Source organism: Grus americana, chromosome 4, assembly GCF_028858705.1.
Source record: "Grus americana isolate bGruAme1 chromosome 4, bGruAme1.mat, whole genome shotgun sequence".
Taxonomy (NCBI): Eukaryota; Metazoa; Chordata; class Aves; order Gruiformes; family Gruidae; genus Grus; species Grus americana.
Window position 1 is genome coordinate 56,914,698 of NC_072855.1, and position 109,588 is coordinate 57,024,285.

The 109,588-nt window shown below is 39.2% G+C and overlaps 3 protein-coding genes across 5 annotated transcripts; all 3 read left to right on the forward strand.

Moving 5' to 3' along the window:
* Nucleotides 1-27,252: 27,252 nt before the first annotated feature.
* Nucleotides 27,253-57,842, forward strand: SGMS2 (sphingomyelin synthase 2). 2 transcript variants are annotated; one of them, XM_054824844.1, is made up of 6 exons: nucleotides 27,253-27,312; nucleotides 48,712-49,373; nucleotides 50,113-50,230; nucleotides 52,024-52,177; nucleotides 54,874-55,040; nucleotides 55,900-57,842. In XM_054824844.1, exons 2-6 carry the CDS (start codon nucleotides 48,919-48,921, stop codon nucleotides 56,101-56,103), a joined length of 1,098 nt encoding a protein of 365 aa, XP_054680819.1. In that variant the 5' UTR covers nucleotides 27,253-27,312; nucleotides 48,712-48,918; the 3' UTR covers nucleotides 56,104-57,842. The 2 variants fall into 2 exon arrangements, with proteins under 2 accessions (XP_054680819.1, XP_054680818.1); XM_054824843.1 differs by lacking the exon at nucleotides 27,253-27,312 and adding an exon at nucleotides 27,346-27,808.
* Nucleotides 57,843-67,898: 10,056 nt separating this feature from the next.
* LOC129206333 (cytochrome P450 2U1) lies at nucleotides 67,899-83,447 on the forward strand. 2 transcript variants are annotated; one of them, XM_054825320.1, is made up of 5 exons: nucleotides 67,899-68,367; nucleotides 73,486-74,118; nucleotides 78,747-78,908; nucleotides 79,904-80,071; nucleotides 80,497-83,447. In XM_054825320.1, the coding sequence occupies exons 1-5, from the start codon at nucleotides 67,923-67,925 to the stop codon at nucleotides 80,673-80,675; spliced, it is 1,587 nt and encodes a 528-aa protein (XP_054681295.1). In that variant the 5' UTR covers nucleotides 67,899-67,922; the 3' UTR covers nucleotides 80,676-83,447. The 2 variants fall into 2 exon arrangements, with proteins under 2 accessions (XP_054681295.1, XP_054681296.1); XM_054825321.1 differs by lacking the exon at nucleotides 79,904-80,071.
* A 1,432-nt stretch (nucleotides 83,448-84,879) lies between these two features.
* Nucleotides 84,880-103,602, forward strand: HADH (hydroxyacyl-CoA dehydrogenase). Its single transcript, XM_054824652.1, has 8 exons — nucleotides 84,880-85,071; nucleotides 88,765-88,893; nucleotides 90,421-90,578; nucleotides 95,371-95,497; nucleotides 97,219-97,308; nucleotides 98,835-98,907; nucleotides 101,945-102,061; nucleotides 103,108-103,602. The coding sequence occupies exons 1-8, from the start codon at nucleotides 84,943-84,945 to the stop codon at nucleotides 103,224-103,226; spliced, it is 942 nt and encodes a 313-aa protein (XP_054680627.1). The 5' UTR covers nucleotides 84,880-84,942; the 3' UTR covers nucleotides 103,227-103,602.
* Nucleotides 103,603-109,588: the final 5,986 nt, after the last annotated feature.

Here is a 109,588-nt window from a genome sequence, read left to right on the forward strand (position 1 = left end):
GGAAGGTTGTCGTGTAGAATTTTGTCACAGAAAGGTAACATGCAATGATCATGACAGGAAATACAGTTATTTGTTGTTTATGTTACTATTTATGATTTCAAACATCTCCAATTAAAAAAAATACAGCTCAGAGATGGAAATTAAGTTCTTTCTGAATCATTTTAATTTTGCTTATTAAGTTTATCTTTAAAGCATCCTTACTGTTTTATTAAAATGCTTTGAATTAAGGGTAGTATTGTAGCCAAAAAGAAAGGCCTGTAACAAAGGCCTGCTTATATTATACATAATAAGAAAACGTAACCAAAAAGAAAGGCCTGTAACGAAGGCCTGCTTGTATTATAGGTGATAAGAAACTCTTCATTATTACTTTAGGTAGAAGGCTAATGATTCCTAGAATGAGCACCTGCTACATATCATGAGAAAAAGGAGGAGCTACAAGACACTTCAAGGTCCTTATGTACATACTTGCAGAAAGGGAGGACATTAATTGCCTCCAGCAGCATCCTTATCTTGCTGAGGCGTACAGCAAACAATTACCAACACCGAAATATTGAGAAACTAGGGGAAAGGTAATTTGGGCCAGGGTCCCCACGACCACCGACTCATAAGCCCCCTACCCAAATTATCCCACCTACTCAAAAGATAGAGGCGGAGAAAGGAACTGAGCATGCGTTCTAGTTTGCATACTAGGCAAAGAAATATGAACCCATTATTGTAACGGGGAGTGTACCACTTTGTAATCTTTGTAACATTTGTGTATAAATATGACAAGAGAACCAGCATTAGGTGTGCCTGATTAGAGGAACTAATTAGAGGAACTAATCAGGATAGCTCCTGACACCCAGCGCTGCAATAAAGGAAATGCCTGCTTCTTAATGCTAAATTGGTGTTAAGGAGTTTTCTTTCATTCCCGAATTTCGGTGACAGTATCTTCACAGCAAACTCATTAGACTTCGTTTCAACTCCCATTGATTTTAGTCCCTTAGCTTGGTTAAGCTGTTACTTGACTTTATGCAGAACACGGTTTCAAAGCTGCAGGTGAACAGCTGGCTACCTGCTGTGGGGGTAGCTCCGTGTGATCCTGAGCCTTTGTGCTTAGTCCGTTCGACCTGGTTAAACTGACCTGTACCATAAAATTACTTTATTTCTTGCTGCCACTCACGTTCACCATGCCTCATGTGCCTGGAACCATCTCGTCTACTTGGATCCTAAATATTTGTCTATACATAGAGTTTTTCAGCAGAGTTATAGTGACCGGTCCCCAGTGTGTGGAGACAGGATTTACCAGCAGAAGTTCTTGTTTCTGAGTCTGGTTTTAGCTACTGGCTATTCTTTTCAGATTTTTTTCTGTTTTGGTTTGGTAGAGCTAAAAATGGATGAGGGGGGCTTTACAGAACCTGTTATTACGGCACTCAGTGAAAATTGCACCAGATGAAAGCCTGCAGAAACTATTGTGGGAAACCACATCAAGAAACACTCTGTGTATATTTACACAGTGGCCTATAAAGTTTAATTCTGATCTGACATATGACTATGTCCTCCATAATCTTCCTGTGTAATTTGAAATTGTAGAGGTACAGTTTAATCGATCTTTTTTAGCTCAGAGAACACATTCTTCTCAGAGAATTTCATAGGTTTCTTGGGAAATTTCCCAGAGATGTAACTAAGGAGGGAAGGGCTAACCTGTCAGAAAAAAGAAGATAAAAAAAAGAGAAAACCAATATAAGCAACTTACACACTTGTCTTTTAAACAACCTCTGTGTCTGTGTATATCAGGGATGTGTAGAACCTGAACCTTTGTATTAAATCAAACTACAAAACCAGTTGTTTCTTCTCTACAGATACTATGTCATGAGAGCACTCAAGGCACAATGCCGTCTGCCAAATCTTTCACACAGAAGAACAATTTGTTCAACATGTAGAACACAAACAAACTTCTCACAGACTTTCCCCTGCACTTTAAACAATGCAAACGTTTCATGTTATTTACACGGAAAAATATAATTGAGACCCAGCAGGTGGTTTTCCATGGCTTCACGCTGCATAAGATTTGCAGCTCAGAGAAAAAAAAGAGCAATCATCTCGGTCTGAGGTAACACAGTGATGTATCATCCGACTGAAGAAAAACATGGGATGGACGGTCCCCATACAAAGTAACTCGAGCACAGTCCTCCGCACTCCATGCTTGTCAGAATCTATATAATTTGGCAGGTTTGGATAATTTCGTTTGCTACTCACTTCAGCCTCACCCTTTCTATCTAAGACTACAATTTTCAGGCCACTGGCTTGAAAGGCTCTGTTGTAGACCTAACATTTATAGCAACCCTGGTGATACATCTAGACAAGACTGGCCTCTCTTCAGAATCTGTAGTCTCTCACTTCAGAGCTTATATTTGAAGCCCTTGATTCATTGTGGTTTAAAAAAAAAAAGAAACTTTGAAGCAAAATGCACTCTTTGGCAATAAGGAAACCCACAGGCTTCTGGCCCTTTTGACCAATCTATCTGTTGCCTAGGCAAGCACAGGCCTTCATCCATCTTAATAGGCATGTCCCTGAAATAGTAGACATGGTGCACATTGACCACCTATTTACATTTCAAGAGGACGTTAACCAAAAAAAAAAATCTGCAACAACGAGGAGACATTGTTTTCAAAGGTGTAGAATAAGCTAGTGCATCTCCTTGAATACCACTGTTAAAAAAGGAAGGCATCAGACGAGGAGAGCTTTCTGTTCGGATGCTCTGGCTTCAGCAGAAACAGCTCCAAAGTATCTGTGGCCAAGACTTTGTACTATGAATGTTAAGAGTGAGACAAACAAATATGGGAGAGTCAGAACCAAGTGGGAAATATTAAGGCCTCCCATATTTCTGGATAAATGGTCAAACTTTAATCCCATGCTTTACAGAAATTCTAACTTGATGGGCTTTCTTTAAGAAAATCAGATTTCTCTGGAGTCATTACAGGGTATGCTAAATGGCTTCATTTACAGCGGATATTGCAAAGAAAAATCCAGTTCCCTACGCAAGGAGCAGGAGTTCAGATTCCAATGTGAAATTTTTGCAATTCTCCTTCATGATCCCCTTCTACAGCACAGGGCAAACAATGAAATTATTGTTTCATCTTGGAATGGTATTTTTTAAGTAAGTTTGAGATGGATGTTATAAGGATCTAAACCACAAGTTTTATTTTTCACATTAAAACAAAGGATATAAGGACGACAGTTTCAGATGCCTTAGAGATTTCAGGTCTGTAGTGCTCTGCCAACACAGAAAAATTCAATTTCAAATATCTGTTATGCAGTAGGATTTGTACCATTCCTTATGGGAATACCCTGGTCTTTGTTTTTGCTTGTGCCCTTTCAAAATTCTGACAACATTCTCCAGAATGCTGGTCAGTCAGAATACTGTGCAGTTGATGCATCTTTCCTGTTTCGGTGTAGATACAGGAAAAAACATCACGTGTTAATTAGGAAATATATCTGAGAAGGTCAAGATAATATAAACAACTGAAAAAAGTATCACTTTTTAAGAACATAGCATATGACAGAGAAGAATGATTCAGACCAAACAGATTAGTAATTGTTATGGTAAATCACAGTGACTTCTAATAACAAAGACAAGGAAAAAGAGGCGTTTCAGCAATTAACTTAAATGAGATACATTTACAGTGAGGCTTCTCCTTTTATCTCTAGTTTAGATACAACCCCTGTGGATTTGCTGACCATTAGTCAGGCAGCCAAATGAGTCCTGTATAGTTGTTGCTTTAGGCACCTCAATTCTGCTCCTAATAGTACTGTACTCCTTACCAAGCTTATTTTTGGAATGACAAAATTTTAAAAAGTCTGTTACTTGCCTGAAATGGTGAACTGGAAAGCAGAGGATTAGTTAATTATGTGAACGAGGCAAGGATTGTATCATATTACTAAAGATTAACAAATGGAGTATGGGGAGAGAAGATGAAGTAACCAAGTAAACTACAACCCTATTAAACTGACTTTAATAGTATGCAAGCTTTTAAAACACACAGCATAGGAAAGAACAATTAACACATCAAGGTAAATGAAATCTGAAAAACGGTGAAGAGTAAAAAATCATTTAATGTGAAGCAGACTATATGAGATCTACCTAGTTGCCTTTTTTCAGATAAAAACAACTTCTTTTTCTAGTTAAAATAAGACAAATAAGATTAATTTTGATATGCCTTATTAAACTATTTATACGTTAGCCCCTCAAAAATTAGCCCACAGTGGTAAAAAGGCTTCACTGTGGAAGAAAATAAGAATTTAGAAGTAAGAAATGAACTGGAATCAGATCAAAATTACAGGAAAAACCACAAATTCCTTGATGTTGGACGGATTGTACTATCTTCATTACCAGGGCAAAAAAGCAAAGATTCAGCCTGTTGCATTGAAAGGGGAAGTGCATGTTTGGAGGAAAGTTACCAGCAGAATTCTCTAGGATTAGTTTGGAGACTAAAAATAGTGCATAGGATCATAGCTAATTTTGGCACAGCGTTAAGTGCGTGCTTATGACATTTTCTGATGACAAAGTCTGGAGGCAGTGTCACACTAGAAAAGGCTTGGAATATCATAAAGGTCATTGAACTTCAGTTACTGAAAGGGGATGAGGTTAAAATGTACAAACTGCAAGGTTGTACACTTTGGAATTAACAACAGGAATTTTCTATTACCAGCTATTAATTCATAGTTCAGAAAAGACACTTAGGGAAAAACCTAGTATATTCATCTGTTGCAGCAGAACTATGTACTACCAAGGAGATGAAGCTGTAAAACCCTCCCCACAGTTTTCCTATAGACAGGCAAGTGTACAACCTATTATGTAAGAATTTGCTATAACTTTTTCTGAAATAATGAAAAATAGGTGACAATCTTGATAGAGGAGATGAAAAGGATTTACCTTATATAGCTTATTACTTTATTTAAAGAAAATCTGAGAAAAGCTTTATTATTGCTCTCCAAATACAGTGGGGATAAAGGAGGAAAAGAGAAACACTGAAAGGAAAGATCCTTAAAGTAGAACTCAGTTTCAGCATAAGATCACCTGAGTAAATTGCCGTCAAAATTTATCATGGGGATTAGAAAAGTTTCCAACTGTCAGGGACATAAAATATTGCAACAGCTTCTCAATAGGAGTATGGAGGCAAAAACCCCAAACCTGTTTTAAGATGAAAGCTTGATAAATTTACAAATGGGATTATATGACCTGTTTAACTGCTGCAGGAAGGAGCTAGACTCCATAGTCCATGAAATCTTTTCTGATCCTGTGTTCTATTTAGAAAAAAGCAGATGTGAAGGCTTAAGCAATGAAGGAAGCAAAAGGCAACAAGAAGATTTCAGTCCCAATATAAAGGAACAAAATTTAAATGAAATGCAGCTGTGATCTGATCACCTGGACCTAGGTTAGCTGGCAATAAGGCAAACTCTCTTACTTGAAATTTTGGAAAACATTACTGTTCTGTTTCTTTTACAGCATGCCCAGCTGCTCTTACAACTACAGTTCTGGGACATTTCCAAAGCTGCTACGGGAGATAGATTTGCGTCGTTTCTGAGTAGTTCTACTTTTGTTTCAGTTACAGCAAATGAGGGCCTGTTTTCACTAGGCTGGTAGTCCAGAGACAGAACCTCTTTTGGTAAGGCTCATGTATACCCGCCCCAAAAAAAGCACTTTGCTCCCCAGGGATATTCCCTGTGTAGCAACAGCTTTCAAGTCTTAGCCTGAGAGCGTTTGGCAGAACGGAAAGGAGTTCCTGTAATTTGTGTACCTATGACACCTTTCCACAGCTGCACAAACCTGAAGGTTTTGTTTGCCCTAAAGCTTAGCTGGTTTTGCCAAAAAGAGCAATTAGTCCAATAAAAAGCAATACTCTTTATAAACCTTGCCTTGATCATCTTGTAAACAACAGGGGAAAGTCAAAACCTAAAGGCTGTTCTTTGACCACCTTATTTGCTATGGAAACAATTTTCAAAAGTCTAAGTAAAGTAACTCATAGCCCTTTTTTCACCCCCAGCCTTGGGTTCTGCATTTTGGTGCCCTTGTTTGGCTGGATGCTCGTCTCTGGTTATAACCAGCTGCCACAGTTGCGCTTCCTCCATCACTGCCGGTAACTGGATTCACTCCCTTGCAGTAGCCATGCCCTCGCTGGAGCAACCTCCCCTTGGATGGTCTTTTCTCCCATTTTCCCAGCATGGGTGAGCCCAGGGTACACCCAACTTGCTTGGGCCACTATCTGCCCCAGGCCAGAGCCTTCCACAGCGGCTCCGAGGGGGCAGCTCTCACCTTCGGGGCCTTTCTGGGAGAGGGCGCAGTGGGCCCCTGCCCCAATGGCCAATGCCAACGGCTGCCGCAGGGGCTGGGGCCCAGAGGTGGCAGCCAGCGTCGCCAAGCCCCTCGGCTGGGGCAGCCCAGGCGGAGGGCAGCAGCCAGGGCAGAGGGGCCTGGGGCCGCCATGGCCTCGCTGGGGGCCTGAAAGCTCTGCCCGAGTCTGGCTGGGAGTGGGCCATGGGGATGGAGGGCACCAGAGGACTAAGGTGAATAGCAATCCCAGAGCCTCGGAAACAACTGTCATCACTCCTACATTATCCCCAGGAAAGAAAACTTCACCCTGTCCCTCTTATTTCTAGTTAAACCCTCCAGTTCAAAACTAAGTAGCCCCCTTCTCCCCACAAAAATCAGCTGGTTTATCCATGACTCCTCTCTGCACGTGCCTGCAACTTAGGCTTTTCCACAAAGATACTTCAGTGTAAGGTCATGACTTGTAAATGCTTCGGGTGGTCTCCTCAGGCAGCCAAATGTGCAAGCTGTGCTTTTATTTTAAGGAGAAATGGGAAAAGCATTTGATTACAAAGGGTGCTCAAACAGGCCTCTCTAATTTTTGATTTCTTCCCACTTTAAGCTATAAATATAGCTGAAGATTACAAAGGGTTGTAAAGTAAATATCAAAAGACAACATTTACAATTTTCCACACAGCTACACCCTAAACCAATAATATATGGAAATCTGTCCAAAACTTTGAAGTGCTATTATAGTTTGTTATATGACAAAACACTGGGGTTTCTATGTATTTATTTAGCCACTTACCACTCCCTCACCAAGTTTTTAAATCCATTTGTTTGCTACATAGAAAAACATAACATTAAGAGGAGTTGTATTTTCAAGTTATTTGTATTACAAAAACATTAAGTGAAAGCAAATTCATGCTAACAATGTATCTTTGACTTGCATGATAAAATCAAGATCTGCTTTTAATCTATTTTAGGGGGGGTGAAAGGAAACCTTTGATCTGATATACCTATTTTCTCCTCAATTATCTTCCTCCCACTGAATGTTTTTTCTATGATTCTAGTAAGAAACTTTTTTAAAAGTAATTTTGACCTTGTATCCCATTAAATAAACAAAACAAAACAAAACACAAAAAGACAGATTATTAGTAGTAGTATTTGTGCTCATTTGGGAGTGCATTGAAAGTAGCAGTTGATACAGATGATCTAATTTAACCAAATGATGTAATAAAGCAATACTGTGGCTTAGGAAGATTTCCTTTCCTTATTTAAATTCTCTATCATCTGGATTATAGTGCCTCATGCCTTCCAAAACCAGATTCTATTACTGCAGCTGATGGAATTATATCTGAAGATCAGATTATTTTTTCTTTGCATTAGGAATTTGTCAGGTTGCACTGCCTACTTCATGTTTTAATCTTTTTTTTTCCAAAGTGTATCTCATTTGCAGTTCTCTGTGACATTTCCAACCTAAGCAAAATTGCACTCTTGATTCAGATAGACATCCTACGTTATGATTTCACTTTAGAGCTTTATCAGCATATTTAGTATGCGTTAAACTCAGATCTCTTCTCATATAGATCGGTCTACTGAAGTTTATGGAAACACCTTAATGGATCTGAATTATCCAGCCAGGCACTGGCTGAAGGATCAGGATGCTTATTTCTCAGGAACAAATGGTAAACTCTTCCAGTAGGAGCGGACTTGATATTTACCGTGTAATGTAGCTTCTCTTCTTTGCTACATTTATAAGCAAGCCATTTGGTTTGTATGGGAAAGCTTGAGTAGAATCCACTGAAGTGTAGTTTGGCTGCTAAGGATTTGAGGAAAGCTAAAAGAAAACATTTGGTTTAAACACTGGATTGCAGTGGTGTGTTCTTGTTCCAAGAACAAAAATATTTTGCCATTAAATGAAAATATTTTTAATTATAGGAGAAACCACACTGAGTCTGTGATGCCTGTTTGAATCCTTGTGTCTACAGAAATGCATTAACAGTAAATTTCAAGTTTTTCCATCAGATGGCTACTATGCATTGGATGGGATTCTTAGTGCAAATAATTCTACAGTACTATATAATAAGTTCTTCCTAATATTAATAGAAGCTATGTTGCCTCATTTTAAACAGTTCTGACTATTACTCAATTGTCTATGCATCTAAAATTTGTACTATGTATCTAAAAATTATCAAAATTCTAGTGCTGTGTGCATAGGCGTGTAGCAGCATTGATAGATACGTGCTCCAGGCATCCCCATACACCATGAGATAACTGACATTGTAGAGTGTAAGTTTTGCGAACATGCTACAACCTTTTTTTAAAAGGAGGTATTTACAGGCAAGCTAACCTGAAATGTAGTATTTCTGCAATGGAAAGTTGCAGCTAGCAAAGAGCACACATTTTATCTCTTCTGTAATTTTAGACAAGAAGGGAGTAATACTAAGCCAGTTAAAACCACTAAGTCAACTGCAATTACTCAAGTAATTTACTGAAATTACTCAAGAGCATAAATTCGGGTACTTGTGCATGTGCCATAGCATTTACCATACTCATAAGGAGTTCTCACCTCAGCTCTCAGTTTCCAAGGAACATAGTAGAATTTTCCAATAGTATAGCTTTCGCTATGTATGTATCAGGCTCAACACTGGCTTAATGGAATTATGGCATGCTACTAATACTGTATATTAGTTCAGTGCCTGAAATTATTGAAGAATATTTGAACTTTTGTAACTGTAGCAATGAAGATGAAACGAAGACAACACTCCATGAAGTGGAAAGAAAGGCTTCAGGAATAATACGGTCCTTAAGTCTTTCAATATTACTCATCAGATACCCGAAGAATGTAGTTTTTTGAGATGTAATACTCCCCCGAACAGTGATCCTGCCTAAAAGCTTCTTGACTCAATCATCAGTGCAGCCAAAACATTATGTGGTGTGTACATGTAGGCTGCACCACTTTCAGAACAGTCAAGAGAAATGCTTTGTGTTGGTTCTTCAAAAAACACCACTGACAGCTCGTAAGAGTCTCCTCCCAATACCAAAAATTGAGTGGGTGCTACAGACTGTGAGGAAAAAACTAAGACTAAATTTGAAACGAGAGACTGTTTGTTACTGCTCGCTAATGTCAGTGCCAGATTATTGTAATTCGAAGCTGTACCTCATTGCCTCTTTCAGGACACAGAAAATAAACAACTTTTAACATGTTCTTTGGAGAACCCAGATCTGTCTGATGGGGTAAGAGTCATCTCATTTACCTTTAGCTGGGTATGTATCAGAACTAAGCTAGTTGCCTGCTCTTCTTCCAAGCTGCTTTTGACTGAGGTATGTTAATTTCTGTCTTTTTAGATTGGCTATGGAAAACCTACATGATTTACAGTAAATACCAAAGTTTTAGAAAGCCAAACCAGATAAGATGCATTTCAGAGTCTGCAACTTGGCTGCATCTCTTTCATATAAAGATTAACAATTTGGAGCACAGCTTTAATCCTTCAAGAGTTAGCTGCATGAATGTGTGTGTATATATACACATAAATATTTAATAATAAATAATAAATATTTAATATGTAAATATGTAGGGGTTTATAGTGAAGAATATGTGGAATCAGACAATCCAAGGGAAGGCCGCAATGGGTCATTTAAGTAAAACGATAAACCGTAACTATTTGAATAAGGTTGATCTACATTTATCTTTATAAATATGATCTACCTAAAGGCAAGTTACATGGGAGTTTATGGGGCAACTGAAAAATAGTGGGGTTTGTATTGTAATTCTTAACATAAATTTTGTTGGTCTCCTCCCTCTTTACAGGTCTTTCCAGACATGCTTCACTAAAATGGAGGGTGAGTAAATACATCTGGATTTCGTGCAGAGTAGTAACCTGAAATCAAACAGTCTAAGCTGAAATCCATTTTCTGGTATCTAATCCATTTACCAATTCAACAGTGCAGCTTTAATTATAGTAACATGATTTGTAATGCGTTAAAGCAGTAGGAAACACTATGCTAGATCTGGAGCAATACATAACAAGAAGGTTTAAAAAAAAAAAAAAGCAACAATGCTGGTTTTACTTGCAGACTCCAAACTCCAAAAGACTCTCCACAACACAAATTAAAATCCTGGAATGCCTTGAGTGTTTCCTGAGAACTTAATAGTGTTAGGGCATCTTGAGAAACACCTTTAAATCCAGCTGGTTTTACATGCTAAAGCGTGTAATCCCTTACAGTCATCATGGAGTAATTATGCTTTATAGGTAAGATTTTTTTCTCATTGATATACTTAATCCTCCAGTGTCTTATACGCTATAGAAAGTGAACAGAAAAATTTGTATACTGGTAACTGAAGTCATATACGTTGTAGAGCTGTAGAGTTATGTCTGCAGTGTTTTGAAGAGAAACTCAAGCTAGATTCAAATGAACTAGCTCAGTACTGAAAGCAGCGTAGCCATGGCAGCAAGCAGTTCAGTGTCAGCTGTAAAATCTGCCTGTAAAGGTAAGTAAATATTTTGACAACTTGCTGGCACAGAGTTCCTGTGCTACAACAGTTACACCACTTAGCTATTTTACATGCCGCTCAGGATGACCTCAGCCTAAGAAGACAGCATAGCTGTACCTGTGGGCTGCTCAATGCCTTGCACAACAGGGTTCGAAGTGCTCATGAAATGAAAAAGCAAAAGAAATGAAAAACTATACCAGTTCTTTATGAGTATCTGTGTAGTAATCTCTTAGTCAAAAATGTGAGACGGTAACAGATGCTTATTCCTAGTCTTGAGCTGTCAGTACCTCTTCCCTCCCCAGTACTCAAGTATCCCACCTTATAGAGGAAGTGATAATTATTAGTGTATCCAAGGAATATTACCAGTTATTGTATGTATATGTTTTCTATAAACAATGTGTTTACATATTCTTCTAATTAGTCAGATGATGACTTTACAAACTTATTTTTGTTTCTGCACTGCTGAAGTGAGGAGTCCAAGAAGACTAGTGACTTTGGCCAGTACTGTTTCAGAGAGCCCACTGAAGGCCTGATTCCATTCCTCTTGAAAATTGCAAACCTGGATCATTTCACTAAGTTGCTTTACAGTGCAGCCCCTATTCAGGGGAATATACATGTGGTAAGACACTATTCAACAAGTTGAAGAGTGTTAGTCTCAAGCCTCTAGGACAGATCATGTAATATCCACATGGTTTTGTTTCCTGCCCTGAAACAACATAAGCAGGCTAGCACTTCTGGGGCAAAGAGATATTCCATTAAGGTGCCTTCAGAGGACTGTTACCCAAACTTACTTTGCACCACTGCTTTTATATTCAGTGTCTGAGGGTGGCTTTTACATGGTGATTGAGGTATTATTAGCAACCAAATGATTGTTAGAAATCACTATAGCTAAGCCAGCTGACTTTACAGTTCTGCTGCCCTTAAAATGGATTTCAATAAAGGTTTTTTTTCTAGAATCTAATTTTGTTTAGACATGAATAATTTACAGGCTTCTTTTATGAGACACCACAAAGGATCAATACAGATATCAAACATGCCCACTACTGTATATGCCAGCTATTGCAAAATGCCACACTGTTTGCAGAACAAATTGCAAACATATGCACCAATTCAATATGGATTATTTTCTTTAAATCATATGAGCTATCCATTAATTCAGTAGCTAATAGTGATTTTTAATTCTTTTATCTTTCTTCCAATTACAAAGTCAGATACCAAAAAAAAAAAAAGTTGCTTTTCAGTGTTCAGCTTAGGGAACAATAATGGCTATTCGTTTCTCAGGGTTTATTTCTATTTTAAATCTGTGTACCTATGCTAATAGTTAGAACCCGTGTTTCTGTAATGGGGGTAGCCAGGTGTTTGATACATTTTTTGTCATATTTATGCTTTTATGTGCTTATGCACAAAAGAAAATTGGACATCAGGAAATGTGGTTATTTAGATGGCCTATAATTACTTGGCTCTACGGTTCTGAATAGGCAGAAAAATGCATAGAAATGCCTTTGTCTGTGAACATCTAAGTTCTGCAAAGTACATAGATTGGTCTTTATACTGTTATAATTAGGCTTCAAAAATTAATATTGATGTGAATGATGATAGCTGGCTCTGTCTAGAATGATTTGGATCTGATTTGAAAGTTCTACATTTGAGATGTAAGTTTTGTAATGGAAGCAATTCACATAAACAGAATTCAGGAGAATCTAGAATACAGTGATGCCCTAGTATATAAACTGAAAAATTAATTTACATTAATATCTAACTGGAATCTAATTGGTTAATCTCAAGAAGTGGACAGAAACCAATGCAAGTGGTTAGTTGCTGTGAACAGCAACATCTTGACAGATTACATTTACCACAAACCCGGCATTCATGGCTTTTACTGTGGAACCTCAAAATCTTTTTCTAGAATATGTATATGCAGAGTTTACCACCCACCAATACAAGATAACATCATAGTCAAGATTTGCCTTGTTCTAAAAATAGCATAAAACATATATTTTTACCATCCTTACATTTGGAGAAAATAAATATTTAGAAGTTACGCTTAGTTTATAATCAAAACATATTTTTGCCAAACTCCCAAGTCTGACAGGTTTTACTAGTGCTTGTCTTCAAGTTTCAGTGATGAACCAACACAGGATTTACCGTTTGGGGTAAGCAGTTTGTGTAATGTCCAGTATGTGACTATGGAGAGTACAATACAAACTTACCCTTCCCCAGGTCTGGTCATTATTGTTAAAATTTAAATAACAAAGTCATATGCACCTACACTTTCATTTGACCTTGGCTGCTGTCAGTGTTTTAAATCACATTACTGCCTCTGCTCCTGAGAGATTCTCTAGTACATTTTATATTCTGGATTAAAACTAATGTTACACAGCTGCCCTTATGGGGAGTATTCTTCTGTATAATATTGGAATGACTCAGCACTCCCTGGGCAGGGTGTTAAAACCCTAGGTAGCTACCATTAGGATCTAGTGATGTGCCTAATGTGTACTATTTCCTTTAAAACTTAAAAATGTCCTTCAGAACCATTTGTCAATTCTACCTCTCCCAATTCCCATTATCTATAGTGGAGGGAAAAATTTAAAAAGCCCAACCTCACTTCTCTTGGAATAGTTTAGTTTCATTTGCAATGTCAGCAGAAAAGTGCATGGCTTTGGAAGGTATTAGTTAACTTTGTTTTCAACGTTAGGAGTTCAGAGACACCAGCAGCTGCAGTGATAGCAGGTCACCACCGGCAGTAGCAGCTCTTGTCCCTGTGTTAGATTCTGCATCATTTTGAAATCACTCACTGACCAAGAACAGTGCACATACCACAGAATTTCCCATTGGAAACTCCTATTCTAAGGACAGAGCAGAAAGTATGCCTTTCAATCTGCCACACCAAAATAAAGAATGCTACATCTACTAAAAGGACTATAAATATTTTTAAATACTAGATACAATAAGACTAGAAAAGTCTTCAATTTACACCACCATAGTCTGGTAGACCTTCAAGAAGTTCCTTACTTTTCACTTGAGGTATGATAAAATTAAATATCTCTACTGGTGCAGTGTGCTAAACCACCTTCTACTACTAGTACTTGTTAAATACGATGCATATAAGCTTGGTGAGTATTGTTTCTTGAATATCAAGGATAAACAATTTCCTACATTTCCTAATTGCAGTGGTACATGAAAGAAATATAGGGAAATGTTTTAATCATTATTAGGCAAATGGATGATTCTTGCACAGACGTACTAATACGTCTTTTAATTGTCTTGAAGTTGGATTCTGCTGTGTCTGCTCTGCTGTGGTATTTTAATCTTTTCATAGTTGATTTCCCTTCCGTGGTCGACCTTATTTATAAATTACTGCCTCATTTTGTTCTAACATACTATGCTTTCTGTTTCTATATCAATATACACAGATTTGCATCTCAGGAACCCCCCTTTTTAGACACTGTGACACGACACGTCTCACATTTCACTAACTTCCACATACTTCAAAATGCAGGGCTAGTGGTAGCTCAGCTTCAGAAGTGGGCTACAGCACCCTAAACCCTAATGGATGTACATTTGTGGCAATGTTTCTGTCAGCACAAAAGCACCTGATCACTACTTCTGATGGTCAGGTAGACAGAAGAGGTCAACGTGTCACTTGCCATACACTGGCCAAAAGCAATGGGTGGAAGGAGGGTTTCCATACTCTGGGACAAATTGGAGTTGATTCAGCCACTCATACTCTTGCATTAAAGACTGAAGAAGTTGATAATTTAGAAAAAAAAATGTGGAATAAGACATCAGCACTAGTAATGTTGCCTGTTCTCTGCAAATGTGAATCTTTTTTTCTGTGAACTTAGCTTGGATAGCACAAAAATAGTCTCAATTTATTAAAGAAAGGAGCTTCTTTCTTGCCTCATTTTTACCCATTGTCATCAATCATTCTCACACAAAAAGAACACAACATGACTACAATGTTCTTCTTACACCCTACTCTTAGGGTTTTTCCTAAGAGTTTAATCCGGTTTAAAAGGGTTTAATCCAGTTTAAAAGGTTTTTTTAACTTGGATCATTTCACTGAGCTGCTTTAAAGTACAGACACAAATGTGTGGGGTTTTTTCTCACAGCAAAGGAAGCATGAAATTGTAGCACTTAGGTGGGAATGAGTATCAGAACAGGAGGCGTTTGGGGGTGGAGGGTAGCACGAACCTCTTTAATTGGCTTTGCCATTCAAGGAAACTGTAATGTCAAATTTAGTTGATGGTATAAAATGTTCATTCTTCAGAATAAAAACATTTTTACCCCTACCTTGCATCCAGTTTTTAGGGATGAGAATGTCTTCAGCACTTGACCAAACTTGAGAAAACTTGATAAAGCCCAGCGAACTTCCTTATTGGTCACATATACAATTACTGTTAAAACTGAACAAGTTAAAAAGTTAAATTGCCTTTCCCTACCCGTACTACCTGTTATCTACACTTGATGTGTTATGCAGAGTATACACAAAGTGCACGCAGTTAGCTGTACTTTCCTTTTCTTTTTTTTCCATGCATTAACATTTTCTCCTGGTGTTTGGTGTATGCCCACTTTAAGCAAGCTTAGAATCCAAACAAATATCTTCCATTTTAATAAGAAAGCATATCAATTATTAAATGTCAAAATTGTCTATCAGAGCTCTTTTCTCAGCTTTAACTACCTGACAATATTTTTATATCGTCTAACACAAATAAATTTATGATCAAAAGTGATTAATGTTTTGATCAGACAGTTACTAGAGATTTGACATTGGTTAATGTGGTCTGAGGGGTTACTGCTTGCTCAGCAAATATGCATTCCTGGCTTGCTGCAAGGTTTAGTAAAATGTGTTTGCGTAGAACACTATGGAAGGTGTTTGTTCTAAATTTTTCCTTCACATTGTAACTGCCTGGTGATGATTACAAATGGAGATTGTAAGAAGTAGAATAGGGAAATGCCAAATAAACAGGAAGAGGAAAATGTCCTGGTGAAGCAGTTAAGCACTGGGATTTCTTGACTAAAACCCTAAGGAATCCACATCCTTGGAGATATTCAAAACCTGAGTAGACAGTCCTAAGCAACCTGATAGAGCTTTAAACGGCTGGACTGTGTGACCTCCAGAGGTGCCTTCTAACCTAACCTCTGCTATGATTTACAGTCAACTCTCTGTGCCCTAAATTACCTTCTGTTTCAATCACAGGAAAAGATGGAAATACTGTAGGCCAGACAATTTATAATAGAATATGTATATTCAGTATAAATTTGTGGTTTTGTTTCCACTTGTACTATTTTAAAGCTTAGTTTCCAGACTGACTTGTTTGAAATATATTTTTTAATGTGTTTATAGGCTGAGCTTCTCTGTATTAACTCTAAAAAAAGGCATTTATCATGGAAAGCTTGACCCAGAGTTAATTTTAGAGGTGCTAGCAAATGCTGCTGTTAGAAAGCCTCTTTTCCTGTTTATGGTAAGAACAGATCTTCTCTTTTCCTCATACTTATTATCTTGCCAAAACCAGAGGTCATTAGCAAGGTGAATCTCTGTTTTTTCAGTGCTTCTGTCAATATAATTTTAGGAAATACACACAACTGCTGTACAGGTTTTCAGATGGAAACCTATGAAATTTTCAAATAGTTAAAGAAACAGTATTTTAGCCCACATTTTTCCCATTACTGTTATTGATGGTATTTGTATTTGTTATGAGAGACATCAAGATTTTGTTAAAATTATGTTTCTTAGAAACTGCATGGGATATATTGTTGAAACATAAAGAGGCCCCTGCAGTTTCTCTAATACACTAATACAAGTGTATATCCATTAGGGCTTAGGATGCTATGGCCCAGACCTTAGCTGAGCTAACATCAGCAGTGCTTAAAACAATACAAGCAATATACCCATATAAAAAAAAAAACAACCCACAACCTATTTAGTGTACAATCATGCAAAACCCTGGGAAGTCAATAAATATATAATACAGACAAGCTTAACTTTTCACCCATACTCAGTAATGCAAGTGCAGACATAGAGTTGGTTTTCCAGGTTTTCACTTTTAGGTGAGGATGTCAAAAGTATTAAAAAAAATGGACAGATAAAAGGGGAGAAAAAATAACTTGGTTTGTTTTTTTTTTTCCCCAAAACATATATGTATACTTAGTTGAGGGTTTCAAAATACAGTCCCAACCCACCAAAATCTTTGATAGAGGAGGCCGATCACAGGTCCCTTGTAACTGGGCTATCAAAAAACATTGAACACTAATAAAATATAACTAGAAGCAACTTGCCCAACATCACAATGCAGAGCTGGAAATAGAATTCCAGTCTTCTATTTTAAAATCCTAAGATAAACACTAGATTTACAACATTCCCTATCTTCTGTACAGTTTGGGATTTTTTTTTTTTGGCAGGCTAACAAAATTTAGCATAACACTGTGGGCTTATGTGGCCTTCTTTCCCTCTGTAGCGTTTTTGGAACAATGTTAGAATGCACTCATGTTAAAAGGATTTTTCCAGCACTTTCTGATTCTGAAGTTCCTTCGTATATTTTGTGTACCAGAAGCCTGATCTGTCTCGCATCTGTGCAAGCATGCACACAGCCATTTCCCTTTGTTACTAATATGTTTGAATTCTGGGCTTATTTCAAATTTCCAAGATTTATTTATTCTAGGCACACTAGACTTCCCACTGATAAAAAATGGTGTGACGTTGGTTTACAATATATGGATCAGTGAGCTGAAGTCAGGAATCCTCATCCTGTTTCTGATAGGCAGCTGAACCTTGGAGAAGCCACTACTGTACAATCTGATTTTTGTCTGATAACTCGGAAAATCATACATACCTTCCTTTCTAAAAAAGCCATATGGATAAAAAATGCTGAATATTCTATTACTAATAATAAATGCTTAGAAAAATCAACTGAATAGCCATTACATATTAATCTTTCAAGGAGGATTGAAAACATTAAAATTATGTAAAACTTAAGTTTACACTTAAAGAAAACAAGATTACGGTATATAAAACCTCCCATATTTTTATTTTATTTTCTTACGGACTTAAGCGTTTAAGTTCCTCAACATGGTCTTAACTTTTTGTCACCATATCATATAAAGAAAAGAAGGCACGTCATACAAGCTTTCAATGAAAGTGAGAATATACAGAAAGCACTGCAGCCATCAGAAAATTTGCAGAGCACAGGGAAGGAGTAGCAGAGGAGGAGGATGAAAATAATAATGAACAGGGAAAGCTGTAGTGAATTTAGGCAGAAGAGAAGCAGTCATAGTGTATATGCCTCAAAACTTTGAGTTTGGTAATTCATGACTGGCTTGGATTCTACCATCAGTAAGAATTAAAGTTTTTTACAACTGAATAGTCATTGTGAAAATGAAATATTTATAACTATACCTAATCTTGACAAATACATTATCCTCATGCTACAGCTTCTATTCTTGATAAAGAAAATTTAACTAATAATTTTAAATCATGCAGAACAGAAATTGTTGTTGTTCTCAACCTTTTTTACATGTTATCCCAAATGATAGAAAAAGGGATGTAGAGCTTTCTTCCATTTTATTTCAGAGACTCCCTCCTAGATCAATATAAAGAAAGAGCTGGCGATTATGACCCATCACCTATTCGGGTTCTAAGGACTGAAATAAAATGTGATTTTGCATTTCTCTTACAAATGTTAAGTCCACAAAAATATTTCTGAATATTTTATCATATAGAAATTCAGTGGAATTTCTAGGATTTTATCAATGACCTGCACAACTTCATGGATTTATCAAAACTTTTAATCCAGTACCTCCCTAAACACTTTACAGATTTAATAGACGGTCAGTTAGAGCAGAGAATAACTTTGTCAGAAGCAAAGCCTTAGTGAGGACCTAGCAGCAGCCTTCCAATGCTTAAGAGAAAGTTATCAACCAAGAGTCCAATGCCAGGGGCAGGGAGAGAGAATGAGAAACAGCAATCAGAAATTGAGAAAGGGAGTTCCAGCTAGATGTAAAGAAAACATATTTCAGAATGATGACATTTAAGCATTGGAGCAGGTTTCTCAGAGAGACTGTGAGGTCTCAGAGGTTTTCAAGACCCAACTGGACAAAGCCCTGGGCAGCCTGGCCTGAATTCAGTGTTGACCCAGCTTCAAGGAGGGGCTTGCACTAGGTGACCCCCAGAGGTCCATTCCTGTCTGGTTCAGTCTCTGATTCAATTTGCAGCTAACCCTGGCACTGAACGTGACAACTTTTTAACCTGCAGCATGCAGCACTGCTCAAGAGTTTAGGACAGAAAGCAGGATGTAACTATGATACTCTCAAGGAAAATTTAGCTAAGTAGAGCAAATGTAGGCAAACTGCAGTCCAGTTTGCTCCCAGTAACTGAAAACCAACGAACGTGCCACAGTTTTCCTTTAAGCCTCTTTGGGCAGTCACAGTCCGCAGTATTTGCATGCATCCCATTTGTGCTCTAGTCTGCCTGGTATTTTTGAAAGCGTAGCAGCATAAAGACTTCATCATGTGAGAAAGTCGTTTACACAAATCCATTACAAGGACTAAAATGTAATGCTACTAATGACCTTTAAGTATTGTGACTGTTTTAAGAGAAATATACAGGAAGCAAAAATTATCCCAGGAGTTGATGTCTCCATAAAAGGACTGCATGATCATAAACCTGTTAGCATCAGCGTGTAGACTGTAGTGATGTAGAGGGAAAAAGTGGAATGGAAGTGATTAACACTGGCCACTGGTGGGTTCCAGTTCTTCTTCTGTTCTCGAGATGCCCAGCGTAAGCTGTGTCATGATCTCTTAGGCAAGAGCTCTCTGGTTCAAAGGCAGTTAATCCCCAAATGATTCCAGAAATGTAAGGAGTATAAGGCACTTGTATTCCACTTCCCAGATTTTATATTTTGGATATTATTTTCTGTAGAAGGTATCCCATGCCTACTCTAAAAATCTGGTTTTCCCCTCACTAGGGATATTATTGTCAGGGCTGTGGATACCAACACTTTCTTACAGCAGTTATATGATCAGCAGTGTTTCCACAAGTCGCGCAGTTATTCCTGAGTCAGAAAGGAGCACTCCAGTCTCTGTCAGAGAAACTTTATGATAATATATAGGGAGATATTATGCTCTCCAGTCAGAGCATAATATGCTTTGCCTTTCTTCATACTCTGAAACAAAAGCTGAGGATCCTCGTATTTCTGGTTCCAGTATATTTCCTTCTTCGAAGCCTATCACTCTGCAGGTCCTTCATACTTTCATACTTTTTATGTCTATCCCTGAACTGGCACAATGCTAGTTCAGCTCAGCGCATAATTAATCAGTATTGATTATATTCATACTAGATACAAGATTCCCATCAGCTTCAGATTGCAGAATACTCTTCCATTGCCATCTTACTTTCTATTGCCTTTCCTAGTGTGCACAACCTTGGAGACATCTATATTTACAACTCCTTGTGATTTATTTATAAGAGCAGAACAAGAATCTCTGCCCTTAACAATGAAGACATCTCAAAGGTCTGCCTACTTATAAACCTGCAGTACCTAAAGTCAAGATTATGCTATGGTGTTTTCCACCGAGACATTTCATGGAAAACTGGCAGCCTCCTCATCTCTTCTGAGATCTGCTAGAGATCAAGCTGGAGACTTGAGAAGACTGTTAATCTTTTTTCCTCATCAGATTATAGGGAGAATCCTTCTCCCTGTATGATGACTCACCCCTTCTGCATCCTTCTCCAAATCAATTAAAAATTATGAATCAAAAGAAAAGACACTTTAGAACACATTTTTATGACAGTAAATGTGCATTTGGCAGGACGTAACACTACCCGGATCCCTCTGCTTTGGCTTGATGCCATCAGAAGCCATCTAGTCACATCTGTGTGATGATACATACAAACTGGCATAAAGACTCATCAGGAAGTGCTTTTCAGTCTAAAAAATCATCCATTAATCAACATTTTCTCAACTGGGGCCTCTGTGCCAAATCTCTTGGCCTTGACTTTCCGTAAGTAGAATCAGGGCCTTTGCTCCCACATAATGAACCCAAAATTACTTCTGGATACATTTCAAAGAGTGGAACAAAGGTCTACATGCATCTTTTCACCAAACCCATTTATCTTTTTGAGTTCTCTGAAAAAGAAGATGTGTTAAAGCCCTGCTAATACACCGAATATCAAAAGAAGCAGGTCATATTTGAAATTCAGAACTGATATATGAGTCAGCTCTGTCTTTTGCTTCTTCATTTGAGGTTCATGACTCACTTACTTACTTGAAGGATATCTGTCAGAATGTCTTTAGCCATTTTTTCACAGTCAGACTTTTTTCTACAGTCTTGCACAAAGCAATAGTGAGATTTCCTTTGAGACTATTTTGTATACCTTCCAGTGTTTTTCCTCAAATCTTTTTAAACTCTTGGAGAAAAAGGCACGGGATTGTATTAAAATCTTACATATCTGAGGAGTATCATACCCTACACAAAAAAACATGCACCAAAAGCAGCAATTTTTTTGGTGCTCAGTGCCTAACTTCATTAAGCCCTACTTGTTGGTTGCTGGTCCTTTTATTTAAAAGGAGAAAAAGCATCTCCTGTTATGCAGCCAGAAAGAAAACAAAAATTGAGTAGTTTGGAAGGGTAAGTAGATAAGCAGCTAGAATAGAAGGATCCTTTACTCCTTTTTGTCCTTTTCCCAGCTTTTATTGATATTGTTCCTATTATGAAGCTTCTTGCATTGCCTGCTACCAGAGCCAGGACAGCAGATTAGATTGGAGGTTACCCTAGTATGATAGATCTCTCCATATGTTTCATACTGAATTTACATTCAGATGATAACAGCAGTCACTTTTTCTTTAAGTAGGCCACCTGTCCCTGATGCAATTGTGTCAGCTTCTAAGGTTTAAAAATAACTTTTGCTAAAAAAAAAGTCTTCATACTAGTAGAATCCTAAAATGTAAGATAATGAGAGAAAAGTTATATTGCTCATAAACTTCAATGGGGAGAGGTAAATCTTAGCAGTTTTGGATTGCTCATTCACATTCCAGTCTTACTTCCTTTTCCCTCTATTTTTTTTCCCCTTTCCCAACTGAATAAGATAAAATTCTCCTTCATAGAAAAAGCACACATGCAGAGACAAAAAGAGATCATCTAGCAACTCCTCCCAGTCAGCTGCTGTTAGTTTGTATTAAAATTTAGGGGCTTTTTGTTTTGCATTGCTGGTGAAAAGCCCTATAAACTTTTTGTTGAAGAGGAAGGTTGCTAGCAGTGCTTTAGCACAACTATTCTGCTTCAGATGGGCTTGCTGAAAAAAATCCGAAGGCTGAGAAATGAAAAGGAAGCTACACTGGAAAGAGAGGAAAGCTATTCAGGCACATGAAGAGAAGATAAAGTAGGTAAGGCTGAGTAGCAAAGAAAATGGGCTAATTCAGCTGTCAGTTGACTTTGTGGTAATTGTTACAGCTAAGCCGTCTTCTCTTAATTTTCATGCATTTAATGTCATATTCTGAAATTCTTGTGATGTTACAGAAAAGCCTTAATAAGCCTTTTCAGCTGCCTGGCATCATTCTTCTGATCTACTAGTTGTTTCCAAAAATGTTACCTCTTTTCCTAAAGAGGTTGAGGATATTTCCCATACTTCTGCTTGATGCAGTTTCCTAGAATCACTTTGATTTTCAAACTTGCAGATAGAGACAATAAACTAGAGTTTATTTTTATTGTTCCCCCATCTCCTGTTTCGCCCCCTACACCCTCTGTCAAGTAAGTACATGCACTCTTACTATTTCTTCTGAAGCCGCGTTTCATACAAGAAAAACATTTCTTCAAATGCTGCTGTTGTGTATAGAAAGAGCTCTGAAGCTGGAGTCAGTGATTTTGGATGCATATATTTTTAGATAGAAAATCAATTTTGGCTTCAGTCATAAGGGAAACCCATTTAAAGAAACTGAATCAGTTCTTTTATTTCACAGCTTCTAAAGCATGTCTGATTTCAGATAGTTTGAATACTAAAAGCATTACAAAATCAAGCAAACTGCCCCCCCAATCCAACCCCATGGTGGTATCCAAAGGAAAAAATTGGGTAAGTTTGTGATACGGCTTTTTCTGCTTATGTAACTGAAAACATTGAGGAGAAAATGCAAAGTTTGTTTTCAGTTATTGCTTTGTTAAAAAAAAAAGACTGTAGTCTAAATCAGTTTTTCTTTCCCATGAGCTTTATCATGGAGCATAAATTCCGCAAAGCTTCAGCAATTTTTTCCTGAAATTATCCAAGGATGTTCTCAATAACGTGTGAGCCTAAGTAAAAATAGTTTGGGAAACTTCATATCTCTGCTCAGCTTTTGGTTATGAAAACAGCTAATATAGCAATCTTTGAGGAATGTAAACTGTACAAAGCTCTAAGATTACACAAACGGGAAACACTAATCACAGGTTTTGTAAGTCTCAGAAATTAAAAGAGAGTAGCTGGAGGAAGCCCCTACCCTTCAGAGATGCTTCAAGCAGTTCCAAGCTGAACAGGCTATCCCTGAAGACCACATTGCCAACCTGCTGGAGGCAGCTCCCTGCCCTGCCCTCCCCGCAGCAGGCAGCCGGAGCCGGGCACCTGCGTGGCGCGGCGGGCCGGGTCCCTCAGCGCGCCCGCCCGGCCGCCATTGGCCTGCCGCCTCTTCCCGCCTCCTTTGAAAGCTTCAGAAGGGCGGGTGGCCGCGGCGCCTCGGCAGTCGGCGGTGGGGCAGTGGTGGGAGCGCTGTGCCGGAGCAGGAGGCTGCAGGTACTCCCCGGGCAGTCGGGGGAGGCTTTCTTCACTCGGAGTTTTCCCGCATGAGGGCCGAAGTCGGGTTCAGTTGGCTTTGGTGAACCTCAGTGAGGTTTCTTTGCTCATGGGTCTTCTTGCAAAGTGATAGTAGCATTAACCAAAGTCTTCTAAGTTTGTACACTTAGTATAGCAGCGTTTGTTTTAACAGCTTAGTGCTTTATAGTGGGTAGTATTCTTTTTCTTTACATGTTTATTTGAGTTCAGCTTCTATTGGTGTTAAGATAGGCTTGCTGTCTAAGCAGCAGAACTTGTGGTTGTGTTAGCTGTGATTTATAAATGTGTTTCTTAAAGTCCTAACTTACAATAGTGCAATAGTAGGGCAGGACTATGTACTCTTGAACCATGATGCTCATGAGGTAGTAATGGAAAGACTTATCTTACAATTTCTTTTGTGGGTTATCTTTTTATCTATTTGTTCAGTTGCCAAAAAATAGTGACATTGATGGTGAGTCTATAAGGTAAGCTTTCTTCCTTGTTCTGAAGCCTTTGATGATGAAGAAGAACTAGTGAATTGATTAAAATAATTAGCTGGAGACATAGAAATCATGTCATCACTGAAATGCATCTAATTTCAGAGTTGTAAAACTTTTAGGTGGTGTTAAATATTTATCAAGTGTATGGTGATGAAGAATCTCTTTATGAATTGATAGTCTACATATATGTGGCTTTAGTGTATTTTATTCTTTGATAATTGGATGGGAATAATAAATCATTCTGGAGTTACTTCATCTGTTTCAAGGTAGGAGTATTAATTAGCACCTTCATAGATATAACAGGGCTGCTGTGAGAATCAGGGTGTAATGTTAGGCCTGTATAGAAGCAGTTTGCAGGATTATCTTGATTTGTATGCTATCTGAAGAAAAAGTAAGTATTGTGAAGGACTATACTTATGGGGGGGTGTATGTGACACTTCATTGTGAAACGTCTATGTATGTTTTCATCTGCCCTTTACACAGCTGTAATAAAGACTACAAATATGTGTGAACTCATTAGAACACATGTGCTTATACAGTTCATTAGTTCTGAAACTACTTAGGCTGAGCACAGATATATAGTTCTTCCCTATTGAATTTCTGCATAGATGTCTGCTATGGCTTGGCTACAAGTAGGCTATTTTTTGTACTGTTGCTTACTCTGTCTATAAACTGTAAAGTCAGCTTGAACTAGAAATTCCTATATGGTTTTTGCTTCCCCCCACACAAATCCTATCTTGCAGCTTTAGTTCTGTCCCATAGCTCTAAGCAGGATTCTGGTGGTAGCTGCCTTTGAAAACTGCCTGGGTGTCTCTTTGGAAATAGTCAGAATTTTAAGACACAGGCTGGCTGTGTTAGTTTATAGAATTACTGTTTCCAATAATATCCCTGCTGATCTCATGAAAGGGGGAAAAAAATAAACAGTAATGAAAAAGATGCTGGGTTTGTTCCAGCTGAAAGGAACAGTAATTTTTTTCCCTCAAAACTTTTCCCTCCCATCTGCCTCCCTGGGAGGTGAGAGGAAATGTGACTTGTATTTTGGTCTCCCCATAGAATTTTGTATGTATGTCAGAGGTTACTTTTTCTTCATAAAATAAGTTGTCATTCTGAAAGTCTTAAGTTCTCTCCCTCTTAATTCCTATTTGAAAAGAACCTTGTGAAGTTAATCTAGTTTAAAGTAATGATCAAGAGATGTGCTGCTAATTCTTCTGCCAAGTTTTGTGACTTCACTTGCTCTCAGAAGTTTGTTGCTATGCAAGACTTGCAAACAGCAGCTGCCAAATTAGTCACAGAACATCTCCTGCAAGCCACTCTTCCTAGATGCACCTCTGAGCTCAATGGGAGCTCCATGCCCAAGTTCTACACTGCTTCAACAGCTCACCTGTGAGGATGGGCTTGTAGGGTTGGATGTGAAGTGTAGCCTTGGACAGAGTGAGCTCAGGTACTGTTATTTGTTGCTTTCAAATGCAGTGCTTCAAAGAATAATATTAAAACTAAAGAAAGGACAGTGTTGCAGATGGCTGTTGTATCTAAATAACTTAGAAAAATGTCAGTAACTTGTCCCTTCTTTCTTTTAAAAGAAAGAGTTCTTTGTCCTTTTCTTCCTTAAATGGCTTTTTCATAAAAAAAAATGGAAGCCCTCTATCTAGCACTTGCTATATGTATGTTTGCCTGTAGAAACATTTTTTACTCATTCTGCTCTTGAACTGTTACTCCATCAGTCATTATCCTTTGTGTATAATATCTTCAAGTAAAACCCAATTCTGCAAAGACTTGCCTGTAATTAAGTGTATATATCTAGGTCTCTGTAATCAGTTAAAAGCAAACACCCTACCCTGCCTCTATTGGCTTTTCAAATTTGTTTTAAAGGATGCATAACCCAGTTATAGGAATTGGGAGGGAACTGGAGCAGGCAGTGAAGAATGCTGTGGGGTTCAAACAGATTTCTTTGATTCGGCTCTACAGGTGTGGTGTATGTGCATTCACCTAGCAAGAGGAGCAGCAGCAGTCTGGCTGAATTGTTTATCTGGTTGTAATATACTATTTGTGTTAAGCCTGCAGGAGGGAAAACTTAAAATCCTGGCTATACCAGTGCTCTGCCTGTTGCTATCAGATCAGGGCAGGGTTTCCCTGTCCCACAGAACTCTGAGAGGGCAGAAAATGTTTCCACCCTGTGCTGGAATAAAGCGGATCCCCCTTCCCTTCCCCCAACCTTTTGTGGGGAAAAAACAAAGTGTGAGCAACCCCAGCAGAATAGCAGACAGCCGGGTGAAGGGGGCTTTCCAGGGATGCAACAAATGCAGGGTCAGGTGCCTTCCCTGAATCCAGGGCTGTGAACCAGGTCTCCTTCCTTTCATGTGACTGCACTGGTTGCTGCAGCCGTGGGAATTGAAGGCAGGACAGGTGTACCTCGGCCAAAGCCAGTTTCGGTGTGGATGAGTTGACACCTTCGTCCCCCTCCCTCCCCCTGCCAATCCTGTGTTGCTACACCAGGGACTCCCAACAAATCCGGTTGGTATGTAATGATGGGGAACAAAGTCAAGTCCGAAGGCAGGGGTGAAGCGCATGAGAAGCAGGGGAATTCAGCGACAGTCATCCTTCATGTCAGAACAGAGTTCGGGGAATTAAATCCCCCGGTAAAACCGGGAAGCCCTTCCCTGCTCGGGTCTGGCCTGGCCATGGGGGTGCGGCCCAGGCCCCCGGTGGCTGGAGCGGCCCGAGCACTGCGCCTCTGCCACTGGGCTGGCTCCGGGCACGCAATGCTTATCTGTTGACAAATGTTTCATGGGTGCAGGACGGATGCCGCTGTCCCGTTGTGCCAGCTAACTTAACCCTTCCCCCGCGGCAAGGGAGGGGAACCACCCCCCCGGCAGAGGCGTGTGTGGTTTGAGGAGGAGAAGGCGGCTGCGGGCATGGCAGCTGGGATCCGGGCAGAAGCTGCGGGCAGGGAGGGGAGGCCGGGGGTAGAGCCCTGGGAGGGCACCGGCATCTCCGCATCTGCCGAGACCTCGCGTACCGCGGAGGAGGTGCCGTCCCCGGCCCGGTTAAGGCGGTTTGGCGGCGCCGGGAGGAGGCTCCCCGGCCACACGGGGCGGCGGGCAGCGCGCGCGCGCAGAGGCGCGGGTTGGGGGGGGGGGGGGGAAGCGAGCGGGCGGGGCCGCGCTGCCACGCGCCACCTTTATCAGCGGGCGGGGTCTCCGTTAGAGGTCCTGCCGGTTTTTCTAGCCCTGCCTCTGAATAGCAGCAGCGCCGGGTGAGTCACTGTTTGGAAATGGAGTGGGCGGGTGTGCGTGTGTGAGAGAATGAATGATGTCAGGGCGGACCGTGGCTCTCGCGGCGAGCATGAGACTCGCGGTAAACACGGCGGCAGCGCCGAGCGATCGCTGGTGCCCCCGGCGCCCCCCCCGGCCCGGAGCCGCCCTCCAGCGGGGGAGCGCTTCCAGTGCGGCACGGCTGAGGTAGCGCTGCGGGCAGGAAAGCTCTCTGAGAAGTGTCGCCTCCGCTGACGCCCTTAAAGCCAGTCCCCTTCGCCAGGAAGGAGAAGAGTCTGAGGCCGGGAGAGGAGCGGATTGCAGGGGAAGGTAGCGATCGTGGCAAACTTTCTAGCTGCTTCTGCGTGCTGCTGCCTCAGTGTTGGGAGTGCCTGGCCAAAAGGAAACGGCAAAGCCCAAACCTAAGAGCCCTGAGGCTCCAAAAAAGACTTGAGGAACTGCCAGCAGTGCGAGCTTTTGCGTTACGCAGCTGAGTAGGTAAGTTGGGAACGGCACAGGTGGAGTGTAAGTATGGCACACCGCAGGCGGGCGCTCAGGGAGCCTCTTTCACACAAGACCTCTACGTGTGAACCCAGCGGAGACGGGGAAGAGCAATCCTACGCTTGCGGTCTCTTCCATTTCTAAGGCATGTATGTTTTAGCTGTAAAATAGTCGTAATTTTACTCTCGAAGAGGCCCTTCTAATTGGGGAGGGCACCTGCTGTTTTGATTTCTCTTGCAAACACGTAATGTGTGGAACATACTCGGTTAGCTGGTAAAAGTGTACGTTCCTGATGTGGGCAGTGTGCACGCAGCGCTTGGAGCCCTACCGCATACCTGGTTGAACAGGAGGGGACTTCAAAATGCCTGATTTCAGCTCGGGAAGATAAAGGGTTACTGTAAGGATCATAACGGTGTTGTAAAGGTGTATTGCTGGCGGGGGTTGTTTGGGTCTTCTGTTACTGTAGGTATGCTCCGTTGAAGCCACTCTTAAACTTCGTGAAGCGGAGCTAAACTAAACTTCTTGACTTAGTGGCAGAGTACATTTCTGTTAACACTGCATGGTTTCTGGCTTAAATTTAGCTCAAAATACTTGTCAGAAGCAGTTAATGCATAATCTTCTGGTGAGATAATAAAACTCCTAGAATAGCTGGTGTTCACTTTAATCCATTTCTAATCTTTTTATTTGATATTTTTAAAGGCCTTAGAAAATAACTCTCCTCAAACCACTTAATAGGTATTAATTTAGACACAGTTAATTATATAGGTGAGTAGAGGTATTGCATAAACTGAGCAGGTGCACGATATTTTCTGAGCAGTGGGCCTTACAGGAATTTTGGCAAGCTTTGCTTTAAGTTGGATTTGTTAAATGGTTTGCCAAAAAAAAACCCCAACCCAAACTGCTTTTTTTATTACACTTAATGTAGTTGTTTATATGTGTTATTATTTGATGGGGCAAGTTTTCAGAGATGGGATAGCCTGAGATACTCTTTCTCTAAAACCAGTGACATTCTTTAACCGAACTTAAATGATCTAGGACTTAGTTTACTAGAAAGGTCAATGCGCTTGTTTCCATTTTTTATTCTTTTGGATAGGATTTGCATTGCTTTTCAGTAAAAAAAAATATAATCCATGTCTGATTTTAGAGAAACATATATTTGTGTCTCTGTCCTTCAGAAAAATATACTTCAAGTATACCCTGTGTAGTATGTGCCACTCATAAGGGGTGTTTGGACAAATCAAAGTGGTGGTGGTGGGAACTTTAAGTGAAATTGTGAAGTGATGACAATACTATGTAGATAAAGGCTGCTAATGAGATTGATTTCTGTACTGTCCTTGAAGTGAACTTATAAAATGGAGAAATGAGAACTTGAAGAGAGCAAAGATGGAATCTTTTTCTACTCTTAGGTTGGTAATCTGAATCTAGAATGACTTTTTGTACCCCTAAATTTTAAATTTTGAGCCGTGGTTCACACACAAATGATAAGACTTAACAATCCTGTTTTCATAAACTAGTTTTTTTTCTGAATTCAAAACTTAATGTTTGAAGTAGACTTGCAAAGTGTTACATCATGAATGCAGTGTTATGAAAAACTTCATATTTCCTTATCAATTAAAAAAACCCAAACAAACCCAAAAAAACCCCAACAAACAATGAAAAATCCAGACACATACCTCCCTGTCTCTGGGAGAGCTGAATAAGGGACTTCATCTCAAGTCTTTTTTTAAGTCAAAAAGACAGAGAATTCTTTATTTACAGTGTATTAGTGTACCAAATAAAAGTATGAAGACTGGAAAGTAGTGTATTAAGGACAAAAAAAATTAAAACATTGAAAGAAGTGATGGATTTAAAAACTGAATAGTTTTTCTGAATGACCAGGGAATAGAAAAGAAGGGGTTTGAAGACTTAATTACAATTAAGTCTCCTAGTATAGAAAAAGACTGTGAAGATGCAGATATTTGTAATAAAATTGCATGCATCTTCTGTTTGGATTTTTTTCTGATTTTGATGGGCTGTTGGTCTACAGTGTTCTTTGATACTATTTGTGGGGAGTGGACAATACAGATGCTGTGACATTTTATTTAGTATGGATATGGTATTGCAGTAGTCTGAACAGATGCTGGGAAGATTAATGTAACACTAGGTCCACTGTCTTCAGAGATCTGTGTCTGCTGGGAGAATTGTTTGTACCATGGACACCACTGTCCCCGAAGATGCTGCGGACACTAGGAATGTCAGGCATCCAGGCACCACTGTCCCAGCAGATGCTGAAGATCTTAAGAGCTGCTGATGGGGAAGTTTTATTTAACACAGATAGCTCTGTCTTATCTATTCTGCACCTGTTTGACAGAGATTTCTTAAGTATACTGAAACTGACTGGTTTAGTGAGGCTCCAGAACTTTAATAACCAGGTGTCTCCTATATAAGGACACTTGCTTATGTTATCACTGGTTTTTTTTTTCCCCAGAATAGCTCTTGTGCAGAGATATATGTAGTACAAAGAATGAAGTACTTCTTACCAATATAATTGGTTTTGGAAGCCTACTTTATAGCTGTTGATATGAATTTTAATAGGACTAAACTGTATCCTGAAACTAAAGCAGTTTCAGGAAAACCTGTTACTACATCTGTGTTAGCTAGAGGGTAAATATCTGTAATACAAAGAGACTGCTGTGCCTTGAGGTCATGCTTGTGGTTGCTGAGTAAAACTTGCTGCCTTACTGTGTGTTAGGTCCCTTTCAAAATATGCAGTGTCAAGCGTGGGTCCCCTCGTTGTTTGCACCCTGATGGCATTAAAAAATATTGAAGTCTAGTCTGTGGTATGGATGAAGAAATAGTTTGTCAGAGTATCTGAAGCTGTTGAATTCATCATTGCAAATAGAATGGTTCTTAATAAAACAGTGTTTGGGTCTAAATCCTCAAAGAAAATAAGTCTTGCGCGTGATTACTCAGGAAAACGTCGTTGCATTCACTCTGACAGGACAGTTTTATAGTAAAGTATGTATTTGATATCTAACTATTTAATGTTCCGGATAAAATACTTTTTCTCGGATGTGTAACCCTAGAACATCCTGTTCACTTGAAGGTACCTGAACAAAGAAGCAGATGTCTTGCTTTCACTTAACCTACATAAACTGAGAAAGGTAACTTGCAACTGCCATGTTTAAGTTTGAAGGACATCCCACTTAGTTTTTGTTTACAAAGTTTATAAAGAACAAGTTGCTGCTATCAGTGGAACTGTGAGGCTTCCAAAGGGTGAGCTTTGCTGCTGTGCAAAGCAATGTCTTGCTGTTCTTGGCTTTTAGAGTTAATTTCTTGTTGCTCCCTTCTGTAGTCTTGTGTTTCCTTTTCTCTATATGTTCAGATTTCCTTAGGCTGAATCGTACTAGAATCCTGTGCAGTAAGCTTCACACTAAGCTTTGCAGTGTTTTTTATATGTCTGTGGTTACTGATGCAAAGTGGACTAGGGTTGTACACCTGTTCTTCCTTGAGAAAGAGATGCTGAGCCTCTCTGGTGCAGCCCTGAATGTTTTTGAAAGTTGCATCAGCTTAACTTTAGTGACTTAAGCTGAACTGATGCAGAGCACTTACGGACACTTTTGCTTAAGAATGACTAAACTTAAATTCATTCAGGATTATTTTTTATTTGGCAGTAATCTAGACTCTTAAATGGAGTGTGATTCAGTTTCTTAAGTAAGATGTATGCGTTTCATGGCTGAAACTGAACAGAAAAGTTTGGAGTACACATTTAATCATTATTTGTATCTCCAATTACAGAAATCTTACTTTGGTGAAAGAAGGCAATGGACATTGTGAAAAAACTCGAATTAAGTAAGGAAAACAAAACCAGGAAGTTAAATATATTTAAGCTGTTCATTCTAATCGCCCATCTGAGAATTTACAAACTGCCTGCAGCAGTTTCTAATCACTGGTTTTCAGAAACTCCCTAAGCAGTTGGTAATGTTCCTAGTGAAATATGATGTTTCAGAGGCTAGTTTACCTGTTACTTGTCACAACTTCACATGAGACACACTGGGTTATGTAACTCTGATTCATTTGGGAGAGATCTTTTCACCTAGTGTCTCCATTGGTATCTTGGGCCCAGGTCAGTCTTGCTACTATAGTAAGCTTGAATGTTCCAAGAATAAAGTTTTAAGTACTAATATGGGTTAAATCATGCTAGTATGTTCAGTTTTTGTCTTTATGCAAGTTCTTATGGCCAACTGTCACTGTGAACTAGCAAACTTACTGGAGTTTGTGTTTGTAGAGTGTAACTTCGAAGAGGTTTTTTGTTTATTTTGTTTAATTGCAAATCTCTGGTGTTCATGCCTCTCATACTAGAACTTAAATTTGATTGATTGGTTTGTTTTTCTTTTTAAAATCTTGGTTAACCGTAAAATAAGTGGGAGTTTGTAACCCTATCAGAGTGCAGGAATCTGTCCATCCTCAAATAACAAGCCTCTGGTAGAACTTGTCTAGAACCTGGATCTTGTAAGACCTAGCTTAAAGCCCTAAGCAAAAGGTAATGGTTTTCCTTTGTTGAAGTGGTATTACAAGTGTTTTGCCAGACATTACCTCCCCAATATATCTTTAATAGAACACTTGCATCTGTAAGAGTCTTTTATTAAGTCACCTGTTCTCACTGATTTTTTTTTCCTGTTGACATGTTTGCATTTCTTACTTTTTAGAGCTTTTATGCTGCTTAACCTCTTGAGAACTTAAACTATTGCGTAATGAGTGCTGAATGACTTCTCACAATTAATTTCAGTTATGTGAACTGTACACAACAGTGACAAAATATTTACTTATGCACACACCCAAGTTCCTGCTTATGTTAACTCTAGTGCTGGACAGTTGGTTAGTGGAGCAGACCTAAATAAGGAGAGTCTCCTTATTTAGGTGACATAATTTGTTAAAGAGAAACAGCAGTAAAGAAGGTCATGCCTCATAGTCATTAATTCTGTCTTTCATATGGACAGAATCTTACAGCTTGTTGATAGTTCTAATACACTTCTACAGTAATTACAGCTCATCTGATTTTTTGTAGTTCCCCCACGTCAAGCTTGTAAATGGGAAATGGCACTTGCTATTTGTAGATGCTTTATAAGGGTGCCAAATACCACTGCCCGTGTCTTGGTTTGAGACTGAACACAGACCGTATTGAAGCAAACTGTTCCCATCACTACCTCTGCCTCAAAAGGACAGTTTCAAAACTGGAATGCTGTATTACTGTTGTAACAGTGCTCAAAACACGTTTAATGTAGAATTCTGTCATTTTATCCTCTACCAGTTATTCTGGTTCAAATTTATGTATTAGAATTCCAATATAAACCCAAAAGCATTTAAACTCAAATTTTGAAAGCAAACTTTGTTTAATGCTGAGAGAAATGAATTGCTATGGATCTGCTTTGGATTAGTTTGTACTTACTAGTTGTTCTGCTAACTTACCTATTTCAGGAGTGCATAGAAACTATCAATATGTTGTAGCTTAAAGTTAACTCATGTTACTTTTAGCTCCTCTGTATTAGGAGCCTGACTAAATTCATACCAAAGCTAGTGTGTTTTCCTGTTTTCGTAATACTGTACTAATTCATAAGGATGCTGTGTAAGGGTTCTTTACAGTGCCATTCTCAAAAGCATTAACTTGTTTTCATTGGATTTCACTCTGACTATATACCATTTTGAGTGTGTCACTTAAGAGTTCATGCCTGTCTTCTGGCATACCACCTTGGTCTTGTAGAGGATCATGAGCACAAAGTTTGGCCCTACTTAAGTAACAAGGCTAACTTAAGACACTTGCTCAGCTGCAGTTGTTGAAGTACAGATGCTCAGTCTGCTGTGTTTTTGCAGAATTGTTTTGCTGCATATGTATACTTTGTATGCAGCTATAGGGACTGATTTTTGAAATTTTTTTGAAAAAGAAACCAAACAATTCTACTTGATGTGGAAAGTGTGCCAGAAAGCTAAAGGTGGTCCTCCAAAATGAAGTTGTGTTTCTTTCCGTCCTGTGAGAAAGAGGATTGACTGAAATGGTTTGAATCCTGTATTGACTATTAAAAGTGATCATGCACTAAAATAGAAAAACAACTCTTTTCAGTGTTTTTGTTTTCCTAGAAATATGTTAACTTCCATGATGGACTTCAGTCTTGAGAGGAAGGGCTGGAGCATCCTGTTTGGCTCTGAAGCAAGAAGTATTAAAGGCACTGCTTCTTCTAAGGTGCCATAGTGAACTTAGAAGTTAATATGAAGACAACTTACTGAAGAGTTGAGTGTTATGGGTTTAAACTTATGTCCACTGCAGTCATTGTATCCTGAATTTGCAGACACTATTTAGAATTCATCATCTTAGTAGTATTTACCACCATGAAATTGAATACTATGTATGCTATATAATTGAATGGCAAGTTCTCACCACTGATTTTTTTTTGTGGTAACCATGGTCATTAGCTTAGCCAATTTTTGAAGAACTGCATAGAGGAAGGTATTTTCATATGTACAAGCAGGCATAGGTATTATGATAAGTAGTCTTTTCTTCTGTGTAGAATAACTAGTCTGTGTCAAGTAGGGTGGAATAATGTGTATGTCTGTGGTAAAAGTCAGTAACTTGTGCTGTCTTTTTAAAAGTTAGAAAGATGGATGAAATACACCTCAGCTGACCAACCACAGGGCAAGGCACAAAACCTGTCATATCAAAGTTAAAATAGGTGGGCTGAAGAAATTCTCAGCTCTAACAATCTAAATTACACTTCTTGCTCTAGAAGTCTGTTTCATTTATATGTAGTGTTTCTTTTTAAAAGCATAATTCTACAGATTGCGGGCAGTTTATGCTTTCCTGTGTACAATGCTTTCTAGTAATTGGACGATCTGAACGAGATAAGTAGCTGCCTGGCTTAGTTTTAATCTGCAGGATGAATGTTCCCATAAACAGTTTGTTTAGGTATTTTTTCTTAATTTGGACTTACAGAAAGTTTAAAATAAACTCTTACATATCACAGAGTTTGGACTACAACTCTTCAGCTCCCTTACATTTGAGGAGCTCAGTACAGAATGACTGATGATGAAACGTGGCACTTCCTCCTCAAAGGCCTGGAGTGCAGCGAAGTGTTGCAGGAAAGCAGGAGCTCTCTGTTCTCTTGTGCTGCATTAAGGGTAAACACTAGAATTGTGTTCTTTTACTTTACCCACAACTTTTTTTAAGTATGCATGCATGTGTACTTTCTTTCTGTTCTCCCCCTGCATCCTGTTGTAGTGAAATCAACACAAAGCTTTTTGCACTGCAAGCCTTTCTAGAATGTGTGTTTAAGGTAGCACAGTTTAGTCAAAACTTGACTGTGATGCGTGCAATATGCAAAAATTTGTTGGTTATCAAAGTCTGAATTGCAATTATGAGGAAAGTTACAAGAGGAATATTGTACTGAGGCCTCACATAATTTGCTCAAAGAACTACTATCTTGATTAATCTTCCATAATGCTTCCTATTATGAAAATCCTTATTCTGGTTTTAATGGTTTGTATCACTCAGCAGGTGTTAGGCTGATACTATGTGGTTTATGATTTGGTCATGCATTGCTGAGAACAGAACACGAAAAAATCTGTTTACACATATATTTGTGATGATATTCTATAGTGTTTTCAATTAGAGTCAGGTTACAAGTGTTTCTCCTTTCATCAAAAGGCTTGTAAACTGCAGGACACAGTATTTTTGTTGTGTATTTGTAATAGCGTGATTCAGTGGCGTAAAAGTCTTGGTGGACAGAAAATGTATTGTTATTTAGGATGACTTATTTGTCTTGTCACTATTATGACTGTTTTAAAACACTGTTTCCACACCCCTTATCTCCTCTTTTCATGAGTCCTACAGGTCTAGAACAGCTCATAGTTCAAGAGCAAAGGCAGCCTTTTTTTTTTTTGTGCTGTGTTACTTCATAACTCCAGGTATGTGAATTGGAAAACATCTAGAAACCATCTCCATTTTATTAGTTTAGAATTTCTTGGGCATTGTTTCAGCTATAAAGTGGCTGCTGCTTGTTTCTCTGCTAAACCTCGTAATTGTCGACACAAACTCATTATGAGCAAAATGTCAGACTTGGTCTGAAGGAACAGATTGAAATGCTTCACCCAAAGTGAGTCTGTTTAGGGAGTGGAAGGCACGTAGACCAGATGTACTCATGAATTGACCTATACCTTAACTCAACAGGACATTCTTCCTCAGGAGATGAAGGCATCAAAACTAGTTAATCAGTTTTGGCCTAATGTTTAACATCAGCCTAATGTAACTAAAGAGGTAATTTGAGATGTAACTTGTTTGAGAGGACCTTTTTGTCTGTGGTGACCTCTTAGCCAGGCAGCACCTATAGAGCGGTTGCCCATGAAGTATGTTTGCGGATAATCAAGCTATATTTCAAATGTATCTTCATGTTGGTACATGTCAAGCAACATTTAGCCTTTTACCTAACAGTTCAGAGTGGAGTTAAACTTTAGAGAGAGTATGTAGATGTGTGAGCACCCTCTTGTCCTGTGTTATGCTGCCTGCTGTGTGTGTGATGAAAATGGCTTGTATAGTTAAACTGAATAGTAACTTGTTACCTAGTTTTTTGGTTTGGTTTTGTGTTTTTGTGGGTTTTTTAAATTGCCTGCTGTGAAGTCCCCACTTTAGCTCAAATGTTGAAGGTTAGTGGAAACTTGAGTTCTTGCTGGAAAGTGTCTTGGTATGGGTGTACTGATCAGTGTTCTGATGTCTGAATATGCTTAAGAAATTTTACTGTGAGTTCTGACCCTGGACACTTTAGGTGACTGCCCTTACTGATGCCTTGCAGAACAAGAGACCACAGCTTGTGCCATCATAGGGCTTGTGCTGTTGCCCCATAGAAGCAGGGTTGAATAGGTCTCAATTCTGTCCAAATCTGTTTCATAAATCATGCTGTTGGACATGAGGAAACTTTGGGAATCTGAGAGCTTTCTCTGAAAAGTCCTTTTTAGAGTAGGATAGCTAATTACCCTGTTGGAATTCAACTATTTCAGAGTTGAAGATAAAACTTTTTTGAGTGTATGGTTTAGTATAGTTTTCCTGGGCATGTAGGAAGAAATGGTTTTGGCTTTGGAAGATGTCTTTACTCAAAAGATGTGACACTCCTTTTCTCCGTATGAGCTGCACATCTGTATATTCAATACTTAAGGCAGCTCACAACTTGTATTACCTTAAATAAAGAAATCAGATTTACTCAGGCTGGATGTGATTTTTCAGGCTGACTTGTTTAGCAGCCTTTGCTAGAATACTAACACTACTACATAGAAAACCTGTTTCTTGTGTGGTGTCTTGAGTGAGGTACTGAATGATGGAAACTCATCTAGAAAGTTTTAGGAAGGCATAATATAGCTGCTGTATGCATAGATCCTGCTTTCTGTAGGACTTATCAAGTTAGAATTTCTTAGTTTCTTGTACCAGAGCAGCATTGTGCATTACTTGATGTAAAGACATTTTTTAGACAGTTTCTTTAAACTTCTTTCATATGTGCATACAATTAAATAGCTTCTGGTTATTAAAAAAATCCAGCAGAAAAAGACTTTCTGACTTCTTAAAAGTCAAAGTATTAGGAAGGGGAAAAAATGGATTCCTTCTGGTTTTGTTTTGTTAAAAACATAACCAACAAAAAACACCCTATGCACAAGTAACTTGTGACCCACTATGTTTATGCAGAAATACAGTAGAGATAACTGTACTTCATGCAGTTAAATAAAATTAACATTAAGCTGTAATATGAGTTAAAATTGCATGCCTAGACTGTTTGCAGGAACTATAATTGTTACTGCTGCATTGAGGGGAGTGAAGCAGCTTAACATGAGGTGGAATTTGCTAGTATCCCAGCTTTACTTCTGCTTCCAGCTAAATAAAACATGCCCTTCTGGGTGGCAGCTTGTATGGCAAGTTCTGAACCAGCCCCATCTCTGTGTCTTGTCATGATAAAGCAGTTTTAAGAGACTGCATGAGCTGGGATTAATGTAGAAAGTGTCAGGCCATCTTCTTGGCCTGCCTGCTTGGAATGCCTGCTGTCATTAACATCTTAGTATGACTCAGATGTTAGGGTTGTAGCCTAATGTACATGGGTCTTTGTTTTCTTCCTAATTGGTTTTCATTAGTCTAGAGGGCTCTTGTCTGTCTCCTTTGCAATTGTGTAATTGCTACTGTGGAGGTTTTTCTTCTTAGACGATGTCTGTCATGCAAGGCATGGTATTGATGTGTTTAACGTTGTCCTTGTCGTGTTGTGAAATAACACTTTATCTTCTGTGCTTGTTATGCAGCTATGAAATTGTAAAGTTACCTGCTTTTTAAAGTAGTGGCTATCAAGTGAAACTGGCATGGTCGAACTTCTAGATTAAGTCCCTATGTGACTTCCCTTCATGCCCTTTGCTGTCTCTCTAGAACAGATGTGAGTTCTTGAGGTAGTATTGGTGCCACTGATATTTGGGTGCACGGGCCTACTGCTGGCAAGACGATACTCTCCTAGGAGAGTAGTTAAGAGCAGAGACATGTGCGATGGCTTTAGCTGCAGAATGGCCACATGGCAGCAGTTTCTGGAACAACTGACTTTAGCGCAGGCTAGATTCTGCGAGCCCTTATGCTGGCCTGTTTAGCTAGGTAGGTACCTGAACAAGTGGCCTGGATTGCTGTAGTGCTATGCTGGTGAAAGCTCTTGACATCCAAGCCAGTGGTGTCTAGCTTTCAGGTTCTGCTCTAGACAGTAATTGTCTCAGATTATGTCAATTAGCCCTAAAATTAGAAGGTCACTTCTAAAGCCAGTATGTGAACTGTCCTTGCTGATATGTGCATGGTATTTTGGAGGAAGATTCATGCAGGAACACAGCCGAAATAGTAATGTGTAATCAGATGTCCTTCTTCATGAGAAGAGACCAGTTGGTAGACCAGAATAATTGTTTTTACTCAGCCCTAATTTTGCCAAGTTCTGCATTTTCTTTTAAAATGGATTACACTATTTCTAGTTGAACACTTAGTTCTTTCCTTAAACTTTTGTAACTGATCACATGGAATTAGTTGATTCACCTTTTATTTACTGTACGCCATGGTTACTTAGCACACATTCACATCATCACTGGTCTTGGTCACTCTACAGAGGAGACTGACTATTCTTTTAAACAGTTTTGGCAGCTGCAGTTCTGACTGCTGCAGTGTGCTTTGGGAGAACAGTTTATAGAATCTGTCACCCTGTTAAGTTTTTCCACATTCCAGCTAGTCTGTGTGACTCTTCCCTTTCCTCTCCCAAGTCATGTGTGTGTGTATATATATGTCTGGCTGGACATGGGATAAGAATGCTCTAATACGCTTTTTGAATAATTTTTATAAACCACTTACCTTTTAGAAAGATGTTTTAGAGCTCTAGGACCTCACCTGAAAATGTGATCAAGAACTATAAACAATATTCAGCTGCAGCATGCTGGGCAACTGATACAAATGCTATTTAGCAGACAGTTTGATTGGCCAGCTTGTATTTCCACTTCACATTCATGCTTGATTAACTTGAGTGATCATTTACTTTCCTATACTTCTAAAGATAACATGTTCGATGACTGGAAGCCTCCCTTGAGCACAGCAGGTAGCTTACAGAGTGGAAGTTGCTACCTGAGGTATGTGGTACAGTGTATTATAGAAGCATTTGATGTAGATTCAGAGTAACCTCATACTTTCACACCAGACTTTACCAATTGGTAGGGTCAGTGTAACTCCAGTGATTAGATTAACTTCATTTGTACCTTTTTAGTCATGCTGTATGTGCATGGGCAAGATGTAGATGTTACTAAGCAGTTGTCTAATGCTACAATGAGAGAATCTAATGATAACTCTTTCTAGGAGCAATGCTGACAATGGTACTCTGCTGTTTTCTTGCAGGAATAGTTTTAATCTTGCAGTTAATGGGAATTTGGGATGAACATCACTAGCTTTGTTATTTAAAACCTTTCTTGGCTCTTTAAATCTTCTTTAAAAGCTTTAAAAAAAGCTATGAACTTCTCAGACTACTAGGTGAGAAGGGAAAGGAGAAAAATGAAAGGATTGTTGTGAATGGTAAAAGCCTCTACGCTGAGCCTCATGAGAGGCTTGACATAAGATTGTTATTGCAGTGATGTTCAATGCAGGGTTGTGAAATGCTAGAGGACAGAAAATATTTCTTACCAAAGGCTGCAGTTTAGCAGAGAATAATGGAGAGGCTTGAAATCTTTTGGAGATGTTCAGGTAGGTACTGAGATAAGTAGTAACTCTGAGGGCCAGTAAAAACACATTAATAGTATTCTCAGCCTCTTCTGACCTGTAGGGTGAGGCCAAAATGGAGATAGCAAAATGTCTGGGAAGAGTACTACAGAAAATATTTGGGTGATACTTGTAATTATTTTCTACTGCTGTCCCACTGTTACCATCCTCTTGAAACATGTATTTAACAACGATGCCCAGTGTTGTGGGGAGATAGCATGCCAGGCAGGAGAAGAGATAATTCTAAGGAAATGCGTGTTCTGTTCGTCAATCTGTGGTAGAAACAAAAATGAAGGAAGTGTTGAAGTGCATAGTACTTTGGTGTTTAGTATTTAAAGCTAAACAGTGTCGTCTTTCCTGACTAATTAAATAATATAAAAAATAAATTATTTTTCCTGTCAGCATAATGTGGAAAGTATTTTCTTCTATTAATAGAAAATCTTGAGCTAATGGAACACTTGAACGAGTTTAAGGAAGACCATGGGGCTGCATTGGAAAGTTAAGTTGTGATAACTTTTAACAGTTTCAACAGTGTGAAAAATGCAATTACTTATAGGAAACTTGATACATATTACAAACTGGAAGCTCAAATAATGTATCAGGAAAGGATTCTGTGCTGTTCTAATTCCCTACATAAACATCTGTGTGGGTTGGTCGTGATAGTCACTGAAATTGCTCAGTAGTCTTAACTACTTCATCTTAGAATTACTTACCTGGTTTTACTTCCAGAAGTGTAGCATGAAAAGCTACAAAAAAAAGTGAGAGGGGAAACAAACATTCAGTGTGTGAGCTGGATGTAGGTTTGGGTATCTGAGCCTGTGAACAAATGGCTTGAAGAGATCTGAGTATTCACATCTCTGTTGCTGGGGGTGTTGGTTGTCAGCCTTATGCTGTCACTGCTTGGTGAGGTTAGGAACTGGTGGTTGAGGCAAGAAGATAGAAGGGAAGACCAAAATAGTGGAGCAGATCATGTTTCGTGATCAGTTTCAGCCAATCTGTGTGTTTACCCTCAATCATAGTGGATGTGTTGTGTCTGTGTCATCCTTCTTAACTAATATTCATGAGGCTTTCCAGGCAGCTACATCAGAGTTGAGCAAGCTGAAAACTATCTAGGGGTTTTTAGGAAGGAGTGAGGAGGTGTTCAGTGACTCTTTCCTGACTTGTTTGGCAGTGTATAGTGTGCTAGATTTTCAGTATTGGCACAGAGGGTAAAACACTGATCAGGATACATGTACAGGATACCCTAAGATAAGGGGAGGAGATATTAGTGTTTCTGAAAAGGGATGTTTTTGTTGCTTGAGCCTCTGAACACAGCAAGTGTTACTCCTATGTAGAGATACCTGATTCGTAATGTGCCAGTCGAGCTGAGGGGTATGTGAAACTAGCTTATTGTATGATACTCATCAGTTTTAAATATGCCTTGTCCAAAGAATTCATGTGGTGTCTTTCTGCTGTCACTAGATAAGGAGTAGTTAATGTTTGTCTCTTCAATGTCATATGCCTTGCAAGGACTAATGTCTGTATTGGACTTTTGTTACATGTGAGTTATTAGGGATGAACCTCTGTGTGTACTTCAGTGCTCATACAGCTTTTGTCTGGGTTGTACAACTTGTGCGTGTATTCCTTATTACCTGCTAATGTTGTAAAATACTCTGCAGATTGAAGCAGTTACTGTCCTCTCACTTTAAACTTTTAGGAAGAGGGTTCTTACTTCTGCAGGAAATATGAGAATGTTCTCATAAATGTGACCTCTTATTTTGGAGTTGGCACTGCTGCTTTTTTGTGAGTAGTGCAGAGGAAAAATTTGACAGGCATTATCTTAATTACCCAAATATTTTTAGGGTGTATTGCTGATAAATTTACTTTGTGTGATTTCCTCTTCTAGCTGCCTGATGGCTGATAAGCTGTGGTAGAGTCACTTTAAAGCACACATGAGTCACTGTGATTCCTCACCGCCCTGTACTGAAAGTGGTAACTAATCTCTGGATCTGACTTTCCATTATAAAGCGCAACCTTTACCCCGGTAACTAGGTGGAGAATTTCACAAAACAGTCTAAAACATTCCAGCCTTCTGTGTCGGGGCCCCCCACCCAACAGCCAGTAATCCGCAACTTCTGCATGAGCTAGAAAGGATGTGGAGCATTGGATCTGCTTCAGAAGTCTCAAAACCTTGCCATCTTTGAGAAGAATCTTGCTTTGGATAGTGGTTCTTCAACAGCATCTGCAAAGCTACAGCAGAATGGAAACAATTAGCAGTGAGAAGCTCAGACAGCAAACTGCATAAGGGTGATGATCCAGAAGTTTCTTTTGGTAGTCTTTCAGAATTATTTTCCCGGATAAGACTGAGGTAGTACAGTGACTTCCACTCTTTGCAGAATGCTTATAATAGTAATTTTCAATGAATGGAAAAAAGGGTATAAGCCGAGCATTTCTTTGCAATGTTACAAAATATGCAGTGATAGAGCACCTTTTTTGCCTTCATTCAAAAGCAGCTGATTCAGAGTGTAAGTATCAATTCAGGTTAGCAGACTTTTCTGTCCAGATCTGAAATACTAAAGCAGGCTCATTTTGGAGAGGATGGATTAAGTAGGAAGAAGGCTTACTTTTAATCTCATTTTTCTAGAGTGAAGAAGTTGTGAGGGAGTCTTTAGCCTGCTGGGAAAAGGTCATTATTTCTTTCGGCTCACTTGAGAAGGGATTTAGCAGTGTGGATTGGCAGTGAAGGCAGCCAACGCTACCCTGAGCTGTACTGAACAGGAGCATAGCCAGTATTTACAGGGAAGTGATTCTTCCTCTCTGCTTCGTGGTACTTAGCTGTACCCAGAATACTGTGTCTGGGTGATCCCAAGATAAATCCAGATAAAACACGAACCCAAGCCCCACACAGGGACGGTCAGGGAGGTCAGGAGGCTGGAGCACAGGCCAGGCGAGGGGAGGCTGGGGCAGCGGGGCTGCTTCAGCCTGGAGAAACGGAGGCTCCGGGCACCAAACAGCAGCCCCTTTGTACCTACAAGGAGGTCATCAGGGAGGCTCTTTACAGCGGTGGGAGGATGAGACACAAGGGGCATAATTTCTACAAAGTAGGTATAAAAAAGTAGATTTAAAAAGAAACACAAAAAAACTTTGACAGCGAGAACAGCCATGCAGTGGAACAAGGTGCTTGGAGAGGCAGTGAGCACCTGACCCTGAAGCCACAGCTGATCTGGCCAGGGGCCTAGAGACCTCCTGAGGTTTCTTCTAACCTGAGTTATTCTGTTAGCGCTTCTGATTCTGTAGATAGGTCTCTGACCATTCTTAAAACCTCTGTTTTAGGAAGGACTATTAACCTGTAAATAGAACTTAGTTTATGCCATATACATGTGGATTATTGCCAGAATGAGTTACTCTAGCACTAAAAGATAGCAAATAATTGCCATTTAACAGGTATTGTGACCTTGGTTCTTAAAAGATAAGAGTAAATAGTGGGAGAAAAATCTAAGCCTGTCATGGTGTCAGGATAGGAAGTGCCCTTAAAGGGCATCAAACTCTTAGTCACCAAATACAATCCTTTAAAGTTTGGGGACCAAACAGTTGAAGAGTTCATGGTTAAGGTAAACCTACTCAGCAGTGTTCAGAATGATAAAACACTTCAAAGATACTTTTTTCTTGTTTAGGTAGTCACTGGGGTCCTGGTGAATGCTTTTAAGGAACAAATTACAGATATTTTATTTATAATCTACATATTTACATATGTGTGGATAGGAATATTTTTCTGCTTGTGGGACATACTGTTTCAGAAACTTGGCACTGCTGTGGAACCCACTGAATACTAAGTGCCAGGAAAATAGAAACTAATACCCTTCTTCCTATTAAGAGGTGTGAAGAAACAGAATTCCACAGAACTGGTAATGTTTGGGTTGTACAAATAGATAATTGGTACCCTTGATGCTTTTCCCCTCTATCTGGGTAAGTGTAGAGATTTAGAAAAGACAGCTTCTGTTGGTACATTAGTAATCCTAAATGAGAGAATTGCAGAATCCCTTTCTCAAGAGGTAGAGGGAGTATCCTGCTCTATTTCTACTACTGAAAAGAATTTTATACAAGGTAAGCAGTTAATGCTTTTTATAAAAGTTGAAATGTATTGCGAGTGACAGAATGATGATAATCTCAGTTCTGAGAGCATTTGAATGAATGGTACTTCCGTAATTCAGCTTTCTTACTTGTACTTTATTAGCATCACATAAGCAAGAAATGCGTTGGCAGCCTATTAGAGAATGTAGATAAACTTGTAACTTTTAGATAATTCACTTTCTGCATGCATATAAACATTGTACAGCTGGAAGACCAACACAGCTCTGAAAATATTTTTACTGTAGGGAAGTAGAAGTGATAAGCAAACCTATTAAACTTAGTCCTGTTTCTGCATACCTAAATGACTTTGCTCGGATCTGGTTTAGGAGTTGTTTTGGGGGGTTTTTCCTTCCCCCATTCCCCCCCTGCCCCTAGTGGACTACATGCTGTGAGGCATACATATAGCATGGAAGAAGGGATACTACAAAAACAAACTAATACCTGAAATGCTTTTAAAAATAAAAAGATAAACCTCCAAAAGCCAGGTTTTATTCATTGCTGTTAAGGTAGCAGAGGCTACCCGGCTTCTTTTCTTGTTCTGGTCCCATAGGTAGTCCTAAAACTTGGAATGAAGAAAATAAAGTAGCTAACAGTTGTTATCTATATCACAATTAGCAGGAAACATGAGAGAAAGTTATAGTATCATATTGTTATCTCCTATTGCGTATTTGTTTTCTGTAGTACTTTATTTACAGATCCTTTTTCTAGGATCTTACTACCAAATACAAGAATATATTATGGCTGTATCAAATGTTTGAGCCAACCTTAACAAAAGTGAATGAGGCTTAAAAATACTACCACCTAGAAACCCTTTTTGATCTTGTATATGTGTATGTAGCTTTCCTTAACATCAGAGTAGATCAGTCTTACTGTTTTGGATGCTCTTGTTCCAGATATGAACAATACTATTGGAATAACAGGTTAAGAACTACTTAATTGGAAGGTCTGTACAAACTGTGACTAATCAGTCCTTGATAAATTATAGAAGTTAAAATATTTTGAGAAATGTTACTGAAGTTCCAAATACTGGATGAGAAACACCAATTGTGAGCTAACTTTATGTGAAAATGACCTTTATGTGAAAATTGGATGACTAACAAGCTAAATAAAACTGCTTGTTATTCTTAAGTTCTGGCGTAAAGAGCCAAAGGTAGACATGCTTTTTTTACACTTGTCTCAAAGCTGTACCCCCAGCTGACTATTTGCTTTTGAATGACAGTCAAATGGGGATGCACAAAACTGAAGGAGCTATTTGCATGAGAGCAAGTAGAAGCTGAGCATAAACGGTTAGGACCCCTGCTCTTTTTGCATCTTTGTCTCTTAAGATTTTTTCCTCAAAATGTGTTGTTCCTTGTGGCAATCACGACTCCTCCTGTAATGTTGCTGGTTAAGAAGCTCTGGTCCTTGATGAGGGTACATGTCTATTTTTAGAAGGTATTGAAGTGGTTCCAAAAAAACCTTTTTCCTAAAACCTGGATATATCCCTTACGCTAATTTTATTTATCCTTTTGGGTTACTTGTCAAATTTTGTGTGAGTCTGAGACTCCCTCAGTGGATGTTCCATAGCTTAGAGCAATTTGGTTTGATTTTCACACTCTAGATTTGGCAAGGTGGCCAGGTCTGAGCATTGCTGCCTGGTTACTGAAGAAGTCTAAGACTTACTACTAGGCAGTTTATGGGCATCTACTATTTTTGATATAGGGGCATTCCAGGTTTGACAAAAGAAGCAATAAGATATTTTACTTAAATTAACATAAGGACAATGTGGAATCTAAAAGGAACACACTCCTCAGGGGAACTCGAATGGGTATGTGAATTGGGGACAGGGATTTGGCAGGAAAAAACCCCAGGTACTTCTGGGGAGTTCCTTTCACAGCCCTTAGCAGAGGATAATTAGGCTGTTGGTGCTCTGTCACTTCTCTTGCCAGTTAGATTGGCAGCAAGGGACTGAAAGCTTTAAGCAGAGGGGGTTTTTGTCATCTTTCATCAATATAGTTCCTGCTTTCTTTTAGAATATGGGAGAAACAGGTTGAAAAGGTACCATAAAGGAAAGCCTTTATGTTCTTACAGATCACTGATCAGATAATATATGGCACCTTGAACTATCAATGTAAACAGTTTTGACCACAGTATGCACTCTGCTTGAAATAATCTTGATGAGCCATTAGAAACAGTAGATCAATATGCCTTACAATCCATTTAAAAGTACCAGGAAGCAACACAACTTTTTCTTGCAAGCTGGTTATTGTTCGTCTGTAGTTCAGATGCTCTTTAATCTTTAAGGCTTACTTGGATGTCAGTAAATACCTGAGAGGAAAAAAAATAATCTTCCTTTTAGTTATGTTACTAGTGGTGTTAAGTATTTGTAGGGAAGAGGAGGAAATAACTTATGTTGCTACTTACTGGAATATTCTCTGTTCTTCAGTAAATGTGTAATAATGCTTCAACTGTGCAGGATATAAAATATATCAAGTTTTGTGGATCTCTAAATCAGTGACTGCTATGTATAAATTATGTTGAGAAGAAGGGTCTTGACTTAGTAGGTGAGTGCTAGGTAGACTTGTGTTCAAAAACTTAAGGAATTAGACAGGTTCAGATCTCTTTCTATACTGTCCCTTAAGCGTTCTGTTGTATGCTTGTCGTTAGTAGACAGAGGGAATAAAAGAATGTGTGTGAGAAAAGGACTTGTGAAAGTTGAAATGTTGTTCTACTACAGTTTTGAATCAGGCCGTTGCTTTTGCAGCTGCTATAATAGAATATTCTTAGTTGTAGGAAGCATCAGAGGTCATTGCTTAGCTGCCCTGTTAAACATCCCCTTCTCTTAGGGAAGTGGAGATTTCAGTCTGACTAAGAGGGAGAAAAAACATCTGAAATCACCACTTGTTGTCTTGGGTGTTGGTGGTGTGTTTTTGGGGGGGTGGAGTGGTGTTCAGGTGTTTTGTGTGTTTTCATATGCTTGTTGATTAGGGATTTACAACAGATTTCAGAAACACTGCTGAGAGGTTAATTTAGAAATGCTTCTTGATTATTTCAGTATTATTTGTGTGAATATCACATATTTGATCTGAACCTTTGCCCCTTCTCTCTTTCAGTGGTAGGAGCAACAGCTAGGAAATCAGTGGGATTTACAGGCTGAACATGTTAAAGGTCTTCTCTGTTTGTGGGGGTGAGGAACCAAAACACAAACACCCAATTTTCCAGGCTATTTTGGGTTTAGATTGCCCTTGTGATGAAGGGATCAGTCACTGGATAGGTTTTTCCGAAGCAGGTTGTTTTCTCTTAAGTTCTGTGATGTATGGTTAGGGAGACTTCCAGCTCTAGTTTCCATCACAATGACTTAATTGTACATAAGCATGGCAAACTGTGGCAGCCTGTGTTGGCATGCAGAGACTTGAGGTGGTGGTAGTGTTAAACTTCTCTTAGAGGAACAATTAAAAAGAATTATAATTTGCTGGTAACTAGTAAACACTTTGTATATGATAATAATACTTTTGCCATAGGAGCTGAACAGAGTAGTAAAAATAAGTACATCACAATTATGATAAGTGGTTTCACAGAACTTTAAGGGGGGAACAGCCTTCATTTTGACTAGAGCACTGTCAATTCTGCAGAAGTGAACTGTGTTCTTTTCTCTTTGTAGAAAATGTTGTTATAAAACATATGCGCTTACCTATTCTTTTAATCTAATGAGATTTTACTGAATTGACAAATGCAGCCTGAAATAAATCCTGTGCAATAATGAATCTTGCTATTTGTTCTTGTTAAAAATATGTCTAAATAGATATGCTTTTTAAAAATAACTAAAGGACAAACACAGATCCATTTGAGGTCTGTTCTACATATAGATTACCATAACTAAGAATCTAATTCAGAGGTATATTGTTCAGTTCTATGAAATTTCAGAGATGATTTAGTGGGTAATATAGTAGCTTATGTAGACACATTTTTATACTGCTTTGGTTGAAATACTTATTTAGATCCAAGAAAATTTAATGGAGCTATCTCTTAAGTAGATTTTTCTAGATTAATCTAAATTACTTTATGCCTTACAAAATCAAATCCTGTATTGCCCTTCTGTTTTCTGTCCTGTCACCTGCCCTGAGAAGATTACCTGATCTATATGGACAAACCATGTTAATATTGGTAGCAACCCTAGGGTCAAAAAGGAAGTATTTTGTATGGAATGCCCCTAAGCAATAAAATTAAATATTGCTGCAAATATGGATTAATCTTAATTCTGACAACTGATAAAGCAAATGCTGTCATGATCATTAAAGTCTATGGATCTTGTCCTTTAAAAAAAAAAAAGCTTACATTGCTACTAGTTGCTAAACTGATCAGAGACTTATCAAGTTACTTGGTAGGAACTGGCTTGAATTATTTCACAATAACCACCTGTCTCTAGTTTGCCTCTTGACTGTATATGTAAGTAGATTTGGATGGAACTTAGGATGTGTGTTTTTAAGATATTTGTTCAGAGTCACGTTATTAATTCTGAAGATTCTCAGTGTCTGTTTTGGTGTTTTTGCAGATGATACAGCTCTAGAGGAAAGAAAGAGTTGTCTTCACAACTTGCTCTACAGTATCTGAATAGTGAAAGCACAATGGACACTTTTTAGAGTTTTACAGAAATCAAAAATCATCTAGGAAGAAGAACGTTTGACTTTAAGGAATAACAGACTTCAGAGAGCCCAGGAATTGGTCACTGATAAATCCAATTTGGTTATACAGCTTGGGAATGAATACCATTGAGACAGCAAAGCTTGAAGAGCATATGGAGGGTCAAAACAATGACGCTTCTAATGGCTACTCACGACCTACTCTCTCAGTCAGTGAAGAGAACAAAAATGGCACTAGCAAACCAAAGGCCTTGTCTAATGGCTTACGAAAAACGACAAAGAAATATCCTGATTACATCCAGATTGCTATGCCTGCTGAGTCTAGGAATAAATTTCCTCTGGAATGGTGGAAGACAGGCATTGCCTTTATCTATGCTCTCTTCAACTTGATTCTAACAACTGTCATGATCACTGTGGTCCATGAGAGAGTACCTCCAAAGGAGCTAAGCCCTCCCTTGCCTGACAAATTTTTTGATTACTTTGATCGTGTGAAATGGGCTTTTTCTGTATCAGAAATAAATGGAATGATACTAGTTGGATTATGGATATTCCAGTGGTTGTTTCTTAGATACAAGTAAGTAGCTATACTTTTTCTCTTGTATGTTTTCAGAACACCGGTTTCCCTCACTTACTTTGAGTAGAATCTGTAGCAATATTGTAGAATAGGGTTGGCAGGAAAATGGCATAGGGATGATTTACTTAGACAATGTTCCAGTGTCCGTGCTGGATACAGGAAACAGATTTCTCCTGATTATTGAATAATGTTTTTGAAATCTGAATTTGAAACCTACATTGTACTTGTCAAATTTATTCTGAGATTGGGCTTTTCAGAGTGTGTTTACTGATGTGGTGATGTTTAAACAGAGGAAATCATGATGATGTAAAAAAATCTTACGCAAATTTGAAGAACCCACTGTCCTTCACAGCTAGACTAGAAGTTTCTTCCTTTGTATTCATTTGATTAACCTATACATATTTAAGTACATGGTTATAATATGGGACTAAAAAGAGAAGGTCACTGAATTGAGAACTATGCCTGACTGCATGTAAGTTGGACTAAGGCCATGTTAAATTGGTTAGATAGCTTTGGAGGGAGCTTTGAGGTAGTTATGTACTATTATGAGCTAGCAAGACTAAAACCTGAAGACAGACTTTTTAGTGTTTGATTTAGAGAAGTGTGTGGTGAAGAGCAGGAGGTAGAGCTGCTCTTTAATTCTAGGGATTTAGCTATATAATAAAGGTAGAGCTCCATAACTGTTATATGTATATCCTGCATGTGAGCTTTGTACTCAATCTTTTTCCTGTACTTTCAGATCAATAGTGGGACGCAGGTTCTTTTTTATAATAGGAACTCTGTATCTGTACCGCTGTATTACCATGTACGTTACCACCTTACCTGTGCCTGGAATGCATTTTCAGTGTGCGCCAAAGGTAAGAGCTCCCTAATTCTTGCCTTAGTCTCTGCCTGAATCCTTATGGCTTGTTAGAGCAAATTTGAGATAATGTTCCGGGTGTTATTTACTAACACAGTCTAATCTCAGTTGATGTCTTCAGAAACACAGATAGTGATAAACCAAAAGTTGCGTGATACAGAAAGAGCCTCAAGCTGTTGCTGTGGTTAAGATCCTTTAAGAGAGTATGTATGTTGAAATAGTGCTGCTACTAAATTAGTAAACTTGCTTCTGCGGCTCAAGCTAATCACTCCAATACTGCAGCAGTATTTTCTTACATGATGGAATACCTAATGTCAATATTGTAATTCATAGGCTCATACACAAGCTTGTGTTACAATAGGCTTTTAAAAAACCCCACGATGTTGTCATAGGCTTTGCACTGTTTCTCACACTATTCTGTCAAGAGCTGTCGCAATACCTGCAGTCAGCTGCCTGTCCCTGTGTCCAACCTGCAAAATGTACATAAATGACTAAGGTTCAGCTATTTAAATGAGCTGATACATATAGAAACATATACATGCTAATATTTCTAGAAGAATACTTACAAGATTTTGTGGCAGTGTAGTCAGATGGTGGCATAAAGGAATTCTGTTACTGCCATTTTAGGTTACTAATAAAAAGTTGTGGACGTATAAATGCCTTGGAACAATTGCATCCTGTTGGCTGCACTGAAAGAACAGTGCACTTGAGTGAGTAAGAAACAGTTTGTGCACTGGGAAGATAAGCATTTTGAAACCTAAAAACATTGCCAATGTGGGGCATAAATTTGTCACTTCTTGTATAGGATCTCATCGGTCTTGAGGTACAGCATTGTGTCTGTTCAGTCTTCTTTCACATTGGGACAAATTAGGAACATAGTGGATGAACTATTTTTCTTAGGAATCAGTATCTATTTGAAAAAGCTTTATTTATGTACCACTGTTCTAAAGACTCAACTGGTTTGTGCTAGTAGCTTGGGGAGTGACTTTGTAGTAGAGTGTGTATTGAGGAGTAGGAAGAGGTAAGCAAAGGAACACTTGCATGTGTCTGAAAGTGCATTTTGCTAGCATTAAAACAGGATTAACTACTTGAATTCTGGAAAAAATTCTGGATTTCTTTTTTGTTCCACATGAATATTTTCTGATTATGGAAAGCTAGTTATCTCTTTATCTTGTTTGGGTTTTTCCAGAGTTAATCTTTAAACAGCTAGGTGAAACTGAGTGTTTGCCTAGTATCTATGAGAAATCAAAAGCTGATCCTAATGCGTGCTTAAAAAAAAAATCCTCTAAATCTGAGTAAGTCCTGACTGAGACTGTAACCAATTCTAAAATTCAGCGAGTTTGAGGTTTTTGTCCTGTAGAAACATTGCTTAGGTCTGAACAGAATGACAGAAATGGTATGCAAGCTTGCACTGTATTGGAACTAGTTTGAATGTGTTTTTATCTGTTCTGTCAACTGCTATCATGAAATACCTGACCTCACAAATTTTTAATGCTTACCTTTCCAGTATATTCTACATCTCATTCTCACACAATGCATATTTTAAAGTAGCCTGGGAAATACTAGCATTCTGTCTATGCTTATCAAGCTGATCTTTAGCACCTGTCAACTTTGATATGCATGCTTATTTGTTTAAGAATATGTGAAAGAAAGCCCAAGAAAATGAGGATAATCTGTGTCCTTTTCCCCTCTTTCCCTGACCCTACCTATGTTTGGGCAAGAAGTTTACTCAAGTCACTTATGGTATATCTTAAAGGTTTTTTTTGTACTTTTTTTTTTCTGGTGTTGTAGTTGAATGGAGATTCTCAGGCAAAGGTTCAGAGGATCCTGCGACTGATTTCTGGTGGTGGTCTGTCCATAACTGGATCACACATCCTGTGCGGAGACTTCCTGTTCAGTGGTCACACTGTGGTATTAACGCTGATCTACCTGTTCATCAAAGAGTGTAAGCGATAGTATTTCAATGCACTTTCCTTGTTCAGATCTGTTGTACTGGGAAAACAGGTGATAAAAGTGCATGTAAAACTATAGCCCTCCAAAAGTTTTACTGGTCAGCTGTACACAGACTGTATGTATATAGGTTTGAAATACAAATCATGACTTTGAGTGAAAATGGAATGTGGGTGTAGTAGAAGTAGTGTGGGCTTTAAGGGCTCAATTGAGTAGACATGTCACTTATCTATAGTGTTTACAGGTTGATTGAAGCAAGCCAGCTTTTCATTATTCATTGACAGGTTCTTCAAATTTTGGGTAAAACATACTGTAGTTAAGCAAATTAGCTCTGTGCAGGTTGGCTGATATACCTTAGATTTCTAAGGAATTTTTGTGGCTTCAGCACAGTGTCATTGCAATGTCATTTATTTTAAGTGTGCTGTGCGTTACTTCAAACAATGCAAAGTTGATTCATGCTCCTTGGATATCTTCTGCTAAAGTCTCCTACTTATGGCTCTTGAAGTTGGTAAGCATTTGGCAAGCGTGCAGAAGTTATAGTTGAGGTTGTGGTTTCTGGCTTTGCTTTACGTTGCTATGGGGCATGGGGGGAAAAATCAGTTTGTGCTGCACACACAGCATCAACTGAAGCTTTGGAGAACTGAGCACCAACCTCTAAATCTGATACATGGTAAGCAATATTTCTACCCTGGGAACCTGGCTGCTCATGAATGTGTAGTGGGGAGTTCCCTTTCCAGTTCACGTGTTTGGAATTGGAAACTTCGCTCCTACTGTTGTGTCCCAAACTATGCAAATGCTAGCTTGGCTCATGGGAATGTGTAATTCTCACTGAAACAAAAATAAGACTAGCCAGCATCAGTTAAATGCCTTCCTTTTATTAAAACATTGAGGGAAGAAAGTGTTGCAGTGCTGCGTTCTGCCTTAAACACAATATAAAACCACCTATTTAATATGATAAACTTCAAATCTGTGGATGCGAGACATTCTTCAAACAGCCATTTAAGATGCTGATCATAGTCTGCTGATTCTGAGGCCTAGGCCCTTCTTGTAAAGTGGGGGAATGGCATGTGTAACTCATCAATGTTACCAGAGCAGGATTAGGAAAATAACCTAATAATAGCTTTGTTTGCCTTGTTTTGTGTATATTATTGCAGCTTAATGCTGGTCACATACTCTTTAATATCTTTAGTACTAGGAAAGATGCAGATAACCCAGTATTTTGGGGACTAGTGTAACTCATGTACTTTTGTCATAAGGGGTTGGAGGACTTGTATCACATACGTTCTTGTAATAAGCCCTTTGACTGCTGCCTAATTGTTAGGCACATATTTCAGTGCAGTTGTGCTCTATAAATAAATGCATAGCTTTCCTTTTTCTGCCTCCCATATAATTAGCAAAATGTTATCTGAGCAAGGGCTTAAGCCCTATAATTGCTCTGAATTAGAGGTTGCTTATGGTATTCTTTTTGTGCTCTCTTGATATGATATGTCTTTGGTACAAAATGCATTCTGAGGTTTTTATTATTTCTGGCTTAGTGAATTTTTTGCTCTGCTCTTCTTTCATCCTTTTCTGCTTCTTCATTTATTCCCACGCACTCCAGCTTTTTTGCCCAGAATAGTTATTTACATTTTTAGCCTTGGTATGTCTTGCTTGCTTGTGGCTGACTTCATCTACGTCTTGAAAAGACTTGGCTTCTTACCATTTTTATTTTTTTTATCAGTAGCTACAGATTTTTCTGCAATGCTTTGGATAGAGTTGAGAGAATTTACTGTTTTGACACTTGCACCAAAATTTCAGTTGTCCTACAGTAACTATTTTGTACAGGCCTCGCAAACTACTAGGGGTAGGCTTGTTGGGATCAGTAACTTTTCCACTGGTATTGTGTGAAAGTAAAAGCTGACCATTGCCCCACAAGGGAAGGGGTGCCAAAACCTCCCACTGTGAGTGAAATGAAACCCGTTAGCTTGTCAGAAGTTATGAATGGTCATTGTGACACCCAAGGCATTTTTCAATGGGGAAAGAAGGGCAGGGAAACTTTTCCACTGAAGTGGCTTAAATGCATTTTGAAGAATAGCTTCACTCCCACTTGTTAATCTTTAATGAAAGGGTATAAATTCACATACTGTACTTCCCCGTACAGTGTATTGGTGGTTCCCAGAACAGAGGTTTCATGCAAAGCAATTAAACCCTAGTAATTAAGAGTGTCTCTTCCTGTTTAATCTGTGACCTCTGCTCAGGTTATATCAGTTCTAGAAACTTTATGCTCAAGTAAACTTTTATGCTCAAATAGACTGCAGAAAGAGCAGAGATGCAATACACCCAAGTAAAATAATCAAAGTGTATGTCTTGCCTCAATTCTGTCTCTTCCCTTGTACCCCCTACCATAGAAGTGATTTAACTGGAAAACTTTCTTAATTGAACTAGAAAATGGGTGATGGTGCTGTCTAACTGCAAGCTTATCTTGGGCTCATCTTATGTAGTAAGAACAATTCAGTAACTTTGCATAATTCTTTAGTCTTGTTTTCTATGTCAAAACAGGGTTCTTGTACCAGTGTGGTACAAATGAGTTAATTTTAAAGTTTAGTAGCCTTAATTAAATCATTTGGTTTTAATCTTTTCCTCTTCCCTTTGTGAATTGCTATAATAATGTATATGGCTTTCTTTCTCCCCTCTCACCTCCCTATTTCACAGATTCACCACGTCATTTCTGGTGGTATCACTTAATCTGTTGGCTAATGAGTGCTGCTGGCATAATTTGTATCCTTGTTGCTCATGAACACTATACTGTGGATGTCATCATTGCTTATTATATCACCACGCGGCTCTTCTGGTGGTACCACTCAATGGCTAATGAAAAGGTGAGTGGCAAATATCTTTAGAATCAATGTAGAGCCTGCACTTGTTAATACCACTCAAATGTCAAAATTAGTTCTTAATTTTGAAATAAAAATAGAGGTTCTGTATTGAAGTTTAAACAAATTAGGCAAGGAATTTCACTTTACTGTGTTTTAAGTAAATATTTAATGGATTAAGATGTTCTTTTTTGATCTGCACCTAAGTTATTTCAAAATTAATTTTTTAATAAAGTTATTTTAAAATTCTTGATATGTTGGCTTAAAAACATTTTTTGAACTTTGAGGTTTATTGCTGTAGTGGGTGTATGGAATAGCCCTTGTTTGTCTAAGCTTATGAATAAACAATAGTTTAATAATAAATTTTCTGACCAACCTGAATTACCTAGACCATACTAAAATTCTAGAGACAGTTCTTCTGAAAATGTCACTAAAAGTACACTGTTCAGAAAGTATCTGCTGCAGTTGTTTCAAGAACACCTCCAAGTAGAAGCATAGCTGCCAAGCCATTTTAATCTAGTGTTCATTTTAATCTAGTTTTCAACTATTATTCATCAATGGAAACATGACATGCCTGAAAGGAAACACTCAAGTCTTTCTGAACACGAGTCGTCTCCCTAAATTTTGTACAGCAACAAAGCATCCCTTTATGTTAAAGATGCTGTTTGTAGTATACATTTTGGCTATGATGTATACACTGTCTCAGTACTCTGTTTTTTTTCTAGGCTAAATGCATGTCATCTTTGCAGAAATGCATGTGAATATATTGCATTTTTGTAGTTGTCTTGACTCAATGTAATTGATCATAATGCTTTAAATTGATTGTCTGTTTCCTTTTCCTCTCTACCTTCTTGTGCCAGTACAGACTTTAAAGGTCTCTTCGCAGACAAATTTTCTCTCTCGAGCGTGGTGGTATCCGATATTTTATTTCTTTGAGAAGAACGTGCAAGGCTCTGTTCCTTGTAGCTTTTCCTGGCCGCTGTCTTGGCCTCCCAGCTGCTTCAAATCTTCATGCAAAAAGTATTCACGGGTTCAGAAGACAGGAGAGGACAATGAAAAATCTACCTGAAGAGAAGGAGGAAAGCATCTGCTCTGTTTTTTTTACCAAAACATTAATGCTGTAACCAAAGTTCTTAAGAGGACTACACTGTAACTGAAGAAGTGGACCAAGCTTCTGTGCAATTGATTGGAAAGACAATTGTAGACACATATTTCCATTTCATGTTTTCCTATCATCAGGCTGTACAGACCTATTCTACTCTTCAGTGCTAATAGAATGCACCACTGATGGGATTTTTTATTAAAGAAAAAAATGGAGCAGCACTCTGCTTTACTAATGAGATAGAGGTGCCAAAGACCACATTAACACTTTCATTACTATCACTCATCCACAGAAGCACCCAAAAATCTCATCTTCAGAGTTCTGGAGTGCATAAGGGTAAAAACATGCTAAAATGTAAAGGCACGATATCGGCGTACTGAGGTATATAAAAAAAAAACACAATTGTGGGAAGTGGTTTGTTGCATTATTCTTGCTAATGAAGGTAAGGTCTTTGTGTGACTGGTACAGCCGGAAGTGAGTCTTGACTCTTTTACACTCTGTGGGTATAAATATCTTATGACCCTAAACTACTACTTACCACCATTATCTCCCATATATTCTACTATATACCAATTTTTACATTTTTATTAGTAATTTTATATTTAAACTGTTGTGCTACCTGATGACTTTGCAAATTAGGAGTAGCTGCTAACATCAGAGCTCAAGGAGCCTAAAATTTTTATTTTTAAAAAAGGACACAGTTTCAAAGTCTAAATCTTTAACTGCAGTTTGGCCTTGTGTATATAGCTATACAGTGCCTATTGGTGTATGTACATGCATATACACACAAAAGCACATGCTGCTGTGTAGTTAAACACATAGTAAACAAAACTACTTACTGGGAAGAGTGATCATACAGTTCTTAATCCAGGCAAAACTCCTACAGATCTCACTTGCTTGAGGAATGCAAGGCCAGGTCCAAAATGGGGCTGTATTAAAAATAAACTTTTTAATTTTAGTAGCTATTTCTTGCTGAAACTATGTAGCAAGTTTGTTTGGGAGCCATAGTTCTTCATTGATTTATTTTTTCTTTTCTACCTGTTGGCACATGTTTCTGACTTTAGGAGAAAAAGTGCCAAGTTGAATACCTGCAACAGTAGCATTTCTTCAATTAATATGAAATGGGTTTAGGTAATAAATGACACTGGTAGAACTCACATGCAGATTCTTTTTTTTTCCCCCAGGGTTTCAGTCCAACTAAAATGGCTATTTAAGCAAGTTGGCTGAGAACATGTGGAAATTACCATGGCATAAACATGTAACAAACCCACAAATTAAACAGCTGCCTGGTTCTTGTTGGTTTTTATTGTTTGGTATTATTGGAAAAGCAAAGTAGAAAATTAGCATACTATGTTTAACCATTTATGTTCTGTATTAATTTCTGCAGTTAATTTTATTTTCAAATCTTCAGTAAAACCTGACAGCAAAGATAGATCTGTGTTAAGTGTTGAAGTGATACTAGTATGAAGGAAATGCTGCTTATTTTAAGAATATCTTGAACTGAGTGACAAGTGTGAACACAATTTAAATAACTTGTTTTTAAAAGTCCAGTTAAAGTTATAAAATGCAATACAGAGTATTCAAAGATTATTTTTTTCAGTTAAGGGGATCAATTGCTATGAGTTGTACATGAGAATATTATTGATGTGCATTTCAAATATTTTTGTGCATTATCAAAGTAATACAATAAACAATGTTTCTTACAATACATCCTTGGTAAAACTTAGCTAAGAAAGAAATTCTCCTGATGTTTGGTTTTGTTATTTAAAATAAGCTGCTTAGAATCTTACAACATGCCCCTTGAAGTTGTGTGTATAGGCATACCTGTGTTTTCATTTGCTTGCTCCTGGCAGACCTTGAGCAGTGAAAAATCTGGTATCAAAACATTTATATGAAAGTCTTTTTTCTGTATCATATAAATGAATCAGTTTGGTCTGTAAATCTCCCAAGATACTTGTTATATCAATACTGCTTCATAGAGCATAATATTTTTTTGAAGCTGAATTCTAAGCTTTGTGATACCCTAAATATGGTCAGGTTAAGCCACTTGTAGTAATACTATCTTTTAGAAATTGTGAATGAATTTCATTAGTGGTAGCCATGCCTTGAAAATAACATGATGAGAAGCTTTCACTAAGGAGCTTAAACAGTGGTTTTCATCTGGTGGCTGAATAATAAATACTTTGATAGTCTAGATAGCTAATTGTCTGCATAGCCACCACCATGTCTCAGTGGGATTTCTGTAATATATCTTCAAAGTAAAATTTATTCATGCAGGATGAGGTGTTTGGGTTTTTTACACTTAATCCTATTTCTGGAAAGAAAAATATGAAAGTGATGGAATAGAACCAAGTAAAGATTTGTCGGGCAGTGTTGAGGTGTCATTCTACTGCTGAATTTGATAGAAACTTCTATTGTAATACAGAAGGAAAGTTTAAATGGCAGCCCTAGCTCAAAATACTTGATTCCTTTTCTATCTCAGTCCTCCCTTCAGTGCTTAAATTTTCTCCATTGTATCAAAGGGGAGGTGTATGTGTGTTATTAGCAGAAACCCCTGCTTCTCTAATCTCTCAATAGCTTTAAATTGGTTTTGCAAACTTGGATGGTATAGATGTATTTGAAGATTCCTTAGGCCTGTATGTCAGGTGATGAAAGGGGGTAAGTAATGGTATATGCTAGTGCTTACTGCTATAGTAGTTTATCCGATACAAACAACAGCTGGTACATAAAAATTTTTAAGAACTTAGTGATCATTGTATATAAATACTATGAAGCTAAAAACATGGCTTCATTCTAACAGGAAAAAGGATTGCAGCAGGTAAAAAGAACAGAAGAAACTTAGACTTCACTTAATGTACTGATCACTTGATTGTAGGCTTATTTAGGCTGTATATGCCCAATGTTTTGCAGTATGTCACTAATTTTTTTGTAGAGTTAAAATAATCTCTTACTGATGTCACATGAGCTGCACCTGTACTACGACTGTAAATAAAATGCTCCTTCTCTCTAGTGAAGAGCATTTACATGTTGCACTTCCCAGACACTTAAAAAAACCCAACCCCAAAACACTACATTTATATACCTGGTGTATCAGTATGACTTAGATGCTGTTTGGTGCTTTGTATTTATGAAACAAGCTTTCTTAAATGCCTAACCTAAATTTAAACCTGGATTTAAAAGGTTAACTTGAGTATTTTAATTAAATGTGCTGCTATGTGGTCATGCTACAGATGCTTAATTCCAGGGCCAGAAACTATTAACATATACTTGAAGCCACTGTAAATTGACATTTTTGTGGTACGTGCTTAGCACTCCCATGTGGACGTAAATGGTACTAGATGTTAATCATTCTTCATTGCTGTTTTCTTGGAAAGATAGGTACAGGTGGGGTAGTAGCAAAAAGAGCTGTGCTAAATGTGGTGCTGAACTCTAGTACTTGACTTGCTTCCCTCCTTTAAAAAAAATGGGGTGTGGAAGAGAAGGAAGATTAAAAAAAACCCTTAAAACTGTATATGTTAAGATACACTACCTTCATGTGATAAAGAAATAAAGCTCCGTAACAGACAACTGGGAAGTATTTTAAGAGATGAGAGAGAATTCTCTTAATTAGATTATTGTAAATCCACTTATATGTATCTTAAATTGGAATCTGTTCAGACTTTGGCCTTCTCCCATCATTAGTATCTGGTTAGACAATTTAGCCTAAGTTATTTGGTACTAACCCAAATTCTTTTTCTGATTTCAGTAGATATGAAGTATGATTTGCAGTTCTAGAGACCGGTTCCATTAAGTTCAGTGCAAGGTGAAGTCTTTCCATTTACTTTAAGTGAACTTTCCCACAGGTCTTAGTTTTTTTAACTTAAACACCTGTCTTAAAGGTTTGTGGGGTAACTTTGAAAACATGTCCAATCTATCAGATATACTGGAACTGTTTTTCCTTACTGGCAGACTTAACAGCTGTGAAACTCCATTGTCATCTTGGTATTTTTACAATATATGTGGTTTGGACTTACCTAGAAGTCTTCTGTAGGCACACAAAATACTGTAAGATCGAACACTTCTGAACAAGTGTTCTATACCAGGCATTGTAAAATCAATGTCTTAAATTGATTTACTGAAAAAAGAGGTGTTAAATGCTTCTGTTGGACACCATTCAAATGAGTGTTCCTGCTTATGTGCACATGAGAAGAATATCCTAGTGTGCCACTGAAGCAACTTTGCTTCTAAGTTAGCCTTCGTATGCTACTTTATGATGCTTCCCAGTGTGTTTAAAAAAGTGCCAAGAAACTGAGAATGAAGACAAAGTATTTACAAGAAAAAAGGGGAAAGATGAAAACATTGAAGTAGATGGTGATTGTATATTGCTTTTTACACGAAATTGAGCTACAACTACACTTCTAAGTAATGTAGAATTATTTTTTGTGTAATAGTACTGCAAAAGAACCTATAGGGAACAGGTGGTATTGAGCCCTCCATTCTGCAGCACAGACATGTGTCTTGTGCTGGTTCTCGTCTGTAACTTAAAATATAAAAATAAAACCCAACTCAGTGAGAGATGCTTGGAGATTTTAAAATATTTTAATGATTTGCAAATTTTCATAAGTTGTTCCTCCAAGCTGTCACTAATAGTTTCTAAAACAAGAAGAAAGTGCTGCAATGCTTAACATACTGAAGCTTTTTCTAGTTGGCTCAAGTTTCCATGGATTTAACAATTTGATTAAATCTTATTAACCTAGAAAGTAGTGCATGATAATGTCAGGCTAGGTGTACAGGTAACTTAAATATTGTAGGAAAAAGTTCTAGTTCTGAATTTGCCTCTTATTTTGGTAGATAATCATTCAGGCATTCAAAGTCTTTTATTAAGAAAGATGCTTTAAGATGAAGTAATGATACTGTGCATTCTTTAGTGTCTATCTAAAATACTAGTGTTGAGGATGCCTTCTCTCCTGGTGAAAGTTAGTACTTAAAAACTTGGGAAGACTTGACTTGTTTTCATTAAAAATGTTTTAATTCTTAAGGACTTGAAGCTTAGAAAATACTAGAAGTGTTTCTGTGGCTGTTTGCTGTGGGCTAACCTTTAACTTAGAGATGTAACCCAGGTAGGAGGAGAGGGAAAACCAGCTCTTGCTGGAAGCAGTAGTTTGACTTTTTGGATTCAGATATTGGCTGTATGCTACAGGCAGTCTTAGCCATGCTATAGCAGGAAAAAGATGCTGTATTACACCGTTATATTTAGTGTTCACTGTTTTTCAAATGATTCTGTATTGGTTGGCCCAGTCCTTACCCCAGTTGAGGAGTGAGTGGTTTTGTCCTTTGCTTGCTGTATGGTTAGTCATAACTGGTTTTAGTTCAGGTAAACGTCAATGGAAAAAACATAGATCTATTGTATACAGTGCCTACGGTGTGTTTAAAGTCTCTATATGTGGGTTGCTTCTAGCAGAAATACTCTTATTTCAAGCTATGCCTATATAATATTAATTTCTGCTGTTGTATTATGCTCTCTGCATAAGATCTTTAGGAGGTTAGCATTTGTGAAACTGCAAAGACTTATTACAGCAGAATCTCCTTTGTGCCAATTGAGATTAATTTTCACAAAATAACTTCGCTGAAATGTATTTGAAGGTGACTTTTGCCTTTGGTTTGTATTGTTGGCTTGGTTTTTTTTAATTAAAAGAAAAAATGGTGAGAAACTAGTCTGAAGTAAAAGCTTCTTGGGCAGTTGAGGACCTAGGCACGTGTGTCTCAAGAGGGGTCTCTGCGGCATAGCAACATTGAATGGAGTACACAGAGGCTTCTCTGGGATGATAAACGGTTGTACTTACATAGTAGGCTGTGAGCCATCTTTGCTTGTCCTTTTGAGCTCCTTTCCAACTGAGGCCACAGTACCAAAAGTGGCAGTAGCTAAAAAGTGTGGTGAAGATCACTTACAAACCAGAAAACCATGAGAGGCGGAAAAGGCAGACCACTGTAAAACTAGTCATCAGAGAGCTGTGCTCTAATTCAACAGAGTATATAATCTGATGTTACTTTAATGCATGTTTTAATGCATGTGAGTTGCATTTAAAATGAGTGGGTCTGTTTTCTTTTTAAATTACTGTTGGGTTTTTTTAGAGATGGCAAGACTACTGAGAACATTAAGAAGAAATTTGTCTCCCTGCTTGCTTTTACCTCTACCAGTGAAGTGTTTGTATATGGACCTTAAGCAGTATTGCTAACCTCCAGGCCCTCTTCCGGATTGAATAATTTATCTGTGCTTTGCTGCTTCTGTAAAAACTGGGTTTGCATTCCACTTTTTTCATAATTTGTTGCCACTCAGTGCTGCTTATGCTTTAGCCTAGGCTGCTTTAGGCTCCCGTCTGTCTTCATCTGCTTCTACTAACTGCCTTTTCTAAATGGCTCAATACAGAAGAGTAGGGTTTGCCTTTGAGAAGGCTCCAAAATTAACATGAAAGCCTAAAATATTCTCATCAGACACATCTTTGCACGATTTGAAACTTGAAATTTTTCTCAAGTACAAAACCAAACATCCTAGGGTATGCTTTTTATCTCAGGAATCAATTCTTGCTCTTTAAATGTTTAGTACATTCATTTGTGTTTATTTTCCTGACTTGGGAGAGCATGTGTGAGATGTGAAAAAGATAAATTCTGAGTTTGTGAGGTCAAGGCCACACCAAGGAACCTGAAAGTAAGAGAGGAAATAATGGTTCTTGTGCTTTCCATGTGACTGAGGAGAACTCTAGACTCCTGTAAAAACAGTACTGGATGTCACTTTTACCTGCAACATGGCTTCATCTTCATTGGCTGGTAGCTCCTCTTGTATGAGTTCTCCCAAGTTCAGTCTGTAGCTCTGTACGTTAATTTGAGCTGCGTATCCAGCCTGGGAAAAACTAGGCAAGAAAAGCCATTGGCTGCTGTGGAACCAGAGATGGGAACATAGGAATGCTGTAATCCTTGTATGATAAGGAGCTAAATAGCTTTAGGGTCTAGTTTTGCAAACACTGTACAGCATAATGCTGCAATAACAAATGATACTGCTAAAAGACTTTGTGCTGTATTTTGTACTAATGTTTGCAAACTGGGCCTCATTTTTATGTAATTGTTCCTAATTAGCAAGAGTTGGCTTTTATGTTGCAAAACTTTCAGGATGACACTTTCTAGCACATGTCAGCTATTTTGGTGAAGTGGATGACAAGTCAGTGTTGTGGTTTGCTGTATTCCATGAGATACTAGAGTTGTGATTTGTGAGATGTTGCAATCTATGTTCACTGTGTTTAAAAAAAAAAAAAGACAAAAATCCCTACTGCACTAGCTGTACCTTTCAAAAAAAAAAAAGGCAATAATGTGAGCATCTTGTAGCTTTTATCTCCAAAGGTGCTATCTGTCATAATCACTTGCACTGTTGACCATGAATTTGGTAAAAATTGTCCTATGTGGTTTTACTCAGCACATAAAAGTTGAAACTTTTTATGGTCAGTCTGCATACTAAGTAATGCAGTACTTTGTTGGAATACTTACATGACCACATCTTTAAAAATCAAAACCCTAGTGCATTTATGGTGCTAATGATCTCAATTATCAAGAGCTGGTATTCTCTTCTTACCCATGAACATTAAGGAAAGCTGTTGTGACACCTTTTCAATAAAGCAAAACTTCTCTACTTTTAAAGCCTGTTCCAAATGCTTTTTATATAAATGACCCTTTTCTATTTCTGTTTTATATTAAAACAGCAAAATATTATAGTAAGTATTTTAATGCAGGAAAATGTTAATGTATATGGATCTAGACAACATGTCAAAGATTAAATTTTCATGCATGCTTAGGATAGCTGATCTTCTGAAACTTGGTCTAAAATGAAAGAATTGTATTGGGTAGGATTAAGGCATAGGCTAATAGTTTAAAAAATAATTATCAGCTTTTGTCATCACTGAAGCCTTGGAGATGGAGAGGATGCGAAATGAACAAAATTGTATTAGAACACTGCAGTGTAGATCCATCTGTTGCTGAAACTTCTGAAAAACTTGTGAAAACATGACAATGTAACCATATCTAAAGATCAGAAGTGAAACTTGACATAGTTATCAAGAGGATTCATAGTGGGACATCATAAAAATACAGGAAAGAGCCTTAAACTAAGATTGTTTAGATTGTGGAACAGCAAAGTAATTTTCTAACTCAGTTTTTCATCTTAGAAGGTTGCTTGTGAAGCTTTAAAACAATCTTGTGCCTTCTGATGCAGAAGATACTGTTGCATTTCTTTTTGCCCCTTTGGTTATGATTTTATGTTACCTATAATAAAGGACAGTGCACTTCCAAATCTTTTCAAGAAGCATCTTTGTGCAGCAGTACCTACACTTTCTCTCCATGGAGAATACAAGGCCTTTAGTTCTTGTTAAAAGCCCCTTGCTTCTCAACTTGTAAAAGTGTGTGCTTGTAATGCTTTTGGAAATCCTACTATAGTCAACTGAAATAAGTGTGATGCTCTTAATTGATATGGACATGTAAATGTGCAGAGCAGGTGCCACGTCCCAGTACACACTGGGGAGCAAGCAGGGTGCATGTACAAGGGTACAGTGGAACACTGCAGCATGCTTCCTCTGCGCTCAAGTAGTTGCACCCTGAGGTTTTGGTCACTAAACTGCCCTTTCACAAACTGGAGTAAATTGTCTTGAATCACTTGCACCTAGTACTTCATCAAATAAACAGGCTTCTCTAAGATCTATTTTATGGAACTTCTGTGTCTGTGGAAAGAATATTCCAGGTGTAGAGTAACTTCATTTAAATCAGGAACAAACCTGCTATTTAGGATAAAAGCAGGGCTGGCTGGGTTTCTTCTTGAGTGAAGATGGATAGTCTAGTAATGGTAGTCTGTGTTGTGTCTTGCTACTGTTCTCAGTGCTTGCTTTGATAGTAGGAAACTTGGAAGAGCCAAAGAAAGAACAAAGTCATCTATACCAGTTCTAAGCCACATTGTAACTTTCCTATCTTTTAATTACTAGATGCTTCAGAGAAAACTGGTTTTTTTTAATTTACCAAGAAAGTGCAATATTTACAGAAATATTAAGAGATAAATGGCTGCATGTTTAAATGCCCTGCAAAACCCAAAATCTTTGCAAGCATGTGGCATGCACTTTGAGAGCAAATTTTTAGCATCAGCACCTGCTGTGAGTTAGAAACATGTTTGTCAGTGCACTGGTCCAACTTAGAACTTTGAAATATTTTTCAATATTCTTTTGACAAGGAGAGTGGGTTTTTTTGTGAATAAAGTGCCTGTGGAAATAAAAATCCAAAAGTTGCCTGCAAGCTTAAATAAAGCATATAAAACCATAGCCCGTACTTGAAGACAATGGGTGCTAACTCAACAACTGTATAGAGTAACTGGTCAACAGTCCCAGGTGTTAATAGGATTCAAAGGCTAAGATAAAGTTTGAGAAAGGAATATTATATTGCTTTTGAGAGTTTACTGTTAAACTTGCAATGTTTTTGCTTGGGCCTTAACTCTGTAACTTGGTTATCTTTAAAGAAAAATAAGTTAATTTGAACTATGTATTTTTTAAACACTTGTTTTAATGACAGACTTTACTCTGGGATTTTTGTTTGCTTGTTACATGGACATTTTTTACCTGTTAAGAGTGGAGTCACCAAATGCTTTGATTACTCAATTTAGGGCAAAACAGTTTGAGGAATGGATTTTCCCTAAGTGTAGAATTAAAATGGGGGGTGGCTTTTATTAGACTGATACAAGAACTGAGGAGGAATGATTTCCAAGGAGAGTATTATAGTGCTAAAACTATGTAGTTATTTGGGGTATGCAGAATATTAAAGTACTTGGATATATTTTGCTGATAATCTTATGTTTTGAAAAGAGGCTATTTGGTTTTAATTTTAATTGGAAAACCTGACTTTAATGTTGCAAAAACTGTTATTTTAAAGTAGAAACATCCATTTAATGATACTTTAGAGCAACGTTTACATTTGATCAATAAATTTACTTAAAACTATGAAAGTAGTTTCACTTTTATAAAAACTAATGAAATTTTAATCTCTGGGCAACCTAGAACCAGCCATATGCCACTGAAACCGATCTTTCAACTGCATCTGGAGGCAAGAAGAGAATTTCTTTATCTAGTGCTACTTCTCGACTAGACTGAGAAGGAAGTGAGGCTAGATTACTCTTCTATAAAGCAAATAAGCAAAAATGGTAATGTTTCAGCTGTACTGAATAGTTTAGCTGCTTATTTTCAGTCTGCAGAACTTAAACTTTCCTTGAGACTCAGATTTAAAATGTCTTTGGTTCAGATAAATTTTCACCTGTTTTTCTGTATTTTTCTAATAGATGCATTATATTGGTGTACATTGTAATTAACCACTGTATTTCTGCCAACTGTGGACAAAAAAGCTGCATTCTGTTCTGCCAATTTAAATGTGTGATCCTAGTTTTTCTACTTTGTTTCATCCATGGCTAGTAAAATATACATTTGTTGTTTAAAGGGAGATTGCATCCAGTTGCCTTAATTGCTTAGAGGAAAACTGACCTTGACCATTTGAAGCTTTATGTATTTCTAAAGTTCCTGTAACTCCTGTATAATTGCAATAAAACCTTTTTAATACAGTCCAGCCACTATTTTAAGAGCCACTTGTCACTATCTTTTATGAATGTTTAACTATTTAAAAAAACCCCAACAACCCAATGCCCTTTTTAATGAGTAAGCACCATTTGTTCTTTGCATTTTTATTTTTTGGGAGTCACTTTGAAGGTGGTGTACTTGTATTTTGCTCACAGTGATTTTCTTTTTTAGTGAGGGGGTATTAAGAGTGCTTACTAAAAATTGCTGCTGCTGCAGCAAATGGTTTGGAAGACCATGCAGTAGCATTTTTCAACATCTAATTACCTTTGTAGAGATTAAACTTTTGGTAGTGGTTGAGCTGGAGAAAGCCCACTGAGGCCTATTTCACAGGGAGGGGGAAGTTACCCTGAAAACCAGTTGGGGTTTTTTTGGGGGGCAAGGATAAGAACTAAAACCATCTTTCCTCTAAACTTTAGGTCCAGCTCTGAGGAGCCTCTGTGTGCTGTTCTGCATCTACCAAGCAGTTCCTTAACCTAGAGCTGGGACACTGTTCCAGGTTAGTCCTTGGTTATGAAAATAGTGCCAGCTTTTGTATTTGGGTAGGGGAAGAAGGATCACATGTATTTCCCCAATAAAACCAGAGTTTTTTTCCATAGGAGGCATTTAAATGCAAATCCTATGACACTGAGAGGAGCAGTGGTGGGGGTTTTGTGTTAGACAGACATGTGATTGTGTTAAAAGGTTTCATTAAACTTGGAGTAAGTCCAAGTATACAGTCAGCTTTTGCTATCCCCACCCACAAAAACCCTACAAAACCACCCCCCCTACACCCCCCGCAAGGACTAACTACTCTTGTACTTCACCATGTTTAACAGAGCCCCTCTCCCACCCCGCAGCTACACGTACCCCCCACCCCAGCTGCAGCCCCCGCGGGGCCGGTAACCTCCGGGCCGCTTTTCCTCCCCCTGAGCTCAAGCCGGTCGCCGCGCCCCACAGCCGTTTGGCCACCGCTAACGGCCGCGGCGGGAGCGGAGCCCGGCCCCGGGGCGGACCGTTAACCGCCCACACACCACACACACACACCCCCCGGGTGGCGACGGGGTCAGGACGCCGGCAGGCCTCGCCTCCCGCCCGCCCCCGCCATCTTAAGCCGCTACGCGCTGGGAGGGGGGGAGGGAGGGGGGGAGGGCGGGGTGGGTGGGTTGTACGCCGCCTGAGAGGATGGCGGTGGCAGCGACGGGCACGGCCGCTTGGACGTGGCTGCTGCGGGCCCCCACCGCCACTGAGCTGCTGCTGGCGGTCCTGTGCTGGCTGGGCTGCTACTGGCTCCTGCGGCGGCCGCGGGTGCCGCCGGGGCTGCCGCCGGGCCCGGCGCCCTGGCCGCTGGTGGGCAACTTCGCCTTCGCCCTGCTGCCGCCGCCGCTGCTGAGGAGGTGGGCGGTGGAAGTGTGGGGCTGCGGCCGGGGCTCCCCCGCCTTCTCCCCCCACGTTTTCCTCACCGGCCTCACCAGGATGTACGGCAGCGTCTTCCGGCTCTTTGTGGGCAGCCGCCCCTTCATCGTCCTCAACACCTTCGGGGCGGTGCGGGAGGCGCTGGTGCAGAAGGCGGAGGTGTTCAGCGACCGGCCTTCCGTCCCCATCGTCCTCATGATCACCCGCAAGAAGGGTAAGGGCCCACCGGGGGGGGGGGGCGGCTGCTGGGCCTGGCGGCACAGCCCTGGAGCTCTGAGGGGCCGGCAGGCTGCTGGGGTGCCCGGCGGGAATGGGGGCGCGGCCCCACCGGCTCCCGCTACCGCACCCCTAATGAACGGCCAGGCCATGTTTAGCAAGAACATCGAGCGGGAACTGATCGGTTTCGTGGCTGCTGCGCCGAAATCTATGAATAACTTGTGGATTACAGACTGAACCATCTCTACTTGCTTTTTGCTCATCGTGTGTGTGCGCCTTGCCCTGCGGGTGACAGAAAGCATGCAGAGAAACTCGCCCTACCGTTAGGTGAGCGTGCAGCATCCCTATGAACTTACCGGTGCTGTGGTGTGCACAACACACGACGTCACGACGACTGAAATGCCCGATTCCTTTACCTCTGCTAACAGAAAAGGGAATGGTGTTTGTGCAGGGATTTAAGGAACGGCTAGTCTGTCGCCTAGAGGCTTTCTGATTTTAGCTATATCAGAAGAAATTTCAAGTAATTTGGCAGCAGTATGAAGGAATTTGTGTGCTTCCCCGGTTCTGAGCAAGGTAATGATGGCTAAAAGCAGGCTTCTGTGGAGTCCCGTAGCTGTGTGGTCTGCGCTGCCTGCATGTGCGCTGCTGTTGCTGAGGTGGTTGCAGGTGTGTTATTCTGCTTGTCAAAACTTACTGAGTATATTTGGGTTTGGTGGGGTTTGTTTTTAATAGGTCAAAGGAAAGTTTACTAGCTTTTTTTAAAAAGAAAAAAAAGGGTATGGGGAGTTTAAACATGATGGCAATATCCCAGTTAATCTCTTCATGTTTAGTCTCTAGGTCCGTTAGATCTCAGTGTTTGTGGAAACCTACCTTTCCTTTTTCAGTTTAGGAGGGGTAGCACAGAAGGCTTGTTAATGTGCTAACTGTATTGTGAAACTTACCTCTTTTTTTTTTTTTCCCTGAGGCCAGGGAAATCTATTGGTTAAGTGCTTGAAACTTTATCTTCAATTTTTTACTGTACCAGAATTACCTCAGTAAAGATATGAGGAGAGCAAGGGACCTAGATTGTGTTTATTAAAAAGCAATCAGGTGCTATTGCTATAATTGATTTAAAGGATAAAAATAAATTATTAATTATATTGGTTTAATGATACAGATCTGAGACAGATCTTACTGGCATGTAGTTGTTATAGTGTGTGAATATTTTAAGGTACAGTACATTTAGCAAGTAGTTGGGGAGGAAAGGGGAAGAGCAGTTAGACATTAGATCAATTTTAGCGGTGCTGTAAAACCGCATGTTCAGGCTCATGGTTTTCCTTGAATGCTGTGAATTTTGTATATTTCTTGTTTTCTGCAGATAGTTCTCTGTTAAACTTTTTTGAACATGGTGACATGAGTAGCCAGGACAGTCGATGCACGCTGCTTACAAAGAATTCATGTAAATGCCTGAATAAAATCTCTGATAACTAAGTTAGCAGCTTCCATGGCTGGATGTTCCAAGGGAGTTGAAAGTGTCAGGAGCTTGTTGTCCGGAGTGTGCTGTGGCCAAGTGCCTGCCTGCCTGTGTTGCACTGTGCTGTAGCAGGGACATTACATTGCTTTACATCTAGTTTTCTCTGGAAGGTCGCCACAGCTATGTTCAGGTACAAGGACTATTACGTGAGGGTTGCCTAGTTGTCTATAAAATGTACTGAGCTGTTACGTATTGCTTATGTTAGCTGGTGCAACAAGTTGAATTGCTGCAAATGCCAGAGTATTATAGGATGAGCTGCAGGGCTAGTGTATTTTGGGTACACAAAGGGAAAAGTCAGTGAATATGGGCAGTGTGGGCCTGTCTGGCCCCCGTGCAAGGAGGTTCTCCAAAAGCCACTGGAAATTGCAGCTGTTCTCAGTGGGCTGGCTTGGGTTTAGTCGTGGGATGTAGGAGATGACCAAACCTCAGTGATGCTGGATTTGTGCTACTGGGAAGGCATTTCCTGCAGGACCTGGTGGGTAAGAAGTGAGTGTTTTCTGAAAGCTTTGTGTTTTCTTTGTGTTTTTTTGTTTGGTTGTTGTTGGTTTTTGGTTTTTTTTTTTTATGGTATAGGTACAATGTAAATCTTTAATCTCAGTTTTCAGATATTGTTCATAAGAGCTCAGGGCTAACAAGTGTTTCTTTTTGTTTGTGGCTCATAGAGGAGGTAGGTGGGTAACAACGCTGAAACTGAAGGCCTCTTTAAGTTTGGTCTGGGAGTCTCCCACGCTTAGTTTCGGGAGTTCATGGGTGAGACTTCATTACAGATCAGGTCAGCAACAGTTGTGTTCTGTTCATATGTACTAGGAGAGGAATTGATAGAAGTTGGATGATTGTGTAACTTCAGGTCTACCACTCATAAATTGGGTACTACAATGCTGGGATGCTTTGAGTCAGTAAGCATCCATTTTGGATTCCTCCATGTTCATTCTGTAAACAAACTACCTGGTGTAAACTTATGGGGCTATTTTCTTTTAAGCTGTGTTTTCTATTGTAGTTTTGTCTTTACTCTGAGCTGACCTGCTGGGTATGTTATGGGAGGAAGAAGGACTTCTCAGCTGTGTGTGGCTCTGTTGCATGTACGACACAAAATATTGTCCCCGGGGGAGAGCAGGTAGAAGTATCAGAAATGGCAAATACTGCATTTCAACAACTAAGTAGCACAGAAGGGAAGCTGCCTTGGCTGGATGGGAAGTGTGGTGAGAAGGTAGAGGTCAATTCTTAACCACAGGCTTCTGCATACATACCTGCAGAAGGAGAAATACTAGATTGGGGAGAAAAAGTAGTTTTTTACATTTTTGGTTTATTAAAGTATTTTTGTATTCTGTAACTATGAGAGGTAGCAAAGGCTCAATCTCTAGAGTGGATGCAGCTTGAGTGGTCGACTGCCTTTGTAGTCCTGCCCTGTGCACATCCAGATGCAGACGTTGGACAATACAGAAGTTAAATGTTGTCTGTTTGTCAATGTTCCCAGTATTGCAGCAACACTAATTAGCCTTTGCTAGAACTTGCTTCTTGTAAGGATTTGATTCTTCAGGGGATTTTTTGTTTGTTTTTTAAGAATACAATTGTCTGTGTTGGGTATGTTGACTTTTCAGGTCACGCAGAGATTTTCTTTGAAAACAGTGAAGTACTATTCTATTACTATTGCCTGGCAGTAATCCAGTTGGCAGGTTTTTTTCTTCTTATCTCTGTTATTCTAACTTTATGCTCTTCCTTCTTAATCTGTCTCCTATGTTATTCTTTCCTAATATGCAAATCAATTATTAGTATTCTGCGGTAGTTTGGGGTTTTGGGACTTCAGAAGACGTTGTGCTGAGCAGCCATGCCCTGTGCAGGATTGCTGGAGAAGCTCTCTGAGCACCAGGAGGTTTGTTGTGACTAGGAGAGTCTTCTTTACATTTAGGACAATAGGTCTGTTTTCTTTTATGAAGGTATTTGGATCCTAAACCTAATTTTCCCAATGACAGAAGAGGGAAGAGATTGTGGATGTATAGTCTGTTTGGGAGATATTTGTAGTGGGATAGAAATAGTGATAACATTGTTTTGTTCCAAGAAACCCACAGTTCTCCACCCTAGCCACAAACCCTGAAAACCCAAGTGGTTTCTTGGCCAAATTCAGCCCCAAATAAGCCTGCTTTTTCACCTATTTTCCTTGAGGACACCAGTGGTACCAGAAAACATTACGTGAGAAAGGGGGTCTGAAAAGTTTTTGGTTCTGTTTTTAAAGTGCCAGGGAGTAGACATTTGAATATATTTCCTAAGGAATGTCTTTGTGCAGAGAAGTAGTTCAGCTGATTCAGCTCGTTGTGACTCTTCTTAACATTCTGCTTATTTTGTTTAGGGCTTTTGCACCTAGATCATGTGCTTGTATTCTTTGGTCTGTGTTACTACTATGAGTAGACAATGTGATCGGAAAATCTGGCTGGAAAGATTACCAGCTTTATGTTACACTGAACTATTTATACCTTTGGGATTGCAGAACCTTCTGAGTACAGTTCTTATGTACATATCTACAGATTTCCCTTTATAGCTATAGATTTCTTGCTTGTTTGTTCTCCTTTTTGTATTGGGGCTATGAACAGGAAGTTGTAATAGAAATGTAGGTGACATTAAGTATTGAAACATAGTGCATCTTTCTCTTGCTAATTCCTTATGGCCATTTCTTTCTTTTAAATTTAATGTTAAGGTTTGCAGTTGACAGAAGAATTGATGTTGCTTTTATAAAGTAACTTTATTTCCAGAAAAAACAGACATGGTGTCACTTTACTAGAAGAACAAAGCAGAACTAGCTCATGTTTTGATGACTTTAGACTTTCTCAGGTTACCCATGGAGTATATAAGAAATAGTAGGTCGCGTATTTTGTTACGGTGAGGTATCTCTGGTGTGGTCTGACAAAAGAGATGTTTGTAAGTGAGCAATGTTTATATTTGAAGTTGAGGGATTGAATTTAAATTGTCTTTCATAATGACACAATCATGCAGAACATGTGCCTAGAGGCATCAAAACTGTTGAGATGCAAATCAAGTACATTTTTTCCAAGTGGCTCTGAACCTGTCTTCATCTTCCCAGTTTGCTTGCAGCATGCATATCCTGTATTTTGATTACAGTTAAAGAAAAACCTTGCTTGTAAGAGAAATATGTGCACATGCAAACAGTATTGAGAAGTTTATATAATGTGAAGGGGAAAAGAAATGCAAACTGGTTTGTATTTTAATATTTACTGTTCCGCCTCGCTGAAGGAATTTGAGGAGAAAAGGCTATAGCTAACATATGTCCCAGAATTAACAATTCCAACAAAATTGTTATCCTTTGTAATAAAGCACCTACGGTATCTCTTCTCTATCTATTAGTGTCTTGCAAAGACTAATAAAACTATTGATGTAGCTGTTATATTGATTTCACTGATTGGAAAAAGGAGGGACAGGATTTCCCGAAGCTATTACAAAGAACCTTGTGTTCTTCTTTTAGCTTCTAGCCCAATGGTTGGGCTAGATTTGCTATGTATTGTTTCCCTCTCTTCTGGCTCTTGGGTTGTGGGCCTAACTATTTCTTCTTCAAAATAGAGCATTTTGGTTTTAAGCTCCCCCTTTCTCTTCCAGGTGTTATTTTTGCACCTTATGGCCCTGTCTGGAAGCAACAGAGGAAATTCTCTCTCTCAACACTGCGTCATTTTGGAGTAGGAAGACACAGCTTGGAGCCTAAAATAATTGAGGAACTGAAATTTATAAAGGATGAAATGCTGAAGCATGGAAAGGATCCATTTAATCCCTTTCCGATCATTCGCAATGCCGTGTCCAACGTTATCTGTTCCATGGCCTTTGGCAGGCGTTTTAACTATGAAGATGTTGAGTTCAAGACGATGCTGAAGAACATGGCCCGCGCACTGGAGCTAAGCGTGAACAGCTATATGATCCTGGTCAATATCTGCCCTTGGCTGTACTACCTTCCCTTTGGGCCTTTCTGGGAACTTAGGAAAACAGAATTAGATATTACTGCTTTTCTAAAGAAAATAATTGCACAGCACAGGGATACACTGGATGCAGCAAATCCCAGGGACTTCATTGATATGTACTTCATCCATGTGGAAGAAGAAAAGAACAACAAGGAGAGCAGTTTTAATGAAGACTACCTATTTTTTATCATTGGTGACCTCTTCATCGCAGGCACAGACACTACTTCCAACACGTTACTGTGGTGCCTGCTCTACATGTCTCTCTACCCAGACATACAAGGTAAATATATTTTTATTCTAGGTGTTTTATTCCAAACTGTAAAGTTCTAGATGAATGTTCAGAAACAGAAGCAAACAGTGACGGTAGTCATTTGGAGTGCAAATAGTACATGTGTGCATGTAATTTGAAAGGTTAATATGTAATCGGACATCTATCCTGCTCTGCTATGATGATCTCTAGGTTAGTGGTCTATATTAACTATCTAAATGGCCCTTTAGTCTATGCATTTCTTCTGTTTGGGGACAACTTTCTTTCCCAAACTATTCCAGGGAACCTTAGCATGTTTGAAAAGCTTTGGCAATTGTGGCATTCCAGGCCTATAGTAGTGCTATAAGATATGTGATACGTAGTGGTAAGGTCTGCTTTTATGCCTCCCTGAGGGAGGTGGTTGAGCCTAGTGGCAGAGTCTGTGGAAGTGAAACGCTACCCACTGTAGAGGAAGTTCGAATTAGAGATAGCTTAAGCAAATTGGACTTAGACAAGTCCACGTCGCCAGCTGGTCAATGTCATCCCCAGGCCTCTCCCCATCAGTCTTGAATGGTCATGGCAGTTGGGTAGGTTGCTGATGACGGGGGGAGGAAAAGACACGTGGAACACGTGGCTCCAAAGGAGAGGCAGAAGAAATTGGGCTTGATCAGTGTTAGGGCAAGGTGACTGAGGGGAGACCTTATGCTGTCTACAGCTACCTGATTGGAAGATTCTAAGAAGATGGAGGCAGTCTCCTCTGAGGTGTGCGGTGGAGGGAAGAGAGGCAACAGAGACAGTCTACAGCAAGAAAATTCTGATCAGATACTGGGGAAAAAAAATTTCCCTATGAAGGTAGCAAGGAGTGCAACAGATTGCCCTCAGAATTAACAAAATCACCGACTTTGAAAGTATTCAAAAGTCAGTGGGCTGTGACCCTGATTAGTCTGATCTACCCTCAAAGCTGGATCCAACTTGGAAGATGACTTTGCTTTGAGTAAGTGTTTAGATCAGATGGCCTCCAGAGATTCCTTGCAACTCAAATTATTTGGTGGAGTTATGGTTACTGTTTGTCACAGAGTTCTAGAAAATTACTTGTAGATTTTTGTGGATATAAAAAATACCAATTATGTTGGAGAGGTTACAATATTAAAATAGTACTTGCTAGAGTTACATTTCAGGACTACTTAGGACAAATTTCCATCGCCAAAGACTTAAAATTCATTTTGGTTAAATACTTTTCTATACTGAGTCTTGTTACAGTACCTGTGGTTGCAAAGCCAGCATTTTCTTTAGTACTGTATAGCAAATTTAGATGGTTGAATGTAAGAAGAATAAAGTAATCGATTTATTAATTCATTAGCAGCTTCTCCTGAAGTGCTACATAGAAACTGATTTCCACTAGAAAGATTGTCAAGTATATGTGGACTGGAAACCTTGGCAGGATGGACAGATTCTACTTAGGTGATTCTAACTCAGTTTATAGTAGTGAAACATTTCCACAAGAGACCAGTGCTTTGGTCAGACTTCTTGCTAACCTGGAGTGAAGAAGGGTAAACTTCAAGTTATCTAAGAACAATATAATCCTGGAATGCTTTTATCAAGTATTTGAGATTTTGTGGTTTTCATGTGCTGTGGCTGCATTGCAAATAAGCAAATAGATAAGTGCTGCAAACAAGTATCTATCTAGAATAATCTCTTTAAATAGGTCAAGATCATAGTTTATTGCACAAAGTCAACCCAATTGTTGAGCAAAGATTGCAAAATAGGGCATTGATTCAGTATATGGGAGAGACAGTCCGCTGGGGACAAGTGTAAAGTAAAATTTTATTGCATAGGCTTATTAATCGATTTTTAAGGCTTGTGTGTTATCACTGTGTCCTGGTTTTGGCTGGGATAGAGTTAATTTTCTTCCCAGTAGCTGGTATAGTGCTGAATTTTTGGATTTAGGATGAGAAAAATGTTGATAACACACTGATGTTTTGGTTGTTGCTAAGCAGTGTTTGCACTAAGTCAAGGACTTTTCAACTTCTTAGACTGCCCCACCACCAAGGAGGTCAGGGGTGCACAAGAATCTGGGAGGGGGCATGGCCAGGACAGCTGACCCAAACTGCCCAAGGGATATTCCATACCATGCCATATGACATTATATATATAACTTGTATATATATAACTTATGTATATATATAACAAGTATATAACTTGGAGAAAGCTGGCTGGGGGTGCAGCCATGGCTCAGGAACTAGCTGGGTATCGGTCAGTGGTGGTGAGCAATTGTGCTGTGCGTCACTTGTTTTGTATATTCTTCTATTATCATCATCATCCTTTTCTGTCCTATTAAACTGTCTTTATCTCAACCCCTGAGTTTTACCTTTTTTTTTTTTTTTTTCCCTGATTCTCTCCCACATCCCACTGGAGGGGGGAGTGACTGAGCGGCTGTGTGGTTGTTTTAGCTGCCTGCTGGGTTAAACCTTGACACACTGCTTGACTTGATATGCAGTTACATGAATTAGATATGTTCTAATGAGATAAAGTGAGATCTAGGAGAGTTTTGTTTGGTTTTTTTAACCTCTTTCCCTACTGCCTGGTACTGTACATGTATGTGCCAGTCAGTTTTCTCTCTTCTGCTGATCTCTTATCAGTTTTATTGGCTTTCTCTGATTCCTCCTTTCCTTATGCTGTGGCTGTTGTCAAACAATATAAATAAGTTCAGTAGTCCAGAGTGTGTCACTTAGCTATGCAATGTAATTCCCTTACTTCTATTATCTCATTCCTTATGTATCCTGATTGCCTGGCAGTCATGTATGGATCTCTGTTTTTTTTTTTTCTCCTGGTAATATGTTTCTCTTATCCCCTAAAGGAAATACCTGAATTGCATAACTTTTAGCAGTATCAAATGTTGCAGACACTTTCTGGAAAGGCAAATGAAAGGCTATCAGAGTGAAAAATCAGAAAGAATGTGTTTGTCTGTGGAAGCCAGTTTTGCTTGTTCCATGGAAAAAGAGGCGTGTGGGTGTGCACATTTCTGCGTGCACTCATATAGGGAGGCAGTGGGGAGTATTTGGTTTGATCTGTTCCCGGACTTGGTTTTGGTCCTTGACTTCTGAAGATCTGTGAGATTTTTAAATATATGAAATGCAGTGGGAGCAGTTCAAGTAACATGCTGTTAGCGGAGAATTCTCAAAGTCTCCGTTTTTGCAGTTGGTAATGTGAGCAGCAGTTTGGCTTCTTTCTGTATAGTTCCACATATTTTTACAAACTCCTAAGAAACGTTCAGGATAAAATACTGGCTTGACATTTGATGTGAGCCAGTCTACTTAATTTTTTTAATTTTTTTTATTTTGAAAATTTTACTTGCTTAAATTACTGTGGACACGCATACCATAATGTATCATTAAAATAAAAAACAGCTAAACCCCACAAAGCAGGTACTCAAGAGCCACACCATTAGCAAATCTCTTGGTGTCAAGGTATCTTACTGTGTTCCTCATTTGAGAACTTGTTTTCCTACCAGTCCCAGTAGGTGGCAGCAACTGTTTGTTGAACACAATTCATATGGTATTTCTGAATGCTGCTCTGAAAACCGAGACGCTTTTTTTGCATTGAGTTTTTATTTAATCTTAAATCAATGCTAAGGAGAGAAAAGAGCAAAAACTCAGAGTACCAGCAGCATGGATTCTGAATCTTGGAAAAGGCAAGCAGGACAACCACAAAATATTCAGGATATCAAGGGCAGAAAAATGAAAACTGACTTTTATTATATTTGATTAAATGTTAATTTTGAGATCTTCTCTCTTAAGATTGTATTTTGTGTGTAGCCAGATTCCAAGTTACCTGGAAGAAAAGCATCATTCTGTGCATGGGTGAAGCAAATCTTGTATCTAGGAAACTTCAATGAAGAGAATTACTTGTATTCTGAGCCTTTAGCTAGATGAAAGGGGCAAACAAATATTATGACACTGTCTCACATGAGTGAGAGGGGAGATAAGCTTGTTCACTTCTGTTTTCCCTTTGCAGAAGGGCTGTGTGGGGGAAGGAGCATATGCTGCTGCCTTTTGGGGAACTAGGAAACAGCTGAGATTAGGTTCTGTGAATAGAAAGTAGGAAACAGCAAGAATAAGTTAAATAGCTTCAACACTTGTAGTAACAGCACCAGAACTCCTGCTCCAGAATGGAATATCTAAAGGAGCTGCATGAAAAGCTTTTCCCACCTTTCCCAGTGCTGAGAACTGGATCTCCCCAGGGACAGGCCAGCTCAGGCAGTGCAGTCTCTTTTTGTTCGGTTCTTTTTTTAATGCAGGCCAGAAGCTTGATGTTTTCACCGTTCAAATAACCGTGTAGTTCAACTCTTAAATTAAGATTATGAATACATTTAGAACTGGAACAGCAATTTTCCTGCACTTATTCAATACAGAAGTGCCAGCAATGTCTGTCATCTCAGTAGCTTTACTCTTGACAGTTGTCAAGATTGCGCTTGGTTGTCTTATTCTTAGCTGAGTCTGTTCTTAAGGTTTATGTTGCTGTAGTTACTTTAGCCAGGGATCACGTCTTGCAGTCATTTTTGACAAATCTATGTAAACAATGAAGCATAGGCAAATGAAATTGAGATGGTATCTTCTCATGTTTTGTGCATATTTTTTATTTTCCTCACTCTCTTTGAATAGAGAAGGTTCATGCAGAAATTGAAGCAGTTCTAGGACGTGACAAAGTTCCCTCTCTTACCCACAAGGCTCAAATGCCCTTCACAGAGGCAACCATTATGGAAGTGCAGAGGATGACTGCGGTTGTTCCCCTTTCTATTCCTCGTATGGCCTCAGAAACTGCTGGTAAGCATTTGTAGAAACTTCTTAATACAGCGTTTCTTTTGTGGATGAAGATCTGATGGGATATCTAGTGAGAATTTACAAAGAGCTCATTTATGTATTAGACATGTAACCCAAGTATGTAAAATGCCATTTATAGAGAGTAGGTGGGCTTGAGATGCTCTTTTACTTAAGCAGCATGTCTGACCTAACATCCAGAAGTTTTTCTAATTTAGAGTGGTTTCTTTTCTGGGGGTCAGCTTGTGTTGAGTGATGTGCTTAGCGGTAGTTGGCAGCTGAGACTCCACCTTTGTACCTGAAACAGCATCTGGTTTTGGCCATCTGACACAGAAGTTTGAAAGCATCAATTCGGAGTAGTTGGTTTGCTAAAGCTTGAAAGACTTATACCATTGAGCTCCACATCTACAGAAAACACTAATAAATATCCTTTCCCAAGTCATCTTGTTGGCTATATGTTTTCATAATCATCACTGAACACTGGTTAAAGTGAGTGGGAGGTAGCAATACTTGGCTTTCAAACCCGGTACTGAACTGATCTGCTTTTTAAATGTTTTGGCTCGCAAGAAAGCGAGGTGCAGCAAGCTGAAATGAGACTAGTCACTTCAAAACCCATTTGTGATAACAGTACAAAATCCATCCCTCTTCCGTACCTCCTCTTTTGCTATGGTGGGGCTCTGTGACAGCACAGGAACAGGAGGAAACTGGGTCACGGCACTTTCACACAGCAGAGTGCATTTCTACTGATTGCTGCTGCCCTTTCCCTGCAGGGAGCTGTTGGTGTAACTTGATGTCTTTCTAGCTGCTCTGGCCTGTGTGATTCTGAGCCAGGCAGGCTTGCAGAGATCACCTTTGCCTTAAGCTCCTGCTACGTTTGCAGCCCACAGCTAGGGATCCATGTCATTTTTGTGACATCTAGTCTTCTTTTTAATAAGTCCAAGTCTCTCATGTTTACTTCTTGCAACTTGTCAGATCCTCTGTCTCTGTTCTTTTGTTTGAAGTGCTGCAGGGATATACTATTCCTAAGGGTAGTGTGATCATACCCAACTTGTGGTCGGTACACAGAGATCCTAACATTTGGGAAAAACCAGATGAATTTCAACCATCGAGATTTCTGGATGAAAACGGCCAGCTAATTAAGAAAGAGGCATTCATTCCTTTTGGAATGGGTAAGATATCCACGTGCAGTCAGTAGCTGGCTGGGGGTGGTGGCAGTGGTGGCATAGGGCCCTGGAGGTGTGAGATGAAAAAGTCGTGCATAGGATCAACTACAGAACTTGTTTTATTGTTATGGTTGGTGACTTGCAAAATGAGTTGAGTTCCTAAAGTCTCCAGCTGCCAGGCAGAAATGAGAAATGATGAATTGTTGTTTGATAATACTTTTGCTGTGGATGTAAATGCTGTTAATATGAAGCAGTACAGCTGAGCAAGGCTTAGGCTCAAACACAGGAGACCAAAGCTTCAGAGTTCATAGCTTAATGGTAGTGTAAGCCTTTCTGCGTTCGGACAATGCTAGCACAGGAATTAGCATGTGTGTTAACAAATGGATCAACTGTATAAAACCAGTAACATGTCTCTTCTAACTGTTCTTTAGGTAAACGTGTGTGCATGGGAGAGCAGTTGGCAAAAATGGAGCTGTTCTTAATTTTTGCAAGTCTAATGCAAAGTTTTACCTTTTTGTATCCTGAAAATGCTGCAAAGCCATCTATGGAGGGAAGGTTTGGCCTAACTTTAGCTCCATGTCCGTTCAATATAATAGCTTTGAAGAAATGATATAACATCAAAAAAGAAAGATAAAAGAAAGAAGTACTGCACTTTTAAAATCCAGCTTTGTTTCCAGCTTACTTTGTTACTTTCTTTCCAGAAAAACACCAGCTGCATAGGCTTTCATAGTCAGTGAGAATGATCCATTTGCACTTCTGGAAAGAGAAGATTTTTTTGTCAGCTGTTGCATTCCACAAATGAACTGTCAGCATAGTTTGCAATTTGATATTAAAACTTGCTGGGCTTAACGCTTCTGTCTATAAGCTATTACTGTCAGTTTGTCAAATAATAATTATGGGAGAATGGTCCAAAACATCTGCTAATACTTTAGCAAATAGTAATTGTCATTTTGGTAAAAGCAGTAAGTAAAGATTTAATTTACAAATGATTGAAGGACATCCTCTAGTACCAAAATGATTAATGAATGAGAGGGTACTAGTGCTTTCTGTGTAATGAAACATAACTGAGCTTAAATAATGACAAATACTTTTTGGAAATCACTAAATGATACTTCTTTTAACCTTGGAGGATTCTATCTTGCAAGTAACCTATAGGTGTAGATTGGATCGAATCAGTCTGGATCCAAACATTCTTGACTATCAGGGCTCACTAGAAACAAGCAGGTACCAACTCTAAAAATCCCAGGCTTGGAGGTCAAGCGAACCATTGAATATACCACGTTCTTTAACGTGAAAGGAATGTGCAGTGTCTGGATGCAGATGTTTTGGTTGAGAAGGCAAATGAGAGCGGATTTCTCTAACAAGAAACAGCAGGAGTCTGTTCTCTCTGGTGCCAAGTAGATATTCAAGACGACATCTGTGCTGCCACTTCGCATTCGCTGTTTTCCCCATGTCAGCAGTGGCATCTTGTTCTCTGGCTGCGGTCTGGACAAAACCAACAGCCCGCTCATTGAGGAAAACTCTTAAGTGCATAATCCTGAAGGTGGTGCTTGCACTCACATTTTTAATTTACAGGCACTGTGGACAGTACTGCCACAACCTGTTTGGCTTTGAGAACTGGAGTCTTACTTCAAATACGGCATCAATATGGCACTACAGATGTAGGTCTTACGCCTTCAGGCATGGAACATGAGGAATCTGACAAACTGGAGGTTTGAGTATAAAAGGCTTTCTCTATCTTCCATATGGAGCAAAAAGATCTATGGTTCATAGAATATTAGTGTATCAGTACCTTACTCTTTTCACATGCAAAAAACCCCCTGTCGTTGGGTGTTTCGGAAAAGGGCACTCAATTTTGCCTTTTATTTGAAAAATCTCTCAAATATCAAAAGTGATCTTTTGGAGGACATATAACAATTAACTTTTAAATAATTGTTATTAATTATCCTTAAATGTCTTTATACGCCTTTTGATCTAGCAGAATTTCATATCGGATGAAGTACATACGTACTCTTCTAAGGAAATGTTTTTTTCCCCTCGCTGGAGATCTGGAAAACACTAGCAGCCTCCTAATGTCAAGTTTACAAGACTGGAATGTGAAATTGACTGTAAAGTGGAAGTGGGTATTCCATAGCAGAAACTAAGCCTAAATTGTAAAAGAAGAGTCAACTCTTCAGCTTTAATCTCTGTTTTTGTCACTTTTAAAAGCCAGGTAATGCCTAGCAAAGACTGTAAGATAGTTATTTTGGATTTAAATTAAGGTTTTCTGTTAGCTGTTTTGAATAACAAAGTGGCTTAATTTCTGAACAATATATTTGGTTGGTCAGGTATCCCACTGTTTGCTAAGAACTTCCAGTTCTTACAAAGGCTAACTTTTGAGTTTATAGGTTAGCCCATGCTCATGTTAAATGTTTTCTTTATATGAAATTTTTGAAAACCCCATAGCACAATAAAAAGTTGTTTGGTACTAATGCTAGTGAACTTGCACTAAAAGCTGACAGTATTGGAGTAATAAGCATTTATTTCTTTAACTCTGTATTTTTCCAATATATATATAGATTCTGTACAGTTGGGATTTTTGTCTGGAAATTCTTAAAATGATATATGCTTAATTGCAAAGCTAAAATTAAGTGCTGATAATATTTATCTTTCTGTTGAAATGCCTCTTTAAGCAACATAATGATGTTGGTGTGCAACTAATCACTTATATAAAATACCTGTCCTTTTAATCAATGAGGACACATTTGAAAAGCACTTTAGTATTTTTTATTTTTTGTACAGATTCCAAAGAAGACACAATTCACATAATTCCCTAGTATGTGGAATTGTACATACTTGTGCTCGTTTTGCCTGCTGGGTTTAGTTTAAAATGTCACCTTTGCAAACTGTCCTTCTACAAAATAGTGCTTTGAGATGTGGTTTTTGATGATACCTATAATCAAGCACTGCATAGCATGACAAGCTAAAAATACTGATGTGAAGGTGCAACTGTGTCAATGTCTGCCAGAATGCAAGATGCTGTTGGAAATGCCAGTAAAGACCTGCCTTTCATGCCTTCCAGATGCACTGAAATTTTCACAGGATGCCATGAAAGTAGCTAAACAATAGCATAAAAACAACAAAATGTTTGTAGATTTAAAAATGTGTTGCCATCTTTAGTAAACTGTAAGTAAAGTGGTAGCAGATTTGCTTTGTGTTTGTAAATGTATCCTTCCCCTCCCTTTTTTAGCAGAGGAAGCATCTCAAATGCCTTATTGAAAAATATATGTTTATTTAAGTGGATGGCTATTTCTGAATGCTTGAAAATGTCTTTATTTCTAAAAATGACTTCAGACTTTGCTTCAGTGTAATTTTATTTTTAATAAAGTAATTCCCAAATAAGTGTCTGACAGCTTTGCATAGTCATTTTAATGAGTTCCACTTGTTGACTAAGCTCATGGTGTTTGGTGTTTTACATCTTACAAAGAAAGCTTTTGAGTAAGATGATGTTACAAAATGTTTTGGATGAGTGAAGGAGGCAGGGGAATAAAGTGATATTGGGTAAATACAATGCAGGTGTGTTATGAAATGATAGAAAGGGTATGTTTCTTCATTGTCTCAATGCAGTTTTCAAAACAGTGACTCAGAATCAAAGGAGAGGGAAGAGTAGAGATGAGGAAGATAAAAGGGCAAGGAGATGCACAGTCTGAGGAATGAGGTGGGAAGGAAAACTGTGGTGTAGTTTTGTTGGACTCCTGGCATAGAGGGGTCAGAGAGGGAAGGGAGTGCCCAGGGAGAACCTGGGGCTGGGGGGTGGTCAGAAACCTGGGGCCTATAGAGGCAGGAGATCCTGGCACATAGACAGGGAGTGCTGAGCAGGAGACAACCAGAGTGCTCCTGGGGATGGAGTGGGTGTGAGTGCTGGCATGTATCGAGAGCTGGGTGCTCGGGAGCAAACAGCTGTATGTGGAAACCTCATGTCTTATGCCCTGGAGTTAGGTTGCAGGTAACTTGGCATGGTGCTGGTTTTTTAGGGAGTTTCATTAATTCACAAGGAACAGTAACTCTGAGCCTCTGTTTGGGTAGAGCTGTTTCCAGCAGCCACTTACTGCTCCTGACTAATCTGCTGTCAGATGAGGCTGAGTGAGGAAAGGGGGATTTTTTTGCATTGCGCTTCTGGTACAAAGTGCAGAGATAGGAGAATACTCTGCTACTTTTGTTTAAAGAAAACAAGTTGCTTAATGTTTACCCTGATGCTGACTCAAGTAGAATATGCTGTAATTGCCGTGTTGTCAGCTGCTGCTGTTGCTGCCTTGAAGTGCTGGTCGTTCTGGTGATAAAGGATTTAGATGGAAAATGATGGCTGGCTGCATCTGATATGATTTGGCCATTAGTATTTATAAAGGAAGGATTTGGTGTTGGGGTTTTTTTGTTGTTTTCTGTATAGTTTGTGCTAGCCCAAAAGCGAAATCCCCTTATACTTTGGAAATGCTTTTATTACGGAGTGCTTCTAACATTGAGAAAACGAGCTGCTACAACAACCGTGAACGTTTTGAGGGCAATACAGTGACCTCTGCTGCAAAGGGCAGACGTCGGAGGAGCCTGTGCCTCAAACCTGCCGTCGGCCAGACGCCAGCCGGGGGCAAGCACGGCGTTTAACCGCGTGCGGCGGTATTTGTTATGCTGATCTTGGTCTTGCTCCTTGACGCCTCTTAAGAAATCAAAAGTAGCGAAGGTGAAGGATTCAAAGCGCCTCTCCCCGCGGCGGGCAGCTGGACCCGGGGACGGCTACCGCCACCACCCCCCGGGGCGGAGCGCGGCACTCGCCCCGCCCGGCCCGACCCGCCCCGACCCCGCCGCCGCCTCTCGCTCCGCGCTCCCTGCCGCGAGCCTTCGCCATGGCTTTCGCCACCCGCCACTTCGTGCGCGCCGCCTCCTCCACCGCCGCCACGGCGGCCGCCAAGAAACTGATCGTGAAGCATGTGACGGTCGTCGGTGGCGGCCTCATGGGCGCCGGCATCGCCCAGGTGAGCGCGGCCCGGCCCGGCGACGGGACGGGGTGTGAGGGGAGGCGGCGGCGCCATGGCGGCCGTTACTCGGCGCGTGCAGCGGGAGGGCCCCTTCGCGTCTCGTTCGGACCTGGTCGGATGAGGCGGCGATCGTGCTACCGCTTTGCTCGCCCGCAGGCCGCGCCGGCAGGGGCGGTGGTTCGTGCTCTGCGGCAGGCTGGGGCCCCTTCCCGGGCCGAGGCTGCAGGGACGCCCCCATCTCCGGCCGCCTCTCGCGTCCCCTTCGCTTCTTGCTTTCCGCTTCGGTTTTTTTACCTAAAGCTGCGGCCGGCCGTGGCGCTGTAACCTGCCCCGAGCGAGCAGGGGGAGCGGGCGCAGCAGCCGGTCTGCGCTGCGGCTCCGTCCAGGAGCGTCACGTGTCGGTGCCAGTTGCCGGCCAGGCCTCGGCCGACTTCAGCGAGTCGGGTCGCCGCTCAGGTATTCTCTCAGAGTTGCAAGGCAGGAGCAGTACTTGAAAAAAAAAAACCAAACAGAACTTCTCTGAATGTATTAAAGTTTATGTTCAAATTATGTCATGCTATGCTTTTCTCAGCCTGTGTTTGTGTGAGAAGCAGCGGCTGTTCTCGGCGCTGGAGGTGCGTACGCTGAGCAATGCCTGACAGCCCCGGCCCACAAACCAGGCGGGCAGGCGTACCTTTTTGGAGCGGGCTCTGGGTTCGGCCCTGTGCAAGGCACGTCGGGGAGCTGGCGTGGGCGGTGTGCGGTCATCACAGGACCAGGGCTGCTAGGAGTGTGGATGGACGCGCCCAGCAGCCGTGTTGGTGGAGTTCTGTGAATTTTGGGTTTATTGCTGCGGAGGAGTAGAAAGCACTGCCTGCGCTCCTGCTGCCCTGTTGCTCAACTCTCAAACTTTCTGTTCTCTGGCTAATCCACACGTCTTCAGGTCAGACGGGTAGGCAAGAACCACCAAGGCTGATGTTTTAAATTGTTTAAAGTGGTTCTTAAGGCAATGTGCGGACTATTTATAAACCTGACAGTGTGTAATAATATTTGGAAAATGTTAGTCCAAGAAAGAAGCTGCTTCTAGTTTGCCAAGGGAGCAGATCGAGTCACATTTTACAAGTTATTAAAGTAGAATACAGCAGCTAAAATGAACGTTCAGCTGTCAGTCATCTGCAGAATTATGAAGTGGTTAATATTTAAATAGCACTTATTTTCCCAGTGTATAATCTCAGGCCTTTGGCTTTCAAGTTCATCTTTAACTTGGTAGCTTTGGGACAGAAGACTGAACAGTCCTGTCAGTGGCTTAAGATTTAGATAATGACTTAATTAACAGAAGGAGCCTGTTGCCCACGATACCACAGTAGTTCACAAACTTCGCAAAGGGTAACAGGAGTATGCAGGCATCCCCAAGTGGAAACTCACAGTGAGGTTGGAGTTCATAAATAGCACTGCTCCATTTTAATGAATTAATGGGTTTCCTTCTCAGAACTGAAGATTTCTCACATTCCTGGCAAATCTCTAGCAAGAGAAACACAGGGGCTTTTTTTTTTTTTTTTTTTGCTAAGGAATTAGCTAGTTGTTCATTAACTTGTCTGGTAAAAACATTCCTCTGTACCTTGATACTAGATCTTGAGTTTTCCACTGAAGGAACCATCAAAGAACAACTTTGAAGAAAGTTGTTCTCATGTTTGAGGAAGATGCACGCTATGCCAAGGTTATAATTCTGCAGGGACAGTGAACTGATCTGCATATTCTGTTAGACTGCATGTTTTCAGAGAGCAGCTTGTCAAGAGAAACATGCCTGGTATTTGGCAGTAGCAGCAGGGGTTGTGGTTTTCTACCACTGTTAAGGACCAGGGATTGTTTTGCTGACCATCTGCCTCCGATTTATCAATCCAAAATTATCTCAAAGCAGAGATGATTGTAACACTGAGCGGGGTCTCCTCTGCACCCTATTAATAAAGCTTCTCGTCCCTTTTAGAGCACTTAAGAAGTTGGCTTTCCTTTTTCCTTGCTTCCTTGTACTGCCAGGAGAAGCTAACCTCTGCTGAAATGTATGGCTGAAAGCCAGGAGTTTATAATTTCTGATTCTGCCACGTGAAAAGCACTTCTGTGTGAGAAAAGCATTAATTGACTCCCTGGCACTCTTGTTGTTTCCTATTTAACGTTCTTAAAATTGTTGGATAGTAGACTCTGAGCGAGCATGTGTTTAAATTGCAAGAGATAGTATGACCTTTTGCCATTTTTCTTCTTTCCTGTCTGTGTAAATATGGTAAGAGTGAGGTGGGAAAAGGGAGATGTTAATTTTCCTAGGATTTTTTGCCCACTGGCCAGTGATGGTGTAATCATAAATGCATAATCAGTGAAGCATCTCTTACAAATGTGCTTGGTATTGATTTTTTTTCTGAAGAGAGGGTCTTGCTTTGCTATTGCAAATGATCAGCAGCAGATGAAGTGTTAGGAGTACAAGTTTAAGCTTGGTTTAAATGTCTTTTATGATTCAGTTGTTTTTATGAAATGGCCATAGTGAAATAAAACAATAATTAAAAAAAAAGACACGTCCAGCTGCAGACTGACACCTTGTTAAAGCTATAATGCTGTTGTTCAGAGGCAGTCTGGCATTCCTTTATTTGCTGGATTAGTGAAGCAACTTGGAAGAGAATAGCACCATGCTTTTATTCAGGAGATATCTCTGTATTTTTCATTTCAGCTAGCTTTGTTGGAGTAGGTCTTGTGGTCACAGGAGAATCTTTAGTCTCCAGGTGCAAGGTTAGATGTAAAGTAAAAGTTTGCAGAAGGTAAGTTCCTAAGTTGCATGACTTTAAAAACAGTCAGTGGAACCATGTTTTAACATCTGTTTTCCACAATTATTATATTACAACTCTGTTAGTTCAAGAATTCTGAAAATGAAGGTAGGCTGTGGCTATCTAACAAGAGAAACATAAGTTGATGAATAGTGAAGTAACAGATAATGAACAGCTGATTTTTAATAGACTGTTGCAGTGTGAGAAGGTGATATTATATTTGAAATTAATTGAATACAAACTAAAAAGACAACCAGTAGTGCTGTCTGTACCAGAACCAGTGTTTGTACCAAGTGCGTAGAAAGGAGAGTTTGCGGGCCATGCAGGTCTGCGCAGAGTCCTGGAGCGGCAAACATTTCACTGCTACTCCCAGCTCCTCTGTCACCTTCCTGTTGTTGCAGGGATGTGCTCGTGGCCTAACAGCAGAGTTGTGTTACGCTATGTCCTGGGAGCACAGGGTTAGCCATCCCTTATGCCATCTGCTGACCCTGCCAGCATTCCGGTTTTGGTCCCCACAGCCCTATTTCCTCACAAGATCCAAGGATCACAGCTGAGGCACTTGTTTCTTTCAAGACAGCTGTTCGTTCTCTAGCGATAGCTGTAGAATTCAGCTGCCTCCAGGTGCATGTAGCATTCTACAGACAGCTCAGGAAAAATGGATTTCTTTTTCCTTTTCCCTCAAGTTGATTGAGACCTTTATCCCTTCCCCTCCACCCCAATTATGTGCAGGTTTTTATGATTTTTCTAGTAAAGTGCATAAGTCTTGATTCAATGTTCTTTAGCTCTCTGTCACCTAATTCATTGCCTAGTGTATTGTCTACCCCAACACAAATCAATATGGTTGGTTGTTTTATGATACTGATGTTGAATCTTTTTTTTCCTTTCTTTGTTTGTTAACTTTCAGGTTGCAGCAGCCAGTGGTCACACTGTGGTGTTAGTAGACCAGTCAGATGAAATCCTTAAAAAGTCTACAAAAGGAATTGAAGAGAGTTTGAAGAGAGTGACAAAGAAGAAATTTGCGGATAAGCCTGAGGTTAACATCATCTTCTTTATACCTCTAGGAAAACTTAGGAGAATAAAACTACCATACCGAAGTTCTGATAGTGTGTACAGTTATGTATTATAGAGCATGTTAATATACTGGCCTAAAAAGGAAACTTTTTCCAGTGTCCTGAAGTACTTGGTGGGGCTTTTTTGGTTGTTTGGTTTTTCATTTCTTTTTTTTTTTTTGATTCAGGGAGGTTGAAAGATGTCTTACCTTATTTTCTTTCCTTTATAGACTTCAGCTTTGAGATAAAGATTTAAAACAACTCGGTGACTTTTTAAAACAGATGCAAAATGTGAAATGGTGCCAAATTATTCACCTTAACTTAATAGCAAGCTGCCTTTGAGTGCTTATCTGGGAATGCACCAATTTTGTCCAAAAGTCAAGAGTAACAAAATTGTCTGAATACCTTTGTAAGAATATTTTTTTTTTTTAAGACTTGGGCACAGGGTTACTGCAAAAGAAATTAAAGTGCAAGTTTAACTACCCTGAAGTAACATGAATTAGATGTATAAGATAATTTGCATTTACATTACTAATACATTCAGCAAGTCACTGTGAAGTAGTTGATGCATCTAAATTTGTATCCTAAGGGTTATTTGTTGCTATGCCTGTTTCTGTAAATTCCACAGCAGATTCAATTCCTCTTTTGATACATATTAACATATATAATATATACTGGTATTTATGATTACCAGCATGAATGAATGCAGCAGACAAAAGAAAGGAAAAGGACTTGTTTGCATGAGGGAGTACAGAAGAAAAATTATAGTAATACCAGGATAACCAGAGCATGATAATTTCCTGTTCATAATTATAGGGAGTCTTTTAATTAAAAAAAAAAAAAAAATTGTCCACGTGATTCTTGTACTTCATATATGAGATTATATTGTAGCGTGTAGGTATGTTTTTACTTGTACTATGTCTCCATTTACCCTTGGTTCAGTCTTGCAGTTCTGTTTGATTTCTGTCCTCACAAACTATGTCAGTGATTTGCAGATTTACTACTTAGTATAATTTTTCCTCACATTTGCACTGAAACTATAACGAGTGTAGGCCATTTAATTTCCTGAAGTATTCAGATATGAACAAGCACATATCTGTTCATAGGAGTGAAACCAGGTAATCACTGAATGAAAACAATGCAATGGTTTGAACCTGGAAAAGTTCCTCTTTATGGAGGATGAGTCCAAGTTGTCTCAGAAACTACTGATTGACCAACCACTTGTTCATTCAGACTCTTACGCTGAAGGTTGGACGGTAGCACAAAGTCTTCCTGAGGGAATTAATTCAAAGATCTCCTGTTTGCCCCAAAGCAGGTTTGATTGGCTAGGAAAATTTTGTCAGTGAAAGCATTGTATCTATATATACTTGGAACTTTCTCACTGATCTGGAAATGTAGCAGAGTAAGTTTTTGAGGGCTAAAAAACACTTCAGAGCACATAAGGGGATTTTTGTGTGAAAATAAATTAAATCATTGTTAATAGACATTGCAACTTCTTGGAAATGTTTCAGGCTGGTGCTGAGTTCATTGAGAAGACCTTAAAGAACCTCACAACAAACACAGATGCAGTAGCAGTGGTCCACAGCACGGATCTGGTAATAGAAGCTATTGTGGAGAACCAGGAAATTAAAAATGAACTCTTCAAGAGGCTGGATAAGTTTGCTCCAGAGTACGTGTGTTTTTCCTGTTAACTTTTTGAAAGTTAGACCTTTCTATCTTCTGTTTTTATTCTTACACTGTTAGTTCTGCATTGTCTTAGCTGCTTTTGTTAAAAAGAGGAGTTTTTCTCCCTTAGACTAACTTTAGACTGTCACGTGGTATGGAATAGTTGTTGTGCCAGGTGCATGTGTTAGAAACGCTTTCAGGTGTATTCAACCAGGTTTATTTACTTGTTGCATTGCTTCATTTGATGTGCTCCTGGGTATGTTTAGTCATAAGGTTTGTCCATCTACTCAGCAAGTTGAAATCTAAATCCACAACAGTAGAATAAGCTTGTCCTGGTACACATGAGATATGGTTAACGTATGTGTTCCCATATTTAAATAGGGAATTGAGATGATAAAATATTTGTTTTCGGCATGCCTAGCATGAACAAGTTTTAAGAAGTCTCAGCCTCTTCACTGTCACAGTCAGGTCAACAGTGGCTTAAGTGAACTAAGTTTACTTTGTATTACTAGAGTTTGGAAATAGCTAATTGATGGTTATTGTGTGTGAGGTAAAAGTGTAAATAATTTCTTAGCATGTACTCAGTTACTTACAGTCCTTGGAACTTTCTTTGAACTGTATTTGATAACTGTTGGAAGTTACGGTTGAATTATATCCAAACCCAAAAATGCTGTTAAGTGAGTGTGCAGTCTCAGAAGCTTGATCCTTGTAAAGGATGACTCGGGATCACAAGACCTCGACTGCTTGCAGGTTTTAACCAGTACAGCTAAATCTGGGGGTATTGGCTAAGATGTATTCTAGACTGTCTAACTAAAGAACTAGGCAAGCTGCGGCTTGAATATAATGTCAGGGGAGAAAAGATGTTATCACTAGTTGACTTCAGCCTGGGGAGATTTTCAGGCTGTCTCATATGGTCGGTAATCAAAATTAGCTGGTATGTCTGAAAACAATAAATGATCGCAAACAGCAGTGCACTGAGCACAGGGTAACTTGCCCTTACCCTTCATCTGACAGACACAAGTAAGTAAATGCCTTCAGCAATTATCAGGATACCTTCTCGTGATGAGATTGTGCTTATTTTGTGAAAACAGACCACTGGTTGCCTGAGTCATTGTTCATACTCAGCAAAGAAAGCTAATGAGCAAATGAGTGTACTAAATGGCAAACTGTCTAGAACCAGCCAGCAAGGAAAAGTGGGCACAGGGACTTGGAGCCTCATTTAATAATACATATATTTGGAACACCAGAGGCTATTTTTCCGAAGACTGAACTGTTTGTAAGCATAGCTGCCTTAAAACATCACATTTTACATTATAGGGTGTTGAAAGACACTGGGAGTTGTTCAGATATGCTCCTTCCTGTGGCAGAAGGCATGGTTTGGCAGGATTGGGAAAAATGACATTGGGCAGGAAGCCTTCCTTTTTAAGAGAAACTATAGTAAACATACAGATACCTTAGATGTAGGATAAAGAAAAGGGAAGTGAATGGTGAAGAATAAGGTTTGCAGAGTAGAAAGTCTAGAGGAAAAGAAAGAAAAGCTAGTAAAATAATGAAACTTAGTAGCCAATTGTTTAAAATATTAGCTATTAGATACAAATGGTAATTGTAATTATGTGAGGAATATGGAGTTGTGGATCGTCTGAGTAGCACGGGGAAAGGCAGAAATGCCTCGTGAGTGTTTTCCTGCGGGTAGAAGGAAGCAGTAGGCTTTATTCATCCCGCGTGGCACTGCGGTGGGGTGGAAAGCTCTCCCTGTCAGTGCAGGCGTCCTACAGCCTTCACTAAAATTCATCATTTCAAAATTTCTGAAACTGGTATGTGGACTAACTGTTGTGGCAGCTTAATGTGGTTGATGGGTAACGAAGACAAGATTTGTTTAAAGAATAGCTTTGAGTCTTGGGAGAAGCTTTGCTTCTGTGAGGCCCTGGGCGTTAAAGGCACTGTCAAGTGTGTGTTATAGGCAGAGATCAGAAAGACCAGGCTTCTGAGGAGGGAGAACTTGGCTTAATTCAAATCTCAGGACTTACCGTGGCGGTAGCTGATCAAAACGTAAGGGGCTGTGTATTACCGTTGCTCAGACAAGATGATGAATTGGAACATAAGCTGTGTGAAACCTTGCATTTTTCTTCTTTTGTACCGTATCCTGTGCCTCATGCGTTTCCTCAGCTGCAACAGCTACATGTTTATCTCCCATAATTACACTATGATGAGCTCTCCAGTGAAGATAAATCTGGGGACAGCACAAAACCAAAACATTGCATTAAAAAAACCAAAACACAGTTAACTTATTTCCTCTTCCTTTTTCCCTATAAAAGAACTGTAATTCCTCTGAAAGTGGATCTATACATGGAGGGGGGTGGCAAAGCTATTCTTTGTTGAGAGGAGTTTTATTCGGGGATGGGGAGTGAATTTCTCTTAAGTTTTCAGAGAAGACGTAAAGAGCTGGGAGAGTTTGGCAACCCCGGAGAGCACTGGGAACTCAGGGTGTTTCTCATCTGGGTAACTGTCCAGGTGAAATGGTCAGTGCTGTTTCTTGGATGCCATCAGTCTGAGAGCGTATTGATTTATGTTCTTAGAGCTTTGCAGAATCGCTTGTGTATGTTATATTCCTCTCAGTGTTATACTCATCCTCCTAATACGGTAATTGTTACTGTGTTACATGGTCATCATCTTTAGAGCATGTGATAAAGCACTGCTACTCACTCTTCAGTTCCGTTTTCCTTTTCTTGAACTGAGTCAGTCTCACCTTTCCATTTTGAAAAGGTCGGACTAGGGTTTTTGCAGAATATCCCCACATTTTTTGTGGCTGTTAGGCCCTTAAACATGGCATCACTTTTCCAAACGGGATTGTAATGAACATAACAAAATAATTTTTGGGTATCCACTTTAAGAGCTCTTGCCTGCTTGCTTTCTGTTTATTTCTGGGTGGTGGAAATGCCCGTCAACATCTTTTGGCCTGGGATTTATCTTTAGATGTGGAAACTCAGCTAGGAGCTGGCCAGTGGTTATGACCTGTTCACTGTGTTATAAAACTGTTGCAAAAGCAGTGTTGTTCAGTGTCACTGTGTAAGGGAAACGGGCCATAAGAGTCAGTTTTATTGAAGTGGTATGTTTCTCTTGTGTTGGACTCTGTTTTTAATGCCTTCCCAGGACCCACTAGATGGCACCAAGAGAAAGCACATGGTGCCTGGAAAAGCAGCGCTACTAGTACTAGTACTGCACTAGTACTGTTGCTTTCAAAAGCCTTCCAACTCTGCTGTCACCTGAAGCACGGATTATGTTATTCTAAGTCACAGAGGCACGTAAATTCTATTTTGAATTCAACTTGAATCAACTGGTTGATCAGAGCAGAAAATGTAAATAAAATGCCCTTGTATGCAATACAGATTTAATGTTTTTTCCCCTCAATATTTTATGTTGTGTGAGGATACAGTATTCACCCACAGAAGTGATGCTGAGGTAAAATCTCTTAGTTTAAGTGAACACAGATATAAACCTAATAATGATTACATCTCACAAATCGATGTGCTTAATTTTTAGATGAATATTTGAATTCTTTTTATACAGTGGCAGATTTACAGTGAGGATAAGTGTCTTTTGGGTGCATTGACCTTGCAAGGTCAAAACTATCAAATGTAGCATACTCTTTTTAGTACCCCACCTCAGAATAATAGAACACACACTTTAAGGTGGGGAAATAACAAAAGAATATTTGTAAGAAGCGCCCACAGGAATTTTCAAGATTTTTTTATTTTCTTCTCATTAACAGATTCTCAAAAACTGGGGAAACATAATAAAAAATGGAAATCAGTGTGGTTTGTTGTTGGGTTTTTTTTAATCCCCAAATTTTTTTTGTTAGTGCCACTATAAGATGTCCCTATGACTTGGACATAACTTTTCTGAAAGCTCTGTTGCAAAGCTCAGTTATATCTTAGTGAAGTGTAAACAAAATACCCATATAGATTAACATTTGATGAGGATAACTTTTTGAAAGGTCAGATACTGCCCAGAATAGAAGGATAGAGTTTCATCTCTAATATAGTTTCTGATTTTTGTGGTTTGAAGAAAAAGCCATTTCTATAAGTTTTCAGTGTGATGGCAGTATAGCAGGGCTGTTAAGGTTCTGAGATATTTCTGAAAAATAAAACCCCCCAAAACTCAAAACATTATAAATTGCAATTAATCTGGTTTATGTCTGGAAAAGACTTCATATATGTCTTAAAATCCTTGTGACTTTGTGTATCTTTTGCAGTGTTCTATGCATGGCAATTTTTATCTTTTTTTCTGGTTTTCTCCATCAGCTATTTGTTCTGGTGGTAGGTTTGCTCATCACGTCTACCACTGATCGTTATTTAAAAAAGAAATAGATTCCAAATTTTTCTTAAGGCTCCAAAGTGCATTTTTGGCATGGCAAGTGATTGGGTTTCCATAGATGTGTAAATGATAAACAATAAAAAAATATGACCATTAGGTTTCCAGGTGGAAATTAGGAATTACCTGGAATAGATTTGGGGAGTTAACAAAAATTTTCTACTTACAGAATCTTTTTTTCCATCACCTAATATAAGTATTCAACATACTTACTCAGGAGTGAGAATCGCACACAGCCCTTCTAGTGGTTATTTCATCATTGCTGTACGTTGCTCAGCAAAAGGACTGTGATAATCTGCAGGGATATTTCTGGGACTTCTGTGCATGGTTAGCCAATGAATGTCTATTTATGTTTAGTGTGCCAGTCTCCTACTGCCAGAAAAATAGCTGGCATTTATGCAATCTATATGTTTCTTTTTTTCCAGGCATACAATATTTGCAAGCAACACTTCATCCTTGCAAATCACACAGCTGGCTAACTCAACCACCCGGCAGGACCGATTTGGTGGTCTCCATTTCTTCAATCCTGTGCCTATGATGAAGCTTGTGGAGGTAGTTATATTATGTGGTTGCTTGCTCTGTGTCTTTGAATGTATCGTCCTCTTGCTCCCCCTTTTGAAATGTTTGAACCTTTTGGCTGAAGTGAACAAATTTGTTTCAGAGTGTAGTTGTCTGATGAGGGCTCAGACACTTGCAAATTCTCTCGCACTAACTTCTGTACCTATGTGGAGGTGGGGGTTTTTTGTTTGGGTTTTTTTTTTAGTTTAATATTGCATCCTGTATATTGTGAGTAAATGCTCTGGGGAAATGTTACAAGAAGGGAGGAATTTTGTAGGTGTTGTCAGAGATAGCAGAAATCTTTAGCATAATTCCTTAGGCTAACATAGGCTTTATTGATTTCTGTACTAAGAACTACTTGTTGGCAGTAATTTATTTTTATGGATGAAATGGTCTATGACTTGTTTCAAGCCTGAAACAAATCATAGTCTTTAGAAATCTAAACTAAGCCACTGTGAGATTTGAAAAATACAGAAGATACCTATCATCGTTCGTAAAAAACCCAGAGAAATCCCTGTCTGACTGATGTGGTCAATCTATTATTTGTGGGTTTTTTTCACCTGGCTTATGAAGGTCCTATCCCAGAGTCACTCCAGTTGATGGAGTGCTTGAAGAACTTTAAAACACAGAAGCTGTGCTTTTAGTGACTTGATCTTGAAAGATGCTAATATTAGTAAATAAAAACACTTTTTAAGCTTTACTTTTATTTCAGATCTACTGCTGTAAATCAGGATTGGCATTGACAAACACTGTAGAACATTTTCTATGTAAAACAGGTGTTTCAGTTTGAAATAATCAGGGGACAATCAAGAGAATTGCCAAAACTATGAAAGATATTACTGAAATTGCCAGTCATCTGTCATGGAGGCTGTCTGTCATGGGTCACAAATCTGCAGTGCCTTTGAGTCTTCTCTGTTCTTTTCATAGTTTGTCGATCTTATGCTCAGAAGCACATAGCTTTGAGGGCATATCTTTTTCTAATACTCCAAAAGGCTAGTGCTAATGTTTCAGAATTGTATATTAAAAACTCATTCTTGAAACTTGCAGTTGTATGTAAGTATCTCAGATATTTTTATCTAATATCAAAGTAAAAGAACACTAATTTTTCTACTGAGAAAAAAGCCTTCTCCTCAGTCCTTACAGTGCTTTTTTGTGTTGGCCTAATGTCAGTCATTAGGATGGGGGCAAATCTCAGTGTGACTTAATTGTACGAACAAGGAGGTCAGCTTTCACTTCTTATGTATAGAATAATTAATACATTCATATATTAAATGTCTGTGTCATGTTTACATTGGGCACAGGGTAGATGTTACAACCCTTTGTATCGTGAACTATGTCTGTTAATATGGTACTCTAGAGTGATGCCATCATGTTTCCTGAGGCAACGAAGACTATGTAGCTTTTAAAATTGTTCTGTTATACTATAATCTCTAAATGTGATTCCAGAGGGTGGGCCCTTTTACCATTTATACTGGCCGAGTGGGAAAGTGTCTTAAAGTAACACATGATTTCAAACTATGAAAAATACTGTGTCTATCTTTAAAATAGATTTCTGTATCTATTACGTATGTACCCATTGAAATTGTTTTTTGCAAAACAAATGTTTTGTGAATTTCCGGAACAGTATTCTAGATTGTAATCATTGCCATACTAGGAAATGATAGAGATTCTGCTCATAAATGTGCTTACGCTCTCCCTACCATCCCTCTGCCCAGGTCATCAAGACTCCAATGACCAGCCAAAAGACTTTTGAATCGCTGATGGATTTCAGTAAAGCAGTAGGAAAGAGTCCTGTCAGTTGTAAGGTGAGTAAATTTTGATTGTACAATGTTCAGAAGATCTGTTCTTGAAAACTGTTAATTTTAAGTTAGTAGTTTTTAGTACATGTAAGAGCACTTCAAGAATTTCTATGCTGCTTTTTGTCCAGTTTGTCTTCCCCATTAAAAGCATTTTGACGAAGAAAACGCCCACATTTGCCACAAATTCCTCAAAGTAGAGTGACTCTAGACATCTTGTCTATGGCAGCAAAACTCACAAGTTATCAGGGTTTACAGTTTTTGGTTTTTCTTTTCCAGTCCTGCAGAAGCCTGGACTGGAGAGCTTCAGCAGGAGCTCATCTTTAGCCATGCTAGAGACAAGACTGCTACCTCTTGTACTGTGAGGCAGCTGGATGGATCTTCCATGGTGTGTGCTCATTGCAAGTTTTTCTTAAGACTGCAGTAACTAAACCCATATTAATCTTCATTGCTTTGTAGCTTTGTTTTTTGTTTTGTTTTGTTTTTTTTTTCTCTAGAGGAACACCCTACTTCCTAAGCACACTTTTTCTGAAAGCATTAAGTTGTGGTGTGGGTAGCTTTATGCAAGCTATTGCCTTGAGTTTCACAGCCCCCAGGAGACATTTGGTCATAAAAAGAAGGGCCTGCAATCTGGTAGTTACCAGGAATTCAGCATCCGGATGCTGGATTCTAATTCTAGCTGTACTGCTATATTGCTCTGTGGCCTTAGTTGACTTTTTTCCTGTTTCTGTCACAGTTTTGCAGCATGTAATATCCAGAATGTATGATGAATTACTGTTATAAATTAGCTTGGGTAGAGGGTAATGCAGTCTCCATGTCTGGACTTTATTTATTTATTTTAATTCCTGTTTGTAGAAGGAAAGTTGCTTGGAATTCTATGGATTAAATATTGAGATAAAATGGAATGAATAATAAACATCTGAAACAGTAGTATACAAAATAATACTATATTTGCAAAGCTGTCTTTGTATTTTTGATTTTGATTAAAGCTTGTGTAAAAGAAGTTCTGTATCAGTTTGTTATCTTCTTCTGACAGTCTGTATCTTATCTTTTCATTGATAGCATTGGTGTTTGCTATGGAAGTGATCCTAACTTTGAAAAGCATGGTTTACCAGTGAGCAGTGTGGGAGGAGTACACTATTTAGCCAGGAGTGTTTCTAGTAGTGAACACACAAGAAAACTCTTAGGGAAGAACTGTTCTTAAATCCTTCAGGAAATTGTAACAGCAGAAGTTTGCTAAAGAAAAGGCATCTGCCAACTGACCACATTAAATTGTTTTAAGATTGAGTTGGGCTTGTAGTAGTCTTATTGTTCTCAGTCATGATGAATGTTTATGTGCCATTCCTTGTCTGTGACATTCATCTTCTGTGTTTTAATACTGAGCAGATAAATCGGATGAAAAATACAGTTGAGAAAGTACCAGAAGTTGATCATTCAATAAGTGTCTTCATCCACTTGTTTAATTTGTCTTGTAGCGTTTGAGTGTAGTACTGGTAAAGAATGTTTATTTAGAATCCCTTTTTGTCTTTTCATAGGATACTCCAGGGTTTATTGTAAACCGTCTCTTGGTGCCATATATGATGGAAGCTGTTCGACTTTTTGAGAGAGGTACTTGTTGGAATATTGACATATAACTGCTAAATGTTATATTCCTTCAGAAAAGCCTTAGGATTCCCTCAAAACTTTCAGACTTAAAAGCTGGAAGTGAATAGTGAACATGAAATACGAGCCAATATGTGTAGTTGGAAAGACCTTGTCTTCACTTTGAAATGTCAGTGTATGTGGAGTTGGGAGGTACTAGTTAGTTGTGTGGGAAAGTTCTGGTGGTGGAATATGTTTCTGGTTTGGAGGTGATGACGTCGGTGTAGTGCCATTGTAAAAATACCCTCTGCCAACTGATTAGGAACCTCCCTCTCTGCATCCCAAGAGACATTAACAAAATTGGTAGAAAATCCCATAATGGGACCATTAGCAAAGTTCTGAGTTCACTTACATTGGGCTTGTGAAATAAACCACCAATTTTTAGGTGTATAATAGTAGTATAATACTCACTCATACTACAGTACTGGCATACAAGTATGATGATTTGGGCTCAATTATTGCCCCACAAAACCTCCTGTTCCCCTTCTGTGTCCTTCTTTAGACATAGGGTATTTAGGTACTCCCATCTCACTGCTGGTCTCTTTTATATTAATAGTGATTGTACGTAGAAATAATCACAAATCCCCAAAGAACAACTAAATTTTTCAAAGCATTGATAATTGTTTTGAAAAGGAAACAAGCCAATAATGTAGTGGATAAAGAGGAAATTACAGAGTATAATTGCTTTATTTCAAGTGCTCTGCTTATAGCTGCGTGCTACTAAGAATGTAATTTGAAACATTTTGGTTTTGAAATCACTACTTTTTTACAGATGAAAGCACTCCATTATCAGGATTCCACCAAATATGCTTTAAATATTAAAAATCTGTTTTATAGCACATGGAAGGGACGGTTTGATCTCCAGAAAAAAATATAAACCAACACTACTTGTTTATCCATCAACAGATGTACTTAATTACATCTCAAAGGGAGAAAAGAGCAAATTTAGTGACTTGAAAGGCAAAGGCATGGATGCAAGGGGGCGTTATTCTCTTAGACAAAGTCACAATTTTAAATAAAGTGTATGGGTGTTCTAGTGTGTGTAAAAGAGGTGCCTTTAAGTGACATGTATCATTATGCATATTTCAGGAGACAATAGAACTTTTAATTAAATGTAGAAAACAGTCACTGAGATTGTATGTTAAAATCGACTGTTCTCTGCCTAAGCAAAACAATATTGTGATTTCATCTTTATTCTGTTTGTGTTTTGTTCAACAGTATGATACTTCCAAACTTGTTAAAGTTAATTTGTGAATTATTTAAGTCTATTTAAAAAGCTAGTTAATGTTTTGAAAAGCCTGATGGCTGTCTTCTAATTCATATTTTCCATTGAATCAGGTTAAATTTTTATCATATCATTTGCATTAATTCTCAAAGTAGACACTTGAGCCAGATTGTCATCCACATTAGGATGAAATTTGGGTCTCTTTCCTGGCAACTCCAAGCACTGAAACAACATTTTATTGAGTCGGTCCTTGAGTCTTTATTTATACAAAATCGCCTTGGGTGAAATGTGTGCTTTTGCATAGGCATGATACCATTAGTAGATGAGCAGTGATTTAAATAGGGGGCATATTATAAATATTAATGTATGGTGCTCTGTACTGCCCTATTCTTAGTGGAAAACCAAAAAAGCAGTCAGTCAAGTTTCTGTGGAAATCTGCGTTGTACTGGGAGACTAGTATGAACTAGGGGTACAACCCTTGTTTGCCCTTTTACTATTTTTAATTGTAACACAACTGTGTGCCAAGTCCCAATTTTGACAAAGTGGAACAAATCTGTTGATAGAAGTAGTATGTACATCTGCATCAACTTCAAATGAGTTGAGAGTTTACGTGTGTTTGAACTTGGGGAACTGAAATTATGTTAGAATGAAGTAAGGCTAATTTTCCCAGTTTCTCAGAAATAAAATGTGGTTTAAAAAAAAAAGTTAGCTTTAAAGAGTAAAAGGAGATATATAAAAATTACTACTTCATACAGAACTTTCACTGAATTTGTCGCCTTTACAAGAGATTTTGAAAATTTATTTCTAAGATTCTCTGGTTTTTAGGTGTATAAATTGCATAGGCTATGTCTGCCAAGCTTTTGGACACCCTGAATGCCTGTGCACGTCGAGCATGCAGGTTACTTAACAAGTACTTCTGGGGTTTGTTTAACTTTGTCCTTTTTATAGGATCTGCAAAGAAGTGCACTGCCTTTATCAAAATATGTATAAGAAGCAGTAGAGGTGCATCTGCTTTCATGACTGTATAAAATATGCATTCCTAGCAAAAGAATGAGGTGAATATTAACTGTGACAACTGCAATGCAGGATTTATATTTTTATAGGCACAGACTCAAGTAGAAATAAGAAATTTCTGATAATTTTGATTTATTTTAGTTTAAAATAATTTTGCAATTCACAACTTCAACTGCACCTGCACAGTCTCTACAGGTGACTCTTATCTGCCACCTCTGATGCTGATGGATATCTTCTGGTTGCTGTAACTAAGCTGTTACTCAGCTGCTACTGCTCTCCCTGTGCCTGCCTTGTCCATCAGCTGGATATCACTTGCCTTCCAGCTGTAGAGTCCTGTGCATCATTCAAAAGCTGCTGCTGATCTCATGAAGCTGAAATTGAGATCTTTCCTTATGTACAATGTTCAGCTGCCTCTAAAAGAAGCTCTTGATTCTTCATAGTAACCAATTCTTCCTCTAGTCTTTCTGATAGGTTGAGCACAGTAGCTGTGGCTCCATCAGTAGTGTAGTGATCTATATTGAAATGTAAAAGGAAGTTAGAAAAATGGAAAGCAGGCCTGCAGGGCGCTTTTTTTCTTTTTGTGATAGATTCAGCTTTGTACTCCAGCGTGTGTATGCTGACTCCAGTTTTTGTGGTTCTGAAACGTGCAGAGATTTCTGTGAAGAGCTGCACCAGGGTGGAATAACACCCTGTTAATTATTTACAAGTTTTGCCAAGTAGATACGGAATCTTTTCTGTTCATCAAACTGTCAATCTTTTCTCTAGGAGATGCATCAAAGGAAGATATTGATGTTGCTATGAAGCTTGGGGCTGGCTATCCCATGGGTCCATTTGAACTGCTGGACTATGTTGGGTTGGATACCAGTAAATACATTATAGATGGTACTGCATGCTTATTTTCTTCTGTTTTTCCCCTTTTTAGCTAAATTGTAGATGAACATTCTAATGAAAATCTGACTCTTAATTAAACTGAATGTTTACAGCATAGCCTTTTAACTGTTGAGGAGAAAGGAACTACAGTTCAGCTCAGAATGCTGTATGAGTACAGCATGCGTACTGTATGCCTGTAGCCTATATACGTGGGGACAGAACAGTGGCGGTTTTGCTGACTTCATCAAGTTCCAGTGGAAAACAATAAGAATATTAGTGGCACTTTATATAACTAAAAAGAATCAGTGGGAAGAGAGACATGTACTGGAGGTAAGAAACTCTGATGAAGAGCAACAAATGCTGAGACTCCCTGTCCTTTTTCTGCCACCTATGTTTTCATTCTCAATTAATAGGAAACCCAGTAAATACCTTTAAAGATGCAAGTATACTATCTCCCTTTCACTTCAGTTGATAAGTGGATGAATGTCAGTGCAATAACAAAAAAGACATAATTGGTGATGGCTTTTTGATGATTGTTGTATTACTTTGAATGAGCAGCTTAAATATTCTCCGAGGCAGAATGTCAACTTTCAAGCGGAATCTTCAATGAAACCTCTTTTGATTTTAGCCAGTACTGTGGAGTAGCATTATATTGTTCTAACTGACCATGTCTTTCGCAGGTAGAAATTCAACTTGGAATTTCTTTCCACTTGAATTTCTTTTCAGCATAGCCTTTGTTTTATTTCCTTGTACTTAACTATATTTTAAAAGTTCTCCTTAATTTTTTTTGAAGTATTAAAAATCCTCAGTCATGGAGATTATAAGGTGTTAGCGTAGACTGCACCTAAAGATTAATTGCTAGATTTGCTTATAATCATAAATACTGATCTGTGCTTTGTGCAGCTGTATTGAAGTGTCTTAGAGAGTCTAGAATAAGTTCCATACCTCCTTCACTTTACTGACCTCTTAATTTTTTTTTTTAAGGAGGTGCAGATCTCTATTATCTTTGCATATAAACAGAACTGTTACTAATTCATCCACTTCTATTCTTCCACCAGGATGGCATTCATTAGAGCCCAACAATCCTCTTTTTGCACCCAGCCCACTCCTGAATAAACTGGTAGAAGAAAAGAAGCTGGGTAAGAAGACTGGAGAAGGATTTTACAAATACAAATGAACTCCAAACCTCGAGAGGCGTTAAACTATCTGTGTACCCTGTTCACCATTGCCATATTACAGGTGAATTCTGAATTCTGTTGAAACCTTCGCAAGGATGGCACAAGCTGCATTTAGAACATAACCCACCTCTGAACTGAGTGATTGCACTAGTTAACTGTTTCTCTGGTGAAAGCTTGATTTGGTAGATTATTTTTTTCTTATAATTCTGAAAAGCCTTATATGTACAGTGCCTTCATGCAAATGTTGATTTTTCAGGTGCAGGACAGAATGACAAGTGAATTTACGTATTTGAAACATTATTATATTAACAGGAAAAATCCTAAAAATAACCACACTTTCTTAAAAAATAAAATTTTCAACAATTCTTTATTGAATGTCATGGCTTGCAGTTGATGTACTTGGTTGTAATCCACTGGGTGGCAGTCTCTTTTCACTCTGGCAAAAGTAGTGACCGAAAGGCAGTAAGTTGTTTTGTTTGGATTTTCCTTAAGTGCAGTGTTAATGTGTAAGTGTAAATTATAGTGCCTTGAACAATAATTTTTTTAATGTCATATTGTTTAAAAAAAATAATAAAATCCTGCAATGGCAGGCTGTCACCTGGACAGAAGGTTCCCAATACAGCATTTAAAAGCAGAACTCATGATTTGTGTTGGGATTTTTTGGCATTTTCAATTTCCGGTTGAGGGCCTCCTTTTGCTAGATGCTGTAGAAACATAATGAAGAGGCGATTTCTATTCTGAAGGGCCTAATACATCGATTTGGTTTTTATTAACTAATCTAGGAAGCTGATGAAAGCTTCTGTATGCTTTCTGGAATACTGTAAATTGGCTTTAATTACTGACTATTCATTTTAAGTGTCATTTTTACACACTACACTACTACTGTAGTTGAGTACTTCTTGGGATTGAAATTGGAGTCTGTGCTGTGTAAACAAATTGGTGTGTCTGGCTGTGTGAGGCACCTTCTGTTTTACAGCTATATTTGCCTGGCGCTTACCAGAGCCTGGATTTGTTGATGGCAGGAGTGCTGCAAGCCTGCCTTTTCTCCAAATACTGCAGAGCAAGTGGGCGTGAGGGTTGGAGTTCCAGTACAACTGAGTAGTAGCCTTCTTTTACTTTGTGCATTTTGAATCTGCAAATTGAGTGCTTATATATATATTTTTAATTAAAGAAATTATGAATAAATATTTAACTCTAAGTTGCCTCTTCCTCCCTCCCCTAACATCCAATTCAGATTGCATATAAAGAAACAGAGGCTGACACATGTTAATTTCCTTGCACATGATCACACAAGAAATCTCCGAGCGGAGAATAAGAATTGTTGGTTTATTGAATCTTGGTTCCCAATTAGAGATCTGATTTTGAGTTGCTTGTATTGAAAGAAGAGGGTTAAAGAAAAGAAATGGTACTGCAGACAGTCTCTTTCCTTTAGTAATATTTTGTTAAACTGAATTGGTTTTCCTAAAATATGGTCCACTTCTTGCATCTGAAGTCTGTTTTACTTGAAAGTTCTTAGTGCCTGTAATTCAGTTTAGTGACTTTTAAGTGCTGCAGGGTGAAGTTAGCTTCAGAGCTACTGTTTTCAGTAGCAATTTAAAAGGGAGACCATGTATTACTCCGTGTCTTAAAAATGCTATTAATTTTTTACAAAAACATTTAGGCAGAATTAACTTGATGCTGCTCACTTTACACTGAAGATCATCTTTAATTTGGAAACACTTAGGTTATAGCAAGGCATAGGCTATTTAATATTAAATTTGCAAAATATTTTTCACTATTAAATATGATATTTTAGAAAAACAAACTTTCTCTAAAACAGTGTTTTCCTTTCAGGACCTCAAACAGGTACAGTATGTGTATATGTAATACATACAAGAAACCTGAAAGAGGCATTTGTAAGTTTGGCTTGCTATTTCAGAAGAGACTTCTTTTTGTCGGTAGCAATTGGCCATGTGGAGATACTTACTGGTGGGTGGGGATGGTTTATTTTATCAGCATGTGGAGTGCTGTGCCAGGATGAGCAGAGATGAGGTAAAGGGCCAAAACTTCAAATACTCTCCCTTAAATCTAGATCAGAACGCATAGTGGTAATTGAATGGAAGACCCAGGGAACTACAGGCCAGTCAGTCTCATCTGTGTGTCCAGCAAGATCATGGAGCAGATCCTCCTGGAAACTGTGCGAAGGCACGTGGAAAATAAGGACCTGATTGGTGTCAGCCAACATGGCTTCACCAAGGGCAAATCATGCCTGACAGATTTGGTGGCCTTCTACAACAGGGTTGCAGCGTTCATGGGTAAAGGAAGAGCAACTGATGTCATCTGCCTGGGAGAGACATGGATTCAATGGATGGACCACTCGATGGATAAGAAATTGGTTGGACAGTCGTACTCAAAGAGTTGTGGTCAATGGCTCAATATCCAAGTGGAGAACAGTGACAAGTAGTGTTCCTCAGGGGTCGGTATTGGGACCAGCACTGTTCAGCATCTTTGTCAGTGACATGGACAGTGGGATCGAGCGCACCCTCAGCAAGTTTGCCGACGACGCCAAGCTGTGTGGTGTGGTCGACACGCTGGAGGGAAGGGATGCCATCCCGAGGGACCTTGACAGGTTGGAGAGGTGGGCCCGTGCGAACCACATGAAGTTCAACAAGGCTAAGTGCAAGGTCCTGCACATGGGTTGGGGCAATCGGAAGCATAGTTACAGGCTGGGCAGAGAATGGATTGAGAGCAACCCTGAGGAAGAGGATTTGGGGGTGTTGGTGGACGAGAAGCTCAACATGAGCCGGCAGTGTGCTCTTGCAGCCCAGAAAGCCAACCATGTCCTGGGCTGCATCAAAAGAAGTGTGACCAGCAGGTCGAGGGAGGTGATCCTGCCCCTCTACTCCGCTCTGGTGAGACCCCACCTGCAGTGTTCAGCTCTGGGGCCCCCAACATAAGAAAGAGATGGACCTGTTGGAGCGAATCCAGAGGAAGGCCACAAAGCTGATTGGAGGGCTGGAGCACCTCTCCTATGAGGACAGGCTGAGAGAGTTGGGGTTGTTCAGCCTGGAGAAGAGAAGGCTTCCAGTACCTAAAGGGTGTTTGCAAGAAAGCGGGAGAGGGACTGTTTACAAGGACATGTAGTGATAGGACAATGGGTAATGGCCTTAAGCTGAAGGAGAGTCGATTTAGATTAGATGTTAGAAAGAAATTCTTTACTGTGAGAGTGGTGAGGCACTGGAACAGGTTGCCCAGAGAGGTTGTGGATGCCCCATCCCTGGAAGTGTTCAAGGCCAGGTTGGATGGGGCTTTGGGCAACGTGGTCTAGTGGAGGGTGTCCCTGCCCGCAGCAGGGGGGTTGGAACTAGATGATCTTTGAGGTCCCTTCCAACCCAAACCAGTTTATGATTCTATGAATGACTAAGGCCATTGAATCAAGGTAAGCCTTTTATTTTGCTCCTCAGTGAGGAGGCATGGGAGATGTAGAAATCTTCGGTTCAAGATCATTATGAAATTTGTCAGAAGCAGGATATTAAATAGTTGCTCCTGGTTTGTACAAGAATTTCTGCAGCTCTGATAGTTTAAAGATGTCTAGGAAGCTTAAAGAATGAGTAATGAAATAAAAAACCCGTCTGTCTCCACCTCAGTAAAGATTATTTCCCAGCCCTTGCTATGCCTGTGCCTTGATGCAGAGGTACATGAGCGACCTTCCACTGCATGAGGTGTTGCAAGTGAAGGGGAACCTCCTGCTAGTTGGTACCTCAGTCAGGACATGGTATGTTAGACCTGCTCTCACCAGTGAGCCCTTCCTGAGATTTTTATTAATAGGGGAAAAGAGGTTGTGGAAAAAAATGAGGGATAGAAGAGAAAGGAAGAAGGGTGTTTGGTTTCCCTCACTGCCTATTTTTAAAACCTTTAGTCTTCGTTATCCTTTTTGTCAGCAGGCTTCACAGATTTAGAGCATTTGCCCCACTTCGGTCAAAGCTTTGAGATGTACATTTGGCACAGTTTGAGGGCAGCTTGACAGCCAACAGCTGAGGAGTCGGATGTGAGCCCAGCTCCTGCAGCTGGGAAGATGGCTCCAGATTCAGCATCTGGGTCATTTCAGCTGCCAAATGTGCTCTATGGTCATCCTAGCTGCTGATGCAGCTGGGGAGAAGACAGGAGCACAGCAAACCTTGCAGAGGGAGTTGAAAGCACAGTCTTAATTGTACTGGAGGAGGATGCTCTGCATGAGTGCTTATGGAGTATAAAGTGCAAGAGGTGGCAATAAAGTTTGATCTGAAGAGCAATTAAGTGTGTAGAAGTTAAAATTTGGCTTTGCATTAACAAAATAAATATTCTCTATTAATGGCACTGAACACAATGATACTTGTATGTGGGTCAATAGTAACAGCTGCCTGTTTGTTGAGTACAGATGTCCTGAAGTTCTAAATCTGCATATGTGTTTGCAAACATCATTGAGCTTTTCCCGTATGTTACCGTAGCAGTTGAATTTTCTTAGAAGATGTGAACTTGATGAATGGATTTGAATCTGTAATGGCAAGTGGAGTTTGTTGCTTCCTCCTTCGTTGTGGGGACTTGCAGAACATCACCTTGGTAGGAATTTACTTGGGGAAACAGCATTGCCAAAGAATTTAATGTATGTTAATTGTCTGTTGATGAAGTTTAGCCCCTGGAAATTAGTAGCTGCCTTGAAGTGAATAGCCCCACTCTGTCCAGATGCGAGTGTTTCTCAACCTATGCCTTATTTTACACAGTAGGAAGAAGGGTTGACTGAGCAACAGCATAAAACATGTTGGAAAAGTATCTTTTTTTCTTTCTTGTAAGTTGTATTTTTCCCCCAAACCATCTGACTCAAGGGTTTTGAAGTGACAATGCAAATATCCTTCAAAAATCAGTTGTTATAAACAGCAGGTTATTGACAAGACAGGAGTTAACTCCAGCATCTAGCATGGGCTTTTCAGGGCCCCGAGATCCAGTACTCCAGCAGTCAGTCAGGCCTCTGAAAAGCACAGTAGTGGCTTCAAAATGAGATTTGGAGGTCTGGTTTTGTTTTCTTAATGCCATATTTGGTGGTTCTTCTGATCATCTGTGGATAAGGCACTTACCACACTTTCAGATATCTGTGAAACTTTTGAGGTTAGTCAATCGATCTCTTCTGTAGATCCGCTTAAAATAAATTAGGGAATGGTTATCAGGCTGGAGAAGAAAAAGATAAGAAACTTTTTGTATAAAGCAAAGTGTAGCGAGATATGATTGCCTGGTTAAATCTGTACTTGTTATTATAAAGAGACAGGCATTTGAAAAAGAGGTAATTCCAATTTGCCCACCCAAAAAGTTGTCTTGGTGTGAAAAGGTCTTATGTGTTCCTGACTTTGTACCAGGCTTTGGACAGTAAAGTCTGCAAATGCAGGATTGAGGTCTGATCGAGGTCTGAGATCCCCGAGGACAGTGTCATTTGGGTGTGTGCAGCATAGTAGCATAAAGATGATGGGATTGAATTGTTTCTTATGGGGGGGAAAAAAAAAAAAGAGTATGATCAGCCATTGGAAAGCATGTGTTATTTCTGCTGCTGCTTTGGGAAAGAACTTCTGACTTTTTTTTATTTCATGAAAAATTCTTCTCCTTGCAGAGAGATTGGAGAACTTGTGTGAAACTACAGATGCTTGCTGTTCTCTAGTGAATTCTTTGCGTAAGCATCCACTGTATAGCATCCTGACATACAAAATATTTTCCATGTCTCAGAGTATTGCTCTTCAAGCCTGTGTCCCTTTTGATAGATATATAGCTGATGGTTATTGCAAATGTTCATACCAATAACGTTTATTAAGCTATCGACACATAATGGCCAAAGCTTAGTGCATGCTTGTTATTCTTACATCTAGAAGAATCCATTTTACAGTACCAAGTGGCTTTAGAGATGTGGGCAAACCAGAAGCAGTTTTTGTAGTGACCAACTTTCCCTAAAAATTTGCTGCTGTCAGTTTTGGAGTTAATTTTTTTGAGAGAGGCAGTAGTCCTCTTGCACCTGTAGCTGTGGTGCTGCTACGCTCTTAACTTTTCTAACTAGTGCCACAGCAGTGACCCACATCTCAGTATTTTTATTCACTACAGTTTGCAGCCATGTGAGCAATTATAAAACTGACCTGAATGATGCCTATTTCTCTGCTTTTTGGAAGAGCTGAGACCAGGAGCAAAAGCAGATGCTATAATTCTTTTGAGAGCGACACCTTTTCATGTTGCATGTTCCTTCAGCAGCTTTTCCTGTTGTTCACAGCCAGAGGGAAGTGCTTCTGCTGAATTCTGTTAGAGAAGGGTTAAGTAGAGCCACAGTCTGGTAACTGTAAAGATGATTTGTAGAATGATCTGTCTTGAATTT

Bases quoted from the DNA above. Each gene is read 5' to 3' on its own strand.
- HADH (XM_054824652.1), top strand. From the start codon at position 84,943: ATGGCTTTCGCCACCCGCCACTTCGTGCGCGCCGCCTCCTCCACCGCC. The intron at 88,894-90,420 runs GTTAACATCATC...GAAATGTTTCAG, and splicing joins AATTTGCGGATAAGCCTGAG to GCTGGTGCTGAGTTCATTGA. The intron at 95,498-97,218 runs GTAGTTATATTA...CCCTCTGCCCAG, and splicing joins CTATGATGAAGCTTGTGGAG to GTCATCAAGACTCCAATGAC.
- SGMS2 (XM_054824844.1), top strand. From the start codon at position 48,919: ATGAATACCATTGAGACAGCAAAGCTTGAAGAGCATATGGAGGGTCAA. The intron at 52,178-54,873 runs GTAAGCGATAGT...CCTATTTCACAG, and splicing joins CTACCTGTTCATCAAAGAGT to ATTCACCACGTCATTTCTGG. The intron at 55,041-55,899 runs GTGAGTGGCAAA...GTGCCAGTACAG, and splicing joins ACTCAATGGCTAATGAAAAG to ACTTTAAAGGTCTCTTCGCA.
- LOC129206333 (XM_054825320.1), top strand. From the start codon at position 67,923: ATGGCGGTGGCAGCGACGGGCACGGCCGCTTGGACGTGGCTGCTGCGG. The intron at 74,119-78,746 runs GTAAATATATTT...CTCTTTGAATAG, and splicing joins TCTCTACCCAGACATACAAG to AGAAGGTTCATGCAGAAATT. The intron at 80,072-80,496 runs GTAAGATATCCA...ACTGTTCTTTAG, and splicing joins ATTCATTCCTTTTGGAATGG to GTAAACGTGTGTGCATGGGA.